The sequence below is a fragment of the Capra hircus genome, chromosome 12 (assembly GCF_001704415.2).
Source record: "Capra hircus breed San Clemente chromosome 12, ASM170441v1, whole genome shotgun sequence".
NCBI classification, from domain to species: Eukaryota; Metazoa; Chordata; class Mammalia; order Artiodactyla; family Bovidae; genus Capra; species Capra hircus.
Window position 1 is genome coordinate 66,173,752 of NC_030819.1, and position 144,179 is coordinate 66,317,930.

Genomic DNA, 144,179 nt, shown 5'->3' on the forward strand with positions numbered 1-144,179 from the left:
TCCATCTTTTTATAGCTTCTCTCTTCTGTTCAAGAACCTACATTTCCCTCCACTGACAAGCCAAACTCTTCTGCTGACTTTCAAACCCCGGACAACCTTCCTCACCCAGTTTATTCCCCACTGGGTTCCCCAAGCAGCCCTGCTGGATGTTACAAAGAAGAGAGAAGTCACAGCTTTGCCAATTATCACTGATGCATCTCAGGGTTGGCTGTCTTTCACAGAGAAGAGTGAAGGACTGGCAAGGGATGGGTTTACATTCACTGGACGAAAGCACTTTCTGGAGACAATAAATGACATGTACACCCTCATCATGGACAATGAGCTCTTATCAAAAATTCAAAATAAAATTAATGAACTTCATTTCATAGGTCATTGAAGCATGCATGGGGGGAGGGGGAGGGGACAGCCATGAACCGTTAGAAACACCGTTCCCAGGAATGACTTTGTTCTGCACTGTCAAGATGTCCTTAGTTGTGACCCACTCTGGCACGGATCTGATTTTTACAGTTTTGAGTTCTCCTGCTTGCCCTAGCGGCTCCCCCCGGGTGCTACTGAGATAAAAGGACTTATTTCTCCCTCTGATCCCTGTGCCTGCCTGTTGGCTGTGAGCTAGAAGACCAGAAAACAGAAATTATAAGAAATCTTCCAAAAATTAGAATCAGTTGGCCCTGAGTGTGAGCCTGGACCTTGGGAAATGTGATTGTCAAGGTGGAGATAGGGGGGAGGCAGGAAAGAAAGGGGAGTGGAGGTATAAGGAGGGGCTGCCCACTAATTATACCCAGATCTCTAGGGCTGCAGCCGAGCATGTCTTTTTTAAAGGTTCCAGATGATTCCAAAGTTGCACTGAGCCCAATACTGAGTTTCACTCTGCCTGATCAAATTGGCTGACAATGTACAGACATGATGAGGGATGGAGGGGACAGGGAAGCTGGAAACTGCCCCGGGGTGGGGGGTGAGGAGGCTGCAGGTCCTGGCCCAGGGCTCCCCCACCCCCATCACAAATAAAGAACATTCATCTTCACGAGAAAGACATTCTGACAGGCTTTGATGCTCCTAAATTTCCTGAACCATTTTTTATTCTTCCTTTTTCAGAAGTATGTACTTTCTTTGGGTCATTAGAATGTAGTTGATAACTTATATTTCTTAGTTCTTTTGAGAATTTCCTTGGGACAGACTTAGCCCTTGGCTTCTGAGGTCATTTTTGTTTCAAAAAATAGGTAGTAAATCATTTGAAAAAGTGAAAGTATTTAGTCACTCAGTCGAGTCCGACTCTTTGAGACCCCATGGACTTAACTTTCCCCTAGGGAGCCCGCCAGGCTCCTCTGTCCATGGGATTCTCCAGGCAAGAATACTGGAGTGGATTGCCATTTCCTTCTCCAGGGGATCTTCCCAACCCAGGGACGGAACCTGGGTCTCCGGCATTGCAGGCAGATTCTTTACTGTCTGAGCCACCGGGAAAGCCCAGTTCACCATCTATAAGGTGTCAGGTACTGTGCAGGGTTCTGGGTTACCATGGTGTGTTGAACAAAACCATTCTGACATTCGAATATTTGCTGTGCGGACTCACAGGAGTCCTGCAACTGTCCTCACAGCGGAGATTTATGCAGCGGTGTAAGGAGGACACAGAGCCGAGTCGCAAGCAAAAAGAACAGGCGGAGTGGGAGGAATCGGGTGCCGGCTTCCTCGGGCTTGTCTCCCCCGGAGAGGGGTCACTCGCTCCCCTGAGAGCGCACCCCACAGCCAAGTGCGGCCACGGGCGCGTGGTGACCGATTGGGAGCCCACCGGAGACTCTGGGCTCAGGTCTTTATTGGGGGGCTGGGCACGTGGGCACCCCCTGGGCAGCACGTCCCCAAGTTCTGAGGCCTGGAAGGAAAGCAGGTGTTTCGTACACACCACAGAGCTGGAGGTCCGGCAGGTGGGATGGGGGACTTCAGTTCCCACCGGAGAGGAGAGTCATTTGGTTACCGTCTGCTAGAGAAGGAAACTTGGGGCCAAAATATATTGCCACCTACCTCCAAGAACAGAGTTTTGGACTGTGCAAGGAGAGGGCAGAAAAGCTGGATTTTAACTCCACAACTGTGTATTAAACTATATGTTAGGCTCTTAACTCTTATCCACATGGTCTGGCTTATCAAAATAGATGAGTTCTATTGAGCGTCCCCTCTTGGAAGCCTGTGGTACATACATCCTGACTTCCACAACGGACTTCTGGAACTGGGTTTTTAGAGATGAGTGTGTGTTTGCGCTTAATTGCTCAGCCATGTCCGACACTTGCGACCCCATAGGCTGTAGCCTGCCAGGCTCTTCTGTCCATGGGATTTTCCAGGCCAAGAATATTGGACTGGGTTGCCATTTCCTTCTCCAGGGGATCTTCCTGACCCAGCAATCGAACCTGGGTCTCCTACGTTGCAGGCAGACCCATTACCGACTGAGCTCTGAAGGAAGCCCCTGGAGGTGCGGATTTCCTACAAATACCACACAGCATCAGCTCCAGAAGTCTGGGAGTGTTGAAGGTCCCTGTGTGAAAGAAGTATATAAAAAATTACAGTGTACTTTCCAGAACCTACTTACCTGATGGAGGAAGACAATCAGAAGCAAAATTATTTCCTGAAGAGGTTTGGGGTCCTGTCTGAGGCATGAAGATCACCCGCGTGGCTTCCAGTTCTTGCAGAGCAAGCTCACCAGGTTCATGAACTCCCTGACCTGCTTGCACAAAACCTCCGGCCACCCCTTAATCATACTCACTATGCACAGAATTCTCCGCCAAATTACTTTTTGGCATCTACTTCTAACTTTCCCCCGTATCTTATGCCCTCACCGTAAATAGTAATAATAACGCACATATTGGACAAGTCTTTTAAAAATGAAGCAAAGTTTACAACCCCAGCAGATCATAAAATGCACATGTTCAGGTACTGTTATGAATTAGAAGCTGCCAAAATTGATAAGGAGTAAAGAAAGGTCAGGCGCTTTTTTTTAACCACACTGAACGGCTTGCAGGATCCTAGTTTCCTGACCAGGGACTGAGCCCGGGGAACAGCAATGAAAACGCCAAGTTCTAACCCCTGGACTGCCAGGGGTATCCTCCCCCCTTTTTTTCTTTTCTTAAATAAGTCTAGAAACTTGGTTTGTCAAAGCTTCTGGTGTGGAACCTAGTACTTACAGTCACCACATGCCAACCTAAAAGTGCTCTCTTAACCCCAGGAAAGCAGAGCAGGTCAGTGGGGTCCGGCATAAGAAATGACCTGAAACTCACAATGAGCTGTCTCTTCCCAATGTGTTGCAATCTGAAGCACCAGGCTGTAAAAATCCACAGCTTTATGGCAGGTAGATCAGCAGAGCACTGATGTGGCCTGAATTCCTCAGGGCAGGTTCACATTTGGGGTGCTTTCTAGTTCCATGACAGTCGCCTCCACAGGGAGTTGCCACTGGTCGAAGGGACTAGTGGTATTGCTCATAGAAATAAAGCATTCCTGCTTAGTCCTTTAAAATGCTTCTTTTGGCATCTGGTGATTTTCTAGAAAGTGCAGAAGAAGTTGTATGTAGCCCTTTGGGAGAGTCTTAAGTCACAGGAGAAGCAGGAGAGCCTTGCGTGGATCTGCTGTCACTTGTCCCTTTTCTGTCTTCCTGCTGCCACCTAGGGAGAAAAGGAAAGCAGACGTATCCTGGTGAGGAGACGCAGTCACCTGCAACCCCGGGGACCGTCTGCACCTTCACAACAGGCAAGCGAGGTTGGCGGGTCCAATCCTGAGACCAGCGGCTGTGCACTTGGGCTTCAAAGAGAAGCCCTCAGAGCTTCCCTGGTGGCTCAATGGTAAAGAATCTGCCTCCCAGTGAAGGAGAGGAGGGTTTGTCCCCTGACCCGGAAAGATCCCACATGTTGCGGGGCAACTAAGCCCGGGAGCCCCAACTACCGAGCCTGCGCTAGACAGCCCAAGAGCCCCAACTACCGAGCCTGTGCTAGACAGCCCGGGAGCCCCAACTACTGAGTCTGCTAGACAGCCCGGGAGCCCCAACTACTGAGCCTGTGCTAGACAGCCCGGGAGCCCCAACTACTGAGCCTGTGCACCATCGCAAGAGATGCCACTGCAGTGAGAAGCCAGTGCGCCACAACAAAGAGTAGCCGCCACTCGCTGCAACTACAGAAAGCTCGCGCAGCAACTAAGACGCAGCACAGCAAAAAAACAGATAAAATATATTGAGTGATGGTTGCTCAGTCATGTCCGACTCTTCATGATCTCATGGACTATAGCCCACCAGGCTCCTCTGTCCATGGAATTCTCCAGGCAAGAATACTGGAGTGGGTTGCCATTTCCTCCTCATATATATACACTATATACACATATATATATGTGTATATATATAAATATATATGCATATAAATGGGCTACCCTGGTGGCTCAGACGGTAAATAAAAAGAGAGAAGCCTTCAGACAAAGGAAGGGATTTCCATTTCCAACCTCATTCTAGGGTCAATGTTAGACTGCAGGAGGTGGGTGAGACCCAGTATTCCTCCCAGTGTTCAAAGGGAGTGAAATACAAAATAACATTCAGGTTGCCCATACTTAGGGAATGGACACCCTCATTTTAGGGGAAAAAAAAAGAAAATTCAAGAAACACATGAAAAAAGGTTCTAAGATGGATAATTCTTAAATAATTTTTCTCTTTTCCTCATGCAGATCCAATGTATAAAAGAAATGAATACAGACTTGCTGGTGGAAGTAGTCGTCCTTAATATCCCCCTGAAGAGTGCCATGAACAAGCGTGACTGCTGAAAGCTGGTTTCTGAGGACTAAACTTCAAACATAATTATTGTGGAGCTATGTTATCAAAAAAGATGTTGATGGAAGCCAAGTTTTTATGCCATAATGTGGACAAGATGGGGCAGAGGTGAGACCTTTCCTGACCACCGACCTCACCAGGACTCTGGCCACCTCCCAGTCCAGCATCTTCCACAGCCCCTGGCAATGCCTGACAGCCCCTCTCTCCACCTCCCTAGAGCAGAAACTTCTTGAAGGCAGGTATTTTTGTCTGCCATGTGGACAGCTGCATTTCCAGTGCCCAGACAACACTGGCACAAAGCTGGGGGCTCTTAAAAGAATAAATGAATCTAAGCCCTATTCCTTGGCTCCTTTTTTCTTTTGAAAGAACTAAGAACTTGACTAACTTTAATTTTACACATTCTGATCAAAACACATGTGTAAGGCAGCAGTTCTCTTAACACTGTGAAGAGGCTCTGATTATCTGTAAATTTGGTGCTTCCCTCCGCCCCCTCCCTGCCTCAAATACCCTTGATTAGTGTGAGACCATCACAAACATTTATTAACCAAAGTACAGTAACTGCTAGAAAGCTGACAGCTGAATTAGAGACTTGACATGCAAACACATAGGCTAAGTGGAAGCTTTACTTGAATTCTCGCTCAGCACTGCTGAGGATAAAGTGACCTGCAGAATTCATCAAGAACAGAAGCAGGATTAAATCTGATTTTCCTTTCTTAGGACAAAATTCACAATTAAAACAGACTCCTGAGGGATCTGTGCTCAGTCATGTCCGACTCTTTGTGACCCCAAAGATTACAGCCCGCCAGGCTCCTCTGTCTATGGGATTCTCCTGGCAAGAATACTGGAGTGGGTTGCCATTTCCTACTTCAGATACTGAAGGATAAATGGCCATAAAGCTGTACATAAAATGACAAAAACCTTGTGGAGGCAAAAAAGAGAGAGGCCTGGGCTTAAGAATGGAAGAACAGTGCCTGGTGTGGCCACTCAGTCTGGGTGACTTCACTTTGACCATCTATAAAACAGGGATGCACCCCCTTTCTGGTCTGCCTTAGACGGTTGTGGTAAAGAATTTAACTGATACAGGGTTGCTGTAAAACCTGTAAAGCTATTAAACATAAGGTACTTTTCATCAGTCTAATGACCCCAAGGAGTATATAAATCTGTGTTTAAAAAGGTGTATGAATCTAACCGTTTCTTCCTTAATAAGATGAGGTCAAACCCTGTGGGCATCTTCCAAGGACACTAAAAACAGCCTTTCACTGCCTTCCTAGACTCAGAGCTGCTTGTTTTTCACCAAGAGGTTCAACTGTATAAAGTGAAAGTGAAAGTTAAGTCGCTCAGTCGTGTCCGACTCTTTGCGACCCCACGGACTGTAGCCTATCAGGCTCCTCTGTCCATGGGATTTTCCAGGCAAGAGTGCTGGAGTGGATTGCCATTTCCTTCTCCAACTGTATAATGCAGCGATATCTGGAGAGCTCCAAACTGTGGGTTAGTCCTGGAGAAAGGACTGTTTGGGCAAAAAGAAACAAAACACCAAAAAACAAACAAAAAAAACCAAACGTGACACAAGGCAGCTAGTTAAGTTCAACCAACTGCAAGAACCGAGAAAGTCAATCTTAACCTACGTGAAGAGGCTGTCTTTCAAATCTGGTGAAGGGGTGACTTCTCAGGATACAACAAAAGTCAAAGTTAGGGGAAAGGGAGTTAATTTGGTGCGGAGGGTTTGGGGGCCAGAAGTCCTAAGTTTAGCTTCTGGCCCATTTATTAGCCATGCGACTCTGGCTAATAAGGTGACCTTACTTTCTCAACTGTGAAACGGGGGAAATAATACCAATTGCCACATGGTTTCTGGAAGGATTTTAAAAACATAAATGCACGTGAGAAGCGCTTACAAGGGCAAAACACGTGGTCGATCTTTATTATTACTTTCCAAGAATTTGCTTTTTCTTTCCACTGCAAAGTAATGTAATCTACGGAAAATGAAGACGAGAAACAAATCTATGCCAGGAACACAACAGCCAGAGCGAGCACGCTGGTGTATTTCCTTCCAGCTAAACAGATGAGATAATCCACCCAAGGAGCTCAGAGGAGGGCCTGATGCTTGGTGAGCCTGAGACGGATGCTCATCTAAGAGCATCCCCCTCACAGTATGGAGAAGAGGCTTCCGGAGCAGCCAGCGACCACAGGGCAGAACAGCAAACAACCCAGTGGCCTAGTCTCATCTCACACGGAAGACACCACTGAGGGCCAGCCCGGCTAGTAGCTTGTCCACAGGTCAGCGTTGAGGCAGAATTAAGAATATAGACCCAGTTCTTTTAAATTGATTGGTCTTTTCAGACCAATTATTTTACTTTTTTAAAAGCAAACTTCTTAATGTGAAACTCGGCTGGTCATTTTTCACTTCACTCACTTCCATCTGTTTACTGTTATTGTTGTAAGTTTGCATGCAGTATAGACACTGTGCATTTAGTAAGTAAATGGGTACGTTTTAGTTTCTCATTTCCATATTGCCTTGGTGTCTAGCTAAGGCACCCCAAAAGAGAAATAGGATCCTGGCCATGGACTGTGGCACAATAAAAACAGACCCAAACCGATGAAACACAGTCCCACTTGGCATCCATGTGAAACCTGATGGAGGGGAATCTCCTTGGGAGTCAGAACCAGAGAGGCACAAACCTGGAAGATGAGAGGGCCTGAGGGCCAGAGCACAAGGAAAATTTAAACTGAAGATAAATCAGGCACAAAAAAGGAGAGAATGCTGCTAATCTGAGATCAGTTTCAGAAATGCATATGGTTGATGAAAACAATAGAGGCTCTTGTGTGTGTACACAAGTGGTTTTACAGTTGGCTGAAATTTTTCGAAGCTTTCTCCAAACTCGGCACATTAATAAAAAAGATAAATGAGGTAGGTAAGAGAAGCAAGGCGCCAAAGGATTTGAAGAAGGTATGGAACCCCAATGTTTGAGTAATAAAGTCTAAAAAGTCTCTTTACACTCAAAAGGATAGGCTATATATGTGTATATAAGTCTGGTGTGTGCATAAGCGTGTCTATTTGTGTGTACTGGCATGCTTACATAAGCCCACACTGATTTGTTTCTCATATTATTCCCCCAAAGAGCATGTGGCATGTGTAACCCCTTCAGTATTTCACTTTTCAATTACTAGTCAACGCCTAGTTAACACTGCAAGTAAGAATCTTCATCTTGACATTAAAGGTAAATTCAAATATGGAAGACAAAGTTGATGATTTCACAAATTCTCATTTAATCGACAGCTAAGTCATGATGTGAGCATTTATCTAAAGCTCCTGGAATCTAATGCACAGCATAGTGACTACAGTTAATAACACTGTATTATATACTTGAAATTTGCTGAGAAAACAGACCTTTAGGGTTCTCATCACGCAGGTAAACATGTGATGTAATAAATACGTTACTTAGCTTGGTTGTGGTTATCATTTCACAATGTACATGTGTATTAGAGTATCACATTGTACACTTTAAATATATAACATAAATTTGTCAGTTATACCTCAATAAAGCTGAAAAAAAATAACTTCTGTGAAGACAGGAGTATGCAGACCACATATATTCTCAAACTTCAATAACTTAGATTATGGGCTTTATATGAGTAATTTCTAAATGTCATGTAAAGGCAAATTTATTAACACTAACACAGATATAAACAATACAGTCTAACTGTGGATATTCTGACAGATAAAATGATTACAGTAAGAGCAGTTTAATCAACTGACAGAAGAAAATTCACAGCCCTTTATCCAGAGATTAATGATTATACCTATTTATTTCTATTACACCCTGGAGAAGGGATTAGCTACCCACTCCAGTATTCTTGCCTGAACTGCATGGATAGGGGAGCCTGGTGGGCTGCAGTCCATGGGGTCACAAAGAGGTGGACACAACTGAGCGAGCACGTGCATTTCTAAGCCTACACAAGGAGTTTATGAGTATGTCCTTAGACTTCAAATTTAAGCATGCCACTGAAAACGAATCAGAATCAAGCTTGAATTTCAAAGTTCAGCCATAACATGTCAAGGAACCCAATGTTGTACAGCAGATCATTTTCGGAGGTGTTCAGGTCACACTGACTAATTGATCAACTGATTATCTCATGCCTTTATAGACGGCCTACTCTGTGCTGCCCCATGTGAGGTGCTTTGGACATTGACTGTGACCTGGTCAGGCAAGGCTCTGTGGAGGGTGAGGAGGAAGACGGGGTGGAGAGTGACAAGTAGGAGGGTTGGCAGCAAGGGAGGAAGGCCAGGAACTGGGTCTCTGAAAAAATGATGCCTGAGATAAGAAGTAATGACATGATGGGAGCAATCATGTGAAGATCTGGAGGAAAAGTATACAAGATAAACTGGTCACACAAAGGCACTGATGTGGGGCAGTGCGGCACGTTCAAGGACCAAACAGAAGGCCATATAATAACTGAGGCATTTTAAAAGACCAACACAGACCAGGATCATGACTTTGAGCCTTGGGGGAAAAAAGTTAAGTCTCAATTAGTGAGGACACTGGTTAGATTACTCAACCTGCCCACCTATCATGTATTGGGTTGGCCCCAAAGTTCGGATTTTTCCATAAAATGTTATGGAAAAACCCAAATGTGAATAGTGCAGAGTTCCTGCTCTTAAGGAGCTTACCTGCAGCAGGGCTGATAATCCAGGAGTTTAAGTAGCCTTTCTCTCAACCTTTGCCCTTTGGCTCCTATGGCACCCTGCCTTACAACTATAGACGCTGTGGGGATTAAATGTTATCATTTGTAAAATGCTCAGAACAGTATCAAACACATAAAAGCTACACAGTATTTGTTGTTGTTAGTATCATTAATTACTAGTATTATGAAACGATCACATGAGAATCAGGACAATTTCAAGGTATCTCAAAAATTAAGAGGAATGTCAGAAAACAATAGACTAGTGCTATTAAAGTGTTAAGGTCATTGAAAGACAAAGACTGAGAGACAAATTATTAAAAAAGAGGGGATATGCTCACTAAATGCAATGTGGAAGGACAGACTGGATTCTGGAATAGAAAAACAATATTAGTGTAAAAATAGGTGAAACTTAAATAAGGTAGGAGATTAGTTAATAATATGGTATTACTAACAGAGTTTTGCCAAGAGAATGTACTGATCATAGCAAACACCCTCTTCCAACAACATAAGAGAAGACTCTACACATAGACATCACCAGATGGCCAACACCAAAATCAGATTGATTATATTCTTTGCAGCCAAAGATGGAGAAGCTTCATACAGTCAGCAAAAACAAGACTGGGAGCTGACTGTGGCTCAGATCATGAACTCCTTATTGCCAAATTCAGACTTAAATTGAAGAAAGTAGGGAAAACCACTAGACCATTCAGGTATGACCTAAATCAAATCCCTTACGATTATACAGTGGAAGTGAGAAATAGATTTAAGGGCCTAGATCTGATAGACACAGTGCCTGATGAACTATGGACTGAGGTTTATGACACTGCACAGGAGGCAGGGATCAAGACCATCCCCATGGAAAAGAAATGCAAAAAAGCAAAATGGCTCTCTGAGGAGGCCTTACAAATAGCTGTGAAAGAAGAGAAGCGAAAAGCAAAGGAGAAAAGGAAAGATATAAGCATTTGAATGCAGAGTTCCAAAGAATAGCAAGGAGAGACAAGAAAGCCTTCCTCAGTGATCAGTGCAAAGAAGCAGAGGGAAAAAACAGAATGGGAAAGACTAGAGATCTCTTCAAGAAAATTAAAAAATACCAAGGGAACATTTCATACAAAGATGGGCTCAATAAAGGACAGAAATGGTAGGGACCTAACAGAAACAGAAAATATTAAGAGGTGGCAAGAATACACGGAAGAATTGTACAAAAAAGATCTTCACGACCCAGATAATCACGATGGTGTGATCACTCACCTAGAGCCAGACATTCTGGAATGTGAAGTCAAGTGGGCCTTAGGAAGCATCACTACGAACAAAGCTAGTGGAGGTGATAGAATTCCAGTTGAGCTATTTCAAATCCTGAAAGATGATGCTATGAAAGTGCTGCACTCAATATGCCAGCAAATTTGGACAACTCAGCAGTGGCCACAGGACTGAAAAAGGTGTATTCATTCCAATCCCCAAAAAATGGCAATGCCAAAGAATGCTCAAACTACCACACAATTGCACTCATCTCACATGCCAGTAAACTAATGCTTAAAATTCTACAAGCCAGGCTTTGGCAATACGTGAAACATGAACTTCCAGATGTTCAAGCTGGTTTTAGAAAAGGCAGAGGAACCAGAAATCAAATTGCCAACATCTGCTGGATCATTGAAAAAGCAACAGAGTTCCAGAAAAACATCTATTTCTGCTATATTGACTATGCCAAAGCATTTGTGTGTATCACAATAAATTGTGGAAAATTCTTCAAGAGATGAGAATACCAGACCACCTGACCTGCCTCTTGAGAAATCTGTATGCAGGTCAGGAAGCAACAGTTAGAACAGGACATGGAACAAGACTGATTCCAAATAGGAAATGGAGTACGTCAAGGCTGCATACTGTCACCCTGCTTATTTAACTTATATGCAGAGTAGATCATGCAAAATGCTGAGTGGAGGAAGCACAAGCTGGAATCAAGATTGCCGGGAGAAATATCAATAACCTCAGATATGCAGATGACACCACCCTTATGGCACAAAGTGAAGAGGAGCTAAAAAGCCTCTTGATGAAAGTGAAAGAGGAGAGTGAAAAAGTTGGCTTAAAGCTCAACATTTAGAAAACGAAGATCATGGCATCTGGTCCCATCACTTCATGGCAAATAGATGGGGAAATAGTGGAAACAGCAGCTGACTTTATTTTTCTGGGCTCCCAAATCACTGCAGATGGTGATTGCAGCCATGAAATTAAAAGATGCTTACTCCTTGGAAGGAAAGTAATGACCAACCTAGACAGCATATTAAAAAGCAGAGACATTACTTTGCAATAAGGTCCTTCTAATCAAAGCTATGGTTTTTCCAATAGTCATGTATGGATGTGAGAGTTGGAATATAAAGAAAGCTGAGTGCCAAAGAATTGATGCCTTTGAACTGTGGTGTTGTAGAAGACTCTTGAGAGTCCCTTGGATGCAAGGAGATCCATCCAGTCCATCCTAAAGGAGATCAGTCCTGAGTGTTCATTGGAAGGACTGATGTTGAAGCTGAAAGTCCAATACTTTGGCCACCTGATGTGAAGAGCTGACTCATTGGAAAAGACCCTGATGCCGGGAAAGATTGACGGCAGGAGAAGAAGGGGACGAAAGAGGATGAAATGGTTGGATGGCATCACCGACACAATGGATGTGGGTTTGGGTAAACTCTGGGAGTTGGTGATGGACAGGGAGGCCTGGCGTGCTGCGGTCCATGGGATCGCAGAGTCAGACATGACTAAGTGACTGAACTGTATTACTGTAAGGATCCTGTTTTTAACTGTACTGGTTACATAGGATGTTATGGTTAGAGGAAGCTGGGTAAAGGGAATATGTAAACTCTCTACCTTTTTGCAACTTTTCTATAAGTCTAAAATTATTTCAAAAGATAAAGACAAAAGAGAAGAAAGAAATAAACACAGAAATGTCATCGATTTAAGCAGCTATTGCCAATGTATGAGATATAAGAGACACAGGTTTGATCCCTGGGTTGTGAAGATCCCCTGGAGGAGGGCATGGCAACTCACTCCAGTATTCTTGCCTGGAGAATCCCATGGACAGAGGAGCCTGGCAGGCTGCAGTCCACAGGGTCACACACAGTTGTACATGACAGAAGTGACTTAGCACACACGTATTGTACCTATAACAAACTATCTGAAAGAAAACACAATGAGGAGAGAAATGGGAAGATACAAAAAAAAAGGAACATCTAGAGAAGAAATTCCAATATATGAAATACAAATTCACTAGCTGACGTTAATAGCAGATGAAATGCTAAAGACAAAGTAAAATTGAAAATGAAGAAAAATCAAGGAAAGCATCTACAGGACATCAGGTAGTTTAGCATACCTGTGATTGGAGTCCCAAAAACCAAGGGGGTGAAGAGAAGAAGGAGCACAGGTGAAGATCAGAATAGTGTTTAAAGAAATACTGGCTAGAAATTTTCCCAGTTTGATGAGAATAATCAAGAAAACAGAGACACAAATAACCAAAGCAGGTACGAAAGAAGGACTATCACTACAGGTTCACAGACATAAAAACATAAAAAGCAACTTATGCCAATGAATCTGACGCTAAATGAAACAGATATCTTTCTTGAAAAACATAAATTACTGAAACTGGCACATGAAAAAGGAGAAAATTAGAATAGTTCTTTGTCTAGTATAGAAACTGAACTAGTAATTAAAAAAATTTCTCAGAAAAAATAAAAATCACAGGCCAAATGGCTTTATTGGTGAATGATGTCCAACATAAAAACAATACTAATCTCACAACGTTTTCAGAAAACAGGTGATGAGATAATACTCCCCAACTCATTTAATAAAGCTACTATTACTCTGGTACCAAAACTAAACAAAATCATTACAAATAAGGAAAACTAGACCAATATCCCTCAGGAACAGAGATACAAAAATCCTTAACAAAATATTGGGCAGTAAAACACAATACTAAACATGAGAAGACCAAGTTGAGTTTATCCCAGGAATGTAAAGTCAACATTCAAAAATCAATCATTATATTTCACATACTGAAAGATGTTGTTGTTGTTCAGTTGTTTAGTCGTGTCTGACCCTGACCCCATGGACTGCAGCATACCAGACTTCCCTGTCCTTCACTATCTCCTGGATTTTGCTCAAATTCACGTCCAATGAGTTGGTGATGCCATCCAACCATCTCATCCTGTGGCCCCCTTCTCCTGCCTTCAATCTTTCCCAGTATCAGGGTCTCTTCCAATGAGTTGGCTCTTCCCCTCAAGTGGCCAAAGTACTGGAGCTTCAGCTTTTAGCATCAGTCCATCCAATGAATATTGAAGGTTGATTTCCTTTAGGATTGACTGGTTTGGTCTTCTTGTTGTCCAAGGGACTCTCAAGAGTTTTCTCCAGCACAATTTGAAAGCATCAATTCTGTAGTACTCAGTCTTCATGACCCAACTCTCACATCCATACACGACCACTGGGAAAACCATAGCTTTGACTAGGTGGACCTTTGTTGGCAAAGTGATGTCTCTGCTTTTTAATAGGCTGTCTAGGTTTGCTGTAGCTTTTCTTCCAAGGAGCAAGCGTCTTTTAATTTCTTGGTTGCAGTCACCACACACAGTGATTTTGGAGCACAAGAAAATAAAATCTGTTATTGTTTCCACTTTTCCCCCTTCTGTTTGCCATGAAGTAATGGGATTTTAGTTTTTTGAATGTTGAGTTTTAAGCCAGCTTTTTCACTCTCCTCTTTCACGCTCATCAAGAGGCTCTTTAGTTCCTCTTCACCATGGGCAGGCTCCTCTGTTCTTGGGATTTCCCAAGCAAGAATACTGGAATTGGCTGCCATTTCTTCCTCCAGGAGGTCTTCCTTGACCCAGGTATGGAATTCACATTCTCCTGCGTCTCCTGCATTGGCACGCAGGTTCTTTTCCACCTGGGTAGCTCTACGGAAAGATATTCCTTTACTAAAGGAACATTGTATGATCATTAATAGATGATGAAAAATTATTTGACAAAATTCAATACCCGTTCATGATTCTGTTCTCAGTGAACAGAAGAGAACTTCAGCGTGACGAGCACACCTCTCGCCTGGATCTTGGTTTCTAAACACCATTCTTTTCTAAAAGGAACCTGACTCCTTAGGAAAGAGGCTGATTCCAGGGGTTGGTTAGGGAAAATACACAAACAGCCTGGGATACCCTCTTGCAAAAGAAATACTGAAGTATTTAAAAATGATGGAAACATCGCAAAAAGATACAGAGGCCAGCTTGAAGGGACTCTCAGTGACCCTTCTGGGATAATATGAGGAACAGAATATTGTAATTTAACTTACTGGTTAAAATAACCTTCAAGTCCATATTGATATTAACTCATAAATGAATAAACAAATGGAGTGCCAACTAAATGTAAAAGGAATAAATACGGAAGAAATGATGCAGTTGGAAAAACTGTTAGCAGGTTTATTTTAAAACAGGTAAGTGAGTGTAGGATGAGGCATAGAATACTTCTAAGTCCCAGAGTATTTGCCCACAAATTACTTATTAACTGCAAAGAGAAAAATAACATTATGGTGAATGAACCTGGTGGACACCACCTTAATTAAGTGATTAAAGTTAACATCTCTAGTATTGTGTCATGTGACTCTTGACTTGACATGGTGCATTAAGAAAGACACAGCATTACTTCTGTGGGTGCTCAAAAGGTAACCTAATCAAGAGGATACACAAGGTAAACCATAAGGGCCTCGAATAAAACGTAACTCTCAACTTGTAGGTTGTGTGTGTTTTTCTTCAACTGACATTACTAATCAGGAAGATATAAGTTAAAAGTCACACTAATGTGCCTTTTTTTCCTCCACTAACTTGCAAAGATACTGTTCAAAGCTAATAAGATAAGAACTCACACCATCATTTGTTAGAGTGCAAGATCCTATAACCTTTCTGTGAAATATAGTCCCACAAGTATATATTTGAAAAACTTAGTTATGAATCAGTAAGCCCACATCTTAAAAAAAAAAGGGCCATGATTATTAAATAGTGAAACACTCAAATAATTAAACATTACTGTCATTAAAAAGTATATTTATGAAGAATAGTAGTCTAGGAAAATGCTCATCAAATGACATCAAGAATAAAGGTTATAAAATTACTACTATAATTCATTTAAAAATTATTATAGAAGAAAATACATCATATTATCTTCAGGTAATAAATAGGAGATTTTATTTTCTATTTTATAGTTCTATCTATTTTCTACAAAGAACATATATTCATAAAAAAGAATATATTAAACAAAAGATTTACCAAAAATTAGTAATCTGATAGTCGTGTTATTGATCTCTATCTGTATACTGAAAACCATGTTGCCATAGCTACCATGTGCAAAGTGGCATAAAATAACAAGCACACACTCAAACATTGTCACATGTCAGTTTATTGAGGAATCTGTGATGCTAAAGGTTAATTCTACTCACTTGATTATTTTTCATGGTGTCAAATAAAACTCCAAAGGCTATAAGCCATGATGTTTCACAATTACTTTCCCATATTTTGTTCAGGAAACACAAAATTCAAATACAAAGAAATGTTCAAGTGAATCTGAAAATTGGCCTCATCCTACCTTTTTTCAAAAGGTGGTAATTAAGGGTTTGGAAGTACAGTAGCAAGGAGGAAGGATGAAAGTGGGACATGAAGAAGGCGGATATTTTTGCTCAATTTCACTTTCAAAGGTTCAAATCTTTCCTATTTTTTTTTAACATGTTTTGCACCAAAAAAGGAATCAATACTTTTCATTCCACTCTTGTCAACTTTAGCCAAAGCCTTCTGAGCTGCAGTCATTTTGCTATTTTTCTGTTAATGAAAATGAGAGAAAAATCATTACGAATGTAACACTTATAAATCACACATGCAAATCAGACAAGACCATGCATGTCTCAAGGTTCGTTCAGGGAGGTAAGCATGCTGCTAAAAACATGCCTCATCAGGAGTGACTCTTTATAAAAGTTCTGATTTCTGCTCAGAATTCATACCTGAGACAAAGTACGTCAACAGGCAGGAGATAAAACTGCTGCCTTCCAAGGAGTGGAGTGTTACAACTGATGGTTTACTTGTGGGGAGAAAATTCTGGAGGGTGCATTAAGTGCAATAACACAAACAATGGAGCTGCCACAGGCAGCGATTGTCAGAGGGAGGAATTATAGCCTTGTATTACCACGTGATGAATAATTCACAGCCTGCTACCATCTGACTTCATTCAGAGGCTCTCTGGGATACCAAGGACAGAGCGGTTACATTCACAAGATAACCTGTGCTGCACCAGGACCAGCAGGATAGTGGTCCCTTTTCCTCCAACCACGAAAAGTACCTTCCGAAAAGCTGACTCCAAATAACTGCCTTTTAAAACTCTGTCTCTTCCTGGTCACTGTTTTTGTTTGGTTTTGTTTTGCCATGCATGTCCTATAACAAAGCACTGGCAGAACGGAAACAGCAGCTGACTGCATGTACTTCAGCGTTCAACAGAAGCGTAAGTGATGGGAATCAGCAAAGAAGAAATCATCTGTCTCCCGCGAGCTGTGAGACAAAGTCACTGCCAAAGTATCTCTTAAGGGCACAGTCAGTATATGACCCCTGGAAACTTGCTTCTTACATTCTGTCTCTTATAACTTACTAGGCTTATGTTTTGGCTGGATGGCGAAGAGGGACACTTTCTCTGAGACAAGTTATCCTCTGTCCCCTGCACTTAACTCACATCCTGGTTCAACCTCTTAGCTCACTGGTGCTGTGCCCAAGGTGACACACTGGGAAACAGCACTCAGAAGGGTGGGGCAGAAATATTCCTCACGGAGGAACTCAGAAACATCCCTGCTCACCGAAAGCACTGACATAACCAGCTATTCAGTCAGATCTCAAGTTGGATTATTCCCTGATATGCTATGCCTAGATAAATTACGTGTAAAGAATACAATTTTTAGAAACCATAAAATCTAAGGGAGAGCAAGTATTGCTAAAATCTAAGTAGAATTAATTTATCTTGGGGCAGGCAAGGTCTAAGCCTAAAAAAAATGAGAAAATCATTAAAAAAAACTTCGATATTTAATCCTCAGAAAAGCTTAAAAAACAGTTCAAAAGTTGAATGAAAAGGCTAAAAAAATTGGAAAATGATTTGTACTTGATATGTCATGAATAGTGTTTTAGCCTTAATTTAGATCAAGCTCTTACAAATCAACAAGAAAAACATTACTATCCTAATGTAAAATCAGGCAAGAGACATGAACTGAAAACTAGCAAAACTGCAAACAGGCAATAAGCATTTGGAAAAACAACCTTTCTACCCAAAGAAATGTAACCTAATTAGACAGGCAAAATTTTTAAGAATAAAACCAATACCCAATGCTGTCAAGACTGTGAGATGAACACTCATCAGCAGTAATGGCTGGGAGGATAAATTTCTGCTACCTTTTTGGAAAGCTTCTTAGCTATGTATGTGTCTCAGTAATCATGGAAAGAGCTCATGTTTTCTAAGCCTTTACTCTTAGTTTTAAATTGTGTCTAATGAAACAGAGATGTAGACTGTAAGAAAGAATGTTTTATCACTTTATTTAGACAAAAAGAAGCAGAATAACATGTGTCCAAAAATAGGGGAATTAAATAGATTATATTCTACATGGTGAAATAAAATAACAGCAACTGAATATCATGAGCCCATTTATAATTTTTCAAAGAAAGCTTAATGACATCAATATTTTTACAATACAGAGCTAAATGAAAAGGGCATAACTCCAATACATATGTATGCCAATTCTGAAAGCTACATATGTATTCATAATGATGTGAAGGATAAAGCTTCGTAAGGAATGGTATGAAAATATTTGCTGGGTGATTGCTGAGTTATGTGTTAATAATTGTTATTATCATAATTTCTGGGAAGCTACTAGGCAGTTGAGTTGACAAAACATTACCTTTGAAGCCTGCTTCTCTGCTCCACCCTACCACTCTGGATATACTATATTACGAAGCTTAGGCACAGTCTTGCTCATAACTCTGCCTTTCTTTATCTGTAAAAAGGTCTTCCTTGCTTGATACTTTCATTGTCACTCACAATTTCGAAATAGTTCTAAAGTCACTGAAACTCAAGTTAATAATTCTTCACGGTTAAAACGATAAAACCACAGTCAAGCATGCAATCGTTCCTGGAAGCCCCCACGCAGCAGCAGCCACGGGATTCAGGAGTATGCCACTAACACCCGGACACGTACCTTTACAGTCTTGAAATCTTTGGAGTTAAACTTAGTGTAATCTTCTTTTGCGTTTACGGGCTCATCTGATAACTTTGCTTTCTGCAATGTTAGAGCAGCGAACTGTCAAATGTCACCTTGACACATCAATCCATTAAAAAAAAAAAACACACCACCAAACGTGAACAGTTTGGACCCCTGTGGCGGTCGAATGGAGCTGCAGACTCTGCGGAGCGCTTACTCTTTACAAGTCCCTTCACTTTTTGCCACTTTTCTAGGAACGTTCTAAGCCAGACGTCCCTTCCGAGAAGCAGCTTTGGTGGTGAGAGGGTGTGAGCAGGCAAGCCCATGACCCAGTCCTGAGGCTGTCTAGCAGTATGATCACATACTACAGGGACGGGGGGCATCTAGATGAACGCTGACTTCCAGGACAGCGTAAGGGGGCGCATACAGACACATAGATCAAAGAAGAGAATTTCCTTTATGGTGGCCAGGGGTCCAGCCAGAACCCCCTTTATTCACCTGCAGGACCAGTGTGATGTCCATCTAGGAGTATGGGAACAGTATTCTTACTATTACCATCTTTGTGTCTTTTCAGTTTATCTCATTTTATCCACTTAAGAACAACCTTGCAAAGCAAGCAGGCAGCAGAGGGAAGCACAGCGGTTACGTGAACAGGCTCAAGGGCGCCTAGCAGAGGACTTGAGATCTCACCTTTTGTTACAGGTGCTCTTTGCATGGGACCCAACGCAATTAAGTCAGCTGTTACCTCCTGCTTTCACCTTTCACATGAGCATTTTGCAATCAACAAATGTGAGAATCAGGTCAAGAGCTAGACTGTGGCCTTTATGTTCATAGTATAGCAGGAATCGTGACATGCTTATTTCAGAGAAGGCACATGGCAGGCAGGTGAGTCTTGATGTTTAACGTGGGGAACGGACTGCACTGGGATCACAACTGGGACTTTACAGATTTTCAAGCTCTTCGTGGAGACGCTGATATGATCCAACATGGACCCACACCAGGAAATGCAGGCTTGTTCCCAGCTCCACTTTTCTCACCAAGCCTTCACTAAACAAAGAACTGTAAAGTCGGAGCTAGAAGATGCCACAGCGCATATATTGCACATGCGGGCAAAATGACACATCCTGAAATTCTTCACCAGCACACCAGTGAATATGCTGGGAAAGCATATCACCTGTAACACCTACTTAAATTTCTGTTATTTGAACGACTGAATCACTGTAGATTTAGGGGACTGCTTCAGAAGAAATAGAAAAGTGGTTCACAAAGACAGCAACAACGCATCTGACTAAATGGGTACAGCTCTGGAAAGAGAAGGGCAGACAGTAGACAACACAGGAATTAGTGCTAAGGTTGGTCTTATCATTCCTACAAGTGATTTGCAAAGAACTCAGCCACACTCCCACATCCACTGACTGTATCCAGCTCTGTGAGCTGACACTGGCAAAGTCAAAAGACAGAAGAAGTGAGGTTTGGAAGCTGGCCTCAAAATAGGCAAACTTAAGAGTTATAAAATAATGTGAACCATATTAAGGCAAAAGAGATGCAAAGATACCTAATGGCCACTGGAATGTGATTTTCTGCAAATGATCAACTATATTTCTGTAAGAATCAAGCAAGTCCTGGACACAGATGGGAAAGTTAATAGACATTATCCTACTCTTGTTTAACTATGGTACATCATCTGGTGCAGTTTGCGATGTAAACGCTAGAGCCCCAGGAAGACACCATAGAGCAGGACACCTTAGAAAGCAACTAAAATAATCCAGAAGACGAAGCTGAGATGTAGGAGAAATCTGGGCTTAGCAAAGTACTGCCCACAGGCCACCGGTCTGTTTTTATAAGTGAAGATTTACTGGAATACAGCTGTACTGGTTCATTTATGAATTGTCTGTGGCCGTCTTTGTGTGGCCAGAGGGTAGGTTCTTGTTTTGTTGCAGAAGACTTTGGGAGATGAGACTCGGAGGCCAAGTAAGCAGAGATGTATTGAGTGACAGCACCCTCTCAGGAGGGCATGTGGGCAGGCTCAGGGGACACAGCGAGGTCCTTTTGGCAAGCTGGTTATAAGGAGTTTGGGGGGTAATTTCTGGGTCATTGTCCCAGCTCCACCTTGCAGAGAGGAGGAGGAGTTTCTGCCCTTCTGTGGTCTTGCTCGGATCTGTCATGGCACCGGTGCATGGTGGGCACTGCTCTGTGCAATGCTAATTCTGTTGTAACGTGGGCACAGTGAGCGAAAGGTTACATTCGGACCAGAGGTTCCTGCATTTCTTTCTTTGCCTCTGGGACCTTGTTCTCACAAGATGTATGGCTTCCTGTTGGCTCGGAGGGTCCCACTTTTCTGTGTTTGCTCCAGGACCCCTGTCATTGCAAGATGTATTACGGTCACCTGACCCATGCCTCCTTCTCTGCTCACGTCTGGCTAACGGCCTGCTCTAACATTTCCCTTCTCAAGGAATCTGAGCCCTTCAGATATTTTTAAGAGGGTCCATGATCCGTCTTCTGGAGCTGCCTCAAGCTGAGCAGGGGTATTTGTGCCTGCCTGTGGGGCCCAGATCACCTTGCTCTCTATCAGAGATGAGGTCTCGGGGTCCTTGACAGTGGCAGAGACAGAGAGTGCGGGGTAGACGGAGGCTACAGCTCTGTCCCACGGATGTTGGTGGTCCCCATTGTCATGAAAAATGAGTTGAAATCCCTGGTGTATCGTCATCTGTAGGTGACACAGTTTTAACCAGAAGAAACGAACTTAACAAGTAAGTTAAAAAGGGATGGGCCCCCAAATCAGCAAAACCATTACTGTGATCAGAGGTCCAAGCAGGGGCAGGAACCAGGTTGTATTTGGTAACACCCCTCTGACTGCAGGCCAGAAGGGGGTGGCACAGGGGTCACCCTTCCTGAAAGCGTGTAGCTTTGGGCCTGTTCGTACGTGCTTTGGGCACCGTCTTCCACCCGGCCAGTGGTGTTGATGTCGGTGCAGCATAGTTTACTGATTGCTGCACAGACGCTCCCTGTTCAGCTGGGAGATAGTCCAGGGCTATCTGTTCTCCATCACTACATCTGCTATGGAATTAAGGGATCCCCCGTGATCCTGGCCAGAGTAGATAGAATACCTGACAGGTTACAAAGTGCTGCCCCAAGGTAGGTAACCTGCGCCCCACCCCCCCATGAAATCATCTGTTGGGTTTGGCCCCAATTAGTTAGTTACTTAGTGAGCTCACCAGTTCTGGTGTCCACCAAAATATCGGAAGGAACAAAGGGCCTACCTGCGGCCAGTCATTCCAAAGGGGCTGAGCCATAGCCCTGTTTTGGGTGCTGCCCTGATTCTCAGGAGGGCTGTGGGTAAAAGCTTTGTCCACGGTTCCGACGTCTCGACAAAGTTTAGCCAGGGTTCTTTTTAAAGTTTGATTTGCCTTTTCCACTTTCCCTGACGACTGAGGCCTCGAGGCCTCCAGGCCAAGTGCCCAGGGCTGGAGAGACTAGTTGGGTGACCTGAGCCACAAAAGAGGGACTGTGGCCACTCTGTAAAGACCGTGGAAGTCTCAACTGAGGAATTATTTCCTTAAGTGATGCCTTTATTACCTCCTGGTCTCCCTCAGTCTTAGTTGAAAAGGCTTCTACCCAGCTGGTAGAAATTAGGGGATACCAATGGCTGACTGGAGGCCCCCCTCACAAAATGTGAGGCAGCCAGAGGCCACTGGGCCCAACTGCTTGGAGAGAGATGCCATCAGCCATGGGACTGGTCCCACCTTTGGGGCAAGAATTCCCAGGGCTAATTCCCTGTTTTTCTGGGGAAAACAGAGTAAAGAGCTTGTTTAGATCTGGAATCTCTAGGGCTGGGGCATTAGTCAGAGCCATTAAAAACATTTTCTTTTTTTTGTGGTACAAGTCACATAATATAGAACATACTATTCTAACCATATTTAATCTCTGTACAGCTCAGTGGCACTAGGTACATTCATATTCTCTCCATTATCCAGCTCCCAAATTCATCTCTCTATATGAAAACTTGGTCTCCATTAAACACCAACTCTCCATTCCCCTTCCCCACCCCCTCCACCCCCTGGCATCTACCAATGTACTTTCTGACCCGATGAATTTGACTATTCTAGGTACCTCATGTAAATGGAATCAAACAGCATTTGTCTGCACCTAAAGTATATTGGTACACATTAAAAAGCAGAGACATTACTTTGCCAACAAAGGTCTGTCTAGTCAAAGCTATGGTTTTTCAGTAGTCATGTATGGATGTGAGAGTTGGACTATAAAGAAAGCTGAGTGCTGAAGAACTGATGCTTTTGAACTGTGGTGTTGGAGAAGACTGTTGAGAGTCCTTTGAATTGCAAGGAGATCCAATTAGTCAATCCTAAAGGAAATCAGTCCTGAATATTCACTGGAAGGACTGATGCTGAAGCTGAAGCTCTAATACTTTGGCCATCTGATGGGAAGAATTGATTCATTTGAAAAGACCCTGATGCTGGGCAAGATTGAAAGCGGGAGGAGAAGGGGATGACAGAGGATAACATGATTGGATGGCATTAGCAACTCAATGGAGATGAGTTTGAGCAAGCTCCGGGAGTTGGTGATGGACAGGGAAGCCTGGCGTGCTGCAGTCCATGGGGTCACAGTGTCAGACATGACTGACTGACTGAACTGAGAGTATATTGGAAGGCACTTTTAAGGTTAACTAATCTGATCAAATGCTCCTGTAAACTGACCATCCAGACTACAGGTTCTGTGTCTAGTCCCTTCAAGTCCTCATATAATGGCTTAAGTGCAGTTGCTCATTCGTGTGCAACTCTGTGATCCCATGGACTGTCGTCTACCAGGCCCCTCTGTCGATGGAATTTTCTGGGCAAGAGTACTGGAGTGGGTTGCCATTTCCTTCTCCAGAGGATCTTCCTGACTCAGGGATTGAACCCAGGTCTCCAGCACTGCAGGCAGACGCTTTACAATCTGAGCCACCAGGGAAGCCCCTAAAGAAAGTGAAAGTCGCTCAGTCATGTCTGACTCTTTGCGAACCCATGGACTATACAGTCCATGGAACTCTCCAGGCCAGAATCCTGGAGTGGGTAGTTCTTTCCTTCTCTAGGGGATCTTCCCAACACAGGTATCGAACCCAGGTCTCCCACATTGCAGGCAGATTCTTTACCAGCTGAGCCCCCAGGGAAGCCCAAGAATACTGGAGTGGGTAGCCTATCCCCTCAGCAGATCTTCCTGACCCAGGAATTGAACTGGGGTCTCCAGCATTATTGCATGGTGTGAGACAAAACCCAGGGACCCAAATCCTTCAAAATCCAGCCACTTCTAAGACGATTCTGAGCTGTCTCTCTGAATGCGGTGGTTGTAGGTGGAGGACTGCTGTTAAAGGTGCACTCTCCTGTGCTTAGAACATGTCCCAGGAAGGTGACTCTCTGGGAGGAAATTTGGGCCTTCTATGGGGATATCCTCTGAAGCCAGGAAACTGAGGATCTGTGCAGTGGTTTGATCTGAGGCTTCCTTCAAGGGACTGCAAATAATGAGGCCAACTATGTATTGTAATAATGCCCCCATCTCTAATTTAAATGCCTGCAGTTACTTCACTAGGGCTCTGCCAAGTAGGTGTCAGCTGTCCCGGAATCGCTGGGGAAGGACAGTTCAGGTATACTGTCGGGTCACACTGGTGTCTGGATCGGTCCATCAAAGGGAGAGAGGTACTGAGAATCAGACTGAACAGGTATAGAGAAGGAGGCATCTTTAAGGTCAAGGACTATAAACCAGGCCACGTCCTCCGGGATCTGAGAAAAGATGGAGTACAGACTGGGATGAGTAGATGGAGAGCAATCACAACTTCACTGATGAGTTGAACACCTTACACCGTTCTATGTGCCCCATTTCGTTTGAGGACAGGCAGGGTGGAGTATTACAAGGAGACTGGCATAATACCAAATGCCCACATTTGATGAATTTTGAGATCAGGGTTTGAGGCCCTGTTGAGCCTCTGGTTTTATGGGGAACTGACACCTAGAAGGCAAGAAGATCCTAGCTTCCTTAACGGTGATTTTTAACGAAGTGGGAAATCTTGCCCATCCTGGGATTCTTTGATCTGAGATCTGTGGATCTGTACGTTTTCCAATTTCTGGGGAAAATATGGGCTGGACTGTCTGAGTCTTGTATGACGCATAGTTCAGCCAAAAATAGGCCCTGATTTTCATTTTCAGGCAGAGCAAAAGTTGCCCCCAAGGCTGAGAGAAAGTCTCTTCCCAATAATGGGCTAGGGCACTCAGGCACGACAAGAAACTTGTGAGCTATGATGGTCTCTCCCCAGGCACAAGTCAGAGTGGGGGTCAAACGTTTTCCTTTTGGCCTTCCTTCTACCCCAACAACAGAGCAGGTTTCAGGGACAAGACGCCCAGCATGAGAAGCGAGGACGGAGTATGCGGCTTCTGTGTCCACTGGAAACTGGACAAGAGTACCTGTCCCGTCAGCGGTCCCCCACATCCCTCCCACGTGACGGTGGCTGTATTCTGAGGGGCCCTGGGAAGTCCTGGATCTCATCAGTCAACCACGGCCGTGACTGACGTGGGCGAGTTCCTCGCTTCCTTCAGAGCTGAGGGCTTCCTCTTGTCCCACGGCCCATCTTCCTACAGAGTGAGCCTCGGGTAGAGGCCAGGACCTGTTTCCTGGGCGTTCCCTGCTCCAGGGTTTAGAGTTCCCACTGCTGAAACAGGTTCCTTTCCCTGGCGGGGGTCTTCTGGGAGCACCTCTGCGGTGATCAGGAGGAGGGTCACGTCTCGCCCTGACGGCTGCTGGAGGTCTGGCCTGCCAACGGGCCCTTCTTAAGTCATGCTGCTTCTTCCTCTCTTCCTCAGCCTGGACTCTACTGTCAAAGACACCGGAGGCGGCATCAACAAAAAGGCTGAGAGGGGTATGGGACCCTAAGGCGAGCTGTTGAAGTTTCCAACGGATGTCAGGCACCAACTGGTAAATGAAGTAAGTTGCAAGCACAACACATCCCTCGAAAGTGTCTGGTCCACATTTGTATACTTTCTTTTTTTTTGTTGTTGTTGTTGTTGTCTTAAAAATAAGTTCTGATTTTATTTTTTTTTAATTTTTTAAAATTTTTTTATTTTTTAATTTTTTATTTTTTTTTAAATTTTAAAATCTTTAATTCTTACATGCGTTCCCAAACATGAACCCCCCTCCCACCTCCCTCCCCACAACATCTCTCTGGGTCATCCCCATGCACCAGCCCCAAGCAAGCTGCACCCTACGTCAGACATGGACTGGCGATTCAATTCTTACATGACAGTATCATTTGTATACTTTCTGAGGCATCTACCAACCGGGTGGGAAAACAGGGTTCATTCTGATCTTGGGTGACCTCTTCCACCCTATCACAGCTGACAGGTTTAACTGTGCACCATCTCGTCCCTTCACTGAAGCAAAGGGTTGTGCGTGCTCTTGACACCAGGTTGGCCTGGTTCATAGTCCCACTTGGGATCAATCAGTGGCATTGCCATCATGCCCATGGGGCAGTAAGTGGGTTAGATGATATATAATTCATCATCAAATGCTTGAGGCTGTGCCCAGATAGGGGTCTTTTCCTCAGGGGCACAGCAGTGGGAAATGACAACATTCAGGGTCCTTTCAAGTAAGGTGCAAGGAAAGAGTTAGCTCCCAGAATCCTTCAGCGAATGGGCCAGGGGCCCCTGAGAAGCAGCCTAAGTGAGAGCGGCGCTGGCTGAGGCCAGACAAAGGAAAGGGGTACGGACTCTGGTATTTCCCTGAGGTCTGCCTACTGCTTCTCAGGGGTCGGGGGTGACAGGGCAAGGGCACTCTGCTGCACTTCTTGCACGAGAGAATAAAGAGGATTACACGGTACTGGAGGGGTGAAGACGGAGAGAGTATCAGGACTTAGGTGCTTCTGTCCAAGATTTCTTTTCCTCCAGAGATGCTACCAGAGAGGGTTTTTATATAATCTGAACCAGTCCCAACTGACAAGCTTCCCCAACACAGGACATGCACAGCTCTGGATTCTCTCTTAGGGTCATAAAGGACTGAACATAAGGAAACTCTATCCAATTTCCCTGCCTTTCACAAAACCTAATCATAGGATGGTATTATAGTTGAGGCTTCCATTTTCCAGCCAGGCTTTCTTGTCCTCAAGTTTACACTGGGGCCCGGCTGCATTACAAAAGAAGATGAGCTTTTCCTGTTTTAAAAACTTGTCCCTGTGAATGAAAATGCACCCCAGGGGTGAATCCTCAGGGATGGAGAGGAGGCTTCCCGTGAACCTTCAGGGAGAGGGCTCCTGTAAAAGAGAGGAGCACTACCATTCGGGGGCCGATAAGGGGCCCCTCTGTCAGGACTGGCTATAGGCACCGAGTCCTGCCAAACTTGGACAACGTGGAGGCAGCGGCCACGTGGCAACCCCGCCGGTCTGAGAGTCCTGTGACCCGTGTCCTACCGCGTCTTCACACCCCATAACTGCTCTCATAATGCTGGGCCTCCCACTCCAAGCTTCATGGGTACCCTTCTCGGACAAACCACTTAAGGAGTTTTTCAACCCCTCTGAAGTGCGCCAGGCATGCGCTTCCTCCAGATATTGGTCCCTTTGTGGCTGAAACATAAGCCACTTCCCTCCTCAGAACAACCCCAACTCCTCTGCCTCTCCCTGGGATCGGCTGTGACCTTTCCTTGTACGGGCTTCCCAGGCTGCTCAGCTGGTAAAGAATTTGCCCACAATGCGGGAGACCTGGGTTCGATCCCTGGGTTGGGAAGATCCCCTGGAGAAGGAAGAGGCTACCCACTCCAGTATTCTGGCCTGGAGAATTCCCTGGACTATATAGTCCACGGGGTTGCACAGAGTCAAACATGACTGAGCAACTTTCACTTTCCTTGTATAGATATTGCCTTGTTTGTGGCACACTCGGCCAGCCAAGTAATCAGAGGAACCCAGGTGTAACCATCAACACAGACCACATACTGGAAGGCACTGGGGCTGCTATTGGTTTGGTGTCCCCATGGCAGGGGGCGGGGGCGGCTTTGCCTCCCTTGAGGCAATGCTCTGTAACCTGTCAGATATTCTATATACTCTGACCAGGATTACAGGGGATCCCTTTATTTCCTAGCAGATGTAGTGATGGAGAACAGATAGCCCTGGACTATCTCCCAGCTGAACAGGGAGGGTCTGTGCAGCAATCAGTAAACTGTGCTGCACCGACATCAACACCACTGGCCGGGTGGAAGACGGTGCCCAAAGCTACACACTTTCAGGAAGGGTGACCCCAGTGCCACCCCCTTCTGGCCTGCAGTCAGAGGGGTGTTATCAAACATAACCTGGTTCCTGCCCCTGCTTGGACCTCTGATTGCAATCATACTTCTACTGACTTTTGGCCCTGTCCCTTTTAACCTGCTTGTTAAGCTCGTTTCTTCAGTTTACAACAGTGTCACCTACAGATGATGAGACACCAGGAATTTCAACCCATGGCAACCCACTCCAGTATTCTTGCTTAAAAAATCCCATGGATGGAGGAACCTGGTAGGCTACAGTCCATGGGGTCGCAAAGAGTTGGACACGACTGAGCGACTTCACTTTCTTTTCTTTTCATGACAATGGGGACCACCAACATCTGTGGGACAGGGCTGTAGCCTCCATCTACTCCCCACTCTCTGTCTCTGCCACTGTCAAGGACCCCGAGACCTCATCTCTGACAGAGGGCAAGGTGATCTGGGCCCTGTAGGCAGGCACAATGCCCCTGCTCAGGCAGAAGACAGCTCCAGAAGACAGATCATGGACCCTCTGACCCTTAAAAGATTTGAAGGGTGCAGACTCCTTTAGGGGAACATCAGAGCAGGCCATTAGCCAGACGTGAGCAAAGGAGGAGGCATAGGTCGGGTGACCACATACATCTTACAATGGCAGGGGTCCAAGGGGGCAAACAGAAAAGTGGGAACCTCTGGGCTGACAGGAGATCATAAGTCTTGTGATGACAAGGGACCTAGCAGCAAACAAAGAAATACGGGAACCTCTGGTCCGAATGTAACCTTTCGCTCACTGTGCCCACGTTACAATAGAATTACATTGCACAGAGCAGTGCCCACCATGCACCGGTGCCATGACAGATCTGAGCAAGACCACAGAAGGGCAGAAACTCCTCCTCCTCTCTGCAAGGTGGAGCTGGGACGAAAACCAGGAGATCACCCCCTCACCCCCTCCCCCTGGGTGAATATTCCACCCAGTCCTTCACAGCCCATATAACCAGCTTGCCAAAAGGGCCTCGCTGCGGCTTCTCTGAGCCTGCCCAGGCTCCCTCCCTCCTGACAGTGCACTGTCGCTCAATAAACCCTTCGCTTTTTAAAAAATTTTTTTACTTTACAATACTGTATTGGTTTTGCCATACATTGACATGAATCCACTACAGGTGTACATGAGTTCCCAACTTTGAACCCCGCTCCCACCACCCTCCCCATACCATCTCTCTGGTTCATCCCAGTGTACCAGCCCCAAGCATCCTGTATCCTGTATCAAACCTAGACTAGCGATTCGTTTCTTACATGACAGTATACATGTTTCAATGCCATTCTCCCAAATCATCCCATCCCGTCCCTCTCCCACGGAGCTTACTTCGCCTCTGAATCTCATCTGTGAACTCTTTGTGCAACAAAAAAAGAACCTACCTTCCAGCAACCGCATCGAAGGCTAAATCCTTCAAGGGCAGTTTTAGATCTCTCTGTTACTAAGGAAGACAGATATTTGAGAGAAAGAAATATGCCTCGCTTTTGGAAGGAGAAAAATAAGAAAGAAACAAATATGCCTGTTACCTTAGTTAGAGCAAGACAGCTATATTTATGTCCCCTGGTGCTGCTGTGGGTCTGTCCCAGATCTAAAGATAAAGATCTTACACCAACTGCTTCCTCCAGTGAGGAAAAGATGAACCTCCTTGGACAATTTGCTAAAAACGGTCCCCAACTAACAATGATGCACTTTAAATTTGATGCCCTTTCCTAAAAGTCAAAGTATTGAATGTTTTTAGAACCATCATCACCTTCAAACAGTATACAAGTGAAAAACAACAACAACAAAAAATCCTGAGAATGTTGGCCACCTAGAAGGCAGGGAAGAAGGAAAGTTCTTTAGCATCCGTGTTACGTTCATTCACAAGGTACTCATCATTTTGCCTGCTGGAGAATGGTGGCCTCACGGACAAGCTGGTGCGTGTGCTTATTTCCCTGTGTCTGAGCAGCACTTACTAGTTTGCAATCAGGCCCGGACTTAGGGATGCTACTCTTTGCTCTCGGGTGTGGTCTGTGAATGGCTTCTCTACTCCCTGTATCTGAGAGTCCACAGGGCAGAGGAGCTGTGGGTGGCAATTTGAGAACATCTGGCAGAGGAAAGGTTTTTCACTGATTCACAAACTGCATTGATCATTTCGAGTATAGACAGTAAAGTGTGGTCATCCTTGCTCAAAGAATTCTGTGTTGCAAAAATCATGCTCTATGTACCTCTGTGCCTATGACAATTATATTTGGCAAAGTGAGTTTTATTTATAGAATTTTCCTAATGATTAATGAAATTAATTATAGGATCTAGCTCACGCAAGAAGACTTAATTTTAATTATGATTCTCTAATATGTCAGTGTAGATATTGAGTTAGAACCAACTCTTTCTTGATTTTCATAGCACCTTATTTATGATTCACCTAAAATCCATGAAAATAAAAATACTGATGGAGAGCAGTATAATCTTGATTCCACATAAGATGAATTAAGATGCTTTAACATATACTAAACTAAATGTATGTGGCAAAAGTATACTATTTTTCCAGGTGCTCCAAAGATATTTTAGTCACAGTTTCTTACCTTTGATGGAGGGTTTCGCACTGAAGCTGGAGGTTCTGGAAGCCTGAGGAGTGAAAAATAAAAATGTGATTTTTCACAGACAAGCAAACAGAATGACCGGGCCAACTTAAGACTTAGTAAGTCCTGATTTCACCTAATAGTTTCACCTCCATATATCTTACTGTTCGATCACCTCATTATAAAGAGTGAAATTTTTCTAAGTGAAAAAATGTGCATTTAGCTATTTAATTCTCTGTATTGGAATTCTGAGCTAAAAAACAAAATTAGAAGTCACTGGTTGCAATGGAATTGCTTTCCTTTAGTCTCTATAAATATGTATTTTGGTATGTATTTTTTCACCACAAATGATGAATCTAGCATATATTTAAAAGTGAAAATTATTCTACTGACAAAAAGTCACAGGAACTTTACTTTTCTATTAAAGAAAAGTTTAACTGACACATCCTTCTCTCAAGTCTTTAACTGAAACTTTAAAATTTCAGCAGAGAAGAATCTAAAAAAATAATGGAATACAAAGATATCAAGTCTTTAACAAGATAAGCAGGTACAAAGAGACTCAGGAAAATAATAAACAGAAGGGTATCTTTATCAATTCAGGGCAAGCTTTCAATGTACTATATTATACTACAGAAACCAGATTCCACTAACTGTTCTTTAAGTAGGACCAAAAATACAATTTGCTAAAAATGCAACTATAGCTATTAAAAAGTCATTTAATTCCCATGTATCAGAGGAGAAAATTATTCTAAGAATCAGGAAAAGCTATTAGATCATCACATATATGAAATTTTAACAGTAGTTGCTAAAATATAGAAAATAAACACATCTTTTTCAGCCTCAAGTAGAGTTTCAAGTGCTGGGCATAATAAAAATACCTAGGGAACAGCTAATGATTATAATAATAAAATAACAAAAATGGTACACAACCTTTAAATGTAACTTTCAAAAATATTTTACTCTGCCATCTACTCTTTGCATCCCATCAACCAAATTAGTTAAGTCTGGCTGGGGATAAAATTTTAACACAATTTATCCTCTAACATTTTAACAACCCTTAATTCTAATTGTAATACTCAGGGGTTCTTGAAACCAGTATCCATTAAATTAATTTGTTCCAATCAAAAAACTGTCCATTAAAAATCACCTCCAAACCATAAAGTCTGAGATACAACTCAAGAATAACCTCTTATCAGAAAAAGTGACATGACAAGCCATACTTGCTTGTGCGCTCAGACGTGTCTGACTCTTTGTGATCCCATGGACTGTAGCCCGCCAGGCTCCTCTGTCCATGGGATTCTCCAGGCGAGAACACTGGACTGGGCTGCTATTTCCTCCTCCAGGGGATCTTCCCAGGCATCGAACCCACGTCTCCTGTGGCTCCTGCATTGGCAGGCAGATTCTTTACCACTTGAGTCATTTGGGAACCCTTATATAAGCCATAATGGAACCCTATCTCTAGGAAACCAAGCACAATTAGGCTTCATTACGACTAAAGATGGACCATACTTACTTTAAATATTTAGATAAGTCATCACTTAATTGTTTAGGGATGTAATCAGATATCAGACCATGGGCATAACAAACATAATCCTCTGAAAGAAACAGAATGGAGAAAAAAATTTAGTAATAATTATGGTTGCTTCACAGTCAAACTGATTGGAGTTCAAATTCTGGCACTATCTAGCTTTGGAGAGTCACTTAAGCTTTTTTTGTGTGTGTGTGAAATGGGGATGCTCATATCTATCTGTCAGAGTGGTGGGGGGATATGATGTATGAGATATCATATACAATGACACTGAAGATATGATGAGATAATAAAGTATAATACAATAGATGCCCACTAAATAACAGATACAAATTCAGGGTTCTTCTCTTAGTTGAGGCCCTTGAATACAAATAAAGTTCAAACATCAGATGTAACAATATGAAATAGCCATCTTTTCTAGGTTGGTTTCAATATAAAATAAATCTAATTACTGAACAGTAATGAGTATGCTCATTTAAGAGAAATAATATATAATGTGTCTCTATTAAGCACTTGCTGAATGTTACATACAACCCCAAACTAATGGAATGAAGTTGCTCAGTCATGTTCATCTTTTTGTAACTACATGGTCTGTAGCCTACCAGGCTCCTCTGTCAGTGGGATTTTCCAGGCAAGAGTACTGGAGTGGGTTGCCATTGCCTTCTCCAGGGGATCTTCCCAACCCAGGGACTGAACCCAGGTTTCCCACATTGCAGGAAGATGCTTTACTGTCTGAGCCACCAGGGAATCCCAAACTAATAAAACGCCTTAAAAATGTGAAAAACAAAACTCAGCAGAGTGTATAATCATGACGTCTACAGCATCTGGATTTTCAGTGTTAAAATGAAGCTCTGGTATCAATTAAATACAGTTACAAAAGAGAAAATCTGTTTTAAAGCCCTCTTCCTCAATTCAGTATTTTTTTTTTGTAGAATACTAGGGGATAATCAAACTCAATAGATGGGATAATCACAAGGGGATATAAACTACCAAAAGCATTATCCCAGGCTTGCTGCTGGGATATTCATTTCCATCTTTTTTCCCTTTTCTACATTTGACATCAGGATAACAATCTGCCTCAGTATTATCAATAGTTAGAAAGGGACTGCTGCCTGGATGACCTGATCTCAAAGTGTTTAGTAAGAGACTTTCACTGCCAACATTGAGAACTGAAAGTTATCACTGGACCCTTCTTTTATTGAAGGATAATTGCTTTACAGACTTTTGCTGTTTTCCGTTAAACCTGAACATGAACCAGCCATAGGTATACATATATCCCCTTTTTGCTGAACCTCCCTCCGATCTCCCGCCCCACCCCACCCCTCTAGATTGATACAGAGCCCCTGTTTGAGTTTCCTGAGTCATACAGCAAATAAGAAAGCCAACATATCTGTTTGCTTCCTCTGGCACATATCAAGCTAAAGGTCTAAAAAAGGCAAGAATGTAAAGAGTATAAAGCTTACTTTATGGCTAGAACACTCAATGGCAATATAGCAAAGCCCAGACCCTTAGATTTAGATACTGGTTTGGTAAAAACACCAGACTCAGAGTAGACGACCTGGTCTGCTAGCTAGGATGGGTGACCCTGAGTAAGTGACCTATTTCTCAGAGACCACAGGTTTTCATTTTTAAGATGAGAACATCTGTCTAAATAACCACTAACATCTCTTCTCCTGCTTTACTGAAAATCCATGGTTTTATCCACCCATCCATCATCCATGATCTATCCATCTATCTGGCCAGCCAGCCACTTGACTCCGTCTCCCTCTCCTTCTGTTGGAGCCTATCAGAGACACTGACAGCTCGTTAACTCAGACGGCAAGGGCAGCTCACCACTCCCAGAAGGGCGGGAGCCAGCCACCATCTGTGTGTGCAAGGCACTGTGAGGTGGGTTTCTGCATCAAAGGCTGCCTGCATCATAGCCAATCACCAACAGGCTGCTTGGTACTTGTTTTTTAAATGACGAAACTCAGATGTTTTGGAGTCGTATATTTAGAACAGGGGAACACTGAATTAAGAGTTTAAAGCAGGATAATTACTGTCCTACCATTTCAGAAAGTAAATTGTATCAGATAGCTGTTGTTATTCGACTACACATATGAAGGTAAGAGGACACTACAATGAGAAAGGCAAAAGAATGTGTCTTAAAGAATTAATTGTCCAGTGAATAAATTTTCATCAAAATCAAAATATTGAGACCTACAGTAGGACTTATGCTTCTGGAGAGTAAGATGCAAACAGATACAGCTCTGGAAATCCTCGCCTCCCCAAGAACAGTGCAACAAAAAGGTTACGAGTGTGGGCTTAAGTGCCAGGCGAGCTCCATCAGTAGTTCAGCTCTGCCATTTACTAGCTGTGTGACTCTGCACACCACCTCGAAACTCGATGTAAAGTGAAACTTGGAGGGGGGCTCAGATGAGCAAGTATGTGCACGCTGGCAACTTAGTAAATGGCATGGCACACATCACACCCTCAATAAATGATAGCAAGGGTTGTTATTACTATTAGTGCAAGATATAGATTTTGTGAATGAATGACTTAAGTATCAATTAGTGATAGAAGTGATCTACAGCAGAAGGACTACTTGGTTTTGAAATAAAATGCACACCTGCCATGAGATCTAAGTGAACACATTGGCAAGAATGTGAAGTTTCTGAGACATTAAGGTTTTTAAATCCTAAGATGGGCATTTACACATTGGCGACTCACTCCAGACAAAACAAAACAAAAAATGATTCACTTACCGTCCTTGTCACTGGAAACCTGGCCACCAGAGAAAAATGCAGTAGACTGTACCCGGGCACTGACATTTACCTTACTGGTTTTTAATGCTGCCACAGTCTGATTAACCTACGAAATAACCAAAGGGGGAATATCAGGATATTTTCAACTAACTTTAGACACCCTGACTTTCCAGACTTTCTAAACCCATGACCTCAATCCGTTTAAGGCCCAGGAAGAAGTAGTCCAGATCTAGATATATCTTCAGAAGATAAGAGATGGCTTCATATTTGGAGATAGGTGAGGGGTAGTGACTACACTGCAGGCTGAGCTCGGTACGGGGACTGCCTAAGGCCTACACCGTGCGAGAGCACTGATTCTGGAGGCAGGCTGCTTGGGTTTGCTCTGTGACCACAGACTGCTTACTGAACCTCTCTGTGCCTCCACCTGTGAAAGGGAAAGAAAGATAGCGCCGATCTCACAGGACTGCTGTGAGGACTAAATGAGTTAATGGATGTTAGGCCCTTAAGACAGAAGATGGCACAAAACTTGTATTTTATGACTTTCTAAGGAGAAGAAATAATATAAATTTCTCACTTTAGAAAGTTTAGAAATTTAAGAAAGGAAACACAATAAATATAAACTTCACTTCTCTATTTCATGTCATTATCATTTGCTAAGAGCAAAAGCTAAATGCCCAGTTTCTGCTCAGCACTTCTCATTCTTCATCTACACAGAATCCCACAAATGCAAAGACTACTGATGATGCAAGTGAAGAGTGAAACACATGCACTTTTTAAACCTTTTCCCTACTTCACACAAAGGAGCCTGATTAATACTGCAAGGTTCCTTTCCATGTTCCCAGGCTCCCAAGGTGCCCATTAACATGACGTGACAAACATGGTTCTCATGTACAAGACAGAAGAGAGTCTTCGGAATCACTGCTAGAACTGATATCCACAAAGCTTGCAAAACCTTTGTCATCCACAGATCTGGTCTGCTGAGATTCTTTATCACTGCGAAAGCAAGCGATATCCTTAGACCAGGGGCTTTTTTGTTTCTTCGCTGTATGCACAGTAAGAAATACTGAGCAACCAAACAGGCCAAAACATATATAAATATGTTACAGAGTCATACTTAACACTTGCCCTTATCTTGTGCTTTTTTTTTTTTAAAACCATATAAGGATATATATTTGATTATATGCAACAATCTCAGTTTTTTCTTTTGCAAATTCTTTTCCATTATGGGTTTCCATAGGATATTGGATACAGTTTCCTGTGCTATACAGTGCGACCTCACTGTTTACCCATTCTATATATACCACTTTGCATCTGGTAATCCCAAACTCTCGATCCAACTTTCCTTTTAATTCAGCCTAGTCTATCCTAGCCCATGCTATTCCATTCCATTCCGAGAGAAATACTGGTTGTGATCCACTAAATTGATTGGAAAAACACTGCACGAGATCTTACATTGAGTAGGGCTTGCCTGGAATAAGACCCGTCTTCAGCACCTAGATGCTAACCCCGAACCCCGTCTGCCTGGTCCCCTGCAGGTCGTGTGTGAGCAATGTCACCTTTGAGATGGCTGCAGGACTGACAGAGAGTACACGTGGCCCTGCTATTACCTGGCTTGGAAGACTCAAGTCTATACCAGCAACTAGCAAGGACTTCTTTATTCAGTGGTGAGCATCACGGGGAAATGGGAGCAAGCACATCAAGCTAAGTCCAGAGCTACCTGAGTTAGGAAAAGTGGAAAGTCAGATTCTTCTTGCACTTGGGAGATTTTTGTATAGCTTCTCTCTTGTAGGTGGACTTTCAAGATGGTTTTTGGGGTCAGGCTTACTACCTTCTCTCTAAACATTTTTAAAAAGGAACATTAAACTCTTTCTGCCACAAGGCACTGAGGGGTACTGTACCTTTTTTTCTAGCCATTTTAATGTCTTCTCTTTGCTGTACTTGTAATATTTCTTCTTGTCTACTTCTGCATTAAATTAAAAGAAAAAAAAGACAGGGCAGTAGGTTAAGCAAAAAATAAACTCATAAGGCTATTTCATATACAAGGTAACAGTTTAAAAATTTCAAGGAATTCCCTGGTGGTCCAGTGATGAGGACTCCGTGCTTTCATTGTGAGGGCCCTGGTTCAATCCCCGGTTGGGAAAGTTAAGATTCCACAAGTTGCAAGGTGCAGCCAAAAAATAAGTAACACTTTATATTCTTAAAAAACTCAATTAATAACCCTGAGAGCATTCTTCAGACACTGGGGAAAAAAAAAAATTCCTAAACAGAACTGGGACACCTCAGGTTCTCACTCACATTAAATGAGTGAGAATTTAAGAAAATTATCAAATTATACAAATAGTTCTCATCACAAGGAGAAACTTTTTTCTCTTCATTGTATTTATATGAGATGGTGGATGTTAACTAAATCTACTGTGATAGTCATTTCAAAATATATGTAAATCAAACTATCATTCTGTACAATATAAACCTACACAGTGACATATGTCAATTATTTCTTAATAAAACTGAAAACAACTGTACTGATAAATCTGGAGGAAAGGTAACTTTTTAACTGAATATAATTGACATACAATATTGTATTGGTTTCAGGTATAGTGATTTGATATTTACACATACTCTGAAATGGTCACTACAGTAAATCTAGTTATTGTCTGAAAAGGTCATTTTAAAAACTCAGCAAATTAACACACTAAGCCATCTTCATTTTTCTGAATAATTTCAAGATCACCCCAATGTTTTCAATGAAAGATTTCTTTTCTAAAATAAAAATGGAAATCCCAAGAAAAAAAACTGAAGCTAAATGCAGGTGCCTAAGAAGTTCATTGCATACATTCAGGAAAAGAATTGTGTTAACTACTTAGAACTGTTCTGGTGGGACTGGTGGAGAAAGAAGAAAAGATTTATCTTCTAATGTATTACCAATATAGCCATAGCTATTTCAGGGGAATTTAGATTTACGATAGGCTCAATTTGGCCCTTTATGGGGATAAAAGTTTCATCTATAAATTATACTTCCTCTTCTCACAATCCAGCTAGCTTTATGTAATCTAACGGCTTAATGTCACGTGTAGCATATATATGGTATATGACATTAAGCCGTTATTTCCTCGGTAACACCTCGCTCACGGGGTTTCTTGCTTTCTGTGCCATCAGCAGGGGCAGCTCTTCCCTCCCGCCTCCACGCAGGAGTTAGCTTCAGGACCACTGGGATTCCTAAGGCCAGATGCAAGCTCGCCTTTTTCTTTCCTCTGTAATGACGCTTTCTCTTTCCTCTGTAATCATGGTGGGAAACGGAAACTGCTTACGCAGGGGTGGTTTTCTGCAGACAGTTAAACTGCTGGAGTTTCAGTGAGACGGTGTGTACGGGGAGGGGCTGGCCTCAGCCAGCTCTTGCTGTGTCCTCCCCATCTCAGCCTGTGGTCATCAACACTGCGGGCACTAACTAGGAGGCGGACAGAGTCAGGGCTGGCCCTCTGCACCCATGTCCGCAGGACGTGCCACTGGAATAATGAAAAGGAGGGGCTGCAAATGGCCTGCTGGGGAACCAAGGCAGGTGAGGCTAGACTCAGCCTCCCTGGAGCTGATGCAGTATTTCTTTACAAAAGGAGGGCCGCTTCTAAGAGCACACGGCCACCACTCAGAACACGTGTGCTGCTGACTCTCAGACCTTCCGACCGTTGCCTGCGACAATCTCCCTAGAGGCTCCCATCCAAGAATCCCACCTTGACTCTGCCGCTCGCTCGTCTCTTGCCTCTGCCTCCAAATTTCGTGAAAGGATGATCTACAACCTGCCACAGCTTTCCTTCCTCTTGCTCACTGTCTGAGCTCCTTGCAGCCCCCTTCCCTCTAGAATGCTGGTTCAGAAGAGGAGACCAGGCTCTGAGCGGTACTGCTGGGGCTCCTACACGCCCAGTCACCTATCAAATGAGGGGATGTACAACATCTGGCACATGGCAAGTCCTTCATGTTATTTAAGAAAAAATGAAATAGCTCATTAGTGATAATAACATCACATCTTCAAGCCTGTGCTAAGTTCTTCACATGTTTTCTCACTAAATGCTCAGAATGAATCTCAGGTGGAAACTACTATTTGTCTCCACCTTAAAAAACTAGGTTTGAAGTTAAAATAAACTGTCCAAAGTCACTGAGCTGGTAAACAGGAGCACTGGATTCCTTCTCAACCTGGATGGTGTCTGAGAAGCCATGGATTTGGTGTTCATTGTGACCTTATGGACTGCAGACTGCCAGGCTCCTCTGTCCATGGGATTCTCCAGGTAAGAATACTGGAGTGGGTTGCCATGCCCTCCTCCAGGGGATCTTCCCAACCTGGGGATCAAACCCATGTCTCTTACATCTCCTGCATTGGCAGGTAGGTTCTTTGCCACTAGAGTCACCTGGGAAGCCAGGATATCATTTTATCAGTGTGTTAAGAGGTCTTTATACATTTGGGATACACACACACATATATACACACATACACTATCAGATATTTGTCATGTAACTATTTTCTTTCAACTGTAGTTTGTCTTTTTTTTTCTTAATGGTATCTTTCAGAAAAGAGAAGATATTAATTTTACTGAAATGTAACCTACAATTTTTTTAATGGTTAGTGGCTTTTGTGTTCTATGAAATCTTTGCCTGTCCTCAAGGTCACAAAGGTTTTCTTCTATGGCTTTTTCTAGAAATTCAGTAGTTTTCATTTTTTGCATTTAAGTTATTAATCCATTTCAAGTTAATTTTTGTGTATGATTCTGAGGTAAGAGTCAATGTTTTCACATGGATATCCAATTTTTCCAGGTCATATGTTGAAAAGATTATCTTTTCTCCCATTGAATTGTCTTGACACCACTGAAAAAAACAACTGGCTTCATAAATGTCAGTCCATTTCTATTCTGTTTGGTTCCATGTAACTATCTCTTTATCCCTGTTCCAATGCCATACTTTCTTGTCTGTTGTAGTTTTACAGTAAGTCTTGAAATCAGGTTGTATAAGTTTTCCAACTTGTTCTTCTTTTTCAAAATTGTTTTGACTACTACAGATTCTCTGCACAGTTTTATAAATTCTAGAATCAGCTTATCAATTAAAAAAAAAAAACAAAAACAAAAAAACAACACAACAACCCTGAGAGGCATTGCATTAAATCTAGAGAAGATGGTCATCTTAACAATACTGAGTCTTCCAACTCATGAACATGGTATATCTCTCTATTTATTTAATTCTTTAATTTTTCTTTGCAATGTTTTACCGTTGTTCAGTGTACTGGTCTTGCATATATTATGCTACCTTTATCCCTACAACCTCATGATTTTTTAATATACAAATGGCATGCTTTTATTCCACTGTCCAATTGTTCACTGCTAATATACAGAAACAGAATTGATTTCTGTATATTGACCTTATATCCTGGGAACTTGTTTATTGGTTTCAGTGATTTTTATTTTTTTTGGTAAATTCTTTTGAGCTTTTTATATACATGACCCATATTGTTGATGCAAAAAGACAATTCACTATTACTTTCTAAGCTATATACCTTTAATTTTGTTCTTATCAAAACCGCTAGGATGTCCACCACATTGGTGAGTAAGACGGGAGAGGACTGACATCATTATCTTGTCCCAATCTTAGGGAAAAAGTGCGTTCAGTCTTTCACAGTGAAGTATGATATTAGCTTACGTTTATCATGGATGTCCTTTAAAAGAATGAGGAGGTTCCTTTCTATCTCTAATGTGCTGAGAATTTATATAATGACTGAATTTTGTTAAGGGTTTTTCCTACATCTGTTGAGATGATCATCCAGTTTTTCTTTTGTTATGCATAAATATGGTGAATCATACTGATTGATTTTCTAATGTTCAACCAACTCTGCACTCCTATGATAAACCTCACTTGGTTTTAACATACTGTCCTTTTTACACAGTTAATTTGCTATATTTTTAAAGTATTTTTCAGTCTATGATCATAAAGAATACTAAATTATAGTTTTCTTTTAGCCACTCTGATTTCATAAAATTAGTTGGGAAATATGCCTTTCTCATTTAATTTCTAAAATAATCTAGGTATCATTATTTCTTTTGAGTATTATTTTTTCCTTCAAGTGTCGTACAATTCACTTAATGAAGCCAGGTGGGGCTAGAGGTTTTTTTTTCCTAAGTGTTTAAACTGCAAATTTATTTTGAATTAAACATTCCCTGGACAAGATGATCACTAAGAAATATGCAACTTGAATACCCCAGAATGCTATACAAGGACGAAGTACATAAACTACCACTTAATTTTAAAATTTACCTATTTTGATAAGCAAAGTGGTTTAAAATATTCATGAAGGCCACAGATGATCCACGATTATGAAAATTACCACAGCATGTTCTGTCAGTTCAGTTCAGTTCAGTCATTCAGTCACGTCTGACTCTTTGGGACCCCGTGGACTGAAGCACGCCAGGCCTCCCTGTCCATCACCAACTCCCAGAGTTTACTCAAACTCATGTCCATCAAGTTAGTGATGCCATCCAACTATCTCATCCTCTGTCGTCCCCTTCTCCTCCTGCCTTCAATCTTTCCCAGCATCAAGGTCTTTTTCAATGAGTCAGTTCTTTGCATCAGGTGACCAAAGTATTGGAGCTTCAGCTTCAGCATCAGTCCCTTCAATGAGTATTCAGGACTGATTTCCTTTAGGATGGACTGGTGTATCTCCTTGCAGTCCAAGGGACTCTCAAGAGTCTTCTTCAACACCACAGTTCAAAAGCATCAATTCTTTGGCACTCAGCTTTCTTTATAGTCCAACACTCACATCCATACATGACTTCTGGAAAAACCATAGCTTTGACTAGACAGACACTTGTTGGCAAAGTAATGTCTCTGCTTTTTAATATGCTCTCTAGGTTGATCACAGCTTTCCTTCCAAGGAGCAAGGGTCTTTTAATTTCATGGCTGCAGTCACCATCTGCAGTGATTTTGGAGCCCAAGAAAATAAAGTCTGTCACTGTTTCCATTGTTTTCCCCATCTATTTGCCATGAAGTGATTGCACTGGATGCCATGATCTTAGTTTTCTGAGAAACTTTTTCACTCTCCTCTGTCACGTTCATCAAGAGGCTCTTTAGTTCTTTTTCAAGAATGGTGTCATCAGCATATCTGAGGTTATGGATATTTCTCCCAGCAATCTTGATTCCATCTTGTACTTTATCCAGCCAGGCATTTCACATGATGTACTCTGTATATAAGTTAAATAAGCAGGGTGACAATATGCAGCCTTGATGTACTCCTTTCCCGATTTTGAACCAGTCTGTGGTCCAGTTCTAACTGTTGCTTCTTGACCTGCATACTGATTTCTCAGGAGGCAGGTCAAGTGGTCTGGTATTCCCATCTCTTTCAGAATTTTCCACAGTTTATTCTGATCCACACGGTCAAAGGCTTTGGTGTAGTCAATAAAGCAGATGGTTTCCTGGAACTCTCTTGCTTTTTCGATGATTCAACGGATGTTGGCAATTTGATCTCTGGTTCCGCTGCCCTTTCTAAAACCAGCTTGAGCATCTGGAAGTTCACAGTTCACATACTGTTGAAGCTTGGCTTGGAGAATTCTGAGCATTACTTTGCTGGCACGTGAGATGAGTGCAATTGTGCAGTAGTTTGAGCATTCTTTGGCATTGCCTTTCTTTGGGATTGGAATGAAAACTGACCCATTCCAGCCCTGTGGCCACTGCTGAGTTTCCCATATTTGCTGGCATATTGAGTGCAGCACTTTCACAGTATCATCTTTTAGGATTTGAAATAGCTCAACTGGAATTCTATCACCTCCACTAGTTTTGTTTGTAGTGATGTTTCCTAAGGCTCACTTGACCTTGCATTCCAAGATGTCTGGCTCTAGGTGAGTGATCACACCATCATGGTTATCTAGGTCATGAAGATCTTTTTTGTATAGTTCTTCTGTGTATTCTTACAACCTCTTCTTATTATCTTCTCCTTCTATTCTATTGTATCCTAAACTTAACATTTGCAAGAGTTTGTGAGTTAGATAACACATACATATGCTGGAAAGGTTTCTTTCCCTAATGTGTCCGGTGCCTGTAAAACTGGTCTTGAACATCTGGAAAGACTGGGTTTACAAAATAAAGATGGAATAAAAAGGAGTCCACAATCAAATAACATGTTCAGCAATTGGGTAATCGGTTCTCAAACTTGAATTTCCCTGATGTATTGTTGAACAAACTGCCTGGAGCACATTTTCACATCTACTTTCTGAATGTTTTCCACAACTGAGAAACTCATATGGTCTCTTTTTTTTTCCTCTTGCCTCCTGGGAATAGAAACTTGGCAACGGTGCTTGGGCTATTTTAATCAGGTAAGTTTTCCTGGCTCTTCCTGTTAATCCTATCTGACAATGCAGAGCAGCTTTTGCTTGCAATATGAAACAGAGCATTACACTCAAGACGAAGTTCATAACCCTTTATTAGTCCTTTCCCCGTCAACTCTCCACTGAATGGGAGCTTTTTTGGCAAGAAACGTGTTGAGCCCCAGAGCTAGCAGAGACATATCATTTCCTTCACTAATAAAGTGAACAGTGCTAACTAAAGCCACCACCATTACCATTCAGGATACAAGCAACTGGGGCTGGGTTTATCCAGTGGGGAGAAGGCAAGGGGTGAAGGTTCTCATAAACCTAGCAGGCTTAAGTGTTAGTTGCTCAGTTCATGTCTGACTTTTTGCATCTCATGACTGTTGCTCACCATGCTCTTCTGTTGGCAGAATTCTCCAGGCAAGAATACTGGAGTAGATTGCTATTTCCTCCTCCAGGGGATCTTCCCAACTCAGGGACTGAACTCAGGTTTCCTGCATTTCAGGCAGATTCTTTACTATCTGAGCCACCGGGCAAGTTGGACACAACCGGGACACTAACACCTTCATTTTCAGACATTTTTATTATTGTCTGATTATCCTCATTCTCCTACTCAAACCACCTGACTATATATTAATCAATGGACCATCAAACAAGTGTGTACTGGTCATTTACTATATGTGAGCGTGCATGCTCAGTTGCTCAGTTGTGTCAGACTCTTTGTCATCCCATGGACTGCAGCCTGCCAAGCTCCTCTGTACATGGAATTCTCCAGGCAAGAACACTGGAATGAGTTGCCATGTTCTTCTCTAACAGATATGCCCAACCCAGGGATGGAACCCAGGTCTCCTGAACTACAGACAGATTCTTTACCATCTGAGCCACCTGGGAAGCAGTGTTCTTGCCTGGAGGATACCAGGGACGGGGGAGCCTGGTGGGCTGCTGTCTACGGGGTCGCACAGAGTCGGACACGACTGAAGCGACTTAGCAGCAGCAGCAGCAGTACTTAAACATGAGGAAAGAATTAAAAATCTCTAGTTAGAAGCCTTAATGATACTAACATTTACTGTGCACCGAGCACTCTCTGGGCACTGATTTACTTGTATTATTTCATTTAATTCCTGAAGTATCTCTTTGTGGCAGAAACTATTAATTGTAATACCTAAACAATGTTCATATGCCGGTCATCAGAGATCTCAACACTCTAAAGCTAAGAGAAGGAAAGCTTCACTTTATGACTTAGAACAATTCTGAAGGGGACTAATTATAATGCATAGTAGAGTATGAGGAGTGCTCTTAACCCTTCAAACCCTTCATCTGGCACATCGTGGATGCTGAAAAGTTTGAATGATTTACTCAAAACTATGTAGCAAATACATTTTTAATTTTTCTTGTAGGCCATCAGATCCTGCAATCAGATTACCAGGTTTTCCCTAAAGAAATTATTTCCCTGAGATTTAAAGCAAACATAACAAAATATTAAGAGTGGTTGATTATTGGGGTTGGGGACAAACAGTATTTGTAGTTTTTTACTCTGAGTTTTCCATTATTTTTAAATTTTTCAATAAAAAAATTGCTTCACCTGACCATGTATTTTCATTTTCAAAGCAGATATATCATCAACTTCTATACTGTGCATCCCTGCAAAACCCAGTTTTCACTTCCCTTACACTCTACTGCTGTTGCTCTAACTTGTCATTTGTCTCCATCAGAGTCAAAGCAAAGTAAGATGAAGGCCAGTATTTTACTTATGACTATCCCTAGAGCCTGGCTCTAGTGCTTAATATATGCGTCTTAGTAGGTTCTCAATAAACGTTTCCTGAATCAATAAAGGCAAAGATTTTATGCAAGTTTTACACATGGAAACCCAAGGCAAAAAGCAGTTGAGGGACTTAGGCAAAGTCACAGCCTCGTTCAAAGCCCGAGCCTCGTGAACCCTGGCCCTGCAGGACACAGGCCACCATATTTCACTGGTCCAAACCTCACAGACGGAACAAGCAGTGCAGTAGAGGAAGAATACTGACAAATGAAAGGGAATCTGAACCAGAACCCTTCCTATAACCCACACGAATAAGCATCACATTCCGCGGGCCTTCCAGCTGCTGTGCTCTCAGACAGACCAGCTAGCTTCCCCAGCAGCCATTAGCCTGACTTCACAGGCCACATGCTATACCTTTCTCCTCTGTCACGTGTCGAAGTAACTTCTCAAGTTCAGGAAGTTTCAGCAACAAGATGCAATCCGGGAACATGTCATCCATCACAACTTGATCCAGGGGCTGAAACTTTCCCTGAAAAGACTGTAAGTCAGTCAGGAGGCAAGCACTCCAGTCAACAGACTCATACATTATTTTTAAGGAAAGAGAGAAAAAGATACATAATTTCATAGCTGGAACTTTAAACTAAGTTCCAAGCCATCTGTTCCACCCAAGAACTCCCTCTATGGGGACAAGCTCCAGAACTGACTCTCAGCTCCCTTTAGAAAGCTCTTGAAAGCACTGGGGACCCATTGGCAAGTGGCAAGAAAGGCTTCAGTTTAAATATTCTCTTTTTCCTAGATAGTAAGAATAATCCACAGGCTTCCCAAGTCTCACTGGCTTCAGATTCCTAGCTTAGTCTTATTTTCTTCTGTGATCACCCGAAGTGTTAAATATTTAACTACTTTATTTTTATTTTATTTATTTATTGATTTTTTAAATTTTAAAATCTTTAATTCTTACATGCGTTCCCAAACATGAACCCCCCTCCCACCTCCCTCCCCATAATATCTCTCTGGGTCATCCCCATGCACCAGCTCCAAGCATGCTGTATCCTGCATCAGACATAGATACTTTAAAACAATGATTTACTTATATGTAATGAACTACGCAGTCATGACAGAATCATTTCATAATAAACTACTGTTTCATTCTCCTTTTCTTCACCATGTATACACAAAAAGGTTCTGAAATAAGAAGTTTGTTTGAACATAAAGTCAGTAACAGCTGGGAGAGCTAGACAGAAGAATTATTTTTTACTGATCGTAAGATAAATTGTATATTAAAAAAAAAAATAGGTCACCATTTCAAAAGTGAATGAAAGTGAAAGTGCTAGTCACTTAATTGTGTCTGACTCTTTGTGACCCCCATGACTGTCACCCACCGGGCTCCTCTGTCCACAGAATTCTCCAGGCAAGAGTATTAGAGTGGGTTGCCATTTCCGTCTCCAGGGGAATCTTCCTGACCCAGGGATCAAACCTGAATCTCTTGCACTGCAGGCAGTTTCTTTACCGTCTGAGCCACCAGGGAAGTCCCAAGTGAAAATGTTAGTTGCTCAGTGGTATTTTTCTTCATTAAATAGAGAAAGATCATATCTAAAATATAGGGGAGGAATATCTGAGTGCCTCATGGGCTATTTCAAGGGGCACTTAAAGTATTTGAGAAGAGACAAAACAGTTTACAATGAAAGCCAACCACCACCACGAGCTTCATTCTGCATCTGCCAACCTGAGCCAGTCACAGCACCCCCAGAGCCTCCCAGAGGGCCAAGGTGAGGATTAATTCACCAGTCAAGTCAGGTTCTTAATGGGAAACAGGGGAACAGTCGCCCTAAATGGGGGGAAGGCCTTTAAAGGTGCATCAGCTCAGGTACTGAGGCTGGTCGGTGGCTTCCTCCTTGCTGGTATACCCTAGAAAACACCAGGAGTGGAAGGCCCCTGGAGTTGCCATCTTCTTCCCTGAACACTTCCAGGGCCTTCCTGGGGGTGACTAGAACCATTTCTGGTCCTCAGATATACATGGCTTAGTAGCCTCACTGCTCTCATGCCCTAATTATACTGGTTATCACAGCAGCTTCCAGATAAGGGGAAACATGATTAAACTAAGGAACAAAACTTCACTAAACCACACTAGAAAACAGAGTAAAGATTCAGGACAGGGGGAGAATATGAGAAAACAAGGTACATGAGGAGAAAGCACAATTTCAAAATTAAGTCAGTTTCATTACTCAGTGTTTATCGCAAATTAAATTGATATAAATACAAAACAGGAGTTTTGGAAAATGGGCCTAAGTACTCAATGAGAACCCATCAGCTCTTAAACTATTGGGAAACATGTTGAGTGCAAAAATAAGATGTGGCTAAGTGTTTAAATAACACTATTCCTCGATGTTGTTATTTCGAAGGTTTTCAAGCTGTGGTTGGTGGTCCCTGGGAGGCCCCAGTACCCTTGCAGGGGGTCCACAAACTTCAAACTACTTTCATAATAATGCTATCGTGCTGTCTGCGCTTTCACTGTGCTGACCTTTGCACTGACGACTCCAGTGCAAAGGTGGGGAAAACTGCTGGCTTTTCAGCACCAGTCACGATGGTGCCGGCGAACTGCCCAGTGGTCACTGTGTTCTTCACTGAATGGACAAGCAGTTATAAAAATGTCAGTTTACTTAAGGATTTCCTGGACCAAGCAGCAAAACAATTACTTTTATTTAAATCTTGACCCTGAGTGCAAGTCGGTTCAATGTTCTGTGTGATGAAAGTGAAGCGTGGCTAAAGCACTTCTGCTGTCGCTGAGGCTCAAGGAAATGCATTGTGTAACTATCTGAGTTGTGAGCAGAACTAGCTGCCCTTTACTCGGATTTTCACCTGAAAACATCACTATGGACTATGGTTATTCAGACTTGAGTATTTGACAGAACATCAATGCAGTGAATCTGTCACTTAAAGGGAAAGACTGACAGTATTGTAGCCAATGAAAAAATTTGAACTTTAAACAAAAATTAGAATTGCAGAAAATTTGTATCTGTCACTATGACATGCTTCCCAGCATTCAAAGAGTTTTCTAAAGAGATCACTCAGTTCAGTTCAGTTCAGTTGCTCAGTCGTGCCCGACTCTTTGTGGCCCCATGGACTGGAGGACACCAGGCATCCCTGTCCATCACCAGCTCCTGGAGCTCACTCAAACTCATGTCCATCGAGTTGGTGTTGCCATCCAACCATCTCATCCTGTCATCCCCTTCTCCTCCTGCCTTCAATCTTTCCCAGCATCAGGGTCTTTTCCAATGAGTCAGTTCTTCGTATCAGGTGGCCAAAGGATTGGAGCTTCAGCTTCAACATCAGTCCTTCCAATGAATATTCAGGACTGATTTAATTTAGGATTGACTGGTTGGATCTCCTTGCCGTCCAAGGGACTTTCAAGAGTCTTCTCCAACACCACAGTTCAAATGCATCAATTCTTCAGCGCTATGCTTTCTTTATAGCCCAACTCTCACATCCACACATGACTACTGGAAAAACCATAGCTTTGACTAGATGGACCTTTGTCAGCAAAGTAATGTCTCTGCTTTTTAATACACCGTCTAGGTTGGTCAAAGCTTTTTTTCTAAGGAGCAAGCATCTTTTAATTTCATGGCTGCAGTCACCATCTGCAGTGATTTTGGAGCCCAAAAAAATAGTCTGTCACTGTTTCCACTGTTTCCCCACCTATTTGCCATGAAGTGATGGGAACAGTTGCCATGGTCTTAGTTTTTTGAATGTTGAGTTGTAAGCCAGTTTTTTCACTCTCCTCTTTCACTTTCATCAGGAGGCTCTTCCGTTCCTCCAGTAATATTAAATTAACAAAGGTGTGTATGTGTGCATGCGTGCTTGTGTTCTGTGGACATTTGGAAGACCTGAAAAATTCAGTGAGACAATATTTTCCAAATGGGCTTATGATTTTTATTTTCAAAATAAATAAATAAATAAGACTATTTTTAAATTTCTCAGTCTTAATTTCTGATGTAGTCAATGAAACTGTATTGTTAGTCACTCAGTTGTGTCTGACTCTTTGTGACCCCATAAACTATAGCCCACCAGAGTGCTCTGTCCATGGAATTCTCCAGGCAAGAATACTGTAGCGGGTTGCTAATCCTTTTCCAGGGGGTCTTCCTGACCCAGGGATTGAACCTGGGTCTCCAGCACTGCGGGTGGATTCTTTACCATCTGAGGCCCCTGAGAAGCCCAATGTAGTCAATATTGATAGATAAAACACACAGGAACAAAAAGCTCTTTGGGATCCTTAATAATTGTTAAGTGTAACGGTATCCTAGGACCAAAGTATTTCACAACCTCTGTTTGGAACTATTACTATTAATAAACTCTGTCTTTATATTACAAAGGTAAATTTTACTGTCTGGGATTCCTTAAGTCTCGGCTACAGCTTCCCCATTAATGAGCTTTTTGCTGGACACACACTCCAGTGTTCCTATTTCACAGTCTCTCACAAAGAAGAAAATGAAAGACAATAAATCTACTTTCTGCGCTTAAGGATTGAGGTCTTAACATCTGCACTGTATTTCAAAACGAATGAGGTTTTCATTGTTAGGCTTTGTCAAACAAGGAAGGGAGGAAACACAGAGGGGTAGGCGGTTCTCAGAAGTCTCTGGTGAACCAGTCCAGAGGTCATGGTGCAGTGTCTCAGGCCTGCCGACCAGTGCTCCAATCCACACTGGCACACACGATGCAGGTGTATAACACCAACCAAGTTACATCTCAACTGTGGGGGATCTACACTGGGACCACTGTAAGGACAGAGAGGAAGTTAAACAAGAAAAAAAGCTATTCTATTTCCCCATTGTCAATATCTCAACCTGGGAAACTCACCTCTTTATCGGCCTTTATAAGGTAGTGGAGAAGCAGAAACAGAGGGTCCACAGGTGTGGCAAAGTGAAGAAGACCGCCTATAGATTAAAAAGAGAATTCAATGTTCTGGAAAGACAATTGAGTCATTTCATCTTAATCCTAATGTGGAAACCATCCACTGAAAAATATATGTGAAATCCCAAATTCAGAAGCTCCCCCTATTCAGGCCCAAGAATCTCTCAAGGGCAGGATGTGGTCCCTGAGGTTCTACTCCAAAGAGCTTCAAATCCTGGTGCAGAGAGGGGAGCCAAGACGCTCAACTGGGTCTTCAACTTTCCATTTCTTCTTCAGAAATCATTTTTAACAGAGGCTCTCCTCTCCCCACCTCCCATTCCTCCCTCACCCCCCCGCCCCCGCCGCCAAAATAGCAGGGTTGGCGGGAGAGAGGACAGAATGTGAACCAGGCAGGTATTAGGAAACCACTGTAAGTCCATCTACAGAGCTGCAGTAAAATGTAACTCCCTGTGCTTTTGAGGATGAAGCCATGGGAAAGTGGTATTATTCCCTCTGTACATGGCTCCTTCTATATGTTCTGGGCTCATGGTCAATGACTCAAAGCTCAGAGGTTGTTACCCACCCCAGATCCTGACCATCCCCCAAAGAAAAAATGCAGGTGGGTAGGTATCTAACAAGACTGAGCATAGGAAACTGGGATCTCTGCAGTCAGATGAGTGATGCTCACCAGGCTGAAAGGAAAATAGGCAAATCAAACCAACTAGGCCTCCTGGACCTTACTTTTCTTTAGTCTATCACATCCCCTCCAAACATCCCAGAATCCTTCCATGGAAGTGACACAGAAGAGCAATAAGCAATTCATTTATCTCCATACTTACCAATTTGGTTTCAGGAAACAGGTACTGATTTTTATTCTCTAACACTGCAACCCAACTATACAGCCAAGAAATTCTAACCCTAAGTTATATATGTGAATACATTTCATAGTATGTTTAAGAAAAAATTAAGGGCATAATTTTATATGATGACCCTAGTTAATGATTTTTTTTTAAAGTAGAAGGAAGTTTATGAAAACAATCTATCAGAAACTCTAAGCCCAGTTTATATGAGACATCTACTATATTCAGAAATTAGAAACAGGTTTCTCAATATCCTAGTGGCCATTCTTAAAAACAGCTCCTTCTTCAAGGTTACGTTTAAAAAGAAGACTATGAAAAAAAAAAACAGGCACCTTTGCTGAGAACCAAAAACTAAAAAAAAAAAAAAAAAAAAAAAAAGTCTATTAAAAAAAAAGGCAGGTACCAACTCAGACAGTTCAGAAGAGCTGGTCACTGCCTCTGAATGTTTTCCAGTTTCATCTGGATATTACTGTGTCTATGCAGCTAAACCCAAAGGCAAGTATACTACACTAGAAGTTGGAACTCTTATGTACTAGCAAATGAAAAATAAAAGGGAACAATAAAAAGGAAAGTATACTTGGCACCTACCACAGTCTACCATTGCCTTTTGGCAACTGAAAACCACTTCAAATGTTCTCATGCACACAGGTATATGAAATACACTGCCAGCAATAAACCCTTCTTCTGGATGCCTTACAAGAAAGGTCAAGAGGCCTTTCAACCTTAGCGCTAGGTGGCGGCTTTGACACTCGACAGAAGGCAGGGGCTTAGGAAGCAACAGAAACAAGACAAAGGAACAGCGGGACGGAGATGGCCTCAACCACCCCAGGATGCACTCCCCCTCCCCACCCAAGCAACAGAAAAAATGAGACAGCGGGAACTGAGATGGCCTCAATCACCCCAGGATACCCCTCCACCCCACCCCCGGCACCTCAGAACTGGCAGGGCTACATTTGGTATCCTGTCTCCTTCAGAGTCCACAATGACCCAAAACAAAGGAAAATGGAGAGAAACTGGGTGTTGGGTGTGTGTGTTGGGGTATAGGGTGAAAGTGAGAGTCATTCAGTCTTGCCTGACTCTTTGTGACCTCCTGGACTATACAGTCCATGGAATTCTCCAGGCCAGAATACTGAAATGGGTAGCCTTTCCTTTCTCCTGGGATCTTCCCAAACCAGGGACTGAACCCAGGTCTCCCACATTGCAGGTGGATTCTTCACCAGCTGAGCCACAAGGGAAGCCCAGAGGATAGGGAAGGTGGGGGCTTGCAATGGTAATTTATATGACAAAGCATTCAAAAATATCTTTGTTCTATTCTATTCTACTTTATTGATAGAAGCTATAGCAGTATCCATTTACAATGGAAACAAGATGTTAAAAAATTTGAAGACTCGCAAAAGGGGCTAAAAGAAGAGCAAAGAGTTTTAGTCAACACAGTGTGTACTCCATAGTACAAAAGTCATCTTACTTCTGACTCAGGGTGCGACAGTGTTTTAGGAGAAAAAGAATCAGAGTTGTTATTAATAGTTAAAAATTTCCTGACACCTAAGACACAAAGTTGTTGATCTAAACTTGTTCAAACCATCTTTCCTTTCTCCTTGATTAAACCCTACTCTGATGCCAGCAACAACAACAAAAAACAATTATGGACTAGACTCCGAGCCAGGCAGACTGTCTCAAGACTTCATGCGTGAAGGATGGCAATGTCAGCGTATGTGTTTAGTTAATGGAAATATATACACTAGTCACTTACCTGATTGAACTGATTCATTTATAAACCAAGAATGGTTTTTTTCCTTGAAAACTTTTATTTCAAACAGCTGCGGTAGACACATGTTGATCAAGTAAATGGCTCCTTCCCCTGTTAAGACAAATCTGTTTTTCATTTGTAAGTTTTCACACACATACACACACACTCAAAAGACTAATAGTTCTGAGAAATGTTCCTAATATGAACATAAACATACATACACAGTCTATACAAAGTTACTCCAAGGAAAGCTTGTAGCTATTACACACAAATGCTTGTTTCCCAACTCTGTAATCCTCACTGAACTTAGACCAATAAATACAAAAGGGCGAATCATTTATCTTAACTGCTCCAAAGCCTCTCATTGAGTCCTCCATCACTCCTAAGCCACTCAAACCCAAATGGCTCAGTCAGATTAACTGAGTTGGCCTGTCAGGGGGTTGCAGCCTCCCACACCGAGGGACAAGACGGGGGTCCGCACACCCTAGAGGGGAGGCCCCCGGGAGGAAGGCCAGGGCCCACAACAGCAGCACACTTTCAGCCGTGAGGAGTCAGGAGAGCCATGCCCAACTAGATGAAAATCTCCCTTTCCTCAGAGTTCCTAAAAAAAGGACCAGCAGAAGGGGTCAGGACTGCACTCATCTGCGTGAATCCCTTCAATGCAGGAATTTCCTTCCAAACAGCAGAGTCGGGGCCCTGAATTAGAATCTATCTCAACTACATCTGGGCGTGTGCCCTTGGGGAAGCGCTACCACCCTTTCTGTACCTGTTTCCACGCCTGTAACGTGGGAGCAATACTGAGCTGCCTCACCAGAGATTGTTTAAGGATTAAAAAGAGAATATGGACGCGTAAAGCTCCTAGCACAGCACATTAGTTAGTGCTCAGCAAAGGTTAGCCTTTATCTTTCATAGTCAGTACAGCAGTGTTGTCCATGGACATTTAGAATTTTCCAGGAAGCCTGGCTTTTATTTGTATTTTACCTTTGTTAAATGCTTTACTGGTTATCTAAGATTTCTCTTGCAAAAACACTTCACACCTCATCTTACATTTATGCATACTAAGGAATTCCAAATAATGTAGCTGACTGATTACATCCAATTTCGTTATGAGGAAAAGGAAACTGGAATGAATTTCTGCCTCTCTTGCTACTTCTATTTACGTGTCCTTCCAACAACAGTGACAACGAGGCACCGCCCGCTGATGCCTCTTGCTGTCACTATTCAGTATGACAGTCCCCAGGAGGATGACCTAGTCTGCTAAATATCAGACAGCTATTTAAAACCTTGTAAAATTAAGAAGAACCTTATAAATCTCGTAAAATAAACTGATGGAAAAACAATTTCACAAAGATAAATAATGTCATCAATATCACCATATATTTAGTATATTTTAATACTTTTGCCAGAAAATGATAAGACAAAGGAAAATACACTGAGTGTAGAGTTAAAATTATTCCTGATTAAAATGTGTATTTCCTCAAAATACAATGTTTTTTAATGCAAAAAAAAAAATCACCCTTGACAGGAAATATATATATATATATATATATACACTACTTTTTGGTCTGAACAAAATAAGGGAAGTACAGCTAAAAATGAAAGTATTCAAAACCTTGGCATGTCCAGTAAAAGCCTCCCCTGCCCCTTTTTTAAACTCGGGTTATTTATTTTACTTTATAACATGAGTATAAATGGAATCTTATATTGGATAACTACTTTAAGAAAAGCTGGCTTTAAAAGGCCAAGGAAAACTCATCTGTTTTCAGAGGGAAATCAAACATGCTATGCTTTTTTGTTTTGCCAGCATTTCTGATGAATAAACAGTTCTATGGATTAAAATTATGAAGAAATTTAAAAAAACGTTCAGGTCAAGTGAATTATCTTAGAAGACTGGTTATGTCATTAGCTCGCTTTTGTCATCACGTAATATTGTTTTACCTTTAAAAGCTAGACGGGGAGAAAAAACATGAGAAGACAAATAAATGTACACACTTTTCAGCCACAACGTTTTAAAAATGTTCAAGTTATCAGGGGAGAAGGGAGGAGAGGGGCACTTACCTGAACATGGGTTAGCCAGTTTTACAAACATAAGCCCACTTTTCATCTTCTTTGAAGCATCCTTCAAATATTCTGGAAAGAAATATGTTGTAAAATTAGAAGACCGCTGCTTTGTTGCTCACTTCGCTCTTTTTCCTTCTTCTCTTTATATGATTTTTCTTTCTAAAAATCTTAGCTCTGTTCTACTGCTTATAAACTATGTGATGTTGTGCAAATTACCAATTTCTCTGAGAAGTGCAGTGGAATCTAAGGTAGTTTTAATTCACTTCTTGGAGAAGTGACGAGGAGCAGGACTCAGATGGCTGGCTTAAACCTTGGCTCAGCCACCTGACTGCTCTCTCACCTCAGGCAAGATTCCTCATGTCCTGTCTCAGGTGTCACATTTATAAAATGATGACGATGGACGGATACCTGCCTTTCAAAGGATTAAATGAGCTAATCTGTTGAAAGTTCTTAATGTACTCAGACAAACAGAAACCCATAATAAATGATAGCTTTTATTACTTTAATTATTTTATTGTTACTATTATTATGAAATAGAACATTTAAAAGATAAATATTTCCTATAAATTTATGTTTTTTGCCCGTAATTATGATTACCTAACTCACGTTCTCTGTCCATATTTTTAGTAGGACATTTATATTTACTACCTTATTATGAGTCTTTATACAGTAAGGACATAAACTCATTTTTTAGTGATTTTTTTAGGGGGCAGGGGAAGGGGCTGTGTGGTGTGGCTTGCAAGATCTGTTCCCTGACCAGGGACTTCACCTGGGCCAGAGCAGCAAAAGTCTCCAATCCTAGCCAGCAGGCCATCAGGGAGCTCCCTGTTTTTAATGATTATTTTGCCACTTAGGAGATAAACCAATCTTTGCGTAATCTCATCAATATTTTCCTTCATGGTTATCCCTTTTGTGTCATACTTAGAAAGTCCTTCTCTTCCTCAAGACTATCTGAATTGCCCTTATTTTCTTCTAATGCTTTTAAATTATATTTAACCTATTTGGAATACATCCCCTATAAAATAAGAGGAGGAGATTTCCAATTTTCACTTTTGCAGTGAGTTGTCCACTTGTTTCCACATCATCTACTGAGTGCACACGTGCTAAGTCGCTTCAGTCGTGTCTGACTCTTTGGGACCCTCATGGACTGTAGCCCACCAGGGCTCCTCTTCCATGGGATTTTCCAGGTAAGAATACAAGAGTCCAGAGTAGGTGGCCATGCCCTCCTCCACATCCACTGAATAACCTAAGTTAAATGTTTAAGACACATTTATAAGTCTGTTTGTGGACACTGTACTTTGACCCACGAGTCTGTGGCTGTATTAGCATTAGTATTTCAATACCTTAATTACTACAGCTTTAAAAGACATTTTAACATCTGTTGAGCTAAATCCTCTCATTGCTTTCTCTACAATATTTTAAAGTTTAAATCACTTAGATTAAAACATAAAAACCATGACAATTTTATTTATAGCATTCTCACATATTTTCAGTGGCGTATTTAAACCCATTGAAAGAATCTCTCTCCACAAGACCCTGGACCAGGACCCTCTCTCCAGGGACCCTCCAAGGGACCCTGATTAACAAGGAAGCAATAACCTGCCAAAGAGTAAATCAGTTAGCTGCAGGGAAGGAGAGGGACTCACAGTCATGTTTACTTTCTACAGCCCCCTCTTTATTGCACTTCAGATCTTCATAAACTTAAACACAGCAAACATGTTTAGAAACTGGCTTATGCATAAATGGTCTAAATACAACATTTTTCTCAATAGTGACAAATATACAAACAACAACAACAAAAAAAAAAACTCCTGATTTTGAGACTTTTACTTGCAACCAAATAGAATAAAAGAAACCCAATTTAACGACCAAAAACAAAAATGAAAAGGAAAAAAATAGGCAAAACAACTATTTTCAATACACTGAGGATGAGGCGATACAGGAGAGTGATGTCTGAGAGATGAGAAACAAATGAGGGGAGCCCTGTCGCCCCAGCTTACTGCCATGAGAGAGCTCCCAGGCCACGGTGCAGAATGGGAGATCCCGGCTGAAGCCTGGCGGACTCCCTGAGCTGAAGAGATGGAGAGGAGAGTTCTCAGGGCACCACGGCTAGAATTCCCAAGTCAGCAAAGGAGCGAGCTACAAGCAGAGAAAACCCCGGAGACCTGTAAAGGGTACACAGCTCGAACATTCAGCAGAGTACTGCTCAGTGCGTGCACGGATCTGCCAAAGGGTGGGAGAAAAACCGGCCAAAGAGGTTAGAGGGAACAGCGCCCCAGATTCACACGGGGCCCTGCACTGGGCCTGTTCCCAGGCAGACTGGAAAACCTTATAATTCAGAAGACACTGGTCACAGCACTCAAAAGGGTCCCGCCTCGGTGGTAAGGGGCCAACGGCCCTTGACGAAATGCTGCCAGTCCCACCGAACGAATTCTAAAAGCAGGACCTAAGAGAACCAACTATTTCAAGTACCTCCACTGTGTCCCAGAACGAAGCTTGAGGTTATTTAAGGAATACAAACACATTCATCTGGCAAAAAGGTAAAAGTCACAATGTCTGGTGTCTAATCAAATATTACTAGGCATTCAAAGAAGCAAAAAAATGTGACCCACAATGAGAAAAGAAATAAAGAAATCAATTACTGAGAGGGGGTACTGACGTTAGATACAGATGTTAAACTGTAGAGATAAAAGAATTAAAAACAGTATTCCTCAGGTACTAAAAAACTAGAGACATAGAAGATTTTTTTTAAGACCCAAGTTGAGATGAAAAATATACCAGATGCAATTAATGGCATAAGGTTAATAAACTTGAAGACACAGCAACAGAAACTATCTAAAATGAAAACACAGAAAAAAATAAAAAAGAACTAAAAATAAAATATTAGCAAACTGTAAGACAAGTTCAAGCATCCTAATAATATATGTGCAATTGGAGCTCCTGAAAGAGAAGAGGGGAGAAACAAGAAACTTGGAGAAAGTACGGCAGAATATTTTTGAATTTGATGAAAACTATAAACCTAAACATTCAAGAAGTTCAATAAACCCAAAGCACAAGAAACGGGAATAAAACTATGCATGAGAATCAACAGTTCAAAACCAGTACTAAAGAAAACATCTTAAAAGCAGAGAGAAAACAATGACACTATGTACTGAAACACGAAGTTTAAAATGAGCAAATTTCTTATTGGAAACAATGTAAAGCAGAAGATAACGGAGAAATGTCTTTAAAATACTAAAAGAACACATGATGAAATCACAGAAAATACCCTTGAAAAGTGGAGGTGGTCAACAGATTCTTTCAGACATACAAAGGCTGGAAAAAATAATCATCAACGGACCCACACAACAAGGAATGCTAAGGGAAGTTCTGCTAGAAGGAACAGGAAACCCCAGGAAAACAGGAATCTAAACAAAGGAATGAGAAACACTGGTAATGGTGACTGCAGAGGTAAATAACTTTTTTTATTATTTAAACCTCTTTAAAGATCACTGGCTCAACAAAAATAACAATTTCGTGCAGCAGGGTTTATAATCTATGCATAAATGAAATATACGACAATAATAGCATAAAGACCAGGACGGGAGAAATGAAAACACACCATTGAATGTTTTTTTGTACTATATGTGGGGTGGTGTTACATCACTTGAAGGTAGATGTAATCATTTAAATATGTGGACAGTAAACCCAAAGGCGCCAGTAAAAACTACAAAACAAAACAAAAATGGTATCACTAAAAAGACAACAATGGAGATGAAACAGAATCATAAAAAGCACTGAATTCAAAAGAAGGCAGAAAGGGAGTTAAAGCAGTACAAAGAACAGATGAAACAAATGAAAACAAATAGCAAAATAAAAGACTCAAACCTAACCACATCGGTAATCACATTCAAGGTAAACGGAGCGAACATTCCATTGAAAGGGCAGAAATTGTCAGACCAGGTAAACAAGTAAGATAAAATTATATGCTCCCTGTAAGAAACATATTTTATATATAAAGACACATGTTGATTAAAAGGAGGAAGAATGAGTGTGGTTATCATGCTAAACTAATTAAAGAAGAGATGCAATGGCTCTGTTAATAACGGACGAAAGATATGGCCAGGGATAAAGAAGGCTATTTCATAATGATGGATCAGGAGGATACCCTAGATGTTTCCAGTTACACACACAGAGAGCTTTAAGACACACAGAGCAAAATCTGATAGAACCGTCTGCCCTACCTCTAATCCTGGGCAACCGCTAATCCGTTCTCCATCTCGAAAATGCTGTCATTTTGAGAATGCTATGTAAACGGAACCATACAGACTCAATTTTAAGAAATCTTTTAAGGCTTTCTTTTCTGCAGCTTACAAAAACATAAAGGATAAGGGTTAGCACTGTTAACGACGATTCCAGGAGACTGCAGCCGGTTGTGGTCTCCTCTCCTTCCCCCTCCTGCCTGCTGTTTCTCACTTCCCCAGAGTCACATTTCTTCATTCTGTCTTAAGGCAGAGAAAAGGTGACCTCTCTTTTTCAGCAAGACAGACTTTATTTTATGTTGGTATGACAGTAAACATTTCAGCTTGAATGTGGCAGATTATTATTGATTCTTGTTTCTTTCTGTTTTTCAGTTGAAAACTGTGCTTCTAGTGATGCCTGCCAGTTCCCACCCTTCCCTTCCCCTCCCAGAGCTTAAAATAATCAAACTTTACAAATATCCAAAATCTTAAAAAGATATTTGTAATAACCATTCAAGGGAAGCAGTGTTTCTATTTTTCCCAGGAAGAGCAGTAAGTCCAGAGGATTAGCTATAGCCTAACATGTCAGACTATAAGAACTCTGGAATTACTAAGTACAAATAAACTCTGACATTAATGTGTTCTGCTGCAAATGCCAGAGTGCTCTGAAATATGCTTTAACATATATTAATGTAGATAACAGTGAAATGTCTGTGTAATGGGGAAAAAAGTCCTCTTTTCTCATACAGAGCCAACAAAACAACTTGTTATTGGATGTAATCTTTCAACACAGAATTCCAAGTAAGATGCTATACTCTTTAACTAAAATACAGAATGCATTTCAAAATTCATCTCTCCTGTTCAATTTATTCATTTATTTGTTAATTACTGGTTAGTAAAAACAGACCCAGGTCCTGCCCATGAGGAGTGTTTGGATGTCCTATGGAAGAGACATATCTTAGAATCAGATAATCACACAAATGTAGACATCAAACGTAACAACTGCTGAGAAGAAGAAATCATGGACTATGAGATCTTGCGACAGGATATAATACAGATAAGGAGGTCTGGGAAGGAAGGCTTCCTGTGTGTAGCACTGGGTGAGCCCTTTGCTTTGATGCCTAAGAGTTCAAAGGAACTATATATTCACTTTACCAGTCAGACATTCCGTTGGCTTCTGGGCCAAACCCAGTGTACAGGCAGGTTTTGTTTGATATACACATTAAAAAAAAATTGAATTAGGTGCCAATATTTGGAAATCAGTTAATTTTACATCAGATATAGTCTCCCTAAATACTGAAAAAAAAATTATTAGGCTAAGATTTTGCCTTATACTATCAAAACACCTGGCAACAAAGATTTTGTTATATGGCAGCTACCACTGTCTAGTTTCCCTGCGTCCTCCAAGGCGTCTGTACACTCATCTCATGGCTGGATGCTTATCAAAAGCCACGTCTGCGCTCACTAAACTGCACTATTCTCATTTTCTAGGTACCTACAGCAAAGATCAGATGCTGACTAAATAACCATTTAGTAATAAATACTATCCTCTTATCGAAACCCACTCTATTACCAGTTTGACTATCCGAGGCACTGAGGATAGAGCCGTGAATAAAACAAACCCCTCTGAGAAAAACTGCATTTCAGACGCCCCTTCATCTTCCTGACTGCTACTTCTTCACCTGAGTCCCTCAAGCCTCTGCCCTGTGTCTCATAATCCAGTCCTACAGGGCAGGGAGTAGGACTCAGATCTGAGAGGCTCCGTGTCCAGAACTGCACTGTCAAACACAAGTAAAACGCATCCCACAAATATGAGTCACAAGTGACATTAAAAATTCTCTAGAAGCCACATTAAAAATACGTAAAATAGATTTTCAGTGATATATTTAACCCAATGTATCTAAAATATCTTTACTTCAATACATAAAAAATATGAAATATGTTAGCTGTGGGGATTTTTTATGGATGCCCTTTAACAGACCAAGAAAGTTTCCTATTCCTAATTTTTTGAGTGTTTGTAATCATGAAAAGAGTATTTTCTTGAATATTTTTCCTATGGCTACTGAGATGATTATGTGGTTTGGGGTCTTTTTTTTTTTCTGAAATAGTATATTACATTAAGTGATTTTGGTATGTTGAACCAACCTTATATTCGTAGGACAAATCCTACTTGGTCATGATGTATAACCCTTTTTACACACTCCTGGATTCGATTTGTTACTTTTTGAGAATTTTTGCATCTATGTTCATAAGGGATAGTCTGTAGTTTTCTCATGACATCTTTGTCTGGTTTTGGTATGAGGGTAATACTGGCCTCACAGAGTGAATTGAGAAGTAGTCTCTCTTTATTCGTCTTTGGAGAAAAGCTTGTAAAGAGTTGGTTTTAATTTCTTCAGTGTTGAGGTTTTACCAGTGAAGCACTCTGGGACTGGGGTTTTTTCTATGGAAGAGTTTTAATTTACTACTCTAATCTCTTTACCTGCTCTGTGTGTGTGTGTGTATGTAATGTCACTTTAGTCATGCACAACTTTTGGCGACCTTATGGACCATAGCCCACGAGGTTCCTCTGTCCATGGGATTCTCCAGGCAAGAACACAGGAGTGGGCTGCCATGCCCTCCTCCAGCGGATCTTCCCGACCCGGCGATTACGTCGTCTCTCTGCCGTGTCTGTACTGGCAGGTGGGTTCTCTACCAGTGGCGCCACCGGGAAGCGCCTTCACCTGCTCTGTGTGCTCAGCCGCTCAGTTGTGTCGGACTCTTTGTGACCCCCGTGGACTGTGGCCCGACAGGCTCCTCTGTCCATGGGATTCTCCAGGCAAGGACAGTGGAGTGGGGTGCCATTTCTTATTCCAGGGGGTCTTCCCGACTCAGGGACCGAGCCCACGTCACTTGCATCTTCTGCGCTGGCAGGTGATTCTCTACCACTAGCACCGCCTGGGAAGCCTTTATCTGCTACGGGTCTGTTCAAATCGTCTATTTCTTCTTGAGTCCGCTTTTGTAGTTTATGCTTTTCTGGGAATTTACCTATTTCACCTAAATTATCCACTTTGTTGGTTGTTCACAGTATTCCCTTACGTTCCTGTTTTAATTTCTATAAGATCAGTAATGGTGCACTGTCTTTCATTCCTGATTTTACTGATAAACAGCAATTTTAATTTTCTGTTTCTTGGTCAGTCTAGCTAAAGATTTGCAAAATTTTGCTGGTCTTTTCAAAAGGGCCACTTTTGTTTTCATTGATTTTTTTTCTTTTCTGTGTTGTTTTTCTCTAATCTTTATTTCTTCTCCTCTATTACTTTGGCTACCTGACGTGAAGAGCTGACTCATTTGAAAAGACTTTGATGCTGGGAAAGATTGAGGGCAGGAGGAGAAGGGGATGATGGAGGATGAGATGGTTGGATGGCATCACCGACTCAATGGACATGGGTTTGAGCGGACTCCGGGAGTTGGTGATGGACTGGGAGGCCTGGCGTGCTGTGGTTCATAGGGTCGCAAAGAGCTGGACATGACTGAGCGACTGAACTGAACTGAATGCTTGGGTGTCAGTTTGTTCTTCTTTTCCTAGTTTCTTGGGATGAAAGATTAGGTTACTGACTCGAGATCCTTCTTTTTTAACATAGGCATGTACAGCTAAACATTTTGCTCTGAACACTGCTTTACTTGCATTCCTATGTCACTGTGCTTCATTTTCTTTCATTTCAAAGCACTTTCTAGCTTCCTTTGTAATTTCTCCCTTGGTTCACTGATTTTTAGAAGCATGCAAACTTAAAATTTCCACATATTTGTGAATTCCCCACATTTTCTTCTGTTAATTGCCTATGTCACTTCACTATCTTTAGAGGGCACACGTTGTACAATTTCAGTCCTTTGACATTTATTGAGGTTTGTTTTATGGTCTTGAATATGGTCTGTTGCGGAGAATGTTCTTGAATGAGCATTCTATAGATGTCTCTTAGGTCTTACTGGTTTATAGAGCTGGCCAAGTCTTCTATTTCCTCAATGATCTTCCTCCTAGTTGTTTTCTCCATATTGAAATGGATGATTGAAATCCCCCACTATTACTGTTCAAATTTCCGTATCACCCTTCAACTCCGTCAGGTTTTGGTTTGTGCATTTTGGGGCTCTGTCATTAGGTCATACGTTTATAACTGTTATAGCTTCCTAATTATCATTACAATGCATCCCTCTTTCTGTCCAATAACAACGCTTTAAAGTCTATACCATCTGATATTAGTACAGCCACTTCAGTTCTCCGGTGGTTACCATTTACAGGGTGTATCTTTTTTTATCCATTTACTTTCAACCTGTTTGTGTCTTTGACTCTCCAGTGTGTGACCTGTAGATAGCACACGGCTGGATCATGTTCCTCCCTCTCCATCCCGTCAGTCTCCACCTTTTTAATAGGAATGTTTAATACATTTACCACCTGCAAGCGTCTCTGCTGATGGGCAAGGACAGCTGAAGTGGCTTTACTAACGGCTTTTCGAAGTCTTTTATGGAGGTTTAACTCTCACATCCTCTTCTTAAGTTTTGGGTCAGGTTCTTATTTCCACAACTGCTACTGACCCCTCAGCAGCTGAGTATCAGTTGCCACTGATTGTTTTTGACCAAGGCCCTGAGGACAAGGTTTTCCTGAAGATCAAGTTCTGAGCTCCCGTCAGGTCAAGTGACAATGAAACGGGGCTTTTCCAGGGAGCTGGACAACAGGTCAAACAGGGACAATGCTTTCGGAATGGGCCTTTTTTTTTTTTTTTGAGGCGCCCCAAACAAGCCCTGCCCATCCAGTGGTTGCAAGCCTGCTGGTTTTCAAGGTTACTGCAGACCTGAGCAAAGAGAGATGAGCGCAGTTCAAGTTGCAATGCCATAAACCCTGCTCAATGAGATTCAGCAGTTTTTCTTGAATAAACACTCCTCAACTGTTGGAAGCCTTTGGCAAATTTTAAGAGTTCTGAAATAGCTGATTTTGGCCATCTCTGCCAATGTTTTCACTGCTTTTAAGGAGGGATGGATCTACCACCATCAGATTGTGAAGGCTTGGTATGAAAAAACAACTCTTATTGCTACAATGCTTAGTTGATAATTTTGTGTGTGTGCCTGAAGCACATAAGGTTACTTTTGACTCTAAACTAAAGGCTCTGTCAAAGATACAGAGTTTAAAATGTCTCATTTAAATTAGGAAAATCCTGGGTCATCCCTTGGGCTAGTCCCTTACCTATCAAGCTTGAAATCTCCGTTTTTTCCTTTAACTTTTCTGTGTACCTTCAGCACAGCTGAAAGACAGCTAAATTAATTAAGGAAGAAAAAAATCTGCTTTTAGACTAGTCGGAAAGAATCAGAAAAGAAGGAGTGTAAAGAAGGGTTTTCCTCTATAAACTATTTTTAATTGATATCTATTTCTTTAATCAGGTCAGCACAGAAAGAACACAAGGTCTTAAGTCAGACAGATCCATAATCTATTCCCAGCTCCTCTTCTTACTTAGCAGTGCAGCCTTGGGCAAGACATTCAATCTCTTGTACCTCACTTATTTCATTTACAAAATGGGCACAATAATTAATTTATAGGTTTTTGTTAGGCTTAACTCAATGTGAAAGTGCCTAGAACATGCAATAAGCACTCAGTTAAGAATCAGTTTCCTTGCTCTTAACTGTGTGGAAACATTAAGAGTGTGCTAGAAATATTCAGGTCAAAATATAAAAGTCAAGAATCCAAGCACAGAACTGACCAAAGGGCCTAACAATTAGCCATCCAAGAGGAGGCTAAATCAGTACCAGTGGAGGCACATCTTAGAGATATTGTGGGTTCAGTTCTAGACCACTGTAACAACGTGAATATTGCAATTAAGTGAGTCACACAAACTTTTTGGTTTCCCAGTGCACATAAAAGTTATGTCTATTAAGTGTATAACAGCATTATGCCTAAAAAAGTATAATTTAAAAATATTTTATTGCTAAAAAAGCTATCATTTGCTCTTTCAGTCATAATCTTTTTGCAATAGTAATATCAAAGATCACTGATCAACAAATATAACAACAATGAAAAAGTTTGAAATACTCTAAAAATTACCAAATGTGACACAGAGGCATGAACTGAACAAATGTTGTTGGAAAAATGGTGCCAATAGACTTACCCAAAGCAGAGTTGCCACAAACTGTTAATTAAAAAAAAAAAGAAAGAAAAGAAATGCAGTAACTGCAAAGCACAGAAAGCAAAACACAATAAAATTATGCCTGTATAGTCTTCGCTGCTGGCTCAGTGGTAAAGAATCTGCCTGCAAATGCAGGAGACATAGGAGATGCAGGTTCAATCCCTGGGTGGGGAAGATCCCCTGGAGAAGGAAATGGCAACCCACTCCAGTATTTTTGCCTGGAGAACTCCACGGACAGAGGAGCCTGGCGGGCTACAGTATGTGGGGTCGCAAAAGAGTTGGACACAACTTGGCAACTAAACAACAAAAACATATTCAAGAAACCAGAACGCAAAGCATTTTATGTGCAAAAATTAGGATAACATATATTAAATACTCAGCAGTTTCTGGCACATTCAATGTGCTTGATAAATGTTACATGAATGTGTTGTTTGATTTTTAGAAAAAATTCTCAGTAAGAAATGATAAAAGAAACTTTTTATATTTAATGAGCCAAACTTCATTTATATGGAATATTTACTCATGTGAAACACCTTCTAAAACCATGCTGAGTGAAATAAGACTTCACATGATATTTTTAAAAAAGTAAGCTTTACCCTTTCTTTTTTTTTGACTGTTTTCTCTTACATAAGAGGTGACACCATAAGCCATGCTGGCTAAAACTGTTTTCACAAAAACAAAAAATTCAGACAAATCAGAAGCAGGTACTGAGTCTTTTGCGCCACTTTAGATTCAATAGTATCTTAAACTTCCCCATTATCTCAAGCCCTGCCACTTAAGTTTCTTGTGTCTAACCAATTCCACATAGTTTCCTTATGGTCTCCGTCTTCCCTGTAAAGATCCAACCTTATGTCTCACTGGTCACCATCAACCCTACAGGCAAACCTTCCATCTGTTTACCATCCCGATCTGAACCCCTCAACAAAGAGGGAACTCTAGATTGCTACTTTCCTGACACGTGAACTTTAAAGAAAACATACAATGACACAGAGACAACTGTGTACAGTAAACGTAAAATAATAGCTCATCTGTATACAGCATTTAGACCAGACAACATCCTTTATATACATATACACATAAACATGGGCTTCCCTGGTGGCTCAGCAGTCAAGAATCCGCCTGCAAAGCAGGAGCTGCAGGAGCTGCGGTTTCAATCCCTGGGTCGGGAAGATCCCCCAGAGGAGGGCATGGCAACCCACTCCAGTATTCTTGCCTGGAGAATCTCATGGACAGAGGAGTCTGGCGGGCTACAGTCCACGGGGTCACGAAGAATCAGACGTGACTGAAGCGACTTGAGCACACAGATATGCATACGCACATATACATATACATAATATACCTCCATGAGGGAGGTACAATTTTAACTTCCAATTTTTTAATGAAAAATTTGACTGAATTTAAGAAACCTGTCCAAGGTCATAGAGCTATTCAGCTATACAGAGAGCCAATATTTAAATCAGGCAACAACATTTTTAAACTATGATCCTTTAGAGAAACTCTTAATCTGAAGACTCTTCCTTCTTAACTCAGGAAATGAGAAGGAAGCTCTGAAGCACAATAATTATCTTGGTATAACTGCTGTCCTGTGACACTAACACCTCAAAGCCCTATCCTGTCCTTCTTAGAGTCTTCTTGCTGAATCAGCTGCCCTCACTCCAAGCCAGCCCGTACCCCACAATGCCAGGGGTGAAGTGAAAGGAAGAGGAAGGAGGGGGAGCTGAGGAAAAGGAGAAAGAGAAAAAGACAGGATCAAAAAATATATAAAAGAAGGATGAGAGAAATCTATTGTGAGATACAAGAAACACTGGTGATAAAAACAGTTAAGTGAAGTTTGGTAAAAAAAAAAAAAAAGAAACTGATCTTCCTATTACAATATCCTACGCACAGCTGTATACAGCCCTGCCCCCAATTATCTATGACATTTTAATGCTTAAAAATTAGGGTACAGCACATAATCAAAAGCATAGACTTAACCATTCAGTAATTTTTAATGAATATGTGTAATGGTGATTTCAGAGGGTAAGAAAAGAACAGTACATGACAAAACATGCTCATTAGGAAGAAAACAAAGTTCAATATTTACAAGAGGTAACTGACATTGCTTTAAATAAGTGAAAGCAAATTCAGCAGATAACAGTAAATACAAAATATAAAATAGTTTAATGTATCAAATCAAGGTATTTTTCAGTTACATGATTATGTTCCTCTCTAAATATTTAATCTGTAATAAAACCATTCAGTAATTTTGAAAGGTTACTTGTAAAGTATTACACAAGCCAAAATGGAACATTATTTTTCATCTGCAGATACTTATCAACTAGTTTTTAAACCTGGCAGCTGTTTCTTATCCCTCTCCTGGTTAAGACAAGTTTCTTCATACTGTTCAAAGACACGAAACAGGGGAAAAGAGAAGAGCCACCTTTTTGCCAAGTGTTCTCATGACTTGGAAGCCATGCGCATTTGTTCCTGACCCTGTCTGATTTTGGCACATAGCAGATAAGCGCTGAGAAACACACACCCACTGTTACATGGAGAAGAAGGAACAGACATCAAAGCACCACTCATTTTATTTTTAGATACCATATCAAGGCTACTCAGGTTTCTTAAGAAGATCCAGCAGGGGAAAAAAAAAAAGATTATCACTCTCATGCTCATGTAATGCTGTGCTCTAAAATAGGTCTCAGTTCGTTTTTAGACTCTAGTCATTAGAATATACTCAGATCCGCTGGTTCCTTCTGCCTGATAGCCAGGGATATCTCCTTGGGAAGGCTTTGCTAGGACACAAGTATAAGGCATGCAAGACAAATCAGCACAGTTTTCAAGCTACTTGCCGCTTCCAGGAATGCTAATTTCAGTAACAACTATACGCCTTCCCTTCCCAAGATGTCAGCACTATTATCAAAGAGATCTGGGTCATTTTCCCTGCTTTGAAGCTCTCAGCTTGCTCAACCACTACAGGAGGCAAACCAAGAAAAGCTGGAGTGGCATGGACTAGGGAAACAATTTCCCAGTAACGGGTTCCTCTAAGAATATCTTTTCAGTTTGAAGTTTTGAAGAAAAAATAAAAGTGCCAAGACCTCCTGAGCCAAGACCACAGGAGATAAAATCTCTTTTTTTTTAAGGCTGACCTATCAGTGGCCATGTTTCTAGGAATGGCTTGTGCACTAAAGAAACTAATGCAGAACTCCAGGTTTGCAACCACTCAAAGCCACAAAGGTCAGCAACATAAGGAGATGGAGCCGAGGCCTTGAAATACGTGGGATGCAGGAGAATCCTGGAGAGGCAGAAAGGATAGACCTGGCTGGGATATCCAATAACAGCGCTGGTTCATGGAAAGGAGGTGAGTCTGGCTCCTGGTCATCACACTGACAACGGAGGGCACTCAGCCTGGCCCTCCCACTGCCCCCATGGGGGAGAGGACCATCAGCTGCAGGCAGAGTGGCCTTGCACACAGAGCAGAGGGCCTGGAGGACCTGGGAGAGCTCGCGGTCTCTGCCCCTTAACTCCTATTGAGCGTTGGGCAGATTATTTGACTTCTTGAAGTCTTTAAAATGGGGAAAGCCTCTGTGGACTACTTCCCATGGTTGCCGTGAGGGTCATATACCAGCGTGTATTATAACAGTGTAAGAGATGGAAGATACGGGCCTAGCAGGTGGGTTTCCTAAAAATGATATAAACCTTGGCAAAGCAAGGAGAGTTGGACATAACTAAAGTGACTGGGCATGCAGGCACTGCTGTACCTCTATGCCATTCAAAGACCACCAATTCCCAGGACAGGCCAGGTCACATGTGGCTGAGGCTCCTGGCTGGAGCTGGGTCTCACTGCTGAGTGAAGGCAGGGGCTGGCTCTTGAGCCATCCGCACTTTCCCTTCTTCTGGACAAAGGGGACACCCTCAGCACCCTCTGTGGTCCTCCTCTCCCACCTACACTGCTCATGGAGCTCACAGCTCCTCAGTTACAACTCACGGGGGGTGGAGGCTGGGTTACAAGCAGTCACGGGGAACAGGTCAGAAGGCTGTCTTAAAGACAGACAGCTAAGAGAAGGGGGCAGCTTCTGCCAGCAGACACCAGGAGGTTTGAGGCCTGGGTGCAGGGTGTATGCAGCCTGTTTCATACGGACTGGACGAAGTTGGTTTAAAAAGACGAAGTGACCGCTGAGACAGGCAGACACCCTGGACCTCCGGGTGCTGGGGCGCCCTACTCCCGAGGCCTCAGAACTCTCCACCACCCCGCCACCCTGCCCCACACAGCTAGCCTTTGCCAAGCACACATGGCCCTGCTAAGGAAGTCCTGAAGAAGCGTAAGTCAGGTTTTCTAACATACCATTAGGATGTGTTGGTCCCACACGAAAGAAAGAGTAATTTCCAGACTAAGGTAGACCCATGATCCATTCAAACAAGCATCCTACTTATGGCAAATGTGCCAGGGTCGCTTGCAGGAAACCACTTGTCTTCAAAAATTCAAGCTCAAATGGCTTCCAAAACATCCTAGCCTGGCCGTACGTTCACTATGGGTCTATGAATTTATCTTCACCCTTCTGGCATCTGACTGAATTTTCTGTCTTTGTCCACTCGTAAAGATAAGCCATTCCTAATATGTACTGCCTACCCTGTGAAGCTGGAGAAGGCAATGGCACCCCACTCCAGTACTCTTGCCTGGAAAATCCCATGGATGGAGGAGCCTGGTAGGCTGCAGTCCATGGGGTCACTAAGGGTCGGACATGACTGAGCGACTTCACTTTCCCTTTTTACTTTCATGCATTGGAGAAGGAAATGGCAACCCATTCCAGTGTTCTTGCCCGAAGAATCCCAGGAACGGGGGAGCCTGGTGGGCTGCCCTCTGTGGGGTCACGCAGAGTCGGACACGACTGACATGACTTAGCAGCAGCAGCAGCACCCTGCGAAGTGACAATTCTTATTTGGTTGATTTCTTACAGTATAAATAAACTAGTCACAGTTCAGTTCAGTCGCTCAGTCGTGTCCGACTCTTTGCGACACCATGAATCGCAGCATGCCAGGCCTCCCTATCCATCACCATCTCCCGGAGTTCACTCAGACTCACGTCCATTGACTCAGTTATGCTATCCAGCCATCTCATCCTCGGTCATCCCCTTCTCCTCCTGCCCCCAATCCCTCCCAGCATCAGGGTCTTTTCCAATGAGTCAACTCTTCGCACGAGGTGGCCAAAGTACTGGAGCTTCAGCTTTAGCATCATTCCTTCCAAAGAGATCCCAGGGTTGATCTCCTTCAGAATGGACTGGGTGGATATCCTTGCAGTCCAAGGGACTCTCAAGAGTCTTCTCCAACACCACAGTTCAAAACCATCAATTCTTCGGTGCTCAGCTTTCTTCACAGTCCAACTCTCACATCCATACATGACCACAGGAAAAACCATAGCCTTGACTAGACGGACCTTAGTCGGCAAAGTAATGTCTCTGCTTTTCAATATGCTATCTAGGTTGGTCGTAACTTTTCTTCCAAGGAGTAAGCGTCTTTTAATTTCATGGCTGCAGTCACCATCTGCAGTGATTTTGGCTCGTCACAAGCCTCTTCAATGCTCAAAGTATGACCTACAGATTCTCTTTGTCAGCTTATTCATGTCACGGAGTTTCTGTCTTTCTCAAAAAAAAAGGAGAAAAAAATTTTGGCCCCCTAGAAGATGCCATGGAGAAGAGAATGGCAACCCACTTCAGTATTCTTGCCTGGAGAATCCCATGGACAGAGGAGCCTGGTGGGCTACAGTCCACAGGGTCACAGAGAGTCAGAGAGTCAGAGAGTCAGACACGACTGAAATGACTCAGCACACACACAGCTCTGCATTAAATCAGTCTAGCCATCTTTCCCTAATTCTATGTAGAAGTATAGCACACAGAGCCACATAGTACTCTTGTGTAACATCAATGTCCCTGGGTGTTTTAGTCACTGTTCTAGCAAATAAGAGTAAACAGTGAAATAAAAGCAGGAATAGAAAAATGAGAGAAAAAAAAATACCACTGGGATTTATTCTATGACACCAACAACACAAAAAGGTTAGAAAAAATATTCCTAAAATTGTTATTTTTAAGTGGCTGGATGATGGGCAAATCTCTTTTTTCTGTATATTTTTCTGCATTACTAAAATTTCTGCACTGACTATGTACCGTCCTAACTTAAAAAATGTTACTGAAAAAAAAACACTGGAGAACAATGTGGTTAAATAAACAGTTAAATGGTCAAAACCGAGGTTAAATGAGCAGCTGGAGATGGCAGAGAGCCCTGTCAAAAGCTGTGGGGACATCAGGCCCTCACAGGGGGATCGACTCTGGCTGGAGAGCCTTCAGTGGCCCGGATCCTCGCAGGTTCAGGAGGTAGAAAATGGGCTCAGAGCAGGTCAGAACCTTTCACCAGAGGGCTCCACTTCAGCAAACAACCACACCTAGAACAGAAAGGCCCTTCCTTTTAAAGGTATTTTAAAAGGACATATGAAGGACCTCAGAACAAAAAAAGCTGGAAGGGTCTGGTGGCATGTATGCTTTCAGAGGCGAGCCTACCACTGAGGAACTAATGGGGCCACTGGGGAGAAAGTGCCTGGATCCTCCCCAGCTTCAGGCACGCCCTGGGCATCCAACACACACTCATATATAAATGACAAGGAACTGAACAACCGCGATGAAACGCGTAGGTGGTGGGGGAGGTGCGACCCAGTCGCACACTAACAGCGGGAGCGCCCCGAAGGCAGGCTTCCTGCAGGAGATGACACCTGCGCTGGGTTAGAGATAAGAGTTCTTCAACATTTCTTTGCCAAGCAAAGTATGTGAAAAAGAGTGCGCAGGGGTCCAGGCAGGCACAAGTCATGGGCACTCAAAGAAAGAGAAGCTCTGTAACCCCAAAGGAGTGCTAAGTATTTCACTGAGGAATCCAGTAAATAGACAGTAAGAGTAAATAGTGAAATCAAGGCAGAGACAGAAAAGAGAACACTGGAATTCATTTTGTGATACGTACAAACGGCTTAGCTTCAGGGAAGACAAAGGCGAACCAAGCCTTGAATCAAGGGTAGAATTTGGATGGAAGGGGAAAGGGAAGAAAAAGGACAGTATGAGCAAAGACAAAGGCTGTGGGGAGAAACAGAATGAAAGACATTTGTTCTTTCAGCAAATGTTCATTGCATGCCTCCTCTGTCCCAGGTCTGGGAGTTAAGAGGTTGGGGTCCAAGAGGGGGCTGACATTTAATTCAAGCCAACAGACAACAACCCCGTGAGACCAGTACTATTCTCCCCACTGCAGAGATGAGGAAATGGAGGCTTTACAACGAGCAGCTTTTCCAAGGACACAGAGCTTATAAATAGTATACATCTACTTTTTAGGTGTGTTTTTATTATAGCCAGGCTTTCGAGAACGTTGATGAGCTGTTTGTTTCTTAAAACATCATGGTTAACGCTCAGAGCGTGGCGGGGGTGGGGGGAGAACCAAGCAGTCCCTATTCTGCTATTCAAGTGGAAAAAAAAAATCATGAGCATGTCTTACTTTCCTTTTATGAATTCTTTTCTGCCCTGGAGGATAAATATGTGGGAGTCTTGAGTCCTGACTTACAAACATCCAAGGCTTTTTGGAACAATTGCTAGCAGGACCGGATCAAGCTCTGGAAACCGCCGGATTATACTGACTGGCAACTGATGGAGTCCATTCACTCCAGAACGTGCTCAGAGAGCAAGGGGAGCGTGTCCAGTGAGCGGTCATCGGAGAAAGGTCAGCCAGGTTAACTCCAAAAACATTTCATAAAGACAAAACCAGATTGAGGATTTGTATGGAACATGTGAAAAACACTCTGCTGGAAAACTCAGAGACTCCCTCTCGGCCATCAGCCTTACTATTCGGTAAACGACACATCTTCCAGGAAGCTGCGCTGAATGATTTGGAGCTGTGGAAAGTCAGCACATGAACCCGCCAGGTTCCCTGTCTCTGGCCAACTTAACGCAGGTTACCCCTAGGTGATCAAGCTCTTCTGGAAGCAGAGAAGCTTCCAGCCCACAAGGTGTAATTCTAAGCACAGACACACATACATGCAAATGGTATTGACAAAGAACAAAATAACCTGCTTACACTCTTCTGAGGCTAACCATATGCCTTCAGGTAAAAAGAGGAAAAAAGTTTTATTTTTTTAGGGTCACTGAAAAGTCATTTGGGTCTATAGTAATTCTTTCTTTGCCACATTAAACTTTTACTTTTCAAACAAGAGGTGTTTCTTGTGGGCCTATGAAAAAATAGCTATGAGTCTCTAATCAAATGTAACATTAATATAAATTTTCTCTATTATTAAATAAGAAATTTGTTTTTCCTTTTTAATTTAATCTTTTTTAATCCATTAATTAGAATATAGCTTTAAAGCTTGCAGTCATACAAATCTATTTTTGTGTTTCTTCTTGAGAGACAAATCTGATATTATTCTGTGTGATTAACATGGCACCTCACATGCAAGGGTCGTTTCTGTACTTGGAATGTCTAAGGCAGGCAGGCCTGGAATAATCTCCCAGACAGCACTCCCTCTGCACTCCACCTCCAAAAGCTGGCATTGCTAATGTGATCTGTGAGGGAAAAATACCAAATACCTAAAATACTTTAAAACGTGTATTTCCATAAAGTAAAGGGAAATAACTTTATTGCAGAATTTGTCTACAGCTGAAGATGTTTAATCCAGTTTGACCTGAAAGGGAAAGTGTTAGTCGCTCAGTCATGTCTGACTCTTTATAACCCCATGGACTGTAGCCTGCCAGGCTCCTCTGTCCATAGGATTTTCCAGGGAAGAATACTGGAGTGGGTTGCCATTCCGTTCTCCAGGGGATCTTCCTACCCAAAGATCAAACCCAGGTCTCCCACATAATAGGCAGATTCCTCACCATCTGAACTACCAGGGAAGCCCTAGTTTGACCTGGACTCTCCAATCAGGCAGCGGCTGACTAAGGCGAGATTTCAGCGTGATCCCTGAGATCGTTTCTGTACTTTCCTTTTCCCTCACATAACGTTAGGGTTTCCCAACCCTTTCATGTTTCCTCGGGGATGGCTAAGTAACAGAGTTCAGCCACAGGAGCTCACAGTCCTCTCTCCTGCATTCACTGAATCCGTTCCTGCTGGCATCCACTCCAACTTATTAGGACCGACAAGCATACAAAACTTGGACTAGAGAAAAATATTAAAAATATAACTTAAAACATTTACTTTTAGGGCAGCAAAGAGAGCTGGAAACTTCTACCTTATTCCAAAAAGTAGAGATGTTCACGGTCTCTTATAGCAACTAAAAGTGCAAACCAGCTAGTGTTCCAGGCCATGTGGGAGAAATGTTGAAGACCAACCCAAACTGCAAGAAACGCTTACCTTGCTGAAACGGGAGGCCATTCTGTTTCCACTGGCCTATAAAAATCAAGGCCCCATGTCTGACTATCTCACAAGTGTCCCTTCCAAGTTTCAGCTCTTGTTTTTCTGGGATATTGGACTTCTCAGACAAACTGAAAACTAGCAGCAGAGAGACCTAACTAGTACTTTTTAATACGTCCTTTACTGTGTCCTCGTATGGCAAGGTATGGGCTTCCCCACTGATTCAGCAGGAAAGAATCCACCTGCAATGCAGGAGATTCGGTAGGAGCCATGGGTTTGATCCCCGGGTCAGGTCCCCTGGAGAAGGGAAAGGCAACCCGCCCCAGTATTCTTGCCTGGAGAACCCTATGGACAGAGGAGCCTGGGAGGCTACAGTCCATGGAGTCACAAAGAGTTGAACATGACTTAGCAACCAAGCAAACAACAGCGGTAGGGTACGGTTCTCCTCCACTCAAATGCATAACTTACTGGGGCAGACTTTTCATCTACTGGAAGAAAAACAAGAAGTCTGTGAAGATGGGCCTCATACCCTGTACTTACATGTACTCCCGTGACTGTGGGAATTCTGACCCACCATAAAGATAAAGACAGCTAAACCTGAGGCTGGCTGTTTCTATCTCCCAGTCCAGCTCCCTAGGGCTGGCCTATGCAGTGGTTCCTAGTGGAACCTCTGACCAGCACCACTGGCATCACTGGGTACCTTGTTAGAAATGCGCATTCTGCCCCCAGACCTACTGAGTCAGAGACTCTCCGAGGCTCAGTTCCCCAGGTAACTGATGCCCCCAAGTTTGAGAAGTACAGTTGCACAGAGGTAACTATCACGCCACCGGCATCTGTAACTCCAGAGCCTGCAGGTGGCAGTAAAGGCCAGTTAGAAGAATTACAGGCACTAGAAACTCCAGTTCTAAGTGTTCCAGAGCCAGCCTGCCTGACCACACTGTTCAACAGTTTCTTAACAGCTGGCTCAGCCTCCTCCAATGAGTTTGAAGGTCACGGTACGTCCCAGCTTTGAACAGGAACTGGACTGAAATTCTTGTGGTCCGAAAGAAGAAACATTGACCCTATGAATTTCAGGGATGCAATCAATATTTAATTATCTTAAAGATTTTGTGTTTAATACTATGAGGATACAAACATACTTGAAGAATGAAAATTTCAATACTTATTAAATAGAACAAGAAATTAAAATTATTCTCAGCCATTATGTGTATCTGAATTATTTTTATTCACTCTGAATGATTAGAGTTCCCACCATTAAAATCTCATTGAGATAACCTGGTAACAGTGAGAAATTTTCTACTGTAAAGCATGTATCAGGCATCCCTTTACTATTTACTAGACTCTATGAAAACCCTGAATTTTGCATTAATTTGCCTTACACAAACTACAAACATCTCCAGTGAGGATGTGGAGCAACAGGAACTCTCACACAGCTGGGCAAATAAATCGGTACAACCACTTTGGAAAACTGTTGAGCAGTGTCCACCAAAGCTAAACACAATATCCAAAGCCAGCAATTCTACTCCTGGGTTTGCACCACAGAGAAATGATTACATCCTGCTACTTAAAGCCTCATAAAAGTGTTTGTAGAAGTGTAACTCCTAATACGGAGAAGGCAATGGCAACCCACTCCAGTACTCTTGCCTGGAAAATCCCATGGATGGAGGAGCCTGGTGGGCTGCAGTCCATGCGGTCAAAAAGAGTTGGACACGACTGAGCGACTTCACTTTCATGCATTGGAGAAGGATATGGCAACCCACTCCAGTGTTCTTGCCTGGAGAATCCCAGGGACAGGGGAGCCTGGTGGGCTGCCGTCTCTGGGGTCGCACAGAGTCGGACACGACTGAAGCGACTTAGCAGCAGCAGCAGCAACTCGTAATAGTTACAATCAGGAAAAAATAATGCAAATATCCATCCTCAGCAGTGGAAAAAAATAATATGACTATGCATACAATAAAATCGACACAGCAAGGAAAACACAAATGAACCAACAATCCTTACCACTGCTACAGACTACAGATGAGCCTCACAGACGTAACGCTGAGTAAAAGATGCAAGGGGTTAAGAATCACATGCTTGACCAAACACGCGGAACAAAATACCTGGTGACAGAGGTCAGCATAGAGGTTACCGAGGCCATCTAGAACAGGCAAGAGGAGCTCGCAGGATAAATTCTAGGTCTTGATGTGTGGAATGGTGACAGGGGTGTACACATATGAAAAGTTCACTGACTTGCACACTTAAAACTTTTACACTTTACTATATGTACGTGGGTTTCCCAGGTGGCTCAGCAGTAAAGAATCTGCCTGCCAGTGCAGGAGAGGCAGGCATGATCTGGGTCTGGGTCGGGAAGATCCCCTGGAGGAGGAAATGGCAGCCCACTCCAGTATTCTCATCTGGGAAATCCCATGGACAGAGGAGCCTGGCGGGCTACAGTTCATGGGTTCACAAAGAGTCGGACCGGTCATGACCAAATGATTAAACAACAATATATATGTTATATTTCTTTATAAAGGGACAACGATATGTATACTTCTCTACAAAGAGAAGAAAAGTTAAACACATACAAAATATCCTTGACAGATTATCCTGTAATAATTTTCAATACCTATCATAAAAATCTTCCCTGATGGCTCAGAAGGTAAAGAATCGGCCTCCAATGTAGGAGACGTAAGAGATTCAGGTTTCATCCCTGGGTCAGGAAGATCCCCTGAAGAAGGAAATGACTATCCACTCTAGTATTCTTGCCTGAAAAACCCCATGGACAGAGGAGCCTAGCGGGCTATAGTCCAAGGGATCACAGAGTCGGACACGACTGAGCAACTAAGCACACATAAAAATCTAAATTACTGGGCAACTACATCTGACATCAGAGTATCATTTACTGCAAAAATACTGCATTTGCTGAGCTACATCTCAAAATTAGATACAGAGAAGAATGGGCTTTCCTATATTCAATTACGCCATCAAATCAATGTATCCTTCTATGAAAAGGCCAAAACTTTCTGGCTTGCACTCCCTGGTCCCAAACTCCATTTATTCTGCCACTTCATGCCATCATAGGTGGCAACTGACGTCCATCATCTCTAGCCCCTGCAGGCCTGGATGTGGTCACCATCCCGGGGAGGCTGACAAGGCTGGCTTCAATCCTTAGCTACCTGCCCGAATCTCTCCGAATCACCCTTGTCCTAACCCCCACCACTATGCAGCCTCACAAATCAAGGCATGTCCCAGTGGAGGGAAAGTGTTAAGACAGCACAGCCTTCAGGTCAATGCGAACCTATTGGATTCTAGGTTCCGATCTAGTAGGGCTCAGACGCTAAGACAACTGTCGACTAGGACATACCAAATTACACCCCAAGAGCAGACACCTCCAGGCCTCGCCGCTGGCCCCCAGGTCCTGAACCCACGCGGCCCTCCCCAAGCCTGCGCCGCTCCCTCCAGGCCACCCGATCCACAAAGAACCCGAACGGGAAAAATCCACTCGGTCTGCTTCTGCGCTTCCGGCTCGGGTTTAAAAACAAAAAGCGAAACCGAGGGCACTGTGACCAAGAGGAGGAACCACGTGTTCCGGGTGACACTCGGGTCCCCCACGCGCGGCCGCGGGGGCAGGGCCGGGGTCGGCAGCCCCTAGACTCGGCGCTGACTCGCAAACAGTCAGGGTTCGCGCGCGCGCGAGGGACCGCGGGCCGGAGGGGGCGCGCCCCGTCGCCGAGAACCCGCCCGGCGCGCTCCTGGGCCGGGCCGCCCAGGGCAGGAGCCCGGGCCGCGCCCGCGCGCCGCCGCCCCGGGGCCGGCGTGGTTACCTGGGAGCAGGAACACGTGCTGCCAGACGCGAGCCCCGTCCCCGCCGTCCGCGCCGCGCGCCATGCCACTCGCCCGCTCCCGGCGGCCGCGGGCCTCAGCCCTCGGAGCGCGGGCTCGGCGAGACGCGGGTGGCAAATGGCGGGAGAAGGGTCGATTCCGGGAATGCGGCGGGGCCCGGGGCGCGCGGCCGGCCGGGCGAACGTCGTCTCGTTTCCGGAGTCCGCCAGCGGCCCAGATTTCAGAGTTTAAATTGAGCGCCGGGCCCAGGCTGCCGGCCCCCTGGCTCGTCGCCCGCCGGCAGGGAAGGGTCGCGGCCTCTCCCCCCTCCGCGGCTCGGCCAATGGTAGCTGCTCACCCGCGGCGCCCCGTGACGCGGCCCGGGGGCGGGGTCGCCTGGGCCCGGAGGCTCCGGGTCCGCGCTCCCAGCGGCCGTCCGCGCGCGCGGCGGGGCGCGGCCCCGGGGAGATCGCGGCGAGGCCGGGTCCCCGGGCCATGGGGCACCCGGAGGCTTGACGCTCGCCGCCCCAGTAGGCTGGCGGACGCTCGCACACCTGGCCGGACGCAAAGCCTGGCGCAAATTCCTCCTGAGGACGAGAACTGTCACACCCGAATCCTCATGCCGCTGTTCCTCGTCAACGTTTCTGGATAGCGCTTGCATTCTGCGTTGGAATTAATGCCAGAATCTGGTGTGCTTTGTGATTCATGACAAAATGCATGCAAAGCAGACCTCAAATTGGGGTTAGTCCTCATTACTCCAAAGAGGGGCACAGTTTGAGGCCCAAAATGTACATTTGTTGTTTTGAAGACGTTGATTTGTAACAAGTCAAGACTTTTTAAAAGCGATGTTTACAAAGAGTCATGATATTTAAGTATTTAAACTTCTCAAAAATAGAATTTTAATTGTACACGGTTTTAGAAAAGGTACCAAGTGTGTGTCTCATACTTAAGAATAAGTTTGACACCCTGCTACCCCAGACCCCCAATCCCCCTCCTCCAGGGAAATTACTGTTATCAGTCTCTTATCTGTTCTTCCAGAATTTTTCCATTCACAAACAAGTTCCTGTGTCTTACTCTTATTTTGCACAAATGAAAGAGTAATATGCATAACTCTTAAGGCACTTATCGGTTTTTGTTTAATCTTGAAGATAGTTAAAAGCTGCAGCACTAGATCATCTCGGCCTTCTGAAAAGATTCTCTGTTTCAATCCTATTTCCCACCAGGGCAGACAAATGCAACTGAAGGTGACTGCAGGAAGCACCTGGCAGAGAGGAAGCCTTTCTGGTAGAGGAGGGGCACCCAGAGGCCAACTCTGGGGCAGGCCGCAGAGAGGTATTGCTCTAGAGCTATTTTCATCTTTCTCTGAACATTCCCAGCCATTGGCTGCTTGAATGTGTTTTTATGTGGTTGTTTTCACAGTCAGTTCAGTTCAGTTCAGCTGCTCAGTTGTGTCCGACTCTTTTCGACCCCATGAATCGCAGCACGCCAGGCCTCCCTGTCCATCACCAACTCCCAGAGTTCACTCAAACTCACGTCCATCAAGTCGGTGATGCCATGCAGCCATCTCATCCTCTGTCTTCCCCTTCTTCTCCTGCCCCCAATCCCTCCCAGCATCAGAGTCTTTTCCAATGAGTCAACTCTTCGCATGAGGTGGCCAAAGTATTGGAGTTTCAGCTTTAGCATCAGTCCTTCCCAAGAACACCCAGGACTGATATCCTTTAGAATGGACAGTACAAAACTATTTTTGTCTGCTTTTCTCCGTTAACATTGCCATAAATACCTTTCCCATGGCATCCAGAACCATCATTGGAGACAGGCTATTTCACACTGCTAATGTACCATGGTTACTCACCCATTCCTTAACCTGCAATATTAGGTTATTTCAAACAGTTATTCTAAACAATGCTATGAAGTGAAGTAGCTCAGTCGTGTCTGACTCTTTGCGACCCCATGAATCACAGCACGCCAGGCCTCCCTGTCCATCACCAACTCAGACTCACGTCCATCGAGTCAGTGATGCCATCCAGCCATCTCATCGTCTGTCGTCCCCTTCTCCTCCTGCCCCCAATCCCTCCCAGCATCAGTCTTTTCCAATGAGTCAACTCTTCTCATGAGGTGGCCAAAGTACTGGAGTTTCAGCTTTAGCATCATTCCTTCCAAAGAGATCCCAGGGCTGGTCTCCTTCAGAATGGACTGGTTGGATCTCCTTGCAGTCCAAGGGACTCTCAAGAGTCTTCTCCAACACCACAGTTCAAAAGCATCAATTCTTTGGCACTCAGCCTTCTTCACAGTCCAACTCTCACATCCATATATGACCACAGGAAAAACCATAGCCTTGACTAGACGGACCTTTGTTGGCAAAGTAATGTCTCTGCTTTTCAATATGCTATCTAGGTCAGTCATAACTTTTCTTCTAAGGAGTAAGTGTCTTTTAATTTCATGGCTGCAGTCACCATCTGCAGTGATTTCGGAGCCCAAAAAAAATAAAGTCTGTTTCCCCTGTTTCCCCATCTATTTCCCATGAAGTGATGGGACCAGATGCCATGATCTTCGTTTTCTGAACGTTGAGCTTTAAGCCAACTTTTTCACTCTCCACTTTCACTTTCATCAAGAGGCTTTTTAGTTCCTCTTCACTTTCTGCCATAAGGGCGGTGTCATCTGCATAGCTGAGGTTATTGATATTTCTCCCGGCAATCTTGATTCCAGCTTGTGTTTCTTCCAGCCCAGCGTTTCTCATGACGCATTCTGCATATAAGTTAAATATGCAGGGTGACAGTATACAGCCTTGATGTGCTCCTTTTCTGTATACTATATATGGACTATGCAGTGGGAGTGTGTGCTCAGTCACTTCAGTCGTGTCCAACTCTTTGCGACCCCATAGACTATAGTCCACCAGGCTCCTCTATCCATGGGATTCTCCAGGGAAGAATACTGGAGTGGGTTGCCATGCCCTCCTCCAGGAGATCTTACTGACTCAGGGACCAAACCTGAGTCTCCTGCACTGCAAGCAGATTCTTTACCCACTGAGCCAAGCAATGAACTAGAGGTATACATACTGAACTAATGAACACATGGCAACATGGTTGCTTTATATCAAGAGGGAAAAAGAGAAGTAGGAAAAGATTTAGGGCAGAAAAAATATCAGTAAATTAAAAATACATAAAACAACATATCTTTTAGAAGGATACATGCACATTTAAGGCTATATATCAAACACATAAGAAATGGGTGTCTTTAAACGGCAAAAGAATGGGATAAGGAATGAGAAGGCAAGAAATATCAAAAGAGGGGTTGGAGGGGCACGTGGATGGCTGTCACTATGTTCTGTGAATGAGAATATAATTCACTGTAGGTCCAAGTATGAAAACTTTCTCTTTTTTTAATGTGCTGAAACAAACATCTCTATGCAATTTCATTTATCCATCAAAAAATTAGTTAAGTACCTTCTTGGAACCCTTGCTGTCTTGGACAACAAGGAGATCAAACCAGTCAATCCTAAAGGAAGTAAACCCCGAATAATCATCGGATTATTCTGAGGTAGCTCAGATGGTAAAGTGTCTGCCCGCAATGCAGGAGACCCGGGTTTGGTCCCTGGGTTGGGAAGATCCCCTGGAGAAGGAAATGGCAACCCAGTCTAGTACCCTTGCCTGGAAAATTCTATGGATGGAGGAGCCTGGTAGGCTGGAGTCCATTGGGTGGCAAAGAGTCGGACACAACTGAGCAACTTCACATTCACATGCCAGTCATTGGAAGAACTGATGCTAAAGCTGAAGCTCCACTAATTTGGCCTCCTGATGGGAAGAGATGACTCATTAGAAAAGACCCTGATGCTGGGAAAGACTGAGGGCAGGAGAAGAAGAGGGTGTCAGAAGATGAGATGGTTGGATGCAAAGGACATTATCAGTTCAGACTCTGTGTGCTGAGGGAGGCCTGGTGTGCCGCAGTCCATGGGGTGGTGAAGAGTCTGACACAACTGGGTGACCTTCTTGGAAGTGGTGATGTTCCAGACGGGCTCCAGATTCCTACTGTCCTCAGGGTAAAGTCTAAGGTCCTAAGCTTGGAACACATGGCCCATGAGATCTGGTCCTCACGTGCCTCTCCCATCTGTTTCCACCGCCTCCCTCCCTCCCCACCTTGACCACAGTCTGGCAGGTCCTAAGAAGTGCTGTCTGTCAGCACTTGACACTGTGTCCCTAATGTTGGAACCGCACTACTCTCAACTATGGACTAAATTTTCCCTGGTGGCTCAGATGGTAAAGCGTCTGCCTGCAATGTGGGAGACCTGGGTTCAATCCCCGGATTGGGAAGATCCCCTGGAGAAGGAAATGGCAACCCACTCCAGTATTCTTGCCTGGAAAACCCCATGGACAGAGGAGCCTAGCAGACTACAGTCCATGGGGTCTCAAAGAGTCGGACATGACTGAGTGACTAACACACACACACACACACACACACACACACACACACACACACAACTATGGACTAAGCTCTCAACTCCACTTTTTCTCTCACTCTCCACTTAGCCTGGACCCTCACCCATCAGGCTCACTTCTCATTAGCACTCCTCTTCCTCTCTTCAAACACCCTCCCCATGAATGAGTGAGATGCCTCCTTACAAGGGAGTGAGCCTGATTTTCAGTCAGTTCCTTGAGGAAGGACAGCATCTAATAATTCAACACTTTATCCTCAAAAAAAAGAGAGCGGGAGATGACTTTCACTGCATACTAACTGTGACAAGCATGGCGGTGAACATGTGACTGATTCTTTGAGTCCTCCCAGCAGTCTTAAGCGGAAGGAGCAGTGTGATCCCCAGATTTTATAGAGAAAGAATGCAAACTTTAACGAGGTCAACTAATTACCCAGCAGTGGCAGAGCAGGAATTCCAACCCAGACATTGGACTCTTGGCCTCCCCTCCCTCCCTCCTTAGTGTCCCAGTGCCTGGAACAAAGCTGTATGGGCACATAGCATATGCCCCACAAATATTTTCTGAGTAAACATGCATGTGGGTAGATAGGCAGTTATCGTAAAAGTCAGTGTGGCATTCCTAAGCTTCATAAGCAAGAACAAAGTGATTATATTTAGTATATCATAAAATATTCCATAAATTAATTTTTGTACTAGTTATACTGACACACAAAGAGACCAACAGGTCATTCTCCAAGGAGTAAGAAGGGAATAGCAACATTAATACCTCTGAGTAGAAAGAAAAAAAAAAACACCTCTTCTAAATACCAGAAATAAGAAATGTTTATTTTCTAGTAGAAGAAGAAAAGAACTGGGGAAAAAAATTTTAAAGACAGTTCACAGTCCAGTGACCTCTAGCAATGGTTAATGATGATCAGAACACAGAGTCTGAACTGATAATGAAATAAAATTCTTTTCCTCTTATAAATTATTAAACACTTATGAGAATCCTTCTTTCAAAACAAAATGAGAATGAAAATCCTAGTTTATCATCACTTTTATCCTGAGAAAGGATTGTTGCTGTGTTTTTGTCCTGTTGCCAAGCATTCATCTAGGGATATCAAGGAAGGCAACGTGGTACCCAAGCAAAAGATGGGGAGGAGAAGGGCATCAGTTCTCGAAAGGGCCAACTGTTTAGATGGGAGACCAAGGAGTAGTACTGAGCTGTTCTTTCTGGGGATAATATTTCCTCTTATATTCACTCTCTTATCCAACCCAACAGGATCGTACTTGTTGCAAAAGGCTGCATATCCGATATGCAAATACCCACATATAAAACTGAGATCTGCAAGTTATAGAACAAGAATGACTGAAGCTACTGAGAGAGAAAGAACAGCAGCCTCAGACGTTCAGAACCTGGCCCCCCTGGAATCCATGACTCTCCCAGGACCATACTAGCCTCAGACAAGGCTGCCCTGAGACCACAATAAAATGAGAGAGTAAGGCCGCTTCACGATTTGGGCGAAGCAAAGACAAAAACAAGTCACTGGGTGACCTGCAAAATACTGAAACCTCCTCTCCTAGCCGAAATGAGTGATTGCTACTTCTTTGCAATTACAGCTTCATCCTCCCCCAGCTTCCTCTCCTTGTAGAGGAGACATCAATGGTAGATCTGCCCTGCCTTCTCATAGCAACAGAGCCAGGGTGGATCCCTGTGTCCTTAGACCCTCCCCAGGTCACCCAACCAGAGCCCAACCCTCCCAAGCTTCCTCCCAGCCCCCTCCTACTCAACACCCCTCGCCAGAGTCCAGCTCCAGCAGCCAGGGATTCACCCTGAAGGGGTGGGCGGTGTCGGCAAGAGAAACTGAGGCAGCCTCTCAGTTTTCTTGGATTGCTTGTTTATTTCAAGCTTATGATTCTCTTTTATACTTTTACAAAAGCATTAGGTCAGAGGTTTGATATTTTTAGTTCCCATTGACCCAGATATATTTTTCTCCAAAAATCATTGTTGCCCCTCAAAAGGAGTTCCTTCCTCAGCAATTCTCTTATCTACTTCTTCTCATGTGTCCTTGTGAATACACTGTAACTCATGCTAATGTCTGGGCCACAGACCGCATTCCTCAGTTTATTTCTTATCTTTCTAAGTCCTGTTTGCCCCTAGTATCCTAAGTTCACTATTTCTTAGAAAGGGCTTCTAGCTAATAATATCTCTAAAGTCCCTAATTTTTATAAGCTATAGTAGAATATTGTAACATTACAGTCATCCTTAAATCTTTAGCTTCTAACTATTTTAATTATTCCTAAGCCCTAAATTCAGCAAACTCCTTTGCCATAATCACTTTTCTCACAAATAGGCTTCAGATAGGAATCCCTCCCATGGTCTCAAGCTGCGCCCTCTGTGCTCACCCTGGAACACTTTTTTGTAAAAGTCCTTGAACAGATGCCAGTGATTAACTTTATGAATTATTCTTTGAGCACAGCTGCAGAAGGCTTTGTGCCTTCTCCTGCTCCTCTCAAAAACAATAAGTACCTTAATAGCCTACTCAGTCAACTCAGCCGAGGAAAGGAAAAAACAAGTCAGAATCACAAAACCTAACTCCCTCATTCCGGGTCCGTGCCTACGGAGCAAAGGGAGGGGGTTTAGGGCTGTGCCCCTATTTTGTCAGTAATGCCTAACACGGCTCCGGACAACCCCGACTTCCCATGGCCTGTGCTCCGCCTCCTGCAATTGAGTATTGGATCTGCTTGATCAAGCGTAGGTTGTTCTTGGGCTAAACTCGGGCTTGACACCGTGTTTACACATTTCCTCTCCGCGTGTGCGTACAGTCATAAACCTTACATATATTTACGTAAAATTAAGGTAGTATGAAAATTCAGGCAATTTAAGCTCCAAAATGTACTTTTGCAGCCTATAGAGCTAGGCTGCCACGCTCAAGTGAAGCAGTAGGTCAGTTGCACAGTCGTGTCTGACTCATTGTGAGCGCATGGACTGTAGCCCGCCAGGCTCTTCCATCTACAGGATTCTCTAGGCAAGAACACTGGAGTGGGTTGCCATTTCCTACTCCTCAAGTGAAGCAGACAGTCAAATAATTACATATTTTGCTTCCTGACAGCCTAAGCAATCACTTCAGAAACTTTCAGTAATTTGATGTTCTATTTATTCCCACTTTGCTTTTATATGTGCTTTTAATATTTTATATAGTGCAGAGATGTATCTTTTAAGTTATGAGTTATCTGACAAGGAGAAATGGAGAAATGCCAAAATGTTGGCTATTTTTCAGTTAAATATTAATTTTCAAAAGCAGGATACAAACTTGTATAGAGGACATGATTACAGCTAAGAAGAATGATAAAAATAAAAGACTGGTGACTAACATCTAACCATAGCTGTCCTTTAATCATTTTTTTTCTACTTTGATATATTTTTAAAAATTGTTCAGTTAATAATTTAAATTTGATAATAGCAATATAATTCATTTATATTTGTTTTTTTTTTTTTTAGACTCTGTGCTTCCTCCTAGCTACTAAAACAGTAACATTCTGGTTCTCATGTGGTTAGTTCTGATAACTTTTACTGATGATCTCATAATCAAGAGGCTTAATGGAAATCAATCCTGAATAGTCATTGGAAGGACTGATGCTGAAGCTGAAGCTCCAATACTTTGGCCACAGGACGTGAAGAGCTTACTCATTAGAAAAAACCCTGGTGCTGGGAAAGACTGAAGGCAGGAGGAGGAGAAGGGGACGACAGAGAATGATATGGTTGGATGGCATCACAGACTCAATGGACATGAGTTTAAGCTCCAGGAGATGGTGAAGAACAGGGAAGCCTGGCATGCTGCAGCCCATGGGGTCACAAAGAGTCAGACACGACTGAGCGACTGAACATCAAAAAGATACACATTCATTTATAACATCTAAGCAGTACATTTCTGCTCTTCTCTCCCTACAAATAAAATACTCTTCAAATAGTAATGTGATCCTTTATTAATTCATTCTGTCAAACTAGCAAAAAATAGGAAATGCAATTGCTAAATATGGCTGATCTGTTGCAAAAGATTAACAATGTTCTTAGTAATGTGAATTCCACCTGATTTTTTTCAAAAGAAAAAATAAGTAATGGTTGACTATTTAAGGAAGAACTGATGCATCTTCAACAGAATAATATTCAATTTCATACTGACTTTAGTAGTTAAACTGACCATGTAACGTTCCTGAAAACTTAGAGTCTTCTTCATTAGTTTATTAAGCATTCCTAATTCTTTAAGGAAATGGTAACCCACTCCAGTACTCTTGCCTGGGAAATCCCTTGGGCCGAGGAGCCTGGTGGGCTACAGTCCATGGGGTCACAAAAGAGTCAGAAACAACTTATCTGTTTAGTGACTAAACAACAGTTCTTTAAGAGTGTCATAAAGCAACTGTCCTTTAAAAGTGCTTACAAACTTCAGTGTTCAGAAAGTTTTGATAAAAGGCAGGAAATGACCTAATAATGCAATAACAATCTCCTGGTTAGGGGCTTCCCTAGTGGTTCAGATGGTAAAGAATCCGCCTGCAATGCAGGAGACCTGGGTTCAATTCCTGGGTTGGGAAGACCCCCTGGACGAGGGAATGGCTACCCACTCCAATACTCTTGCTTGGAGAATGCCATGGACAGGGGAGCCTGGCAAGCTACAGTCCATGGGGTCGCAAAAGTACTGGACATGACTGAGCGACTAAGCACGCATGCCGTCTCCTGGTTACTTTGATGCTTGGTCCTTCTCATTCTCTCTCTCTCCCTCCCTGCATGGGCAAATCTAAATTAATTCTATAATATTACTGATACCCACTCTGTTTTAGACACTGTTCTGGTGCCTTGGGCTATATCAGTAAATAAATTAAAATGCCGGTCCTCCTGGATTTTACATCTAGTGGAGGGAGACAGACAAGCAACACACATAATAAATAGATTTTATAGTGCAAAAGAAGGGGGCTAGTCCTCTGTAGGGAAGAGGGACAGCAAGGCAAGGGGCTCATGAGGACGAGGAGGGGTGCAGTTTTAAATAAAGCGGTCAGTGTCAGCCTCATTAAGAAGGTAAACTTTGAGCAAAGAGCTGAAGGAGAAAAGGAAGTTAGGTGTGTATATATCTGAGGGAAGGGGAGGCACAGGGAACAACCAGTGCAAAACCTCCAGCCTACAGCTTTTATGGCATATTACAGGATAGCAAACAAGGCTGTGTGGCTTGACCAAAATGAGCAAGGGGAAGAGAAGCAGGAGACAGGTATGGGGAAGTAAGGACCTTATATGGCATAAAGAAAGAAAGAAAGTGAAGTCGCTCAGTCACATCCAGCTCTTTGCGACTCCGTGGACTGCAGCCTACCAGGGTCCTCTGTCCATAGGGTTTTCCAGGCAAGAGTCCTGGAGTGGGTTGCCATTTCCTCCTCCTGGGGATCTTCCCGACCCAGGGATCAAACCTGGGTCAGGCAGAGGCTTTACCGTGTGAGCCACCAGGGAAACCCTTATATGCCATGGGAAGAGGTAAAATGGGATTCTCCAGAGGGCTGACCAAGGAAAGCTAAAAGAGTGTAATAAAGGATAAGAAAAGGGAAAAGGGAGAACAATCAACTAAAAACATGACAGAAAAGCCCAGTGTTGCTCAAAATGTTTCCACTGTCATCCACAATAAGAAGCGTATTTTACAGCATCACCCAACCATCACACAAAAGGCACACATACAAATAAAAGGTACACAAACCCAAACTTACATACATCGACGTTCAGTGGACTCTAAATCTAGGCTATTGGGTTTCTTTTCCTTATTCAATGCTGGTAACATCGACTGAGTTGATTTTACAACCTAGTAATGGGTTGTGACATACAGTTAAAAGAGCACGGCTAATCGGTAACGCGACTGTTCTGGCTACACCCTAACATGTGGATGACATAACCATCATCTTTGTCAACTCTGAGTGGGCTTCGGCTAAACACACATAAGGCCTAATGACTTTCAACAGGGAACCACCGTTAGCTCATTAATCAAAAGCCAATGAATATATAAGATACTCTGCTTTCATGACAGTTGTAGTCATATAAAAATCTTGTGTGGGCTGGGTCACTGTTAGGAAATGTAAAACATGAAATTTGGGCACATCATTTCTGACAGGCAGCCAATATTTATGGTAGCTGACTAAAGAGACTTTACTTCAAATAAACAAATGTTTAATGTTTCCATAAAAGTGTAGACATGACCCTAATTAGTAAATTTGCTAATAGATTTCTGTTCATTATCTCCAGACCAATGTTCAGATATAGTTGTTTTAGAAAACAGTGCAAATTTTAGAACTAGATCTCAAAAATCTTTTTAAAGTTTTTCAAAATGTTTGAGAACAGCTTGGTTTTATGAATATATAAGGACTGGTACTTTTCTGAACCATTAAATTGCCCTTTCAAAACTCAGAATTCATTTTCAACAAGGTTGTACTTTTAAATATATATATATATATATTTGCCACTGCAAGAAGTTCTTAGATTTGTCATTGGCCACACAGCAAGAGTGGCCAATTTTTCCCACAGTGTTACCCAGTGAATTTTTCTGCAATGATGAGAATGCTCTATAGCTGTTTTTCTCTGTTAGGGTAGCCACTAGCCACTTACGCTTTTGAGCACTGATGCGGATGGTATGAGAACCTGAACCAATCACTGCCTTGCCTAAACCCCTTCAGTGGTTTCCAACAATGTTTCAAAATTTAAAATCCTCAGCTTGGCATTCAAAACCAAGACAAACCGACCCCAGCCCACCACTATGTGTGTGTGTGTGTGTGTGTGTTTGTGTGTGTGTGTGTGTGTGTGTCAGGAGCTCAGTCACATATAGCTCTTTGTGACCCCATGGACTGTAGCCCACCAGGCTCCTCTGTCCATGGAATTCTCTAGGCAAGAATGCTAAAGAGAGTTGCCATGCCCTCCTCCAGGGGATCTTCCCAACCCAGAGACTGAACCCAGGTCTCCTGCACTGCAGGCAGATTCTTTACCGTCTGAGCCACGAGGGAAGCCACTGCCCACCACTGGGTCCCTGCAGCTCCAGTCTCTTGGTCTTCTTTCTGCCTCTGAAGCATGCCATGCTCCTTCCAGCCTCAAAAATCAGGCGCAGGGTGTTTCCTCTGCCAGGAAATTGTTTCCACTCCCATCCAACACTCCTCTCATGTCCTTCTTTCCTGGACAAAGCCAACTCATTTCCTAGATCTCCTCTTCTTGGCTCACGTGTTCATTCACTCCTTTAGCAAGTGTGTTGAGTTCCATCTATGAGCCAGGCATTGCGCTAGATGTTGGCGAGGGTCAGCAAAGATGACAGGACAAGAGACAGGCTCTGAGTCCTTGTGGAGCTCTTAGTTTAGTTAGGATGACAGACTGTCTAAAAACACCCAAATGAGAGTAAGTGGGGATAGCATCTTAAGTCAGGGCTCTGAGCTGGACCAGAGACTAGTCGCTGGTGGGGAGAGGATTCTTGGAGAATATGACAGTTTCCCTGAGACCCTGAGGGAAGAAAGGAGCCACATGTGTGAAGAAGAGGAAGAGGGTGCTGGAGGGCCCTTGTCACAGCACAAATTAAACTTGTCCCTGTGATGACATATCTCCTTGAGGTGTGTAAGGTGCATGAGGGCAGGGACCCATCTATCTTGTCTTATTTCCTCACAGCACAGAGTCTGGTGCATAATCAATGCTCAGTAAATTCTTGTTAGCGGATGAATAAGCAAATTTTCTGAAGTCTAAAAATTAGAATAATTGATATAGAATAATTATGAAAGGAAAATTCATCAGTGAGTATTAATTATGATTTCCTTTGACTAATAAAGACAGTTTTATCTAAAGGTTTTAAACTTTTCAAGGACAACCTATTGAGTCCAAATTACAATTTCTCAAGAATCAATAATTTGTTGATAGTCTATGAATTTTTAGAATGTCTTGGTGAAGGGACTACTCATTGATTTTCATCTTCTGTGCCCAAATTCCTGCTAGTTATTAAATTATTTACTAAATTAAGTCCACTGAGGCCATGCCTCTCATCCATCCTCCAGATCTCCTCTCAGCTATGCCAATAAGGAGCGAGGCAGGGCACACTGCACACTGGGTTCACACTTCAAGTCTCCAGCTACACTATTCCAAACAGATAGCATTTATAAATATTATGTAAAGGCTGGAAAGGTACAGCTTATGTTGTAAAGAAGATAGCCTGATAAATATATTTTTTTAAAAAATCATTTTTAGGGTGTGGACATGGTTTTCAGCAAAGAAAGCCCTCGTCTCTATTTCTACCAATCCTTAGGGTTGTGATAAAGGAAATAGGCTTCGGAATGTTTCTATGTTGAAGGAAATAAACTTCAACAAACTGTTGAAGTCAGAGAGATTTAGATTAGACATAAGAAATAATTTCAGATCTCTGTAAGACTTTCAGGACTGCCTGGGGATTTTGAGAATAAGAGATTTGCTGAAATAGCTTAGATTCTAGCCTACTTGGAACCAGAAGGGATTACCAATGTCACAGATGTCCTCTGAAATTTGAGATTCTCTCCGCCAACTCTATAGATCTGATCTTTATGATCTACTCTTTACTGATCTTTACTGATCTACTCAGAATCTGCAACAAAGAAAGAAGGACACTGAGGAAGAGAACAGGAAAGCCTGGCCATCAGTCCTCATAAGACCTTATAACAGATGCTAGGGTTACCTGAGCAGGACCAAGGCAACCAAGGCTCTGGAGGCCAGTGATGCAGGGGAAAGTGCCTCTTCACCTGTATTCCAGGTTATTTCTTTCCATCATCAACAAGCATCTGTAGAGGATCATTCACATTCCTACTGTATAAGGTGCTCTGCAGAATGAATATAGGAAAGAATACCATCATTGCTTATTCTTAAAATGTGTACAGTCAAATTTGAAAAGGCCCACACAAAAGAAATAATTAGAAAAACATAACACAGCAATGGATAAGGCTGAGCCACAGCAAAGCGTGTGGGCTCATCAGCAATGAAGAGGGGGTTATGAGGATTCTTGGGGGACAGATGGAACTTGAACAGTTGTAGAAGGGTGGAGGACATTCCAGTTGTTTGCTAAATGGGGGCTAAAACCGGATTGAGTATCAGAGTATGTTGCTGAATCTGTCTATAGCGCAGATGTGTTAGAGAGCACGGGAGGTGGTGAAGTGGAATAATTGATTAGTGGTGTGTGGTCACAGAATGCTTTGAAAATCAGCCAGAGAATTCTAGACTTGAGGAGGGAGCGAAAGAAGGAAAGAAGCAGTGTGTGTTCTTGAGTAGGTCAGAGATATATTGTAAACCACATTTCCAGATGTGTTTGGTAGCAATTTTTTACAATCAAGTATTTCATATGGATTAGGTATAAAATCGGCAACCCACTCCAGGACTCTTGCCTGGAAAATCCCAGGGACGGAGGAGCCTGGTAGGCTGCAGTCCATGGGGCCGCTAGCAGTCGGACACGACTGAAGCGACGCAGCAGCAGCAGCAGCAGCAGCAGGTATAAAATGGGATTCCCAGGTGGCTCAGCCGTAAAGAACTTGCCTGCAGTGCAGGAGACACAGGGGCCAGTGGTCGACCCTGGGTCAGGCAGATCCCCTGGAGGAGGCCATGGTAACCCGCTCCAGCTTTCTTGCCCTGGAGAGTCTCACGGACAGAGCCTGGCGGGTGCAGCCCACAGGGTCGCAAATAGTCAGACACAACAGAAGCGGCTGAGCTTGAGCACAAGGCATGAAATGAAAGGTCCACGTGCAGAAAATTAAAAGTCTACTTCTTTTTTTCTGTTAAAATATACAATTTTTGTTGTTAAATGACCACTCAATTAATTTAAAACACACCAGTGGAGAGAAGGCCAAGTGTAACTGGACGAACCTTATCATCAGTCAGACCCCATTTGCGGAGCTTTGACCTGGAGCTTAGAGCCCTTCTAAGTGGTTGATTCTTCTTTAGATTTTTACTGCACCTGAGCCCTATTTCAAGAAAAATAGCAAAAATCATGTAAACGGCTAATTTGGCTGGTACAAAAAATTCAAACTTCTTAAATATAGCACTTCAACAGTTTTATTCCAAATCGCCAGCATAACACATGCGTTGTGCTCCCAGGCCCCTGGGGAAGGGCACTGGGGTTGCCCTGGCAGGCTGTGTGTCTGCCTCAGGCAGAGCCCTGAACTGAAGGCAGGGATGCGAGGTCAGTCCCAGCTCAGGTTTTCCTCCGTTGTTCTCCTGAGTCTGGCCCCTTCCTCAGTCCAGGATTCTTCTAAAATTGAGGGATGTGGAGATAGACAAACTAAGAAAGTGGGTTTTAGCACAAATGAATAAAAAATACATTTATTTATGTAACAAGTGTTCTAGCCGGAGCCTGTGTGCCGTGCTCACTCAGTCATGTCCGACTCTTTGCAATCTTATGGACTGTAGCCCTCCAGGCTCCTCTGTCCAGGGGATTCCCTAGGCAAGAATACTGGAGTGGGTTGCAATGCCCTCCCCCAGGGGATCTTCCTGACCTAAGGATTAAACGCAAGTTTCCAGCATTGCAGGAGGATTCATTACTGTCTGAGCTACCCCTTCCTCACTCCAGGTTTCATCTAAAATTGAGGGGTGTGAAGATAAACTAAGAAAGTGGGTTTTAGCAAGATCAAATCAGTCAGTCCTGAAGGAAATCAGTCCTGAATATTCATTGGAAGGACTGATGCTGAAGCTGAAACTCCAATACTTTGGCCACCTGATGCGAAGAACTGACTCATTAGAAAAGACCCTGATGCTGGGAAAGATTGAAGGCATGAGGAAAAGGGGACGACAGAGGATGAGATGGGTGGATGGCATCACCGACTCAGTGGACATGAGTTTGAGTAAACTCTGGGAGTTGGTGATGGACAGGGAAGCCTGGCGTGCTGCAGTCCATGGGGTCCCAAAGAGTTGGACATGACTGAGTGACTGAACTGAACTGAACTGAATAAAAAATACATGTATTTATGTAACAAAGGTTCTAGTTTGAGCCTAGCCTGATATATTTTATGGCTTACCTGAACATACTTGACAGGTGGGTAGGAAGTCTAATTTCATGAGGATAGAACTCTCTTGGGAGACAAATCCATTTTTAGAAAGCCAAGCACATGCTTGGTTCACAACCAGATCTCTAGCCCTGGAGAACAGAGAAGGCATGGAGGACACACTCTGTGGTTCACAGCATCGTGGCCCAGCCCTCATGAACTGGAGGTTGAATTCTAGGAAAAATTCAGAGACATTGGCGTACAAATGGCTCAGAAGACCCCTTAAATCAGTTAAGTATTTTCAACTACAGGGAATTAAAATCCCTGACTCAGGTTGGCATAAACACTAAGAAAATTCCTTTGTATAACTAGATCCCAAAGGCAGGACTTCCCTGGTGGCTCAGACAGTAAAGAATCTGTCTGCAATGCAGGAGACCCAGGTTCCATCCCTGGGTCAGGAAGATCCCCTGGAGAAGGGAATGGCAACCCACTCCAGTATTCTTGCTTGCAGAATTCCATGGACAGAGGCAGGTTACAGTCCATGGGGTCACAAAAAGAGTCAGTACGACTGGGCGACTGACACTTTCACAAAGGTAAAGCAGCATCACTTTCCTCCGAGGACTGGTTTTCTTCATGCTCACAATTTGGCTGCCAGTGGCAATGGGAGCTATGCACTTCCTGGTTTAGACTGAAGCATGAAATATTAATAGAAGCCTTCTTTCTTCCTTGTCTATGTCATCTCAGATCATATGCCCATCCTTGGCCCAGTGACAGTGGCTGCCATTGACTTAAATGGATCTGGTTCTATCCTTGGTGATCCAGGTGGTCGTTAAATCCTGAGATGTGTGAAAGGGAGAGAAAAAAGTGTTTTGGTTCTGTAAGGTACTAATGAATATTCTGCAGGCAGTGGACATTTTGCATGACTCTGATCCCGTGTCTGGGGAGATGGGGAGCAGTTTTTTCACCTAAATGGGTGAAAAAACTTACTGTTAGGGTCCCTGAACGCAGGGGTGTTGACAAGTATGGGTGTCTGTGATAGCTCTGTAAGACTTGAAAGGCCATATCTCCCTCAAAGGTCCACATATAGTTAGGGGAATTTTTGGTGGTTAATATTCTTTAATATGAATCGATTTTCTCATTCACTGCTATTGATTTGGGCAGAAATTACATGTTCCATGCAGCCGGAAGGAAGGTGCCTACATGAAGTTATCAACCATCCATGAAGACTGGAGACTATACCAAAATGTACAAATGATGGCTGGAATTTGAGATGAGTGAAAATTCAAGAAGTACGTTTGGACAGGCCTCTGGGGAATTGGCTAAAGCAAAAAATGGAAGATATTTATAACAATGGTTCTTCCTTGATTCATAGTATAATTATACTTCACATCATGAATCCAGCTTATTTCTTGATAGGTAGATTTGAACTACAGAAATTCTAGCTCAGCTTTAACCTCTGCTGATGGTATCATTTTATTGTTAATGCCTATTGTTATATGCCTCTTTTCTCTACCAGCAAGACCTCCTTGAGCTTATTAGAGGAGCTGTGTTCCCCACCTCTTTCAAAGCATCTACTTTGCATGTAAACAGGGAGCTTGGCTGTGGTGTAACTGAATTTCTAGGCACAGAAGTGTGGTTTCCTGATAAAGCAAATGAAACTGTCTTGAGTCCTTATGAATCCGACCTGCATGCTAACTTCTTTTTTAAACTGTACATCAGACACACACCGAACAATCCTATTCTATTCCAAAGGAAAAAAGAGTTAAACTTATGCTACATGCCTGTAAGGCATTTTAAAGTTAATCGGGCCCTTTGGGTCTAATTTAATTTGTGTAAGATTGCTGTTGATGATTAGAATAGTTATTTAAGATTTTTGTTAACAGTCTATTACGGGGACTTAATGGAAATACTCCAAAGGCAGTCTGTTCACTTTCCCCTGTCAAATTCAGGTTACAGAGCCTTCACAGATGTTGTAAGTAGACATCAATATGAAAAGGGGATAGAATACAAATTAAAATCACAAGTGTACTTAAACTGCCAACGTTGAGCTTTGGTTAAAAACATCTGTCACATAAAAGCAAACATTCAGAGCTATTGTGTCTTGTAACAATTGTCTTTATTTTTCATATCTTTGGCATTTTCATCATTTGGTGTTACTGCTCCCTTTGGAATTTTTCTTATGAATGATGGCTTTCTTTAACATCACTGATTTCTCTACACAAACAGCGTTTGTAAGGCTTTGGTACCAAAACTACAAGGCGAGGGAATCCTAAGTATGGCTGGAATCCCAAGGGTCTCATAGAATCGAAAAAGTCCATGGACTGCTGCAAAGCCCTTGAATAAAGTGGGTGTATGTAGCTTGTTCGGGCCATATTAAACCAAACTAGCGCTTTGATTTCCCTTGCTGCTGCTGCTGCTGCTGCTAAGTCGCTTCAGTCGTGTCCGACTCTGTGTGACCCCATAGACGGCAGCCCACCAGGCTCCCCCATCCCTGGGATTTCCCCTACAAGGTTGTTTTTCATCATTTATATTTACATCATGTACGTCATGTACACCTACCATTCTTACAGACATAAAGTGACCACGAGAAACACTTCAGTCCAGTTCTCCCTTTAGGGCAATCAAGGGCATTTCAGGATGTTCTTAAGAACATCTTAAGATGCTCATTATCATCAAACATTTTTTTTTTCAGATTAAAGATTTCACTTCTCATATTCCTTTGTCCCATAGCTTTACATTTTTTATTCTGTTTCCATTTTCTGTTATTCAGGCCTTGTGTTTGAAAACCACAGCCCTTCTAATTCATCTTTCTGTTCTTGCTTTTCTCTTTCATCTCCTTGATTTCCTCTCCCCTCCTTTACTCTTTCTCTTTTTACAGAATAGCAGATACTGAGAAGGGGAATACGTGTCACATGAACTGCCGCTGAGCAACCACTTACCATCAGGAAGAACAGGAGACTGTGAGCACATCCCCAGCACCTCTTCCATTGTCCAGGAACACTCCTGGCTTCTCCAGTGGTGGGCGAGGCTAGGTGCTGTGCAGGGCAGCACAGATGCCAAAGGCTGCAGGAAAATAATTGGAAAATAACTGTCACTCACTGAGTGAGGAGCGGTTGTACCAAAATGCTAATCTTTACTTATTTTTGATTTAACCTTAATAATGATAGGCTATAATATTTCAATTTATACATTACAGTCAGGTAATCTGTCTGCTCTGACAATTAAGGACTTTAAAACTTATATGGAAAGCATTACCTTGATAGGTATTTGGCTGTATGGTTACCCTAAGTACTCTTATCCTAAAATGATTTTTTTAAGTGTATTTATTCATAAGGTAGAACATAACATTAAGAGTATCCCTACACCTTATTTTAGAAAAGGAATCTCTGTTTTATATCATTTTATTAAATGGATAATTGACACTCAGATGTGGAACTGCCAGCAAGCAGTATTTTGTGTATTTTAAGACAATTAAAAAATAATTCAAAGAAACAAGTAAAATTATCTATCTGTTTTATATGTGTTCGGGAGTGACTGTATTTCTGAGACAGGAGTCAATTGCTTTTTCAAGGTTCTAACACACCAAGTTCAGTCTGGTGGGGTCATGGGTCATACCTTATTCACCTCTCACAGTGCCAAATTGTGTGCCAAATAAATTGTAAGTTATGTGTGTCTTCAAATTTATTGTTGTAGTTGTTGTTTAGTCGCTAAGTCATGTCTGACTCTTTGTGACCCCATGGACTGTGGCCTACTGGGCTCCTCTGTCCATGGGATCCTCTAGGCAAGAGTACAGAGTGGGTTGCCAGTTCCTATTCCAGGGATTGAACCCAAGTCTCCTGGAATGGCAGGGCAATTTTTAGTTACTGAGCCCCTGGCAGTACTAAATTTTTCAAAGTGATTATAGCAATTCACTTTCTAATCAATGATTTTTTAGAGTTCTTTTTCTCTCATGTCCTTATCAACATTCTGTGTAGTCAGATTAAAATATTTTCCTTGCCAAGCCAGTGAGAGTAAGCCACTGTCTCAACGTTTCTTCATTTTTAAGTTCTCTGATTATTGGTGAGACCATTCTTGCCAAGCCAGTGAGAGTAAGAGGCTGTCTCAAAGTTTCTTTGTTTTCAAGTTATCTGATTATTGGTGAGACCAACTATCTTTTCACATGCTTACTGGTTATTCAAGTTTATTCTTCTATAAGTTGCCTATTCACATTCTTTGCCCAGTTTTTCTATGATCACTTTTTCTTATTGATTTCTCGGAATTCTTTACATAATGGTAGTTGTCTGCTGTATGCCGTGCAAATATCCTACCCTGTGTGTGGCTTTTCTCCCTTGTATAACGTATTGCGTGAGGATTTTTTTTAAGTTTAAGACATTTAAATTTACTATTTTTTATAGTTTATGTTCTTGAATCTCATATAGTAATAACTATATTACACTACCATAAAGATATTATTTTCTATTTTTTCCCAAACTTTTACAATATTGCATTTTTAAAATTTAGGTTTTTCATCTATCTGAGCCGCCAAATTTCCCAAGACTACTAATTATAATGCTGCTTCTGTCATATGCCAAATGTCTGCATCTAAGTTAAGTTAGAAGGCTTCTCTCTCCTTGGTATCCTGAGGTTTCACGGCGATGGGTCCAACTATGGTCCTCTGACTTTCATTCAAGAGTGAGGGCAAAATAGACTTTCAGAGCAACAAAGCCTGAGAAATCAACTAGGTCCTTGTAACAGCTACTGAATTATGTTCTTCAGGAAGAAGAATACTGAAACCAGATGAGAGAATTGGGAGGTAAGAAGCAATACATCTTTGCTTTATTTGGCAAAGGTGCAAATGAAACAAAACAAGCTCTGACTACCAAACAGTAATCATTATACACGTTGGCTATTCTGAGGGTTATTTAACAGCCAATTTCTTCTTAACTGTATCATAAAAGGGAAGAAAGGGAAAGGCAGAGAAAAACCACAAAAAGAGTATATAGAAGATGGAAGATTTTTGAGATATCTGTGCAGTTAAGAACAGTTTTGTGCTCTCCTCTCTTTTTTACACTAGGTTAATTAGTGAAAAAATCATGCATTTTTGAAAATGTTGATAATTTGCAGATTTGTTAGTTTGAAATAGTAGTTACAATAGTACTTAAATAGTACTTAGTTTGAAAAGCATCTTACAATGTTATTTTAAGCTTTAGAAAGTAAGTAAATATCCAAAAGCTAGGAGAAACACAAGTATCCATCAATGGGTGAATGGATAAACAAAATATGGTATATACACATAATAGAATATTTTTCAGTTTTTAAAAAGGAAATTCTGACATATGTTACAACATGGATAAACTTTGAGGACATTATGCCAAGTAAAATAAGCCACTCCTTAAAAGACAAATACTGTGTAATTCCACTTGCGCAAGGTACCTAGAGTAACCAAATCCATAGAGACAGAATGTACGTGGTGCTTGCCAGCGACGCAGGGGGAGGAAACGGGAGTTTTGTTTAATAAATACAGACTTCCAGTTTCACAAAAGATGAAACAGTTCTGGAAATGGGTGGTGATGGTGATTGCACAACAACGTGAATGTAGTTAAGGCCCCTGAAATGTACACTTAAAACTGGTGATGATGGTAACATTTATATGTGTGTTTTATTTTATTTTATTTATTTTTTTATGTGTATTTTAAGACAATTAAAAAATAATTCAAAGAAACAAGTAAAATTATCTATCTGTTTTATATGTGTTCAGGGGTGATAGTATTTCTGAGACAGGAGTCAATTGCTTTTTCAAGGTTCTAACACACCAAGTTCAGTCTGGTGGGGTCATGGGTCATACCTTATTCACCTCTCACAGTGCCAAATCTGATCAGTCCCTACTCAGTTGTTAGGAATCAATTTTCCTAACACCTCAAGAATCTTTTCCCCTGTCTCAATTAGCACTCTAAGACTCAGGTTGGGACCTATCATTTCTTACTTAACACAATAAAATTGTAACCAGTCTCCCTGTTACCATCTATTTTCCATATTTCAAGCTGAGGGATTTTCCAAAAGTATGTATCTGTTTAAAAAAAGAAGGAGGGGAAAAAATGGATGAGGAGAAGACAGTGATTAAACAATGTGACATACGGCAGAAAAATCAAGGAGAATTCACAGCCTGAGAAACAGCGGATAGGAGAGAGAGAATAGTTTAAGTTGTGGAGACAGAAGCCTGATGACCAGAGGCTAAGAATAAAGTGAAGAAAGTAAAATGAAATTGCCTGTCTGCCTAGAATTCTCTCTCATCTGTCCGCCTGGCAAACATTTAGTCTTTGAAGACCAAATAAATGACATCTCTTCTGCAAAGGGAAAGGGAAGTCGCTCAGTCGTGTCCGTCTCTTCCGCAAAGCCTTCCTTAATAGCTTCAGGAAAAGTTGTGAGCTTCTCTTTCCCCACATCAGAGTCCCTTGTCCACGCTTTTACTGTGTGTTGCGCTATGCTCAGTCAGGGAGTCGTGTCCAGCTCTTTGTGACCCCCATAGGCTTAGCCAGTCTCCTCTGTCTATGAAAGTTTCCAGGCAAGAATACTGGAGAGGGTAACCATTTTCTTTCACAGGGGATCTTCCCGACCCAGAGATCAAACCCGCATCTCCTGCATTGCAGGCAGATTCTTTATCACTGGGCTACCGGGTATGAGATTTGTTAAATCCTTTTAATTGTTTTTTCATCACTTCCTATAACTAGACTGAGCCCTTGGGAACAGATATTATTTTCTATTTATCTTTGTATTCCCAGATCCTAGCAAGATATTAACAACATAGTGCTGGATGAATGAATGAGTGGTGTTGAAAACATCTATAACTTAAACGATCTTAATCTAATTAATTCTTCTCCCACTCAGTGGAAAGCTACTGAGTCCACTGAGGATCTATCTCCCTGACCACCCCGAGGAAAATGGCCATGACGTATTGCTATAATACCCACTCATAAGTCTCATCTTGTATTTGCATGATAGTCATAATTAATGCGTAACACACAGCCTGTAGCCAGCCGTAGATCAACTAATTCTGCCTGGAGCCAGCCATAGATCAACACATTTTGTGCACAACTTATAATTTCTTATAGCAAGTCTAATTTCAGCTCCACTGCTCCCACCTATTTATTCAAGCCAAATTCAGCCTGCTACATGTTCTTGTAAATAAAGTTTTACTAAAACACAGCCATGCTCATTTATTTACCTATTGCTTAAGGCTATTTTCAGGCTGCAAAGGCAAGAGTTGTTGGGTAGTTGCAGCAGAAACTGGATAGTCTACTTAGTCTAAAACATTTACAGTCTGGACTTTCAGAGAAAACATTTGCCAACACTGGTTTAGACGAAAGGCTAAAACTCTAAGTAAACATGACTTCATGTCTTATGTTAGGTGACGGGTACAATCTTTCGGTTTAAGCTCTTACTACTTATGCAAATTGTCTCTACCGTGACATACACTCTTCCGCTTTTCATTGTCTCAACTGTTTAAGTAAAAGAAATGAATCCACTAACACACAATTCAGGATGTTTCTATTTTTAGGTTAGCTCTTCACCCACTGTTCTTCTCTATCATACACACATGAGGCTCTGAAAATTGTAGATGAAAATTCATTTTCACTTGAATTACTAACTTCTGTTAAATTATACTGTACTGCTATATTAAGTGAGCATTATTATCCACATTAAATCTGTCACCAGTGAAAAAATTACACACAGAGAAGAGTGTAATCCCCTTATTAGACTGAGGCCCCAGAGTGAGCCGGAAAATGCACAGAGGCCCTGAATACTTGGCTTTCCTAGTGGAGTTCTGACTCTGCTGAAAGATGTCTAGAAACTGATGCAGTCAGGCGGTTCGCTGTTGGCTACACATCTGTACAGAACTCAGAAGCATTGTTTATTCCAGCGGAGATCTGGAATAAATTATCCTTAATAATTTGGCTCCTGAAATAGCTGTTTCAAATGTTAGACTATGTGAACTTGAATATCATGGGAGTGCTCACATCTAAATTATGATCCTTCTATTGTTCCCAAAGTCTGCTAGAATCTTAACTGTCTTGGGACTTTTATCCTTGTATCACGAGGCCCTGATACATATCTCAGCAGTGTTTAATGGTTTTAACAATATTGTGTGTGTGAGTGTGTGCACTGCTGATATACATATGAATAATGTCTGATAGCTTCAGCAATGTTTAGGATAGATAGATTAATACAGATATAGATAGATACTGAAACCATGCTGATAGATGAAAGATTCAATATTAAGATGTCAGCTGTCTCCAAACTGAATCTATAGATTCATTACAATCTCGGTAGAAACCTCAAAAGGGCTTTCTGTAGGAAATGAAATGTTAATTTTAAAGTGTGTATAGAAATACAGAGAATCTAAAATAATCATATTAAATGTGAGAAATACAAACAAAGTTGGAAGATTAACACTCAGTTCAGTTCCTTTCAGTTGCTCACTTGTGTCCGACTCTTTGCGATCCCATGAATCGCAGCACGCCAGGCCTCCCTGTCCATCACCAACTCCCAGAGTTCACTCAGACTCACGTTCATCCAGCCATCTCATCCTCTGCCGTCCCCTTCTCCTCCTGCCTCCAATCTCTCCCAGCATTAGAGTCTTTTCCAATGAGTCAACTCTTCGCATGAGGTGGCCAAAGTACTGGAGTTTCAGCTTTAGCATCATTCCCTCCAAAGAAATCCCAGGGCTGATCTCCTTCAGAATGGACCTGTTGGATCTTCTTGCAGTCCAAGGGACTCTCAAGAGTCTTCTCCAACACCACAGTTCAAAAGCATCAATTCTTCGGGGCTCAGCCTTCTTCACAGTCCAACTCTCACATCCATACATGACCACAGGAAAAACCATAGCCTTGACTAGACGGACCTTTGTTGGCAAAGTAATGTCTCTGCTGTCAAAACCGAGTATAAAGCTCCATTAATCAAGATGATACAGTTTTGGCATAAAGATAGACAAAGAGATAATAACACAGATTAGATACTCCAATAACAGACTCTCACATAGATGAACAACTGAGTTTTAGCAGAGGTGCAAAAGCAATTCAGTGGAGAAAGGATAGTATCTGCAACAACAGTGAAACAGGGCTGGAACAATCAAATCAGATATCTGTATTTTTAAAAAAAGAATTTGATTCACACCTCACATCATATATACAAACTAACTCAAAATGAATCACATACATAAATGTAAAATTATAAATCTTCTGGGAAAAAACTAGGAGAAAATCTTTGTTACCTGTTACCTAGCATTTACAAAGATCTTACCTGCAATACCAAAAGCAAAACACAAAAAATTAAAAAATTGTAAATTGCACGACATCAAAACAAAAAACTTCTGCTCCTGGAGAGACACTGTTAAGCCACAGACTAGGAAAAAATATAAAGTGTATATCTGAAAAGGACTTGTTTCTAGAATATATAAAGAACTTTAAAAACACAATGGTAAGGGCAGAAACAATCCAATTGAAAACTGGGCAAAAAATTTGAACATTTTACCAAAGAACATACACATATGGCAAATAAGCACATGAAAAGACATTTTTACATCTTCTGGAAACACAAATTAAAACCATAGTGAAGTAACAATTATTCAGTCAGTCAGTTCAGTGGCTCAGTCATGTCCGACTCTGCAACCCCATGAATTGCAGCACACCAGGCCTCCCTGTCCATTATCAATTCCTGGAGTTCACTCAGATTCATGTCCATTGAGTTGGTGATGCCATCCAGCCATCTTATCCTCTGTCATCCCCTTCTCCTCCTGCCCACAATCCCTCCCAGCATCAGAGTCTTTTCCAATGAGTCAACTCTTCACATGAGGTGGCCAAAGTACTAGAGTTTCAGCTTTAGCATCATTCCTTCCAAAGAACACCCAGGGCTGATCTCCTTCAGAATGGACTGGTTAGATCTCCTTGCAGTCCAAGGGACTTTCAAGAGTCTTCTCCAACACCTCAAAAGCATCAATTCTTCGGTGCTCAGCTTTCTTTATAGTCCAACTCTCACATCCATATATGACCACTGGAAAAACCATAACCTTGACTAGATGGACCTTTGTTGGCAAAGTAATATCTCTGCTTTTCAATATGCTATCCAGGTTGGTCATAACTCTCCTTCCAAGGAGTAAGCATCTTTTAATTTCATGGCTGCAGTCACCATCTGCAGTGATTTTGGAGCCCCCCCAAATAAAATCTGACACTGTTTCCACTGTTTCCCCATCTATTTCCCATGAAGTGATGGGACTGGATGCCATAATCTTAGTTTTCTGAATGTTGAGCTTTAAGCCAACTTTTTCACTCTCCACTTTCACTTTCATCAAGAGGCTTTTTAGTTCCTCTTCACTTTCTGCCATAAGGATGGTGCCATCTGCATATCTGAGGTTATTGATATTTCTCCCGGCAATCTTGATTCCAGCTTGTGCTTCCTCCAGCCCAGCATTTCTCATTATGTACTCTGCATATAAATTAAATAAATAACAATTATTAGAATGGCTAAAATTAAAAAGACTGATTGTACCAGTGTTGGAAAGGATGTGGGAAAAGTGCAACTACTCATATATTGCTGGTAAGAAAGGAAAATGGCCCAATCACTTCAGAAAACTTCTCATGGTGTCTTAAAAATGTAAAACATACATTTACCTTATGACTCATTCATTCTACTCTGTGATGGTTAATTTTATGTGTTAACTTGACAGGGTCTCTGGGAGCCCAGATATTTGGTCAAACATTATTCTGGGTATGTTGGTAAAGGTGTTTCTTGATGAGATAAATGTTTGAATCAGTAGAGTAAAGAAGATTGCCCTCTGCGTTAAGGGTGGGCTCACCCAATCTGTTGAGGGCCTGAATAGAACTAAATGACTGAGGAAGGATGAATTCACTCTCTCTGTGGCTGTCTTTGAGCTAGAACATTAGTCTTCTCCTGCCCTTAGACTTGGACTCAGACTGGAATTTAAACCATCGGCTCGTCCGGTTCTCAGACTTTTGAACTCACACTGGAACTATACCAATAGTTCTTCTGGGTCTCCAGCTGACGTAACTGCAGATTTTAGAACTTCTCAGCCCCCACAGTCAAGGGAGCCAACTCCTTATAGTAAATACTTTCTGTCTCTCTATCTACCTCTCTATATATCTATCTATGTAATACATATTTATTACATATATTCTCTTGGTTCTTTTTCTCCGGAGAACCCAGACTAATACACACTCCCAGGTGTTTAGCCAAGAAAAATGAAAATGTTATGTCTACACAAATACTATGTGCAAATGATAAAAGCAGATTTATCTGTAATAGTAAAAAACCTAGAAATAAGTCAAATATTTTCAGGTGAATATATAAACATTTCTTATATATATGCAATTAAATACTATAGCAATAAAAAAGGAACTCTATATGCACCATATGGATGAATCTCAAAACCATAATGATGAGCAAAATAAGCTAAATACTAAAGACTAAATACTATGTAATTCCATTTATATAAAGTTCTCAAATAAGATAACAAAAATTGATGAATGGAGGGAGTGTTGAACTGTAAGCGACACGACCAAACTTCTGCGGGTGCTGGGAGTGTCTTCTGTTCTGATTATGGTGCCCGTTTAACAGAGAGGTACATCTGCCAAATTCATTAAACTGTACACTTCAAATGGATGTGGTTTACTGTAAGCAGTAACTTAATTTTCAGTGAAGTCATTTTTAATTTGGATAATGCCTTTATCATTATGCAAGTGCATAGAGAATGGTTTGGACATTTGTACAGGAAAACAGACTGGGCACTTTACATTTTTACTCTATACAGTTTCAGATTTTTTAAATGTACTATAAAATATATTTATTATAAGTATTAAAATATAAAATAAGAATGAATAGTTTTATAACAAAAATTGGGGGAAGTACAGAAAACTTAAAAATAAATTACAGATTATCCATAATCTCATCACTCAGAAAGAGCCTTCTTAACGTTTTGGTTCAATTTAAACTAGAATCATGTGTGTATATTTTTGGGAGCATGGCTGCACAGATGCACATAAAATTGAGCTCATTCTGCATGTAATTTTTGCATTCTCCTTTTTTTATTGAATATTATATCATAAGCATTTCCAAATGTCTTTAGTTATTGTTTGAAAACATGATTTTTATAGAAGCAGAGTGTTCCACTATATGCAAGCACCATAATTTATTAAACCAATTCCTTATTGTTGGATATGTGGATTATTTCTCATTTTATTATAAATAATGCCCCATAAATATACTTATATGTTAATCTTTTAGGCATCTCTGTGTATTATCTCAAAATAAGATTCTGGGAGGCAGAATTATTATATCTAAAGCAAGAAAGACACTCCTTACTTTGCATAGTTCTGATATGAATGAGTTTCAGTTAAACATGGCACCATGCAAGGAGAGGGCTGCCTATACTTGTAAGGGTACTGATGTACAAAGCCACACTGCTTTTCCAAAAATTGTACCAGTTTACATTTCTACCATCAACCCATGTTACAACCCAGGCAAACCTGGATAATATCACTTATATAAATCTTTGCTAACTTGAGAAGCAAAAGCATAGTATCTAATTTGTAATTTATTTTTCTTTCATTATTGGAACAGCTTAACTTCTGTCATATGCTTATTAATCATTTGTATTTCTCCTTTTGTGAACTGCTTTAAATTTTGAAGCAAAATGCTCTGCAAGGGCAAAATAAAAATTTAAAATAAATTTTATATCTCTATAATAATCCTTCTACTCTTGATGTGAACAAGTGAAGTCACTCAGTCGTGTCCGACTCTTTGCGACCCCGTGGACTATAGCCCACCAGGCTCCTCTGTTCATGGAATTCTCTAGGCAAGAATACTGGAGTGGGTTGCCATTTCCTTCTCCAGGGGATCTTCCGGACCCAGGGATCAAACCCAGGTCTCCTGCACTGCAGGCAGACGCTTTAACCTCTGAGCCACCAGGGAAGCCCTGAAGCAAAATGCTCTGCAAGGGCAAAATAAAAATTTTAAATAAATTTTATATCTCTATAATAATCCTTCTACTCTCTATAAAACCTTCAAATCTTCATACTTACCACAGCACAATGTTAAAAACATGGCTTGTATAGTATCAACAAGAATTAAAGCAGTGACTAAATAATCCATAGCAAACAAATACTGCCAAAATAGAAATAAGTGAAAAAGAAATGTAAATCTCAATATCTTCCTTCAGTTTAATCTCAAAGCTTTCAACTCCATAAGGTTTGGGTGGACTCAGAATTCTAAATCAAACTATTCCTTGGACGTAATTTTCCATTTCCTATGAAAATAAGCTACACTGTGTTTCATGCTATAGTTGTTGGAAACACACATTTTAGGCCAATAGTGTAACTATTATATAGTCAGTCCTCCTTCCTAGGTGGCGCTAGTGGTAAAGAATCGGCCTGTCAATGCCGGAGACGGGGGTGGGGGGTGGGCGTGGTTTGAACCCTGGGCTGAGAAGATTCCTTGGAGGAAGAAATGGTAACACACTCCAGTATTCTTGCCTGGAGAATTCCATGAACAGAGGAGCCTGGTGGGCTACAGTCCATGGAGTTGCAGAGTCAGACATAATTGAAGTGCTGTAGCAGCCGCAGCAAGATGAGTAAGAGGGAACGCTTAAAGCTGCTGGCTTCGGGGATGGGGTGCAGTTATGATACCGTCAATGCTCCTTATCTGTGGGTTCTTCATCTACAGATTCAACCAACTATAGGTCAAAAATATCTAGAAAAAAAAATTCCAGAAAGTTCCAAAAAGCAAAACTTGAGTTTGCCACACTCTGGCAACCATTCATATGGCATCTACGTTGTATTTACAATTATTTATATAGCATTTACATGGTAGTGGGTATTTTACATAATCTAGAGATGATTTAAGATATATGAGAGGGTGTGTGTACATTATATGCAGATACCACACCACTGTACATGGAGTATCTGTACTGTATGTGGACATCTGCATGTAACTGTTTACTATTAATGTAATAAAGACCTGTTTGAACTTGTGAAATTTGTCATTAAGGAAGCATCTGAAGCACATCTGTCAAGATAATAAACAGATAAAATCAAGACAAAATGGTCTTCCAGCATGAGGGCTCAGCACAGGGTCAGGTGTGCAATAGATAAGACACTTAATTCATTACATTAAGAGAGTAAATGCTGACCAAATAAATACTATTCCCACTTTCTTAGGATTTCTTTTTCATTTACAAAGAGACAAATTTACATATAATGCATAGGATTCCAATGTTCAGTTGAATAAGTTCTGACAATTACTTACTCCTGTGTCATCACCATCTGAAACAAATTATAGAATATTACCATCACCCCAGAGAGTTTTTTCCTGACCCTCTCCAATTAATCATTCAGCCCAAATCCAGAGGCAACCAATTCTTGGTTCTAATCACCATAGTTATTATTTATTTATTTATTTACTGTTCACCAGCTTCATATAAATGGAACCAACAGTGTGCATTCTTTTGTACAGAAATTATTTTGTTCAATATAATATTTTTAAGATTCACTCATGTTTCTATAAGTATCATTCATTACTCTTTTTTTGCTGAGTATACATTGTATTGGGCATCTCTGTGGCTCAGTGGCAAAGAATCTGCCAGCCAAACAGGAGACACAGGTTCGATCCCTGGCTTGGGAAGATTCCCTGAAGAAGGAAATGGCAACCCACTCCAGTTCTTGCTTGGGAAATTCCATCGACAGAGGTGCCTAGTGGGCTATAGTCCATGGGGTCACAAAAAGAATCAGACACAATTTAGCCACTAAACAACAATAATACACTGTATTACTATAGGGATATACTGCAATTTGTTTTTCCATTCTCCTCTTGATAGACATTAGGTTATTTTTTCAACTTGGGGCCATCATGGATAAGGCTGCTATGAACATTACTGCACAAGTCTTTCTGTAAACCTAGTTTTCATTTTTCTTAGGTAAACTCCTACAAGTGGAATTGCTGGGTTATGGTGAAAATGTAAGTTTAACTTTATAAGAAGTTTCCAAACATGTCTCCAAGCTGGTTATGCCATTTTAGACCCACACCAGAAGTGCATGAGAGTTCTTGTTGCTTCACATTCTAGCCAACACTTACAGTTGGTCCTTTTTATTTTTGCCAGACTAGTGGGCATATAGGGTGTCTCACTGTGTTTGTTTGTGTCTGATAGGGATATAAAGTGTAATGAATTTTGATGATTTTATAAATAATGTAATCACCATGTATAACAACATATAAAACATTTCTATTAACCCCAGAAATTTACCTTGTACCCCTTTCAATTAGTTCTCTCCTTTCACACAGATAACTATTTTCTGACTTCTATTATCACAGCTTAGTTTTGGCTGTGCTAATAATTGACATTCAAGCTAGGCTTCGACAGTACGTGAACTGAGAACTTCCAGATGTACAAGCTGGATTTAGAAAAGGCAGAGGAACCGGAGATCAAACTGCCAATAGCTGTTGGATCACAGAAAAAGCAAGAGAATTCCAGAAAAACATCTACTTCTGTTTCATTGACTACGCGAAAGCCTTTGACTGTTTGGATCACAACAAACTGGAAAGTTCTTAAAGAGATGGGAATAACAGATCACTTACTGCCTCCTGAGAAACTTGTATGCAGATCGAGAAGAAACAGTTAGAATGGACACGAACACGGGACTGGTTCAAAATTGGGAAAGGAATAAACCAAGGCTGTATATTGTCATCCTGCTTATTTAACTTATATGCAGAGTACATCATGGGAAATGCTAGGCTAGATGAAGCACAAGCTGGAATCAAGATTGCTGGGAGAAATATCAACAACCTCAGATATGACCAAATATCAACAATCACATATGACACCACCCTAATGGCAGAAAGCAAAGAGGAAATAAAGAACCTCTTGAGGAAGGTGAAAGAGGAGAGAGAAAAGGTTGGCTTAAAACTCAACATTCAAAAAACTAAGATCATGGTATCCAGTCCCATTGCTTCATGGTAAATAGATGAGGAAAAAATGGAAACAATGACAGACATTATTTTCTTGGGCTCCAAAATCACTGTGGATGGTGATTGCAGCCAAGATATTAAAAGATGTTTGCTCCTTGGAAGAAAAGCTATGACAAACCTAGACAGCATATTAAAAAGCAGAGACATCACTTTGCTGAAAAAGTCCGTATAATCAAAGCAATGGTTTTTTCAGTAGTCATGTACAGATATGAGTTGGACCATAAAGAAGGCTGAGCACCGAAGAATTGATGCTTTTGAATTGTGGTGCTGGAAAAGACTCTCGAGAGTCCCTTGAACAGCAAGGAGATCAAACCAGTAATCGTAAAGGAAATCAATCCTGAGTATTCATTGGAAGGACTGATGATAAAGCTGAAGCTCCAATACTTTGACCACCAATGTGAAGAGCCAACTCGTTGGAAAAGATCCTGATGCTGGAAAACAGTGAGGGCAGGAGGAGAAGGGGACGACAGAGGATGAGATGGTTGGATGGCATCACGGACTCGATGGACATGAGTTTGAGCAAGCTCTGAGAGATGGTGAAGGACAGGGGAGCCTGGTGTGCTGCAGTCCACAGGGTCGCAAAGAGTTGGACATGACTTAGAGACTGAACTGAATGATTAAAATGAGTGGAATCATATAGTGTATTATCTATTTCTGTGTAAAACATTGCCACAAACTTAGCAGCCTGAATGACACATCTTTATTATCTTGAAGTTTCTATAGATCAGAAATGTGACACGGCATGGCTTAATTCTCTGCCCATGATCTCACAAGGCCAAAATCAAGCGTTGGCTGAGGGGAGGGTCTCACGTGGGGTTCAAGGTCATCTTCTAAGCACAGATTGTTGGCAGAATCCATTTCTTTCTCACACTTTTCACATGGCCTTCTCCATCCTCAAGCTAATGTGAGTTCTTCTCAAGCTTCAGTAGCTCTCACTTCCCCTTCAGCCTCTGCTTTCAAGGATTCATATGATTAAGTGGAGCCCCCACCCCCTAGAATAATCCTGAATAATCTATTTTAACTGATAAGTAACCTCCATCACATCTTCAAAGTCTCTTTTGCTATGTCATGTAACATATTTACAGGAATAACAGCATGACCAAAGTCATGAGGCCAAAATTTTGCTACCTGCAGTAAAGATTCTTTTTCTTTTTTAATCCACTTAATGAAATTAAAAGACGCTTACTCCTTGGAAGAAAAGTTATGACCAACTTAGATAGCATATTCAAAAGCAGAGACATTACTTTGCCAACTAAGGTCCGTCTAGTCAAGGCTATGGTTTTTCCAGTGGTCATGTATGGATGTGAGAGTTGGACTGTGAAGAAGGCTGAGCGCCGAAGAATTGATGTTTTTGAACTGTGGTGTTGGAGAAGACTCTTGAGAGTCCCTTGGACTGCAAGGAGATCCAACCAATCCATTCTAAAGGGATCAACCCTGGGATTTCTTTGGAAGGAATGATGCTAAAGCTGAAACTCCAGTACTTTGGCCACCTCATGAGAAGAATTGACTCACTGGAAAAAACTCTGATGCTGGGAGGGATTGGGGGCAGGAGGAGAAGGGATCGACCCAGGTCATGGCTGGATGGCATCACTGACTCAATGGACGCGAGTCTGAGTGAACTCCGGGAGTTGGTGATGGACAGGGAGGCCTGGCGTGCTGCGATTCATAGGGTCGCAAAGAGTCGGACACAACTGAGCGACTGAACTGAACTGAATGCAATCAATTTAGTATCTGTAAGTTCCAGGCATGTTTTGCTATTATCAATCATTTTAAGATTTTTTTCTTGGAAAATATTCTACTCTGTGAATATATGATCATTTGTTTATCTACTTTCCTATTTGACTGACATGTGTGTTTTTCCAGTTTTTGGCTATTCTGAGTAAGAATCTTATGAATATTGTTTTACAAGTCCTTTAGTTAACATATGTTTCAACGTCTCTTGCTAAGTACCTAGGAATGTAATTGCTGAGTCACAGGGGGCATGTATGTTTAATTTTATAAGAAGCTGCCAAATAGTTCTCCACGTTGCTTGTGCCATGTTTTTACACTCCCACCAGCGACTTATGAGTTTCAATTGCTCCATGTCCTCCCTACATTTGTTGTCATCAGTCTTCTTATTTTAAAGCCACTCTATTGACTGAAATTGCAGCACATTGTGGTTTTAATGGGGCTTCCCTGGTGGCTCAGAGGATAAAGTGTCTGCCTGCAATGCAGGAGATCTGGGTTCGATCCCTGGGTTGGGAAGATCCCCTGGAGAAGGAAATGGCAACCCACTCCAGTATTTGTCTCTTCAGATAACTAATGATGTGCAGCTACTTTTCCTGTTTGTTGACTATTCGAATATATGCCTTCTTTTGTGAAATGTCTGTATAAATTTTGTGCTCATTAAAAACAGGATTTTTTTTCAATTGTCAATTTGTGTATATTAAGATATAGTCTTTTGTCAGATGTTAATATTTATTTAAATATTCTCTCCAGTTTGTGATTTGGCAAATCATTTTCTCAATAAAATTACATTTATTAAAAAGATTTCCATTTCCCCCATTCATTGATTTTTGGCAAAAATTATCTGGATAGATCCTTTCAGTTCAGTTTAGTCACTCAGTCGTGTCTGACTCTTTGCGACCCCATGGACTGCAGCACGCCAGGCCTCCCTGTCTGTCACCAACTCCCAGAGTTTACTCAAACTCATTTCCATTGAGTCAGTGATGCCATCCAGCCATCTCATCCTCTGTCATCCCCTTCTCCTCCTGCCTTCAGTCTTTCTCAGCATCAGGGTCTTTGCAAATGAGTCAGCTCTTCGAATCAGGTGGCCAAAGTATTGTGGTTTCAGCTTCAACATCAGTCCTTCCAATGAATATTTAGGACTGATTTCCTTTAGGATGGACTGATTGGATCTCCTTGCATCCAAGGGACTCTCAAGAGTCTTCTCCAACATCACAGTTCAAAAGCATCTGTTCTTCGGCACTCAGCTTTCTTTATAGTCCAACTCTCACATCCATACATGACCACTGGAAAAACCATAGCCTTGACTAGATGGACCTTATCTGGATAGATAGATAGATAAATAAAGTTCTCTAGCTCCATTCTTCTTTTTCAGAATAATTCTCACTATTCTAAATCTTTTACAAGTATTCTAGCACCATTTGTTGAAATGATTTTCTTTTCCTATTAAATTGCCTTATCAGTTTCATCAAAAATTGATTGACATTTCTGGACTCTATTCTGTTTCATTGATCTATTTGTTTTGCTTATTCCAGCAACAGACTATCTTGATTACTATGGTTTATAAAAAGTCTTGTAATCAACTTTGTTCTTCTAAGCTGTTTTGACTATTTTAGGCCTTTGTATTTCCATATGAATTTTATTGTCAGTTTGTCATCTTATACCAAAAAGTCTTCTGAAATTTGGAATGAGATAGTGTTGAATCTGTATATCCATTTAGGAAGAATCGACACCTTAATATTGAATGTGTCTGATCAATGAGCATGGAATATCTCTCTATTTATTTTGATCTTTAATTTCTCTCAGAAATTTCTTATTATTTTCAGCATACAAGTATTGTGCATATTTTGTTAACTGTTTCTTTTTGATGTGTTATAAATGGAACTTTTTTAAAGTTTCAATTTTGAATTTTTTGCTAATACATAGAAATACAATTCATTTTTTAATATTGAGCTCCTGCAAACATGCTATGTTTGTTAGTTCCAGTGATTTTTTAAAATAAATTCTCATTGGATTTTCTACATAAATAACCATGTTGAATGCAGAAAAAAGGTAGTTTTTCTTTTCTTCTTTTCCATCTGGATGCCTAATTTATTTTTCTTTTCTTTTTTCCACTGGCTAGAATCTGTTAGAACACAGTTGAATAAAAATGATGATGGTGAATATTCTTTCCTTGTCCTAAATCTCAGGAGAAAAGCATTCAGTCTTTTACCGTTTGTATGGTATAGCTGTATGTTTTCCAAGGATATGCTTTTCCAGATCGGGGAAGTTTCTTTCCATTTCTAGTTTGCAACAAGTTTTTACAAGGAAGAGATGCTGTATTTTCTCAAACGCCTTTCTGTATCTATAGATATGATGATATAGTTTCTCTTTTTCAGTGTGTTTCACTGAATAATTTTCAAATATTAAATCAATCTTGTCAAAGATAAGGTGTCCATATGTGTGTGGATTTATCTCTGGGCTTTCTATTTTGTTCCATTGATCTATATGTCTGTCTTTGTGCCAGTACCATACTGTTTTGATGACTGTGGCTTTGTAGTAGAGACTGAAGTCAGGCAAGTTGATTCCTCCAGTTCCATTCTTCTTTCTCAAGATTGCTTTGGCAATTTGAGGTTTTTTTATTTCCATACAAATCTTGAAATTATTTGTTCTAGTTCTGTGATAAATATGGCTGGTAGCTTGATAGGGATTGCATTGAATTTGTAAATTGCTTTGGGTAGTACACTCATTTTCACTATATTGATTCTTCCGATCCATGAACATGGTATATTTCTCCATCTATTAGTGTCCTCTTTGATTTTTTTCATCAGTGTTTTATAGTTTTCTATATATATGTCTTTAGTTTCTTTAGGTAGATATATTCCTAAGTATTTTATTCTTTTCGTTGCAATGGTGAATGGACACCTTATCTTTGACAAAGGAGGCAAGAATATACAATGGAGTAAAGACAATCTCTTTAACAAGTGGTGCTGGGAAAACTGGTTAACCACTTGTAAAAGAATGAAACTAGATCACCTTCTAACACCGCACACAAAAATAAACTCAAAATGGATTAAAGATCTAAATGTAAGACCAGAAACTATAAAACTCCTAGAGGAGAACATAGGCAAAACACTCTCTGACATAAATCACAGCAGGATCCTCTATGATCCACCTCCCAGAATTCTGGAAATAAAAGCAAAAATAAACAAATGGGATCTAATTAAAATTAAACGCTTCTGCACAACAAAGGAAAATATAAGCAAGGTGAAAAGACAGCCTTCTGAATGGGAGAAAATAATAGCAAATGAAGCAACTGACAAACAACTAATCTCAAAAATATACAAGCAACTTATGCAGCTCAATTCCAGAAAAATAAACGACCCAATCAAAAAATGGGCCAAAGAACTAGACATTTCTCCAAAGAAGACATATGGATGGCTAACGAACACATGAAAACATGCTCAACATCACTCATTATCAGAGAAATGCAAATCAAAACCACAGTGAGGTACCACTTCACACCAGTTAGAATGGCTGCGATCCAAAAATCTGCAAGCAATAAATGCTGGAGAGGGTGTGGAGAAAAGGGAACCCTCTTACACTGTTGGTGGGAATGCAAACTAGTACAGCCACTATGGAGAACAGTGTGGTGATTCCTTAAAAAATTGCAAATAGAACTACCTTATGACCCAGCAATCCCACTGCTGGGCATACACACTGAGGAAACCAGAATTGAAAGAGACATGTGTACCCCAATGTTCATCGCAGCACTGTTTATAATAGCCAGGACATGGAAACAACCTAGATGTCCATCAGCAGATGAATGGATAAGAAAGCTGTGGTACATATACACAATGGAGTATTACTCAGCTGTTAAAAAGAATACATTTGAATCAGTTCTGATGAGATGGATGAAACTGGAGCCGATTATACAGAGTGAAGTAAGCCAGAAAGGAAAACACCAATACAGTATACTAACACATATATATGGAATTTAGAAAGATGGCAATGACGACCCTGTATGCAAGACAGCAAAAAAGACACAGATGTGTATAACGGACTTTTGGACTCAGAGGGAGAGGGAGAGGGTGGGATGATTTGGGAGAATGGCATTCTAACATGTATACTATCATGTAAGAATCGAATCGCCAGTCTATGTCTGACGCAGGATACAGCATGCTTGGGGCTGGTGCATGGGGATGACCCAGAGAGATGTTATGGGGAGGGAGGTGGGAGGGGGGTTCATGTTTGGGAACACATGTAAGAATTAAAGATTTTAAAATTAAAAAAAAATTAAAAAAAATCAATCTTGTATTCCTGAATAAATCTTAATTGACCATGATGTATTAAATTTTTATATATTGTTGGATTCAATTTGCTAAAATTTTATCAGCATTTTGGGGGCTTGTGTTTGAAGGACACAGGTCTATCAGTTCAGTTCAGTTCAGTCGCTCAGTCGTGTCCAACTCTTTGCGACCCCATGAATCGCAGCACGCCAGGCCTCCCTGTCCATCACCAACTCCTGGAGTTCACTCAGACTCACGTCCATTGAGTCCGTGATGCCATCCAGCCATCTCATCCTCTGTTGTCCCTTTCTCCTCCTGCCCCCAATCCCTCCCAGCATCAGAGTCTTTTCCAATGAGTCAACTCTTCGCATGAGGTGGCCAAAGTACTGGAGTTTCAGCTTTAGCATCATTCCTTCCAAAGAGATCCCAGGGTTGATCTCCTTCAGAATGGACTGGCTGGATCTCCTTGCAGTCCAAGGGACTCTCAAGAGTCTTCTCCAACACCACAGTTCAAAAGCATCAATTCTTCAGTGCTCAACCTTCTTCACAGTCCAACTCTGACATCCATACATGACCACTGGAAAAACCATAGCCTTGACTAGACGGACCTTAGTCAGCAAAGTAATGTCTCTGCTTTTGAATATGCTATCTAGGTTGGTCATAACTTTTCTTCCAAGGAGTAAGCGTCTTTTAATCTCATGGCTGCAGTCACCATCTGCAGTGATATTAGAGCCCCCAAAAATAAAGCCTGACACTGTTTGGCCTATAGTCTTCCTTTATTGTCTTTTGCAGGTTTTGATGTTAGGATAATACTAACACCATTCTTTTACAGATTCTTTTCTCATATATGTTATCACAGAATACTGAACAGAGTTCCCTGTGCTATACAGTAGGCCTTTGTTGGCTCTCTTACATATAGTAGTGTGTCTTCATCCCAAGTTCCTGATTTATCACTCCCCCTGACTCTTCCCTTTTGGTAACCATAAATTTGTTTTCAATATCTATAAGTCTGTTTCTGTTTTGCAAATAAGTTAATTTGTATCTCTTTTTAAAAAAATTCAGTTCCACATATGAGTGATATAGTATGATATTTGTCTTTCTCTGTCTGATTTACTTCACTTAATATGATAATCTCTAGGTCTATCCATGTTGCTGCAAATGGCATTATTTCATTCTTCTTTATGGCCAAGTAATATTCCATGTATATATGTATGACATCCTTTTTTCCATTTCTCTGTTGATGGACATTTAGGTTGCTTCCATGTCTCGGCTATTGTAAACAGTGCTTCAGTGAACACTGGGGTGCATGTATCCTTTCAGATTATGTAATTTTCTCTGGATATATGCTCAGGAGTAGGATTGCTGGATCAAACTATTTTTAGTTTTTTAAGGAAGTCCCATTCTATTCTTCATAGTAGTTGTACCCTGAATGCTGATTCCATCTGCATTTTCCTGATAATCAATGAGGTTGATTATCTTTTCATATATCCATTGGACCATTGATTTTCTGTATATCCTTTGCTTATATTTAATTAAAATCTCTCTCATTAAAAAGTTTATAATTATTCTTTACATAGTCATATATTAATCCTTTGCCTGTATCTTATGTTTCAGAATATTTTTTGCACTTGTTTTTAAATGTTATTTATGATGTCTTTCCTCAAATCTATATTTAATAAATTTAAATATTTAAATTTTTAATATTTCAATATTTTATGTAATAAAATCTATCAGTTTTCCTTTATGATGTATATATATCATATTGTGTTTAGAAATGCGTTTCCCACTCAATAATTATAAAGATTCAAATAGTACCTTCTAACTAAAGTATTTAGCACTTTACTATTTATGCTTGCATATGAAGTTGCAACAGATCTAACTTTGTTTTTATCCAAATGGATGATAGCCAGATGTCATACCACTACCTTCACTGAGATGCCATAAATGAAATTATACTTATATATAGATTATGCTTCTACTGTGTGTATACCCACACACACTGTTTTGACTGTTGATCTATATGTCCATTTTCAGTACCATTACCACACTTTTAAAATTAGTATAGCTTATGGCACATTTTGATATGTGGCAGAGAAAGTTCCTCCTAATTGTTGCCATTTGAAAAATTTCTTGACTATCTTGATGCTTTCTCTTCTAAATCAACTTGAGAAGATCAATTTGGGAATGAGCTTGCTTAGTTTCATAAAGATTATGTTGAGGTTTTACTGGAATTGCATTGGGTTTCTAGATTAACTTAGAGAAAATTGATAGCTTACAAATATGGACTGTTTAATCAGAAATAGAATATTTTTCTCCATTTATTTACATCATCTTTTATAGTTTGAGGTAATTTTGTTTTACATGGGGTTTTCATCATAAGTCTTGAAAACGTCTGCTGCTTCTGCTAAGTCGCTTCAGTCGTGTCCGATTCTGTGCAACCCCATAGATGGGAGCCCACCAGGCTCCCTCGTCCCTGGGATTCTCCAGGCAAGAACACTGGAGTGGGTTGCCATTTCCTTCGTGAAAGTGAAGTTGCTCATTCGTGTCTGACTCTTTGCGACCCCATGGACTGCAGCCTACCAGGCTCCTCTGTACATGGGATTTTCCAGGCCAGAGTACTGGAGTGGGGTTGCCATTGCCTTCTGTTTAGTATATTTCCAGCTATTTTACACGCTTGTTGTTATTAAGAATTGGGCCATTTCCCCCCTGACATTTCTAATCGGCCACTGTGGTGCATAGGAAAGTGAATCAGGTTTTATATGTTTACTATATATGCATCTAAAGTCAATTCTTCTTTCTTTGTATAGTTTTTCTGTTAATTTTTAAAAATTCTCTAGGCAGATGTTTTTTACCGTCTATTAGAGCCCAATCTGTTAGCTTCCATACTACATTACTTTCCCTTCCCCTGTGAGTGCTAAATTTGGGAATTTAAAATATTAGCATGGACATTTATGGGAGCTAAAAACTTTTAATTTAAAACATTGTGTAAATTTCAGTAAATAAGAGATTTTACCTTGCTGCTGGGAAAGATTGAGGGCAGGAGGAGAATGGGATGACAGAGTATGAAATGTTTGGATGGCATCATCAACTCAATGGACATGAGTTAGAGCAAACTCGGGGAGACAGTGAAGGACAGGGGAGCCTGGCGTGCTGCAGTGCACAGGGCCGCAAAGAGTCAGACACGACTAAGCGACTGAGCAACAAGAACAAAGAGATTTCACGGTATACTTCTTGCCCATTATGTGTATTTTATATTTTACCCTGGCTTTGGAATAACCGTCATTAAACTTTTTTTAAAAAAATAAGGCATTGTTAAACAGAATTGTATATTAAAATAATATTCACCTAACATTTTAGATTTTATTCTTAGCTAAAAAGAGTAGGACATTAAGAATTCCTTTAATGCTTCTTTAACAAATTATCTACCATTAACTAAGAGTGAGGCATCAAAGGCTACAATTTAAGCTTCTGAGGAAGCTTAGATATATGAACAGGGCTTTAAGGATCCTATTGAATGTGGTTTCAATTTTTAAATGGGAAGCAAAGACCAAATAAAATTTACATATAGTTTTTTTTGAACAAATACTTGGAAATTTGATCACTTCTATGGAATATTTGAACTTTATGTTCAGATTAGCATCTATAAGAGCCCACTTGCTAATTAACAGGGAACAGTCAGAGAACCATATGATAAGAACTGAAAAATAGTCTTTACACTAAAAGATGTCATTTCATGTTTTTATGTAAACATACATCTTAAAGTATTTTATCTTTTTCCTCCAAGGAATAATATGGGTCATTCCAATCATGGTCAGCAGGTCTTCATTTTTAAGTGATTTTTACCTGATTTCAACTTTTCGGACCACTCTCAATAATACTTTGAAACAAAATGATTTAGATTAAAATAACCAAACAAAGCAAGCAGCTCTGTTGGCCTCTCTCGTTTTCCTAGCACAGACAGCCAGTGTGGGAAGGCACTAATCCAGCTCTCTAAACTGAATTTAGTTCTCCCTTGCTGCATCCAGGGTTTAAGAGCTGGAGACTGCAAAAAAAAGAGTTGGAGACCAAACTGAATCTCCCAGTATGAAGTTTTGACTTCATGGAAACTCAGGCATAGTGATCTTGTAGAGAAAACTAACAAAAAACCATGGGGCTCCGAATTCCCTCTCTCCATCCCCCTTTTTATTACAATTACTATAGGAAAGGGATCACTGGAAAAATAGAATAGAGGAGAAAATGAGAGGGTAGATAAAACCCCCATGTCTGTTCAACCATGAAGCCTGATAGAAAAGACATTGGAGTAGATAATTTCTTAGAGAAAAAATGCATAAGGGTCTGAGGATGAACATAAGGAAAGGGATAGGAAAGATTAATTTTTAAAAATATATCAATTCAAGTCAAGCATTTTTCCCCGCATTGCATTAAAAGGGTACCTACCAGAGTTTGAAAAGAGGGTGATCACGAAGAATAATGAGGGTGGTGACATTTTTTTTCCATTAAGATTAAAGAATCTGGAATTAAAAAAAGAACCTGGAATTTAGTCTGATTTAAGCACTCCCCATGTTTATCCCTTCTCAGTTGTTATTACCATTTCTTCCCCAGTTTCAGTATTACAAATCACATCTACACATAAAATTGAAATATTGGGTTGGCCAAAAAGTCTGTTTGAGTTTTTCCATTACATCTTACAGAAAAACCCAAACGAAATTTTTGGCCAAGGCAATAGTTCAGGAACTAAAGCATGTTTTAAATTCTTCCCGCAAAGAGAAAGGATATTTTCAGGGGTGACATCTTATAATCAGAAACACAGAGGAAAACACAGCAGGGCGGTCTTGTTGGAATCATGTGCAAGCAGCAAGAAAATCCATGGCCGTCCTCTTACCCTTAAGCAGGAAACCACCTACTGAAAGCACAAGAATTAAGAAAAGTTATATTGACTCTTTTAAAATCCACTTTTGAATTTATTTTTTGCCAACATCAAGAATTCTTCCTGGACATAAACTTATTAAGACAGAACCAAGTAAAACGATGTATGTGTCCAGAGGGAATGGCATTCTGTGTTTTCTATGTTGAGGAGGTGAATTTCGTATCAGATTATGTCAGCACAAGCAGGTGGGGTTCAACATTTTTGACTTCTCTTTTCCCTCCTTTTGCTAGACTTCCCTATTTTTCTACACTTAGTTTTACTACGCTTCACTTAGTTTCACCAGCTTAACAGGGCCTGGGCAGGCAGCACATATAAGACGTCCCGAAAACACATTGCCCTGTGTAAACAATTGTTTTTGGCAACTCAGAGGTTTCGTGGCAGGACTGCTTTTTTTTTTTTTTTAATCAAATGTTTAGGCCAAAGTTAGAATCGCATGCGCATTTTTATGACTTGGCATATTCAAACATTACAATTGTGTGTTTAAAAAGGGAATTTGATCTTTTTTGCTCTTTCTTCTTTGGGTTTCCATTTTTTTCCTAGTTCCATTGTTTTCTCTTTTATAGTACATTTTCATATCTTGGTATATCGCTAAAGCATCTGTTTCTCCTCAATCATGATTTTCATTCAAGAATAATAACTCTTTGGTCTCTTTTGGACACGTTTTGTTTTGCCCCCACATATGAACTCCACTGAAGTGTGTTGAAGGTTAACGGCCCCATTTCTGGAATTTTCTTGGATCCCTTTTGGAGAAAACTGCCAAAGTATATAAGGAGGGCTCAGATGTATCTGGGCTCTGCCAAGGCCTTTGAGAAAGGCTCCACATAGCTGCACCTTCTTCCAGCTCCCTTCTGTTCACTGTGCCTGGCTTCCTCATGGTTCCACATAAGGGATCATATCTGTTGTTCATGTGGAAAAAGAACCTTTGTAATAACAGAAGCATCAGAATACTCGTTTACCTAACAACCCTCAACCTTGTCTACTAATGGGTAGAAAAATGCTTATTACTTCACTGAGTTTTTCTATTCTGTTCCCTTTTCCATCCCACATCATCATGAGTCATGAATGTCTCCACTAGTCATTTTCCAATGCTCTTGTCTGTCTTTAGGAACAACCAGAGTTGTTCAGATTATCTTTCCCCACAACTGTTGAAGTAGTAGAGAGATGAGGTAAATGAATCAGCATTGCTGGAAATGGCTGGAGGCACCTTTTAGCAGGGTTTTGCCCAAGAAACACTGGATCCTAGGATCACTCCATTAACTTATCTACCCTATAATATAGTTCAAGCAGTTTGCTTCAGTTGTGACTTTCTGCTGCAAGAGGCAGTAAACTAACCTAAAGCAAATTCAAGCAAAAAGAGATTTCAGTGGTTTGTATAACTGAAAAAAAAAAGAGCTGGGGCCGTATAGCTGCAATCTAATTAAACATTGTTTCTTCCTATCTCCCCCTTGCTGCTAAGTTGTTTCAGTCATGTCGGACTCTGTGCCACCCCATGGACTATAGCCCGCCAGGCTCCTCTGTCCTCGGGATTTTCCAGGCAAGAATACTGGAGTGGGTTGCTATGCCCTTCTCCAGGGGATCTTCCCAACCCAGGGATCGAACCCGAGTCTCTTATGTCTCCTGCATTGGCAGATGGGTTGTTGTTGTTGTTGTTGTTTTTACCACTAGTGCCACCTGGGAAGCCTCCCATGAAATTAAAAGACACTTGCTCCTTGGAAGAAAAGCTATGACAAATCTAGACAGCACAGATATTAAAAAGCAGAGACCTTACTTTGCTGACAAAGGTCCCTATAGTCAAAGCCAAGGTTTTTCCAGTAACCATATATGGATGTGTGAGTTGGACCAGAAAGAAGGCTGAGTGCCGAAGATTAATGCTTTTAAAGTGGCATTGGAGAAGACTCTTGAGAGTTCTTTGGACTGCAAGGAGATCCAACCACAGTCCATCCTAAAGGACTGGATATTCACTCAAAGGACTGAGGCTGAAGCTGAAGCTCCAATACTTTGGCCACCTGGTGTGAAGAAACAACTCATTAAAAAAGACCTTGATGCTGGGCAAGATTGAAGGCAGGAGGAGAAGGGGATGACAGTGGATGAGATGGCTGGATGGCATCACCAGCTCAATGGACAAGAGTCTGAGCAAGTTCCAGTAGATGTCAAAGGACAGGGAAGTCTGGTGTGTTGCAGTCCATGGGTTTGCAAAGAGTTGGACATGACTGAGCAACGCAACAAATAACTGAAAAGCTCAGAGATGGGGCTCTCTTCTTATGCAGCACAATATGGGGCTCAAGTCTCTCTCTCCAGATCTCTTGGCTTTGCTGTCTTTAGTGTTGCTCATTCACAGGCAGACTCTGTCCTCAGACTTACAAGATGGCTGCAGAAGCTCCAGAAATTACATCTTGGCTTCACATCCACAAGGATGTGATGCAGTCAATCATTTGATATTAGGAGTGCCAGCCTCAGAAAGTTGGAGTTCCAGTATTTTGGGAAAGAGGAGGACCCCTGGATATCTGACACTCCTGAAGACTACTTGATCTGAGACAGTAACTTATTGATTAAACTATTTTATATGGAGCTTTCTTGTTACAGGGGAATTCATCTTTTTTGCTGTTTCATCTTTTGGCCTGGACTTTATTCCAGTTCCATTATTCTCTCTTATATGGTACTTTCAGCTGAAAGCATTCTAAATGATACTGTCTTCGGCTCCTGTTATGTCATGTGCCCATTCCTGACCATTCACAGTGGGAACTCGGATTGATGTGTGGTTGGCCTCAGCCTAGATGCTCCAGCCCACTTGTATGGAACGGGTTCATCCCACCTGATGAGATGGACTGAGCCCAGAGGAGAAAGACTAGCTACTGGGAAATTAGAGTATGGTTTATATAAAATAGTGAAATAGATACTGTGAAGCAAAAACACCAGGTGCCCAGTCCTTCATCCTTTTGGATGTGACTTTTATTGTCCAGTGGCCTTAAATTGTTTGTACAGTGAGTAGGGACTGTGTAATTAGTTACCTGGTCTGGTAGCCCAGCATATATAACTTTGGAAGTGTTTTAGATCAAAAGTAGATCTGCTCTGCTATGGACTCACCTCAATAGTTTATGGATCCTTTTCCTCAGTTGGGGCCTCATATCATCAGCCATTTCAAGGTCATGGCAAAGGAAAAGGTGTCATGGCCAAGACAGACAAAGCTTTGAATTTCTAGAGAATCCAGTGCTCTCTAATGGATACCAGAAAACACTGGCAGCTAAGGAAGCCTCATGTATCACCCAATGCCAGGCCCCATGGTTTTCTGGTCCCATCTCTCTTACCTCCGGCGATTCAGTTGGTGTTATGGCTCTCAGAGTCAGCCTGGTATCTTGAACACTGGGGCCTCAGGTCAGTCTGCACTGGGTGATTTCAATTCTGCAGTTGGCTGGAATCTATCTGTCAAGAAGCTTTCACAGTCAGTCACTTGATAGTGGAACAGTGGGTCCACTAGGATTTCCAGCGTATCTGGAAAGAGGAGCACCCCTGGAGACCTGACATGCTCTGTGAAAATTAGGGGTTAGTTTTTGTTATTCCCAGTTAGTCTCTGGGAACTAATGTAGTTCAATGTTTGAGGATTAAAAAAAAAAAAAAAACATAAAGAAGAATTTCTCTCTTTTTCATTATGAACTTAAGTAACTTCAAGAGAATCTAATCAACTTTAAACTATTTACTTCCCTCCAAAGTAATTTCCTCTCTGTCAATGCACAGACATGCATTTTCACTGAGTTATAATTAGTGTGAACACACTTTTTTTTTTTTTTTTGAAAGGTTTTCTTTACCTTGGCATTCAGATTTGTTTTCATAGGCAAAGAAAATACTGAGAATGAGAAGGAACCTTCACTGGAGAGTTGGGAGGATTATATGGGGTCATATTATCCCAGAGTTAAAGAGACCTTCAAGGACCCCCAATCCCTCCCTGTATCTCTGATGACCACACTTCTAGATTAATGGACTCCCTGGAGAAACTTTCCCATGCAAGGGCCTCCCCGGATCTTACTTAGCCTCAAAGATGGACTTTTCCTTCTAAAGGAAGAATGAAACCCCATCCTCTGGGTCTGCTAGGGTCTACTTGTCTGCCATGAGCCTGCACCCTTGCCCCATTTTACTTGGTTGTGGGGTCATTTAAAATTTAGATTCTAAACTGTTTCCCATGCAAGAAAAGAGTGGAAACCACTCTGCTCTGAGACAGTCCTCCCTACCAGTCCCCTCAAATGTCTGTTTTTTTTTTTTAAGTGTAATCACACACCAATAGTTTCCAATTTATCAAAGCATAAATTTGCCAGTCCTTTTTCCTAAGTTAAGGAAGTAGCTGAAGTTAGGTTTAATTAAAACCAGCAACTATTTGTACAGCTGTCCCGGGTTCATGGCTGGTAAAAGGATTTAGCTTCAAACTCTGCTGCCTAAGTCCTTCGGGAGTTCCACAAAAAAACATTGAGGCTCTTCATCTAGGCAGTGCCAAGCCCTTGCTTCCCCAGTTGCTATGCGAGCAGGCCTGGCTGCGCCCTGAGGCAACTTTGCTCTCGGCAGTCAGGCCCTTCCAGCACAAGGGGCCTGAGAAGATACACAGTCCTTCTTCTGTGTTGGGGGATAGAGGCCTTGAAGGCTACTTCACGAAGTCCCTGAAAATTCCCCTAGGGTTGTGAAAGGGTGGGAGGGGGATCAAGCACCGTCTTGGTTTCGTGAGTTTTTCTCTGGTCCTGCACACTTTTCGTTTCCTGGTGGGTCTTTAACTCGTGCACCCCCATCACAGCCCCCAAAGGGTCTCAGGTAGGCCTTCTTCAAAGGAGCCGGGGGCAGAGTATCCCTGGATAGATGCCTCCGCACAAAACGGCAGGAGACAGGGCGAACCAGCGCGCAGCATCTGGCCGGTTTTCAAGTGCACGGGGGGAGCAGGACTTCAGGCAGTCTCGAGTCGGAACAAGCCCATTCGGACTCGAACCGAATGCTGGGGCCAGCGCGGGTCGCTGACCTCGGGCGCGAGGCGGGGCGGGCCCCACATGCCGAGAGGCCGGGAGGCGGAGGAGCGGCGGGCTGGGAAAATGACCCCAGCGACCCCACGCGCCCCCGCCTCCATCGCTCGCGGCTGCACCTGCCCGGGTGGAGCGCAACGAGCCGGCGGCGGAGGCGAGGGCCAGCCCCGTGCCCTCAGAGGTCTCCACCGGCCCTCAGATGGTGGCTCTGCACACCCTTTAGCTGCTGCAGCAGGAGGGGGGCTCAGGGGACCGTCCGGGCGCCCCCGGGAGCCCGAATGACCTAGACCACGTGTCCACCACCCCAGCGTGTCGCTCAGGCCCAGGGCTGGCAGGGCCCAGGAGAGGGCGCGAAGAGGAGGGCGGGAGCCGGGGGATCAGGAATCTGGGGTCCGAGGGCGCAGGCGAGCTCCGCCGAGGTGGAAGCTGTGCGAGGTGCCAAAGGGGGCGCGGAACTGCTGACCTTCCCCGGGGGCCGCGGGCCCTGCATCCTGGCTCGGATAGTGACGCGCAGCTCGCTGGCCCTCGGAGCTGGTCAGAGTGGAGCAGACAGACGCTCCTGGGCCCCCTCCGCAGGAGCGGTCCTTCCCCATCCGCCTGAAAGTGAGCCTGGCTTCGGGCATCCATCCCCCTGAGGCGGCGCAGGGTGGAGAGGGGATTGGCGCACACGAAGCTGGGCCACAGGATCCAGAGTGGAGCCTCCCCCAGAGTGATCCAGCCTTCGGAGTGGGAAGGAGGAAGGTGGTGCTCGGGGGAGTGGGCAATCAGGGCCCACCTGACTGCAGCACGGAGACAAGGAAAGGCTTTGCCAAAACTTTCCTCTGGGACCCCTCCCTCACTCACATGAATCAGCTTTCAGCTCCAGTGCGAGGCTCTTTTCACACGTGCAGCTTCTGGGAGTGGAGGACGGCTCTGTCTGCTCTCCTTCCAAATTAATAACCGCTCTCCTACAGCCTCAAATACACGTATTCCGTTCGCTCTGCCGTTTGTGTGACGAAATCACCTACATGTATTTGAAGTTCCTTCACACTTATGAATCGCAGTTATTTTTGCATAAATCCAATTCCCCACGGAGCTCAGGGGGCCTTACAGAGTCAACCTAAATTCTCATAAAGTAGCACCAGAGTGGCGTGGGTGCTGGGTGTTGAAGCGTGAATACTCAGGCTAAACTCCTGCTAAGTCGCGCTGCTCATATTTGAAGGGCACAGGTTTCCTCTTAAGGTACCAAACTGTGTTAGCCAACTTAGGCAGAGAGCAGAGCGGCCTGCCTCCCAGGTTGCGTGGCAGCAGGGAAATCTGGGGGTCTGGGATCCAGTCTTGGCCTTGCTATTAACTCTCCTAATTTGTTTAAGGTCACAGATCTCTTCTGGACCCTCTGGCCTTCCAGTATTGATCCCTAATATTGCTTCATTCATTCTCTGGGGAGTCTAGTGGAGGGACATGGGGGAGGGGTGATGAAGAAAGGGTATTTTTCAAGAGTTGCTGTTCTTGCTCTACAAGCCAACATTTGGAAAACATTGATATATATTAGAAGATTGATTTAAAATCAAATATAATAAAGCATAGCATATACCCGAATAAATATTGTCACCCTAAACTAGGGTTTCTCAACTTTCACACTGCTGATGTTTTGGGCAGGATGATTCTTTGTGTGTGTGTATGGGGGTTGGGGGGCAGGGTCTGGGCATCCTCTGCCTCTACCCAGTAGATGCCAGCAGCATACCCTCCCCACTAGTGGACAGAACCAAATATTGCTGAAGTGTGTGTGCTGGGAGGGAAAACGAGATTACCTCCAGATGCGAATCACTGCTTCATTCTAAAAAGTTTTTAAAAAAGAAGCTGCATTTCACCAGTGCTCTTGAGGTAAGATGCACTTTTTGGTACCACTGAGAAATAATAATAATAATAAAAATCCTACCAATTAAACTGTGACACACTATCAAATATAAGACATATCCTCACTTCAGAGATTTTTGAAATGTGAAAAAACATGCACCTTAGAATTAATGAAACATGAAGTACTCTGTCATGCCAGGAACCTATACAGGGCACAGGTGGGTTGACAAAAGGAAAAGCTGAGTGATCAGTTTTACATTAGGTGATCTAGAAAGGCTTCTTGGAGGAGGTTTCTTTTTTTTTTAAAAAAAGAATGTTTATTCTCCAAGCATTAAAGGAAAAAAACAGTTCTGAGGAGCTGTGGGATTTCAGGCCCAGAAGCAATGAAAGCACCTAGGGCTTTGGGGGAACTAAAATTAGTTCAGTATGGCAGAAGGCGGAAAAAAAAAAAAATGCTGGAGAGTTAGGTGGGGTCAGATGCAAAAAGCCTCTGGGTCATGCTAAGGACCTTGGATTGTCTTGCAGGCAAAAAGGCAGCTGTTGAAATGACTGAAGAGAGGACCCTGATAAATCACAGAGGCAAGGTCAGGCCAGAAAACCATTGTCGGAGGACCTGACCCAGCTTAATAGCAAGGCCGCCCTCTGCTCTGGACTACAGCTCATGCCACTTGAGGTTAACACAGCTGTCACTTCTACTTGGTAATCCTTTTAACCCTCTCTACTTGACTTTTTGTCCTAAACATTTTCTACTCTCTGCAAACTTTCTTCATCCAAACCCCAGCCCTCTCACTCCTTTTCTAGAAAATTGAGGCCATCTGACACAAATATCTTTCATTTTACCTAAAAGATTTCATTTCCAATTATCTTCTTTCTTGCCTCTAATAAAGAAATACTGTGTGGTTCCCACCCTTGCCCACCCCCCAGATAAATTCTTTCTCTTAAGTGCTGGAGCAAATCTTTCCTCTAGACTTTCCCCTGGACTTTTTTCTTTCAATTCTCTCCTCTCACCTTGTATTTTCCAGTGCGTTCCCTCTGCCAGTTCCCTTAATCCATAAATATGCTCAAATCTTCCCTCACTCCCCCAACCCCTGGAGTCCTGGTCCCTTTCTTCTCCATCGCAAGCAAACATGCAGACTTCTGGGTGCATGTTTGCCAGTGTTTTTAGAGGCATCCAGAGTCCTCATTGGGAACAAGGGATCTCAACTTGCTTACAAACTGGACTCTGCTGTTCACTTTCAGGGGAATAATGAGTTTCAGGGCTCCTGAGAACAGCCAGTGCTTTCAGAAGAGAGAGAAGTGGTTTTTCTGGATGATTTGTCTCCTGGCTAGCATCTTGAAATTTTGCTTGGTTTATTGTCAGGAGAGAAGGCAGTATCTCAGTTTGGATTGTAGGGTAATGATTACAAAGCACTTAGACTCAAGGACATAGCAGTTTGTCTTTCTGGGGGGGGGAGTGGTGGTGCTGGTTATACAGACTTGACATCATCATTACTAGTGTTGACTCAAGTGATTTGGATGTGTGTCTTCTATATTTTTAAATTAAGACCATGCAGGTTGATTTTATACACCAGAATGGCTTCAGGAGGATTTGTGCGAAAGGAAACAACACTTGGGTGTCACTTAAAAGTGTGTGGAAATTTCCCCAACATCAGATCCCTCCCACAGTGTTACTTGCCACAGAAAGGAGGAAGAGGAACAACACAGTGATCTGGTCCCATGGAGCATTTCAAACCTGCTCTGCTGCTTCCTGCTGCAGACTCTTGGCCAAGTCATTTAGCCTTCTTGTGCTTCAGTCTCCTCACCTGTAAAGTGGGAACAGTGGTATTTGACCTATAAAGGTTATTGAGATAATGCATACAAAGTCTTAGCTACTGGCTGTTCATGGTAAACTGCAATACTTTTGAACTTTTATTAGTATTATTATTAAGAGACCGATGCCTCGATCTTCTTCAGGAGTCTTTATTGACTATTTATTATTCTATTTCATTTTTGATATTGATGGATCTGACTCATAAACTCTGTCTTTACTTTTCTGAGGTTGTTGACAAAAACAGAATGACCCAAAGACATTTCCAGGAAGTGACTTTTCAGAGGTCAGCATTAGTCCATGGCCGATGACTGACTGAGAGATGTGACCACGGGTGACTCGCCTATCAAACCACCAGAATTAAGGGACTGAAATTTCTGGGCATGAATGGAGAGAAACCCTCACCACAGTAATAATACATATCCTTATAGTAGTTCACTCTTTTCTTTAAGAAGCCAACACTTCATATTCCTTTTGAGTATGTTGTTGTTATTTAGTCACTAAGTCATGTCCAATTCTTTGCAACCCCAGGGACTGTATAGTCCACCAGGCTCCTTTGTCCATGGGATTCTCCAGGCAAGAATACTGGAGTGGGTTGCTATTTCCTCCTCTGGGGGGATTTTCCCAATCCAGGGAGTAAACCCACATCTCCTGCATTGGCAGGTGGATTCTTTACTGCTGAGCCACCAGGGAAGAAATCATCAAATTCATGCAAAAAACAAAACAAAACAAAACAAAACGTGAAGCGAGTCTTTTCATGGTGGATGAAAAATGCTTAACAAAACTGAGTCTTGTTAAATTTGGTGGAGAAGATGGAGTTAACCAGTTTGATAAAAATTTAGTATGGGAGGAAACTGAGGCTCAGAGGAATTTAGAGCTTTGCTCAAGAAGTAGTAGCCCATTATTCAAACGTGGCTTTGTCTGACTCTTTCCATTGATACCAGTCACAGTGCTAGACTTCCCTGGTGGCTCAGATGATAAAGTGTGTGCCTCCAATGCGAGAGACCCAGGTTCAATCCCTGGGTCAGGAAGATCTCCTGAAGAAGGAAATGGCAACCCACTCCAGCATTCTTGCCTGGAAAATCCCATGGATGGAGGAGCCTGGTAGGCAGTCCACGGGTTTGCAAAGAGACGGACACAACTGAGCGACTTCACTTTCACTTTCTTTTCACAGTGCTAGCTCATGGGCGTGTGGTGAACATCACACTGAAATCAAATGCATGAGCGTGCACAGTTGAGAGGGCACGGTCATACCTGCCGTGTGTCTGCACACTGCTTGGGTCACAATAGTCAAGCTGTAACCTGAGTATCTTAGCTTGGGTTGCCATAACAAAATGCCACAGACTGGGTGGCTTAAACTATAGCCATTTATTTTCTCACTGTTCTGGAGGTTGGGAAGTCTAAGAGCAAGATTGGTTTCTGGGACGTTTCTCTTCCTGGCTTGTAGACGGCCACCTTCTCACTGTGTCGTCCTGTGGTCTTTCCTCTGTGCATAGAGCAAGATATCTCGTAGGTCTCTTCCTACTATTGTAGGGACACTAATCCTACTGGATTAGGGGTGTGGCCTAGTTTAACTTTAATTATCTTCCTAAAGATCTTATCTCTGAATAGAGTCAAATTGCAAGTTAGCTTTTCAACATATGCATTTTGGCGAGAGGCAGTTCAGTCCGTAACACGGAATGACTTGTGTCTCCTTAAATCACGGTCACCTTTGCTGTTGTTTAGTCACTAAGTCGTGTCTGACTCTTTGCAACCCCATGGACTGTAGCCCACCAGGCTCCTCTCTCTGTAGGATTCTCCAGGTGAGAATACTAGAGTGGGCTGCCGTTTCCTTCTCCAGGGGATCTTCCCAGGCCAGGGATCGAACCTGTGTTTCCTGTATTGCCGAAGGATTCTTTACCACGGAGCCACTAAGGAAGTTCTCATGGTTACCTTACATAGTGACAAAAAGCCCAGATAAATGTGGGAAATCATTGTCAAACTAGTAATACTAGCACAGAGGCTTTAATACTGTCCATCCAAAGGGAGCATAGAAATGTGTGGAGCACCAGAAGGAAGCCAGTCTAGGATTTTAAAAACTGCTAAAAGTGACCAACCCATAGAGACTGTTAACTCAACCAATCAGGAAATCACTCTGATTGAGTTTTGTCTATCTTCCTTTGATAGCTGAAGACATTTATGGTTTCCAAGAGTTCTGTTCTGAAGCAAGTTTCATGGAAACCATGGCTGATGCCAGCTTTTGGAGGCAGAAAAACTTCCCTGCCTGCTTTTGCTCACTTGCCTATAAACTCAACTTGCCTATGAATTCAACAAACTAATTCTGGTACCAATAATTTCGTCACATTCAGTGGTCTGAGCTGGTTTTCTCATTCCACAGAGGAAGAGTAGTGGTTGTAAAACCGTTGGCTTTGGCTTCACAGTCATTGCTAAGGCTCTTTGCAAATTCCGTGTGAATATTGAGTTACTCAGAGGAAGACATTGATGATGAATGCTTTTTTCCCCCATAAATATTGGTTAATAAAGCCAGTTTCTGCAAATTTGAAAATGGCATCTTTACAAATTTCTAATATTCCTATTGAATAATTAAGTTCTCATGGTTATATTATTAGTAGCCATGGCCAGGGGAGTGCTCTTTATTTGGGACAAAATTGCATGTCAGGAAAAGGCTCAGTAACAACCCTAGAAGTAGCTTCGTTGTGGCTTTGTCTTTCCTTATAAGGTGAATGATATGAAAACCAGGACATAAAGTCTTTTCGAAATCAACATTTGGGGAAAGATATTGCAAGATGGCCCTAAAACAAAACTAAATACTTAAATGTGTAATGTCTTGTGGAAATGCTGCTGTGCTTTATTTTACAATTTTGGGGTCTGCCTTGTGAATGCACTTGGATCGAGTGCCTGTATGCATCACAAAGTGCTTTTCACTGGACTTTCCTAATGAAAATGGTACCATACCCAAAGCAAATGCATAAGGCACCATAGTTACTTGTGAGCGTTTACACCGGGTACACCACAAGTAAAAATGTTTAATTTCCTGTGGACGATAGACTTTTTATGGTGACTGGCAGATACCGTGGTTCTTCACTGGGTGTTTTATTAATACGCAGTTGCATATCTACTTGAGATTGACCTTGAGTTTAGGCAACTGATGACTGTTCTGGGCCCTGTGAATTTGTGGTTTAAAGCCAGATACCAATGAACGAAGAGCAGCTGGGGCAATTTGTAGTATACTGTTCCTGATAGTGTGGTTTTCATAACATCCCTCTAAAATAGAGAAACGACAGTCCCATTTTACGTGCGTATCCAGCATGGAGTACTCTGATGGGTCCAGGGGAGGATCTGTGTTCCCCTGAAGGGCCAGCCCCTGGGCAGCTTTAGTGGAGAGTGGTCTGCTGTCCAGGCCAAAGTTCACTAAGGTCAGGCCTTATCACAGAGAGCTGGGGAAAAGCTCTTTCATTAATACTCTTTGCAGAAGATGCTAGGCATTGGGGAGAGTGGGAGGGAAAATGTGAGAAGAAACAAGCTTGTGGAGACCATTATAAGAGCAAGCAGCTCAAGACAGGACTGTTTTGGAAAGAACCAACTTATCTTAAAGCCAGAGGTGAAGGGAATATGAATTGATTTATAGTTTGTGAAGATCTAGACATGATTTTGAAGGTGATGTCGTGGAGGGGGTAAAAAAAAAAACCTTTGTGTATTGTTTAAAAGTTATCTGTATTATAGAACCTATAAAGTCATTTTTTATTTTTGACTTTATTATCCATTGGTGTTGGTTTCAGAAAACAAGCTTTGAAACTGACTCCTATTGCCAGATTCTTTCTGCTTTCAAGCCTTTGGTTTTGATGGGAGTGTTTATTTTCAGTAAAAAGCTAAAAAGGAGCTTAGCTTTTCTTCCCTTTTTGAACTTTGCAGGTGCATTTTCAGTTGTCAAGGTTCCAGACGTGTGCATTCCTAATAAACACAGTGTACGAAGCAGAAGAGCACACGTTGGGTGGATTTTGTAAGAGACCTCCCTGCCACTGGGTGGGAGAGAACAGAGCGGAGGAAGGGAGAGCTCTGGCTAGGAGGTCTCTGATTAGCTAGGAGTTGGCTTTACATGGGCCGTGGAAGCTTCCATGCCTTGAATCCTTTCCAGATAACCAAGCTGTCTCAAATATGTTGCAGAGAAGTGGGCAGGACCAACAGGACAGTCTTCAGTTTGGATATGATCACCGCCAATTTGAGCTTCGTAACGCTTAGTTAACCTTAAGAAAAACAGCATGAATATAGCTGGAAAAGAAACATGTAACAATTCACAAGGAGACATTTTTGTTCCTCCCTTAAAGCTAGTTGGGTGCTCCTAGCTGGCTTCCATGGTGTCCCTGTTCACCCCAGGGTAGCATCTGCAGCTCTGTCCCTCCCGTTCACTGGTCCGTCTCCCGCGCTGGACGGTGAGCTCTGCTCTCTGTCACCCTGGCATCTGGCCCAGTCTCTGATGTGGGGTGAGTCTTTGATGAACACTTGAGTTTTGAGAGAGAGAGAGATTTCAGCTCTGCCACTTACTTGCTGTGCTATTTAGGGATGTCATTTAATTTCTCCAAGCAGCATTTCTTTTCATCTCTAATTCCTGGATGATTGTGAGGGCTGAGTGAAATATGGTATATAAGGAGCCTCGCTTGGAGCCTGGCGCCTAATAGGTGCTCAGGCTCATAGGCTTGACAAGTGTTCTTCAAATGCTGGTTTGCCATGCTCAGAAGTTCCAGGGACTTGACTGGCATTCAAGGCTTTCTGCACCAGCTTATTCTGAAAAGGTAACATGATGCTCTGTTGTTTTTTCAGACTGATCTCCTCCCAGTCCCAGGCCCAACTTGGCTCTGGGTTTTTGCTGGTATTGAAATTGAGCAGGACTCTACGGTCCTTGCCTCCACCCTCCACCGGCCCCCGACCTTTGCTTGCCTTTTGTCTATGGAAAATTTTAGTCAAAGAATAAATTTAATCAGAGAAATGAGAAACATGGAAATCAGAGAAATGAGAAACACGGAAACAAAGAAAAAACAGTCAAAGGAGACTAAATAATAATAATGTAGTTAGTAACAATATTCAAGGACCTTTAGTTCTTTCTCAAGGGCTATAGATAGTATTCTGAGCCATATCCTGTGAGCTGTCTCATAAATACTAAACATGAGGTGGACAAGTCAACTACATGATGACCAGATTGTACTCAGGACATGAGCTGCCACAGTTCTGAGAACTGACTGCAAAGAAATGGGAACAAGTGGACCCTGAAACTGAAGAATATCTGTACCTAGATAACCAACACAATGCTGGTCAGACCACTGATGACCAGTTTGAAGATGACTGTCAGAGCTGATGGTGCTGTTCCTGCATGTAGCCCCCTCCCCAATACTATCTATAAAAGCTCCTGCACACTGGTTGCCAATGCGGAGGGGTGCGGGGGGTGGGGGTGGGAGCTGGCCTTTGGACAGATGTCTGCCACCCTCCCCACCCCAGTTGCCGGTGTCTGAAATGAAACAGACTTTCCTTCCCACCAGTCTGGCCTGTTTATTGGCTTTTGAGCAGTGAGCAGCCAGACCACACACCTTTCAGTACCAGTATCATTCATTCTAATTCTGGGCCATCTCTTTCCTCTAAGAGTCAAATATTGCTTTCCCCAACACCATCCCTCTTATAGCAACTGTACAGTCCTTCTTACCTACCATTTCGCTGATGCCTCATCCAAATTTCCACTCCCTTCTACAAAGGCTGGCAGTAACCTGATAGTCTCAACCACTATTTTTTTTTTTTAATTGTAGTAGAAAAAAAAAAACCCCAAAGTGAAATTTACTGTTTTAAGGGTAGTGTTAAGTACACTCACATTTTTGTTCAGACAATCTCCATAACTTTTTCATCTTGTGCATCTTGCAAACTTTGGGCAACCACACATCAGGTATGCTATTGAAAGCATCCCCCCCCAGAATGAACTGTGTACAATGTTTAGATCATGAGTCTATAAATGTCTGTTCTTCTGTAGGACTGGTTTTTATGTTTTGTTTTGTTTTGTTTTTAATACCATATCCCTCACTCATCACATTTCATTGGACATTGGGAGATATGCTGTATGTGTGTGATTCCTTCTACTAAGTTATAAGCTCTTTAGAGGTCAAGTGCCATGTCTTATTGCCTTTTATCCAGTGTAGTAATAAGTCATGTATTAGAGGCTAGGTACACATTTGAAATAAATTTAACAGATTTATTAACAGGCAAACAGACTGAGGCCATTGTCCCAGTAGATTAGTTGAGTCATGAGAGATTATCTCAACTCATTTTAAAATGGAAGTGCTGGCCATCGATTTGGACCACTGCAGCAATCAATACATTTCATATCCAAAATCTGAGATTACACAAGGCTTTAGACGTTCCAAAACCTGCTTTTAGATTGCTCAGCCACCATCGTGTTCTAATTCTGGCAAAACGCTCAAAGCACCGTGTAGGATATTACATCATTTCTGGAAGCATCTGGATCTTGCTAAATAAAAGCTGCTGGGAGGATGCCTTCTGTCATTGAGTGGAAAGCACCATAAGTGAAATCATCACCAGTATTGATCATGTGAGTTTCTACTGAAAACCCATGTGCCATTTTATATGCTGTTGCTTTAAGGCTGTCACTGGCGGCCCCTAACTTCTGCAGGAGAGGTTGGGTTGGAGGTCACGGTTGCTGGATCCATAGTTGGCCTTCAGACCTTCCAGAAAGGAAGGGAAGCAACCACCTGTTTTATTTTTCCCTTCCTTGGCTTAAGAGTCCCATGGAAAGCCTATTCCTATTAATTTGTTTTCTTTGACTGTTAATATATTTGAAAAAGGATTAAATGGAAATACTGTACTAAAATAGTAAAATAAAGAGACTTTGCAAAGCTCGCCAGAGATCTGAAGTTTACCTAGGGCCTCAGGGACCAGTATAGCTCAGCAGTGGAATTTTATTGTATGTATAATTTTCCCTAAAGATGCCTTCTTTGATTCTTTACAGTAAACGTGAAATTGGCTTCAGATTTTCAGCCTACAAATATGTTTTTAAAGGCATTTTAATCTTCTCTGGGTGATGAATGCCTTTGCAGACTGGCTAATAGGCACACGTCAGCACACATTTTGGTGGGTCCTTCTATTTTAAATTTCTTTTTGCATGTTGTCTTTGATCCTTCCACTTTGTACTTAGAGTTGGATTACTTCTATAAAGCAAGTGGACAATTTCCCTTGATGTGGATCTTGGGAAAGCAGTCCAGAGTCATTTTTTCCCTCTGGTTTCTCATTTCCAAGCAACATGCTCCAGCAATATACGTTACTCCAAAACCTGTGGGACAGATTATCTACAGGGCCCCTTAATACCTTCGGAGCAGAAATAAATAAGCAACACACAAAGGCAGGGAAACAAGAATGCTTTAAGGAGAAAAGCACTCTAGAAGGGTGGTAACCTGTGAATACTCCCAGAAGGCGACTGTGGTGTGTTAGCCCACATGGAGTCCTGCTGCTGTTGTCTGCCGAATTGAATGAATGGACATTTGTTTTGTTTCTTGGAGAATGTTTTCTAGTAAACACTTTGCCAGAAACCCAGGTTCTTCTCACCCAACCGAGAGAGTTTTTATTAGGGAGAAGAATAGCTTCCCTTTTTACACAGAATTAGAAAAAAAAACTAGCTCCTTGTCAAACTTTGTTCAACTTTTAGGATTTTTTTTTTTTTGATTCTTATCTGTTTCTCTTAAGTTATTGCCTTGCATCCATAGCTCATGGATTTTCATTGGTTAAGTGGTTATTCGTTACTTCTATAAACATTTAAGTCTATGCTTTTATCATCAGAGCTACATCCCACAAATTGTCATATGGTATTTCCATAATTGTTCAGTACGGAAAGGAGTAAATCAAGGCTATATAATATCACCCTGCTTATTTAACTTTTATGCAGAATACATCACGCTAATTGCTGGGCTAGATGACTCACAAGCTCATATCAAGATTGCCAGAAGAAATATCAACAACCTCAGATATGCAGATGATACCACTATAATGGCAGGAAGCGATGAGGAACTAAACTGCCTCTTGAAGGTGAAAGAGCAGAGTGAAAAAGCTCAGCTTTCAAGAAACTAAGATCATGGCATCCAGTCCCATCATCACTTCATGACAAATAGATGGGGAAACAATGGAAACAGTTGACAGACTATTTTCTTTGGCTCCAAAATCACTGCGGATGGTGACTGCAGCCATGAAATTAGAAGACACTTGCTCCTTGGAGGAAAAGCTATGACCAACCTAGATAGCATATTAAGAAACAGAGAGATCACTTTGCCAACAAAGGTCCATCTAGTCAAAACTATGGTTTTTCCAGTAATCATGTACAGATGTGAGAGCTGAACTATAAAGGAGGCTGAGCGCCCAAGAACTGATGTTTCGAACTGTGGTGCTGGAGAAGACTCTTGAGAGTCCCTTGGACAGCAAGGAGATCAAACCAGTCAATCCTAAAGGAAATCAACCCTGAATATTCATTGGAAAGATTGATGCTGAAGCTTCACTATTTTGGCCATCGATGTGAAGAGCCAGTTCAATGGAAAAGACCCTGATGCTGGGAAAGATTGAGGGCAAGAGGAGAAGTGGGCAACAGAGGATGAGATGGTTGGATGGCATCACCAACTCAATGCATGTGAGTTTGTGCAAGACTCTGGAAGACAGTGAAGGACAGGGAAGCCTGGCATGCTGAAGTTCATGGGGTTGCAAAGAGTTGGACAGGACTTAGCAACTGAAGAACAACAACAAATAGAGCAATTTTAAAGTTTCAATTATTTTTTTCACTGACCCATGAGTTATTTAGAAGTGGATTTTTAAGTCATACTTGTTTGGGGAAGATTATCTATATTATTGGTTTCTCAGTTTTTCCTTTCTGATTTGAATGATATAACCTTTGATATTGAGATTTGTTTTGTGGCATTACTATAATGTCATAGGGCTTCTCTCATAGCTCAGTTGGTAAAGAATCTGCCTGCAGTGCAGGAAACCCTGGTTCAATTCCTGGATTGGGACGATCCCTTGGAGAAGGGAAAGGCTACCCACTCCAGTATTCTGGCCTGGAGAATTCCATGGACTGTATGGTCCATGGGGTGGCAAAGAGTCGGACACGACTGAGCGACTTTCACTTTCATCTTTCATAAGTAATCCATAGGTGTTTGAGAATAAAGTATATTCGCTTGTCTCCATTAGACCAAGCTTATGATTAGAAAAGATTTTCAGTCTTTTCTCTCTAGGCTGAATGTCCTGTTGTCTGATCAGTTTCTGAGAAAGATGAATTAAAATTAGTCTTTATGTCTGTGGATTGAGTGTAAGTTGAGGTTATCATATTAGACACACACAAGTACAAAACTGTCTTCTTGGGCAATAGTCCATGTTGCAGTTTATTTTCTCTCTAAAAATGATTTTTCCGGATTTATTTTAACTTTGCTTGATGTATATTTAGTATCCATTTACTTTCAATCTTGGATGTTTTTAGTTTTAAATGTTTTGCTTTTAGCATTCGGATAAAATTTGAATATCCAACCTGGGAACCACTGTATTTCAAAAAGTGACTTATTTGGTACTTTTTCACTTGGAGTATAGCTGATTTGCAATGATGGGCTGCCATCTCTGGGGTCGCACAGAGTCGGACACGACTGAAGCGACTTAGCAGCAGCAGCAGCCAATCTCTGCTGTACAGCAAAATGACTCAGTTTTACACATAGATATATTCTTTTCTATATTCTTTTCCATTATGGTTTATCACAGGATATCGGATACAGTTCCCTGTGCTCTACAGTAGGACCTTGTTGTTTATCCATCCTATATATAATGGTTTGCATCTACCAACTCCAAACTCCCAGACCATCATTCTCCCCTGCCTCCCACCACCCTGGCAACCACAAGTCTCTTCCCTATGGCTGAGTCTGTTTCTGTTTTGTAGATAGGTTTATTTGTGCCACATTTTAGATTTCTATTCATCTTGCTTTATGTTTGAATCCTTTATTTCTCCGTTTTTACCTTCTATCAGTAGGATCAATTAAGTTTTGATATATCTTTTTCCTCTGCTGATTCTGAAATATTATGGACTATTTCTATACTTGAAAAAAATTTGTATACCACAGAAGGTTTCCCATGGACAGAAACTCCAGCACTGTTATCTTCTGGACATGGTCGAAGTCCGCTGCAGCCACAGGAAAGGGGCCTCAAAGCCTGCGGTGCTTTACTCGGTCTGGGAAGGGGCAGCTGAACACTTTTGACCTGTCCTGCGTGGCACCACTTTTCTGGCCTCGTATTTCTCTCCTTTTAACAATGATCCTTACATTTCTCACAGGCATACTTAACAAGCCTAAAATTGATCCCCTCTGCCACTTTTGCATCTTCAATGATGCAATGCCTTAGAATACCACTGTATCCTACGTGTGACTGCACCTCAGTGTTTTACAACCATCTTGCTTTTGTGAAACCCAAGTTAGTTGTTAAAATTTTTGTTTTGATTAACCAAATCTTTAGATTTATGCTGTGTTTTTAAGTTTCTCTGTTCACTGTTGCGTCTTACATCTCTTTGAATTTCCTCTTTCTGAATTATATCTTTAAGAAGATCTGACAGTGAATGTCTACTGTGATAACTCATTTTGTGCTTTATTTTGCCTTGATATTTAAATGGTAGTTCAGTGGAATTAAAAAAAAATCTTGGTCGACAGTTATTTGAGGATATTATTCTATTCTTTTATCTTCAATTGTTGTGGCTTAGAAGTTGGCTGGAACTTAGCTGTTTGGTTATCCAGACTGAGTGCCATCTTTTTCCTATATGGTTGCTTTTAAGAGCAGTTTTACCTTAATGAGTTTAGATTTGGATCTCATTTAACTTTTTCTACTCAAAGCTTGTTTTGTTTCCTGAATCTTAGGATTCACATTTTGAATCAATTTGGGATAATTTTTATCCATTATTCTCTTTGACCACTACTTCTCTCTTGTTCTTTCTTATCTCTCCTGAAAATGTATTTGTCATACTTTGTCATTCTGTCGTCCATGTCAGTCAACTTCTCATATTTTCCAAGTCTTTATTTTGCATTCTGGATAATTTTCTCAAACTTATCATCCACTTTACTAATCTTCTCCTCAGCTGTGTTTATTAATGTGTTTCCCATTGAGTATTTTAATTTGCTGTGATAATTGTCACACATTTCTAGAAGTGGGATTAGATTCTTTTTCAAGTTTGTTTTTTCTTGGGAGTTTTTTTCTGACTTTTTTCTTTTATATGTTTAACCATGATACATATATTTTGTAATTTATGCCTGAAATTCTTGGAGTCTAATTCTGCCCTGCACTATATATACTATATCAGGGTGGACTGTACTTTAAATTTCATATTCTAAGTTTGTATTCAACAGACTTTCTGGCAGTACTATTGTGGGGCATGGGTTGTGAACAGGTTTCTGTGGAATAGGCTTTTGTTTGCTTTTGCCATGTGTCCATGGATATTTCAGACCAGTTCCAATTTTTAAATTAACTTCTTGGCATGAGTGCTCCATGAACATATATATGGTATAGAGGGCAACTCCAAACTGGAACTACTATATTGTACAGCTCTGCCGTCACACATTCATAAGGACAACTGTACCTTCTACCCCAAACCCAGCTCAAGAGAGACCAGCTTTCTCTTCTTGATAGGTATTGGCACGCAGCTAAAGTAATTTGCCTTTCTTTTATACTTGGCCCTTGGAAATTTCCATTACTCCCTTGCAAGCTCAGAAAGGATGTTTGTTCTACTGCTTAGAATTTAGTAGCAAGACCTTATAGGGAAACTGTATGTGCCAAGTGACAGAACCAGAAGTCTTGGGGGAGTCATTTTCATGTAGATTTGAATCTTGAAGGATAGGGTTAGAAGTGCTGGCCCTCCAAGCAGTCAGAAATCTGTGTATGATTTTATAGCTGGCCCTCCAGCTGCAGGGTTCCAAATCCATGGATTCAACTAACTATGGATAGTGTGAAAGTGTTAGTTGCTCAGCCATGGCAACCCCATGGAAGGGGGTTCTGGACTATAGCCTGCCAGGCTTCTCTGTCCATGGAATTCTCCAGGCAAGAATATTAGAATGGGTAGCCATTCCCTTCTCCAGAGGCCCTTTCTGACCCAGGGTCGAATCCAGGTCTCCTGCATTGCAGGCAGACTTTTACCATCTGAGCCTCTAGTACTGTAGTTCACATTTATTGGAAAAAATCTGTATATAAATGTACCTGTGCAGTTCAATCTTGTGCTGTTTGAGTCAACTGTATTTAAAATAAAACATATAGCAAACATTATCTCTGATGTGGAATAATTTCAGTGTACCATTTACATGCAATGGATTTTAGAATGTGAAATATTTGAAAATTAAAGAGCTATTTAATTAGTTCATTCTTTAAAACTACTTGTGAACTCTTTCTAGATTTGCATCAAATATTTCTTGGGACCATTTTCATTAAATACCCAATCCTGTTTTTGGAATCTTGAAGATAGTAATTGTGGAATAAAAGGAACAGAGTCTATCTGTGTATTCATCAAAGCTCTTTTAAGAACAAATACGAGAAATTCACTCCAGTATTCTTGCCTGGAGAATCCCATGGACAGAGGAGCCTGGCAGGCTATAGTCCAGAGAGTTGCAAAGAGTTGAACATGACTAAAGCAACTTAGCATGCATGAGAAATTCAACTCCAAATGGCTTAAGTAGAAAGAAATATTTATTGATTCAGATAGCTAAAAAATCCTGGTATTTATTGTCCAAGCACAGCTAGACTGACATGCTCAGAAAATGTAATTGAAGTCAGTCTCTTTTAATCTCGTTTCTACTTTTTTTTTTTTTTAATGTGTTGGCTTTACTTTCATTTGAATTCTCTCCTTATGGTGGCAAGATGTTTTCCAACAGCTCCAGTTAAATAGAACTTCTTTTTCCCAATTGAGCAATCTCCTGGGACTGTGGTTTACTGACCCATCTTAGGTCATCAGCCCATCCCTGGTCAGTCGAAGTGGCTGAGGGATGATGTGCTCTGATTGACCTTGCCCCTGGAGTTGAGGAATAGGGTTAGCATTGGTCAAACTATGTGGGCTGAGAATGGAGGAGAATGATGCTCTGAGAGGAAAATTGAGATTCTGTCATCAGAAAAGATGGGAGTGAAGACTATCCTCCATACCCTAATTGCTTGTTTGTGTTTGCTCTTCCTTTCAGGACAGTGTTGAGTTTAGAAACATCTGCAGTCATTTGGCTATACAAACCGAAGGACAGCAGTTTGACAGGGATTTGAATGCTGCCCACCAGTGTTTGAAAACGATAGTCGAGAAGCTGATTCAGTCACTTGCTAATCTTCCTTCTGATGCCCACATGGTAGCCTGTGCTTCCTGGAGACAGATCTTACAGAATCTCCCTGACATATGAGTATTCAAGATGCTGGAATTAAAACAACGGCGAGCACTGCTTAGAGAACTGGAGAATACCTTAGTTCCCGAGTAAATCAGCAGACAGTGGATGCTTTTATTCCAGTGAGGGGACACTTGATAGCGTACATAGCAGTCTGACCAGTGGCATTTGTGCCCTTTGGAATTACAGCATGTTGGTGAAAATTTTTTAAAGCAGTAGTTCACATTTTTAAGTGTGCTAACATGTTTGCTGACTTTTTGATTGAAATATATTCCACTTTGTGGAGCTAACTAGATTATATATGTATATACATTTATGAATTTATATTAAATATTAATTTTAATTGAATGACACCTTTAGTCCATATTCATATTAATGTTGACCTATGAGGTTTAATGGGGCTTCCCTGATGGCTAGTGATAAAGTATTCGCCTGCAATGCAGGAGGCGCAGGAGACACGGGTTCGATCCCTGGGTCAGGAAGATCCCTGGAGAAGGAAATGGCAACCCACTCCAGTATTCTTGCCTGAAGAATCCCAAGGACAGAGGAGCCTGGCAGGCTATAGTCCATGGGGTCCCAAAGAGTTGGACATGACTGAAGTGACTGAGCACACGTGGGGTTTAATATAGTTATTTGTATGATTAAAGCTCCATGGTTCTTAACATTATTTTGAATAAACAGAATGTTCGATAACTGATATGTCCTACGTACTGAACACTTCATTTTATGTTATGAAAATGATCTTTGAAAGTTGAAGGGCTACAAACACATGTGTCAGTAATTGAGCTCCAATCCTGGCATTAATAACTTGCTGTCGGGCAGGGGAGAGCTGCTTCTAAACTTTGTGCTTTCATATACTGGTTTCTCAATTTGAAATGATAATGAGCTATGAAGTACCAAGACTATATAATACGTAAATACAAAGTACAGTATTATTAAAGTCGCATGTGAAAACATCTAGCTCCTCGTGCTCTTTCTAAACATTCCCCGTGAAGTAGGAAATTCTGGTGAAAAAAAGGAGGGAGTGGATATACTAGCAAATTTCCCTAAACATTTAGGCCTAGGAAAAGAGAGTGACTTTTTGCAACAACAATAAGCTGTGCATGCTTTGTTGTTGCTGTTTAAGTCGCTAAGTGGTGTCCAACTCTTTGCGACCCCATGGACTGTAGCCCGCTAGGCTCCTCTGTCCGTGGGATTCCCCAGGCAAGAATACTGGAGTGGGTTGCCATTTCGTTCTCCAGGGATCTTCTCAACCCAGGGATCGAACCAGCATCTCCTGCTTGGCAGGTGGATTCTTTACCATTGAGTCATCTGGGAAGCCCCCTGCATGTGCTTAGGGAAAACTAAGTTTCCTGTTGTTTAATGATGGCTGTGTTGAGAACAAAAGTAAATTGAAATTCGGCTTTTCTCTTCAAGTTTTAGCAGAAACTGCTTTAGTTTTTTTTTTTTTTTTAAGGAGTATAATGTATACATGTAACTTATTTTCTGAGGAATTGTAAACTGGGTTTGTATGGTAAGACTATATCTAGCTCCTCTGCCCGTGGTATTTCTCAGGCAAGAATACTGGAGTGGGTTGTCATTTCCTTTTCCAAGGGATCTTCCCAGCCCAAGGATCAAACTTGGGTCTCCAGCATTGCTGGCAGATTCTTTACCATCTGAGCCACTAGGGAAGCCCCGTTTAAAAAATTAGGTGATAATAATAATCAGAGCCTTCACAGGGTGAGCTGCCTGTTGACATCTGGATTTTGGACTCCTCATCCCCAGAACTGTGAGAATAAAGTTTTGCTGTTTTAAAGCACCCAGTTTGTAATAACTTGTTGCAGCAGTGATAAGAAATGAATACACCTGTCTTT

The 144,179-nt window shown here is 41.9% G+C and overlaps 2 protein-coding genes across 6 annotated transcripts; one reads left to right on the top strand and one right to left on the bottom strand.

The window, feature by feature from the left end:
* On the bottom strand, positions 2,342 to 78,341 carry RNASEH2B (ribonuclease H2 subunit B). 5 transcript variants are annotated; one of them, XR_001918910.1, is made up of 11 exons: positions 77,967 to 78,341; positions 54,447 to 54,518; positions 52,392 to 52,499; positions 49,749 to 49,825; positions 45,312 to 45,435; positions 36,704 to 36,768; positions 34,806 to 34,911; positions 32,047 to 32,128; positions 30,537 to 30,579; positions 3,258 to 3,638; positions 2,342 to 2,518 (listed from the first exon to the last, which is right to left on the bottom strand). XR_001918910.1 is itself a non-coding variant. In XM_018056279.1 (11 exons), exons 1-11 carry the CDS (start codon positions 78,028 to 78,030, stop codon positions 16,183 to 16,185), a joined length of 930 nt encoding a protein of 309 aa, XP_017911768.1. In that variant the 5' UTR covers positions 78,031 to 78,338; the 3' UTR covers positions 15,857 to 16,182.
* DLEU7 (deleted in lymphocytic leukemia, 7) lies at positions 125,480 to 142,344 on the top strand. Its single transcript, XM_018056335.1, is given in 4 exon segments — positions 125,480 to 125,674; positions 125,676 to 125,803; positions 125,805 to 125,883; positions 142,138 to 142,344. Coding segments are annotated over 4 exon segments (609 nt in total).

What these genes read in the sequence shown, in the direction of transcription:
- RNASEH2B (XM_018056279.1), bottom strand. Translation starts at nt 78,030, where the DNA reads ATGGCGCGCGGCGCGGACGGCGGGGACGGGGCTCGCGTCTGGCAGCAC. An exon ending in GGTTTCCAGTGACAAGGACG is followed by an intron (nt 32,129 to 34,805) that starts GTAAGTGAATCA and finishes TGTTTCTTTCAG; the next exon opens with AGGATTATGTTTGTTATGCC. An exon ending in AAGATTTCAAGACTGTAAAG is followed by an intron (nt 16,291 to 18,695) that starts GTACGTGTCCGG and finishes TTTCATTAACAG; the next exon opens with AAAAATAGCAAAATGACTGC.